The sequence below is a fragment of the Patella vulgata genome, chromosome 5 (genome assembly GCF_932274485.2).
Source record: "Patella vulgata chromosome 5, xgPatVulg1.2, whole genome shotgun sequence".
Classification (NCBI taxonomy): Eukaryota; Metazoa; Mollusca; class Gastropoda; family Patellidae; genus Patella; species Patella vulgata.
Window position 1 is genome coordinate 55883912 of NC_065883.2, and position 144179 is coordinate 56028090.

Here is a 144179-nt window from a genome sequence, read left to right on the forward strand (position 1 = left end):
TAATTCGCTTGCGCGTAGGGGTCTTTGGCAGTGGGAGAAAACCGGAGGACGCGGAGAAACCCCACGAGGTTGGACAGGCGATCCTACTCCTTGTCACGTACACGCCAGTTGACTCAATGACAGACCTTATGATACAGCGCGCTCGCGCTAACCATTCGGCCATCCAACACCACATCACATTTAGAGTAGGACTAATAATTCTATTGAAGACAACGGGGAAAGAATTATTAGTCAATACATGACATTGTTAAGCCTTAAACATTTTTTTGAATATTTCGATGATCATAATCTTTATAACCACAAAGAGTCCAACATGTCCAAATCATCGTATTAAAATTTTGAATGGGGTTGGCACCAGCCAAAGAAATCTGTAGGCTGGCACGTCATTTTGGTAGGTTAATCCACCTAATTCAAGTCTGTATACTTCCTTATCCTTCCGCCTCAAAATCATCAATATTCACCAATATTCAAGCACTCTTCTTTGATTCTAGAAGAAAAAGTGAACAAAAATTGTGTGTAGGGGGGGGGGAGAGAGAATAGCTATTAATAAACACACTACAGTGGACACCAATTACCAGTCTCAGTCCATTTCCCGCAGAGTTATTAACCTTGTCACATCATGTAAGAGGTTGAGCGTCAAACGAGTGTATGGCATGGACTTGGCCTAGTTGTCTCTGGGGCCAAAGAATTAGAATACTAATTAGTAGTGTAATACTATGCTAAGACCAAGTGGAAGTTATTTCTCCTCAGAAATATATGCATTACACTTTTTACAGTAATCTGTGACGCTCCCCATTTTCATGGACAACGCTACTGGTAGACGTATTTTACACTATGTTTTATAACAATTCATTTATTTGCTTACACGTATTTATTAAAGTAGAATCTTTCCCGTCCAGAAACACACCTTGGTACAACCAAAATAAACATACACGCCCGAAAGTTTGATTAACATGCTGAATACAAAAAATCACCTGAATTTTCTAAACACTTCAGAAACTCTCAATGTAAGTAAAAGTTTATGAGATATTTTATTTAGTGAAACGTATAGCCTATTACCCCGATCAGCCGCTCTGAAAATAGTGCAAAAAGTTGTGCTTTATCAAATAAAGAAAGCTTTTTTAAGACAATATGAGAGATTAACATAACGTCTGGTTATCGTTATACTAATATTTTATTCTTCTATTTTGACAGAATGTTGATTTTTTTTCTGATCCAGGCCAGCCGTTATTAGATGATAAGACTGACATTGTATTAGGAAAAAAATAACTTCATTTTCCCCCTTTCAGAAGCAATATTTCTTCAGATTCCATTATGGAAACACGTTTTTTCTTTCAAAATAAACAACAGAGATGTTTTTTCATAAACCTCGGCATAAAGAATTTTGGTCTATCATCACTGATCATCAAAGAACACCAGTGCGTTCGTAGAGGTTAATATTCCAAAATCCACTCTTGTCCTTCAATAAGGGACTGTTTAACCGCTTCGCTACTGGGACAACATAGATGAAATGAAATGGGGTTTAACGTACAACTTTCCTACACCGACTGGTTTAATGAAGACGGACATATACCATGCAGTGTGTTATCGGGGAAATTATAGCAGAAAGCGACGCTACGGTCTACTCTTATTTCGAATTCCAATTGCCAATGTGTACACGTGACCTCTGTTTTGTCCCATGGGAACGCCTAAATAGTGTTCCTTGTCAGGCCCTCTGTCCCGCACTACTGTCAAGAAAAAAACACGCCGGAAAATCTCGACCGACACCGAGAGCAAATCCGAGACCTCCCGAGTGTGTGTTCAAGCAACGAAATAAATGCGCCTTCACCTTTGGCTTTAATCCTAAATAGGCAATGACGCTTTGGAGGCCGGTAAAATTATTTTCTTGGTGACAGTGATAATGTCTCTTTAAAGATGTTTAAGCACTTTTTAATAAAAATAAGCGTGATAACTTTGTTCTAACAAGTTATAAATACATGCTAAATAAAATTGATAGAGAATTTATCATTAAATGTAAATTTAATGTCTAAACTGTATTTAAACAAAATTTAAATTGGCGATATGTGTATGCTACACATATACGGTATATTTCATACAAATGATAACAGACGCGGAGGAAAATGTAGGGGAATCAGCGATTGGCAGACGGCAACCCAGATAGATAATATGTATATATAACACGTAATAAATTGGTAGATATAGGTGGGTCTCCTGCCAAAATATATATAGTGATAATTTTAGAATAATATACATCATAAACACTTATCCAACCAACATAATTCATACTTGTTTTTCTTTTAGCGACATTTGATTCAAACAAAAATATATACTCAACACGGCCGATTCTTTTATACAATACCTCTCTCAAATACATTCTTGTAGCGTCAAATCTGCTTGATTTAGACAAAACATACATTCTACTAGCTGTTGTCTCGATGTATACTTGCCTTAAAGATGCATTCTATAAGATGATGAAAAAATGAATATATTGAAAATTTCAGTCAAATTACTTTATTCTGAGCGAAGTTATGAGCATTTGATGTTTTGACAAGAGCACAAATACATGTAGTTTCGATTATCCATTTTAACGTTAATTTATTATACGTCTCAAGTGATCTAATTCATTCAAAATCTCGGCCATCCGATGGCCTACAGAATTGATCATAGGCCTGCCATGTGAATAGATATTAAAATAATAATTTATATAACATTTAAAACGGGAACAAAAATCTGGAATATGCAGATTTAATTCGCGCATAATGCATCTTTAATGTCCAGGCTAAACGTTAATCGAGCTTACGTGTTAAAAACATCATGAGAGATTTGGCTAAATAAACTTTTGGTTGGATTTAGTAAGACACGCTTGTCTATCTATACCAACAATACCTGAACACACCAAAAAATCCATTATTATTAAATATATGTATGAGTTTTACAGCTTGGTAATAATTTAATAAGTATATTAAATCTCTTCTTTGAGCGGCATTTAGCAATTGACATACGTAATACAAAACCATAATATGGAACACAATTACTATTTTATTTAAAGCGACGTTTCATTTAGGGTTATCTCAACGTTGAGAGAACCCTCAACGAAACGTCGCTTTAAATAAAATAGTAATTGTGTTCCATATTATGTTTTTGTATTATATTAAATCTATTAACAATTTCCTGCAGATAAGTATACATGTTATTTATATTATATTTCTAATCATCAACAACCCACTTTTTAAAGACATTTCTACGTACAGAATATATACTATTCAAAAAAAGTAGGGGATATTTGATTTTGGGGGCATAATACTAAAATATGCAAATGACTACGAAAAAAGTCACTATAGAACCTAACAGAAGAAACATTTCCAGTTACATGTGACGCCCAAACGCACCAATAGCTACCGCATGGAATGCAGGTGATGCTTGGGATCATCATGGGGGTCCAACCCAAAATTTGCACGACTCTGACTTTGAATGTTACAGTCATTGTGGCATTGAATTCCAGGGTGGAAACATCAGTTTAATTGTTTTAGTGACCAGAAAACAAATTTTGATATGCGTCGGCTTACCCAAATTGAAAGGTTACGTGCCCTTGGCATGCTACAGATCGGCACAACACAGGCGGTTGTGGCGCGGACGATGAATGTTTCTCAGTCTGTCATAAGCAGGCTATGGTCCAGATACCGTGATACACAATCTGTACAGGACAGTCCACGCTCAGGTCGACCAAGGGCGACAACTCAAGCCCAGGATCGATTTATCCGTACCTTGGCCTTGAGAAATCAGATCAGCGCTCGTCTTCAAACAGACACTGGTGTGAGAGTGAGTGGCCAGACGATTCGGAATCGACTGCATAGGGGTCACCTTCGCGCCCGACGTCCTCGCGTGATCCCTTGTTTGAGAGATCATCACATTCAGGCAAGACGTCGTTGGTGTAGGGATCGTCAACACTGGGATAATCGACGCTGGAGCAATGTTATGTTTTCAGATGAGTCAAGGTTCACTGTTGATTTTTTGGACAGACGTAGGAGGGTGTGGCGTCGTCGAAACGAGCGCTTCCAAGACGTTAACGTCATCAGACATGATCGATTTGGGGGTGGTTCTGTTATGGTGTGGGGAGGCATCACTGTTGCTGGAAGAACGGCTTTACATGTTGTTGCAGGGCGTGTTACAGGCCAGTACTACCGGGACAACATCTTGGCAGTCCATGTTGTGCCGTTCGCACGACGTCATGGCCGCCGTTTCATCTTCCAGGATGACAACGCAAGATGTCACAGGGCCAGGATCGTTACAGGTTACCTCCAACAACAGAACATCACCATATTATCTTGGCCAGCACTGAGTCCCGATCTCTCCCCCATCGAGCATGTCTGGGACATGCTTGGACAGAGGTTACGTCAACGTCAACAACGTCCTGCCAATGTCCAAGAACTTGCTGCTGCGTTGCAACAGGAATGGGACAATCTGGACCAAAATGACCTTAGACGTCTCATTAGGAGTATGCCACGTCGGATCAATGCTTGTTTGGCAAACAGAGGAGGATTTACCCGTTACTGACTTGGTTGTGATGCTGTGGTAACTTTGCTGTTTGACCCCGGGTATCATTTTACCCTTATAATGGTCAGTCTGTGCCTTACTTAGTCTAACGATCATTTGGAATAAATCGATGAATGTGAACTTCATTTCATTTTGTCATTTGTTTCTTCGTCAGTTTCATTAGGTGACTTTAATAACACTTAAAAATCAAATATCCCCTACTTTTTTTGAATGAATTAGATCACTTGAGACGTATAATAAATTAACGTTAAAATGGATAATCGAAACTACATGTATTTGTGCTCTTGTCAAAACATCAAATGCTCATAACTTCGCTCAGAATAAAGTAATTTGACTGAAATTTTCAATATATTCATTTTTTCATCATCTTATAGAATGCATCTTTAAGGCAAGTATACATCGAGACAACAGCTAGTAGAATGTATGTTTTGTCTAAATCAAGCAGATTTGACGCTACAAGAATGTATTTGAGAGAGGTATTGTATAAAAGAATCGGCCGTGTTGAGTATATATTTTTGTTTGAATCAAATGTCGCTAAAAGAAAAACAAGTATGAATTATGTTGGTTGGATAAGTGTTTATGATGTATATTATTCTAAAATTATCACTATATATATTTTGGCAGGAGACCCACCTATATCTACCAATTTATTACGTGTTATATATACATATTATCTATCTGGGTTGCCGTCTGCCAATCGCTGATTCCCCTACATTTTCCTCCGCGTCTGTTATCATTTGTATGAAATATACCGTATATGTGTAGCATACACATATCGCCAATTTAAATTTTGTTTAAATACAGTTTAGACATTAAATTTACATTTAATGATAAATTCTCTATCAATTTTATTTAGCATGTATTTATAACTTGTTAGAACAAAGTTATCACGCTTATTTTTATTAAAAAGTGCTTAAACATCTTTAAAGAGACATTATCACTGTCACCAAGAAAATAATTTTACCGGCCTCCAAAGCGTCATTGCCTATTTAGGATTAAAGCCAAAGGTGAAGGCGCATTTATTTCGTTGCTTGAACACACACTCGGGAGGTCTCGGATTTGCTCTCGGTGTCGGTCGAGATTTTCCGGCGTGTTTTTTTCTTGACAGTAGTGCGGGACAGAGGGCCTGACAAGGAACACTATTTAGGCGTTCCCATAGTATATGAAAGTCAAATGCAACAAAATGATTTTTCCTTATGGCATCATCATTATTATTACTAGATCTACTGTGTACGTTGTTGCAAAGGTACGGGTCATTCTTTTAATAATTGCTACAAATTAAAGAACGAAGCAAAAGCGGATATGAGTCAACCACGGCACAGACACTTTACTCATTCATATCTTTACTGAAATTTCAACCATTCGCATAAGCCTCCCGAACGCAATTGAAATGAAATAAAATAAATTCCCCTTTCCGCAAATTTTGTCCTGTTTCAGGTTAGTTATTGGGTGAGTTATGTTTATGATCAACAAAAGTAGAGGAAAAGCTGAGACATATTGAACTCAATCGGAATTATGACGAGGTCATAAAATATATACTATTCAAAAAAAGTAGGGGATATTTGATTTTTAAGTGTTATTAAAGTCACCTAATGAAACTGACGAAGAAACAAATGACAAAATGAAATGAAGTTCACATTCATCGATTTATTCCAAATGATCGTTAGACTAAGTAAGGCACAGACTGACCATTATAAGGGTAAAATGATACCCGGGGTCAAACAGCAAAGTTACCACAGCATCACAACCAAGTCAGTAACGGGTAAATCCTCCTCTGTTTGCCAAACAAGCATTGATCCGACGTGGCATACTCCTAATGAGACGTCTAAGGTCATTTTGGTCCAGATTGTCCCATTCCTGTTGCAACGCAGCAGCAAGTTCTTGGACATTGGCAGGACGTTGTTGACGTTGACGTAACCTCTGTCCAAGCATGTCCCAGACATGCTCGATGGGGGAGAGATCGGGACTCAGTGCTGGCCAAGATAATATGGTGATGTTCTGTTGTTGGAGGTAACCTGTAACGATCCTGGCCCTGTGACATCTTGCGTTGTCATCCTGGAAGATGAAACGGCGGCCATGACGTCGTGCGAACGGCACAACATGGACTGCCAAGATGTTGTCCCGGTAGTACTGGCCTGTAACACGCCCTGCAACAACATGTAAAGCCGTTCTTCCAGCAACAGTGATGCCTCCCCACACCATAACAGAACCACCCCCAAATCGATCATGTCTGATGACGTTAACGTCTTGGAAGCGCTCGTTTCGACGACGCCACACCCTCCTACGTCTGTCCAAAAAATCAACAGTGAACCTTGACTCATCTGAAAACATAACATTGCTCCAGCGTCGATTATCCCAGTGTTGACGATCCCTACACCAACGACGTCTTGCCTGAATGTGATGATCTCTCAAACAAGGGATCACGCGAGGACGTCGGGCGCGAAGGTGACCCCTATGCAGTCGATTCCGAATCGTCTGGCCACTCACTCTCACACCAGTGTCTGTTTGAAGACGAGCGCTGATCTGATTTGCTGTGATGACACGATTTCTCAAGGCCAAGGTACGGATAAATCGATCCTGGGCTTGAGTTGTCGCCCTTGGTCGACCTGAGCGTGGTCTGTCCTGTACAGATTGTGTATCACGGTATCTGGACCATAGCCTGCTTATGACAGACTGAGAAACATTCATCGTCCGCGCCACAACCGCCTGTGTTGTGCCGATCTGTAGCATGCCAAGGGCACGTAACCTTTCATTTTGGGTAAGCCGACGCATATCAAAATTTGTTTTCTGGTCACTAAAACAATTAAACTGATGTTTCCACCCTGGAATTCAATGCCACAATGACTGTAACATTCAAAGTCAGAGTCGTGCAAATCTTGGGTTGGACCCCCATGATGATCCCAAGCATCACCTGCATTCCATGCGGTAGCTATTGGTGCGTTTGGGCGTCACATGTAACTGGAAATGTTTCTTCTGTTAGGTTCTATAGTGACTTTTTTCGTAGTCATTTGCATATTTTAGTATTATGCCCCCAAAATCAAATATCCCCTACTTTTTTTGAATAGTATATTTCATTTAAAGCGCTTGCATGTACCTTAAAAATACCGTAGGACTACTAATAATATGTAAGAAAAAAGGCGTGCATAAATAAAACGTACAATGCAAAGGTTTATAGTAATAATATATTTCTAGACTTTTGAAAAGTACTCATCAGTGGGCCCATAAATTTATAGAGATGTTGGCATGTTTAAGTATCGAATAAAATATATAACTGTAAATGGCCAAATGTCAACAAATGGAATAACATGTAGACAATGAACCAAAATGTAAGCAGCGGAATAATTCGATTGTCGTCTGTGATAACATATAGGTACTTGTGCTGGTGGGGCCGTGCTGGTACCCTTAATACACGATAGCCTGGCGTCTGCTTTTATTAGGACACGGATCAATCAACCCAATTGACTTTTAATCAACAGTAATCAAACTCAGCGTGTGATATTCTCACTATTAACTACCTCATAGATTTGATAAACAATGGATCCGAGCAGACGTCGAATACAAACAACAGAACCAAACGTCATTAGCAATTGTGGTTGACGTCGTTAAAGTTTTCGATTATTTGTCATGATTTCTAAGGTAGGTTAATCCCGTGACATTTCCAAGAGAAGACTGTACTTTATCATAGACGAAAACAAAACATAAAAAGAGTACCTTGTCTGTACCTCAAAAAAATTTAAGTCCCGACTGTTATGGTCCCACTCTATATGTTTGACATATCATTGGTTTGATTTAAAGGTTAGTTCCCTTCTCACCCGAGACTAATTTTTAAGGCTAATTCTTTGCATATCATCATAGCATACCTCATTTATAGGTTTTTCAAATTACTACAGACCCAACAAAGTATTATTCAGTCTTTGATTTTATAAAGGCAAAACCAATAATTTTCAATCAACTATAGCGTTTGTTTATATTTGAAAAACACCGACAAAAAGATAACAATTTGAGATAAAATGACTGTATAGGGAATTGAGTACACTGGCAGTTCGAAATTTAAATGTAACCGAGTCTTAGGGAGAAGTGAAAGCGTCAAACTGTAATGCTGTGTCAACTCGGGGGATGTGCTAGTCATGGGCGGATCTACAATGAAACTAATGAAGGTAAAGCTATATGTATGGTCCCTAATCCCCGAAGGGGCCCCAGAAGCGACTTTAGGCCACATTGTTTAAAAACTTTAGGTCTACAGTAATGGTGAGACCGTCACATCATAAAGTAGGAAGTTTATAGGTAATTAACAAATGTCTTGTTGCTTGATCTCCTGGAGTTCTTATTCTGCCATCGAACAACCCCACTGAAGAAAATAACAGTGGTTATTCAAACCTTGTTGGTGAAGGCTACAGGTCCCTCAAAAAGTATGTCCGCTACCGGTGCTAGTCTCATTTGAAATTATATATTTCTCAAATCCGAGACTTGGAGGACCTACTAGAGATAAACGTAGTAAAATTATTAACACACGCTTTTATCTGAACACAAGATAATCACCAATCATGCATCTGCTTCATTTTTAATCATTTATTAAAGATATAATATAGTAACTCACATGTCCATATATCATCGTACACTTTGAAACCTAAATATTTAAAAACATTTTCACCGTTAAACTTCGAACTCTTATCATGTCTGTAGTAAAACTAGGATAGACATTAAATGGTTATCATACAACATTTACGTAAGAGATACGTGTATCTTAGAAATGTGCCACGAGCAACCGTAAAAACGGTTTCATGTTTCTGAATTGACATCTTGTTGCCGTTTGTAACGTAAATTGGTGGTTCGATATACGCCAGAGATAGACGCGAGAGTTGGTCCGACTACAAAATACATGTTTTGATGGGTTCAAAGGTGACATCTTGATATATCAAGAGATATAAAGGTGTGCTCTATTTTTTGGGCCAAGACCACCATCGTGGTATGCTACACTAAGTAGGATTTTATACAGGTTTTCTAAGGGCATCTGTATAGGTGTTCCTCTAAGATTGCAGTCGAAGAGCGTATTGGGAGTAAGTCACGCACACAGTATATCAGTTTCTGTAATATAACCACCTGTCAGAATTAACCTTGTAGGGACCTCGTTAATGTAATTTGTATATTCCTGCATGGGGATGTCACTATTGATACCACAGATATTAAAAAAAATAAGAATACTTATTATAGTTTACTACAAAAGTTACAGTATGTTGTTCAACAAACTTTTTATTTCATCTATCGGGAAAAGTATATATATATACACATTTGTATAGAGTCAAATATTTTACGCTTTGTTGGCAGAAGTGTAACTTCAGATCCGCTCAGCCAAACTGTTCCGTTATAAGCTTCTTGATTCTGAAAGTATTGGTCAGAGGTTTAACGTCATTATTCAAATTCTTATTGTCAATACAGACACTTTAGCATTGCCATCGTCATCATCATCCTCGATGTTATCATCAATACAGACATCGTCTTCATCTTCATCCAACATCATTAGCATATTCGTTTATGGTTTTGATTTTTAGATTAAAGCCGATGGCGATAGCAATTGGTATACGACCGAACAAATAATCCTCCATCGAAATTCCAAAGTAACATTCTGTCAATTTGGAATTAAATATTGGTATTTTGTTACAGTAGCTACTGTATGGTCATGACCAGTCTTCTCCTACAGCCTTCTGAGACCAGTGATATACATGTGTATACTAGCAGGATACCCGGCTTCGCTCGGGGGTCATAACTCCGAAACCGGAAGTGGTAGACTAACGCCACCTGGCCTATGTTACTCCCCGGTCCGAGCTACCCCTATACCCCAAATTTCAGACTCGGGGCAGACCTAGGTAGCCGCCAACCCCGAACAGACAGACAAACGACAGTCACAAATATTAGTATAAATGAGTCTAGGCTATAGGCATTCGATCAAGAAGTATGTATAAAACACCATGAAACATAGGCGTACAAGCCAGGGGGCAGCTGCACTGCTAACCTTCGGGCAATCTGACTTTTCGAGCCGACGGGTAAAGTAAAATATAAATATTATTATATCATCTAGTTGACAAAACAAAGAGGCCGAAATCTAATAAAACACTAATTTTACTTTTCTTTTAATTGAATACATTTTGTCTGTAATGTGTTTAAGCGACATTTATTAACTGAATGAGAATAACATGGCACAATTATATGGAATACAAGTTACTTGAAAGATTTATTTCTGGCGACGTTTCGCCAAGGGTTCACTGATCTTTATCAAGCAAAGAATGAAATGCCAGAAATAAAACTTTTAAGTAACTTGTATTCCACATAATTGTGTCATGTGTTATTTTGTCTATAGCCACTCTGATTTGTGCCACATTTTTCGGGCATCGATTATTATTTGTCAATGCATCTGTAATAGACTAGTTGGATGAATGGAATTCAGGTCGGTATAGAGTGGGATTTCGGTTGCAAACGATTGAACAACATTTAAATTGCTTAACTCACTGGCCAGAATAGCAGAAAAACGCATTTGCGACGGTAAAATTATCAACATTTTCTTGGGGAAGGCGAGGCCCAATACCCCACGACGTTTGATTAATTGTTTGGGATTCGGGTCAGCCTGCACCTCAGTTAGACGATATTGGACCACATTTAAAATGCTGTATTCGCGGGTTGGAATAGCAGGAAAACGTGTTTGCGGCAGTTAACTTTTCTCCCGACAGTCAACGATTGATTGGTTGATTGGACTTCAGTTCAGCCACCTAAGTTAGGCTATGTTAGACCACTTTGATGTTGCTTTTTAACGGAAATTTATTTGGGAGGTCCCTACACGGTAAGCTCCGCGTCTTCTGCGCCCGCTGACGACCGGCGCCGCCGTCTGTAAACAGGATTTTTTGTTTTCGGGCATTTCAGCCCCCGTCCCCTCCCAACATTCATCGAGTCCGTGCGCCTATGCCATGACAGCCGTCTATTTTTGTTTCAAAATGGCCTATAAAGTGTTGGTTTGGCTTAAAGCCTTATTCCACTCCCATTTTTTACGAAACGAATGTATTATTCTTTGATTGAAGGTCATGTAAATGTCTGACTACGCCTACGTTTCGATATGTTATGCCTGCTCTAAACTGTTTACAGGGCAAATCATACATTAATATTTACATAAGGGTCCATTTCACAAAGTGTAGGATTTGATAATTGCAAATTCTGTTTTCGCAATCAAATAAGTTAAAGCCGCTGGTCGTCATTTTTGTCTTATTTTTTACGACTAAATCCATGTTTAAATATACTCAAATTGATTATTTAAAATAATAATTAAGAAAACAAAACATAAATGGAAGATAATCTCCATCGGATTAATCAGTGGTCTGTGAACAAATTTCAGCGAAAATTACACATTAATCAGCAGTGAATAAAATCACTGAGAGGGTGGATGTCGGTGTGGGGTAATTAGCTCTCAATATTAACCTTTTTCATTTTGCAAATTAAATTCTAGAACATTTTATTTGAATTATACTATTCAAAAAAAGTAGGGGATATTTGATTTTTAAGTGTTATTAAAGTCACCTAATGAAACTGACGAAGAAACAAATGACAAAATGAAATGAAGTTCACATTCATCGATTTATTCCAAATGATCGTTAGACTAAGTAAGGCACAGACTGACCATTATAAGGGTAAAATGATACCCGGGGTCAAACAGCAAAGTTACCACAGCATCACAACCAAGTCAGTAACGGGTAAATCCTCCTCTGTTTGTCAAACAAGCATTGATCCGACGTGGCATACTCCTAATGAGACGTCTAAGGTCATTTTGGTCCAGATTGTCCCATTCCTGTTGCAACGCAGCAGCAAGTTCTTGGACATTGGCAGGACGTTGTTGACGTTGACGTAACCTCTGTCCAAGCATGTCCCAGACATGCTCGATGGGGGAGAGGTCGGGACTCAGTGCTGGCCAAGGTAATGTGGTGATGTTCTGTTGTTGGAGGTAACCTGTAACGATCCTGGCCCTGTGACATCTTGCGTTGTCATCCTGGAAGATGAAACGGCGGCCATGACGTCGTGCGAACGGCACAACATGGACTGCCAAGATGTTGTCCCGGTAGTACTGGCCTGTAACACGCCCTACAACAACATGTAAAGCCGTTCTTCCAGCAACAGTGATGCCTCCCCACACCATAACAGAACCACCCCCAAATCGATCATGTCTGATGACGTTAACGTCTTGGAAGCGCTCGTTTCGACGACGCCACACCCTCCTACGTCTGTCCAAAAAATCAACAGTGAACCTTGACTCATCTGAAAACATCACATTGCTCCAGCGTCGATTATCCCAGTGTCGACGATCCCTACACCAACGACGTCTTGCCTGAATGTGATGATCTCTCAAACAAGGGATCACGCGAGGACGTCGGGCGCGAAGGTGACCCCTATGCAGTCGATTCCGAATCGTCTGGCCACTCACTCTCACACCAGTGTCTGTTTGAAGACGAGCGCTGATCTGATTTGCTGTGATGACACGATTTCTCAAGGCCAAGGTACGGATAAATCGATCCTGGGCTTGAGTTGTCGCCATTGGTCGACCTGCGCGTGGTCTGTTCTGTACAGATTGTGTATCACGGTATCTGGACCATAGCCTGCTTATGACAGACTGAGAAACATTCATCGTCCGCGCCACAACCGCCTGTGTTGTGCCGATCTGTAGCATGCCAAGGGCACGTAACCTTTCATTTTGGGTAAGCCGACGCATATCAAAATTTGTTTTCTGGTCACTAAAACAATTAAACTGATGTTTCCACCCTGGAATTCAATGCCACAATGACTGTAACATTCAAAGTCAGAGTCGTGCAAATCTTGGGTTGGACCCCCATGATGATCCCAAGCATCACCTGCATTCCATGCGGTAGCTATTGGTGCGTTTGGGCGTCACATGTAACTGGAAATGTTTCTTCTGTTAGGTTCTATAGTGACTTTTTTCGTAGTCATTTGCATATTTTAGTATTATGCCCCCAAAATCAAATATCCCCTACTTTTTTTTGAATAGTATATATCTGGATAAAAATATTTCCTATTTACTGTGAATGGGTATATAAAATGAGTAAAAGGCACCATTCTGCCCGGACCAGTTTACGTTACCGCGTGTTATGTAAACAATGCACGCAACATCGAGCCAATGATCAACGATGTGCGATGTGACGTCACATGTAGAAGGTATACTTAAAGTTATAAATATCAGTCATAAGAAAGAATTCGCAACCTCTGTGAAACAGATTGCGAAAATTATAGATGTCGCTGGCTGCTTTTGACTATATTGTCAGCAGTGGATGCCGAAGGGCTATACTATATACAGAAAAAACCCAAAAAATCCGAAAAGTGCCGAAAAATACCGAAAAAAACATTGAAAATTACAGAAAAAAAATTTTTTATACCGGTACTAATTATCAAAAAAATCTGAAAACCCCTAAATACCTATAAATCACTATATACCGAAAAAAAACAACACTAATTAACGAAAAAAAATCCTAGGCCACTTATAAAATTCAAGTGGGTCATAGGTCAGGCTAGGCCATGCATAAAAATTGTGGGGAACTCTAGCTCTCGCACGAGAAGGGTGGACACTCTAGGTGGGTAATGGGTCACGCTATGTGACTCATAAATATAGTGGGACCCTCTAGGTTGGTCATGGATCAGTGTAGGCCACTTATCAAAATTGTGGGGCACTCTAGGTGGGTCATGGGTTAGGCCCACTTATAAAAATCAAGTGGGTCATGGGTCAGGCTAGGCCATGCATAAAAATTGTGGGGAACTCTAGCTCTCGCACGAGAAGGGTGGACACTCTAGGTGGGTAATGGGTCACGCTATGTCACTCATAAATATAGTGGGACCCTCTAGGTTGGTCATGGATCAGGCTAGGCCACTTATCAAAATTGTGGGGCACTCTAGGTGAGTCATGGGTTAGGGGTTTTTTATCAGACGATAATTATTCCCGTTTATACCATTCAGCACGACATATTCTTCATAAACTACTGTAGTTATAGAACACCCCAATGCAGGATGATAGCATTCTTCGGCGGCTTTTGTTCTTTCAGCTTTCGGTGTTCTGGTGTTCAGCATTGAACCGACCGTGGATATGTCACATTTGAAAGTAACAAAGAAAAGAAAGGGAAAGTCGGAGCAGCCTAAAAGTTCGTGAAAAATGTTTCAGCCTCAACCTGGTAAAAGACTGTGCCCTACATGCAGACAGACTCAACGGTTTTAAAGTATGGCGTGTCACAGGGTTCCGTTCTCGGTCCTTTATTATTTACTACATACACAGCATCTTTAGGAATGTTATTCGTAAACACTATCTAAATGACTATTCATTACCTCAATTCCTTTAGAGGCCTTCTCAACACCAATAAACAATGCAAAACCCTTCGATCACAATCAGACAACCTCTTAATTAAGCCTTTTTCAAAAAACAACTCCGGTGATAGATCTTTTGCACTGAAGTTATGGAATAAAATATCAAACGAAACCAAAAGCGCAAATTCTATTAAAGGGATTGAAAAGTATCTCAAACCCGAACATTTTAATCAAATATATAACTGATTGAATACGGCTCTAGCTGTGTTTGTGTCCACTTTTACCATGTATACTAAATAATGTTCTCTGTCTTTTGTTTGTGTCTTTTTTATGTTGTGATTGTTGTAATTGTATATTAGTTGTATACTTATGTAAAGCCCCCCCCCCCCCCCCACATCAACGCACTAACGGCCACGTTGTCTTTTTTTGACTCCTCTGTAAGATTTTGACACTTTCATGGCTCTAATTGGTCTCTAAATAGCAGGTGGTGAAATTCCACCCAAAGACCCTTTTGTGAGTGTGTTTCGCCAGCGTCATACGGACTTACTCCAGTTAAATTTTATGGCTAATATCTGAAACTTTCACTCGGAGATAAAGTTTCAAATGAAACTAGCAGTAATCTACTCACCTAAGTAATAATCCATCATAGTTGCAAGTAAAGTCATAACTAAAGGATCAAAGTCCACACGAAAAATAACCTACCTTTCCCCAGACCGGAAGTAGGTCTTCCATATTTTCACATGTGGAATGAAACCAACGGTTGCATGTATTACAGGGAATGCAGTCCCGATCCCTTGTTTTTTCTGCATGTAGGACATGGCCTTTTACCAGAAGGAGACTGAAACTTATTTGATGATCTTTTAGGCTGCTGTTTGCTACTTTCAAACGTGGCATATTAAAAGCCGCCAAAGAATGTTTACAACCAGCATTGGGATGTTTTATAGCTAGTTCATGAAGAAAATGCCGTGTTGAATGGTGCATGTAGGGCATGGCCTTTTACCAGAAGGAGACTGAAACTTATTTGATGAACTTTTAGGCTGCTCCGACTTTCCTCTCTTTTTCTTTGTTGCTTTCAAACGTGGCATATCAAAAGCCATCAAAGAATGTTTACAACCAGGATTGGGATGTTTTATAGCTAGTTCATGAAGAAAATGCCGTGTTGAATGGTGTAAACGGGAGAAATTGCTGTCTAAAAAAATGGACTACCTATAGTGCCCCACAATTATTATGAGTGGCCTAGCTTGACCCATGACCCACCTAGAGAATCCACCATTTTCATACGTGAACTAGAATTGACCACAATTTGTATGCGTGGCCTAGCCTGACCCATGACCCACCTAACAATTTTCATGTGTGGCCTAGGTTTTTTTCGGAAATTAGTGTTGTTTTTTTTGGTATTTGGTATCAAACAAGTTTTTGCGCTATTATTACTCGTTGTTTTTTCGCTATTTTTCGGAGTTTCTTCGTATTTTTCGAATTTTTTCCGATTTTTTCTGTATATTGTACAGTCGATGCCGAATGTTGACAAATTTTCAATTCACCATAAATGCTAAATTTTGGGACAAATATAACTTTCACAATATTATAGTTTTCAAAGAATTACAAATCTCTCAAATGACCATTTTAAAGGAAATATATGAGATCAAACGGAGTAAGGTTAGCGACACGCTTAAATTAACAAGATATTCAAAATAACTATTGCTCGTCCTTTAACCTTTTTGTAAAATTTGCTTGTAAGAATTTGTGTAGAACAAAAAGAAATTCTAGAGGAAAATATGGATTGTGTAAAAGGTATGGATAAATTGGAAAATAAAAAATGTTAAAACGTATATGTACATGTACTAGTAAATCGAAGCCCCACTCCTTCTACCGCCTTTGCATTACGAACTTTATTTCGTCTTTCAAAACATTTTTTTTGTTTCAAAAGGGTGTCTTTTGATTTAACCTATTGTTTTCTTAACGTTTCAAAGGGCGTATATTTTACAGTTAATGTGGGCCACAGGGCACCGGACAAAAGGGGGGAAAATCTTAGGAATAAATGGTATGATGTATTGATTCATTTTGTCATTTGGACAAAAAAAAAGGAGGAAATTCGATTCAAAAATCTTACGATTTATTTTTTTTTTCTTTTAGCATTCATGAAGATTCCATTAGCAGTGGTCGATATCCTTGGACTGAGCACGGCCTAACATATGTTTCATTTCCTAAATCTTGTTAGAAGAGGCTAAAAGGTGTGAAGAATAAACGAGGACACCATCGATCGTAAATCACTAATGATGATCCCAGTTTTCGTCTTTTTCTTATAATATACTTGTCTGTGATTGTAAAGGAGTTTTTTCTGCTCTGTGAGCTATATAATCTTTCATAAAAGAGTTCATTTCCTATAGAAAACCCATAGAGGTTGTTTGTGGGGTCGGCCTTATTACTGACGGGAAATACAGATCAATGAACATCTTTAAACAACTGGTTGGTTGTAATATAATGTCTTTATAATATTATATAGAAGCTCTATTTACATTAATACATCAGCGTTAAAGAGGCATTATTTAAGAGCTAAATTTGCCTATTGTAGTTCTTTCTTTAGGTCTTAAATGTTGTATAAATTATTAATTAGACATTTATTAACATGACAAGACCATAATCAACCCCCGATGCCATCAGATGTTCCAGATTTTAACTAGATTAGAAAGGTTCGGTCATTTAATGATTCAATTTAAAAATGGAGAAGTGAGGCTAAACATGGAATATACAGTAAGGTGCTTACGATAAGAAACAATCAATGCACACATCTTGTCAAAACTTCAAACAGGGATAACTTGGCCCAGAATAAAGTAATTTTAATGAAATTTTCAATATAATCTTACATAATGTATCTTTAATACATGTACATTATGTTTTTTAACTTGCACGGGTTATCAATTGACTGTTGTTGGTGTTTTTTTGGTATGTTGGTTTTCATCTGACATTTAGCACCCAATTTAAAAGGTGTTTTTGAATATCACCCAAAGCATTTTATTACAGATCTTTGTGTTAGAAAATACATCTTCAATATACTCTTAACATTTTAAAACATAATATTATATAGACAACCTTTGGCATTAAAACCATAGTAGAATAAGAGCATTGTCTCAATTTGTCCAGTCTTCATTAGCCCAGTCGGAGCAGAACAGTAGGGAGTTCAACCCCGTTTAATTTCATTTTGTCTTCATGTGTGCATATTACCAGGTTCCCGACAACTCAAATTATCTTGTCATTTGACACTGGGGTCATCTGTGATAGAGATGTTGTTCTCTGGAGTGGCAGCATAAAGCTGTATGTTTTCTTGGCAGTTTCACACTTAGTACATTTTTAAAGCTGCTGATTGGCATTTGCATGTTTCGGAAAATTTCTAATTCTTTACGGCTTAATCCGCGCTAAATCCACTTAAATTGATTATTTAACATTTAATTAAGAAATGAAAATCCAAATTACCATCTCCCGGATTGGATTCAGCGTGTTGAAAGTGGCCCCATCAAAAGATTTCAGAACTGATTATAGTTAGCCTTGACTTAATTTGATACCAATCCGTTAATCAGTAGAGAATGTCGAATGTAGACATTTTTATTTAATTTATCAATGGACTGATATTCTCTATAGAGATTCTTATTTCACAATTTTGTATTTGTAAAGGATTATAATTCCCCAAATGTCGTTCAGGCTTTACATATGCGTATGTCGTTGGGAAGAGTTTGGAAATTCTTTTTGTTATTTCGGATTCAGCAGAATGTTATGAAAATGATATCTGGGCTGATAACAACTGAACAATTTTATTCCCTGATAAAAATCAGCCACCCTTTAAAAAAAGATCCACAGAAAACAGAACCCTTTCTTGTTGGAAAGAGAAAACAAGTTTTGAAACCAGTACAGGCACTACCCAGCATAAAAGATAATATCATAAATCACTATTTACAGACATACAATAAAGACATGCTAGTGATTAGGTGAATAGCGGCTCTTTAATCACGTCAAAACATGATTACTATTGTACGAAACCACGGCTGCTGAAAATGAAAGCCATTACAAGAAATTATTGAACAATAAAAGAACTACATGCCCTCTGCTGAAAAGCTCATGTCAAAAAGAGAAATAATACATACACACTTCTTTAAAGAATAATTCTTTTGATCGACTGCCTTCGTCTCAAGTATATCATTACGCAGTCGCCATGTACATGGTTCTGAAAGCAGATAAAATTGTATCATACGCTTATAAGATGAAAGGAGTTGTTTATCGTATGTTTCTGTAAGGCCATCTGAATAAATACATCTGATATGATGTGTATATTTGGTAGAAGAAAGGTTCAAACCTGGCCCGGGACTCTCTTTAGGTAAAAGAGAGGGGTACCATCTGTGCATATTAAACGTGTATGTTTGACATAAAACCTTGTATATATGCATAATTTAAAGTAGCTAAGTCTCTAACTCAATATCATCAAAAATCTTCGACACTGAAAACAATAATTATTTGTCAATTCAAATCAACATTGGTCTTGTGATCTTACAGGGAAAAGATGGGCTTCTGATATCCAATATTCGGGACAAAATAAACATTTTACCATTGGTACACGATGCGTTTTTAGCGCCATTTGAAACCAGGGACTCAAAGCACGCGGCTAGACATATTCCACAAGTCATGTCAAATAGTGACGCCATATTCTTATCTGGAGAGCATGCGCAATAAATATCATCGGTGTAGACTGGAATAACCAGACGCTAAAGATTGCCATTCAATTGAGACTTTTGGAGTATTTCGCCGAACATAACTGATTAGAAATTACAGTAAAAACAGAAACGGTTGAATGTAAATCAGTTCATATACATTCACATTACATTATTATATGCGTTGCGACCCATTTCTGTCAATTTCTAGGTCCCAAATATTAGCGATTTAGCTCCTTTAAATTGGAACCCATTTCATATGCCGTATGCCTCAGTATGTACCAGCAATTGAGCAAGCGGGGGGGGGGGGGTATAAACAATATTTTATTCAGTTTGTCTGAATGAGATTGGGGAACAGGCTTAGCCTATGTAAAACCCCTCTCTCTAGATAATATACATACGGTTGACATGGCAGATACGCCCACATTTTGCAAGAGATGGATAGAGAACAAGCTAAAAAAAGAAATAGGTTGCCAGGCATCCAAACATACGCCTACAGCAGCCAAATCGTCCGTGTGGTCAACAAGGATTGTCGCATATTTTTTTCTTTTGTCAGTAATGAAAACATTTACAACACATGAAAATCTGATTAAGAGTAACACCCCATTAAGTAATGATTAGAATTTGTTTCGATTGGTTGTCTCGTGGCCTTAAACACTGTGTTAAAATCTATATTAAATTTAGCAGCTAGAGCGTCTACAAGATTTTTCAAAGTGATCAAGGGCCATAACTCTGACAGAATTTATCGGAAATCGTTGAAAATCAATAGACGTCTTCGTCTCATTACTTCAAACACTGTGTATAATTTTACAGTCAATCGGATATTAACTTTAGCCTCCACAAGATTGTTCAAAGTGACCAAGGAAATCGTTGAAAATCAATAAGGTTCTTCGTCTCATGACCTTAAACACTGTGTATAAATTTAAAGTCAATCGAGTATTAAGTTTAGCTTCCAGAGTGTCCATAGGGGCCATAACTCTGGCAGTAATTATCGGAAATCGTCGAAAATCAATAGGTTTCTTCGTATCATGACCTTAAACACTGTATAAATTTACAGTCAATTGGATATTGACTTTAGCCTCTAGAGCGCCCACAAGATTTTTCAAAGTGACCAAGGGCCGTAACTCCGGCAGAAATTATCAGAAATTGTTGAAAATCAGTAGTCTTCTTCGTCCCATGACCTTAAACACTGTGTATATATTTAAAGTCAATCGGATATCTACTTTAGCCTCTGGAGCGTCCACAAGCAATTGTGGACGCCGGACCAACAGATCGCCGGACGGGGCGACATTTCAGTGTGGGTGTATAAAAAGCGATTTTTTGTACAACTGGGGCCATCATCCATGAAGTTATAGTCCCATTTGCACGAATATTGAAATAAATCGAGATCTTTTGGATATAAACATATATTGTAAGCTTCATCAAAAACGGTGAAAAATTGTGACTTCTAGATGGTCCACAACCTTGGTAGTACATACTTTTACTCTATTTGCATACAGGGAACAGCCATTTTGTCGAGAAGTTCCAGTCAGATTATCACGAAATTTGAACTCAACTATCATTAGGGTGTAACAGTCATATATTTAAACGTTTTTTGTTTTTAATCGGATAGAAATTGTTACCTCTAGAGGGACTACACGCTGAAAACACGATTTTCCGTACAATCAGGGACCATCGCGAATATCGAAACGAACCGAGATATAAGCAAATATCGAAACGAACCCCGATCTTTATATATAAATTGGGGTTGGATGGCCGAATGGTTCGCACGCGCGCGCTGTATCATACGGTCTGTCATCGAGTCAACTGGCGGGGTTTCGATTCCCCGGTTGTACGTGACGAGGAGTAGGGTCGCAGGTCCAAAGTCGTAGGTTTTCTCCGGATTTTTATTTTTCGGGCATTTCTTCCCCCAGCCCCTAAAATACACCCGACTATGTTATATGATTAGAGCTTATTGCCACCACAAGAATATTTCGAGCCTGTTTTCCATGTCAACAAAACAGCCTCGTTTCAATCATAGCTGTACGTTTATTAGATAATTCCGTCGTAAAACGCCGGAAGCTATTATGCAGCTTCCAATCAAATAAATTAAACATGGAATAGCTCTACGGCTTTATTAGGCATTCAACAAATTCCATCATTTTCTACCAAGACTTCAATCGTGGATGGCAAAAATAACAATAAACAAAACTACCCAATAATACTTATAGCAATTAATACAATCTGTTTCACAGAGAATTACGAGTCTCGTATAATATCTCTGTCATAGATGACTGCCTTAACACGTGCTGTCACAGCACGCGGTGTGAATCATTGGCTGAATGGCGCGTGCATTGTTTACATAAGACATAACTGCTTCGGAGAGAATGCTGCATTTTAGTCATTTTAATACCCATTTACACTAAATCGGAAATAATTTTTAACTACAAATAAGTCAAACGCCTTTATTTATTTTTCCAATATACACAAAAATGTTTTAGAATTTAATTTGTCGCAGGAAAAAAATTAATATTTCTAGCTCATTAAGCCGCATCAATGTCATCCTTATCAGTGATTGTCGCGGCCAAGCAAATATTCACTGCGGATCAGTGTGCAATTAATACAGCTCCTATCTCGAACATGATAAATTCCCGTCATACCCGGCCGGGAGCCGAGATTCGATCATTTACGTTTTCCAGTGTGGTTTCCCCTTGTCACGGGTGCTGGTCGGAGGAAAATAGTTTAGCGAGAGAGAGAGAGAGAAATGGGGTTTAACGTCCACTCGACACAAACTAGGTCATTTCGGGACTAACATATGGTTTAATTTTATTTACATAATTCGCTTGCGCGTAGGGGTCTTTACGGTGGGAGGAAACCGGAGAAAACCCACGAGGTTGGACAGGCGACCCTACTCCTTGCCACGTACAACCGGGGATTCGAAACCAAATAGTTTAGCAGTTCGTTTGGGACGAAAACCCAAGTCCCCTTATACATATGGGTGTGCACGTAAAAGAACCCTTGGTTGACAGTTGAAATTTGAGTAGGCCGTTGAGCCGCTGTCCGGGCAAATTTCCCTCACTGCATAGCGTGTGTTCGTCTTCGTACACCCGGGTGGAGCACAAAAGAAGGACGTTAAACTCCATTTCATTTCATACCTGGTCCTTGACTCTTGTCTCCTGAGATCATCACACCGTAATAACGTTTGATAGGAACACATTTAACATGACACTTGATTTTTAATGGTTAGTTCACCGATGAAGTTGAAAAAAGGATGAATATAGCTGGTGAAGCACAACCCTAACCCCATCTGTTTATTATTAGTATACGTCTTTGATTTGGTCTAATAAGTACCCCGAAAGACGATAAATATACAAATAAATAACTAAATATTTAGTACAACATTCAATCCAATTGTGTACTATATTGTACATTAATTTATGTGGGTCTACCGTTTAACTTGCAAAAATCACTTTTTTATAATTAATAATGGGATCACAGATACATGATAAACTGAAATAATCACAAGTACAATGTATAAGTTAAAGTTTATATCTGTATTATTTTATATACAAATTATAATACAAGTATTTTATACACATAATGTTATTATATACAAACTATTTATAGTCCAACAAACAATATATGTTTCATAGGATACTTTTATTGATTTATCTTTTACTGGGCCACCGTGGCTTGTCTCAGTAAGCTGGTGGTCCAAGATTCAATCCTAGCAGAGAAAGTTCCTTGGGGTTTTCCAGCCTGGTTTCCCCCTTGTCAGTGAGAAGGTTAGTGGTGCAGGACAGACAACAGCATTTAGTCCTTCGGGTAGTACAAGAAAACAAGGTCCTATGTAGGCCTATATGTTGACGTGCACATAAAAGAACCCTTAGAATTTGGAATTCAAACAAGTGTAGGTGGAAACAGCACTGTCCACGCACATTTTCTTTCATAGTGCACTGCATAGCATATGCCCCTCCTCATTAGCCTCGTTGATGGAAAAAAGTAGGATGCTAAATCTCCTTTTTATTGCATCTTTTATAAATAATAGTGAGACCTACTGAAACCATATTGCAATGTGAGAAGTAGTCAGTACTATCATTATTGCTTCAGTAAATGATTTTTATATTTAATTAGATTGCTTCAGTAAGTGATTTTTAATTTCTAATTTGATTGCTTCTGTGCATGAGTACAAAAAGAAAAACATTATAACCACCAAAAACCACTACCCCCAGCTGCAGACTTTGATCTTCAGCCTCTTTTTGATAATACCCACAAGGTCTGAATCTAAATTGGATGAAACACAGCTTTGAGCAACCAGGGTTAATTTCAATCTTTTTTGAATACTATAAGATATATAAATTGGCAAAGGTTTATGTAATATTATCAAGAATTTGAATTTTAAAAATGAAATTATGAGAAGAGCCAAATATTATCAATGACACCCAGGGTATTATCACAGACTGGCATTTCCTTTCACTTTCCTGTAGTTAAAACACCGCCATAAGAATTCCAGATTTTATAAGTTTTGGATAAGAATTCTCTATCTGAAATACATATATAATGCATTAATGATTATAAATAACTATATCTTATCATAAAGATTTATATGTTGTATTATACACCACATCAATACTTATGGTTTGTAACATAAGTTGCCAGGCAACATAACATCCACACATTGGTAGTACATGTAGTAAATATTGTCTGAAATCCTTGAAAATCAAAAGAACTTTTCATTTTAACAAGTTGGAGCATCTTTTAAAACCAGAGAGCCAATGATAATTGTGGCCCCTTGAGTTAACAAGATTTCATTTCCAATGGACATAAATCTAAAGTCCACAGAAATAGCCAAAAATCAAATTCTTCCTTTTAATAAGTTGAACAACCTAATAAATTTTGATATTAGTCTAATGAGTTTTAACAAGAAATTGTGAGCAGACAGATGGACAGGGTGATGACAATATAAAACTATAAATACTATCAGTAAGGTTCTAGGGATTTTACAACACACAAGAAAAAATAAGATAAAACATTAACATTGTAAGCCAGCAGTAAACTATCAAATCAAGTGAATGGATTTGTTGAGTGTCAAAAGAGACATGGAATTTACATCCACTCAACCAGGTCACTATGTGGGATATATATATATTTCATTTCAAAACTTTGTCCGATCTGTGCACTAGGGTCTTTAGACGGGAGGAAAGAATGAACCCACTGATAAACACCATAAGGTTAGACAAGAGACCATACTCCAAGTCACATTCAAACCCATGACTTGCATAGATAGATGACATAACTTATGACCTACAGCACTACATCACCTGCAGAAACTTTCAACCAGCATCCCCCCCCCCCACCAATGTCGATGCGAGTCCACCACAATCTACAGTCCTCCATCTTTGTTATACAGGTATCACTTTCAAAAGCAAATTTTTTGTTAAAAAAGATTAGAAACCTATAATTATCATAAAGATATACATACTTATTGTAAGTTTAAATTTGGTATTTGGTGAGACTTGTAAGGATTTAGTATCTATATAACATCCAGAATAGGTAAAGTCATTTATCTTAAAATATAACTGAAAGGGAAAATTAAGGTACATAAAAGCTAATAAAAATAACATCCATTCTGAAAAAAATAAACTGAGTTGAAAAATATTATTAGCTGTAAACAATTTTCTGTGGTATTCTATTCCAACTCCAGCCATTTCCTGCGTCCCGCATGGCTTTTTTCAATGTTAAGATATAGATAAAAAAAAAGTGACGTAAACTTTTTAATACTTCTTCTTTTAATGTGACATGTCGCCTTTTGCGTCGCAAGTCTCCATTTAAAATCATATTTTATTTATAGATTGACTTCCCTGAGGGAGACTTTGACATTTTACAATATATTCTTAATGACTAATAATCTAGTATTATTCACTATCCACAAACACCATCAAATGGAATATCGTTGGTGAAGTGTCAAAAGGGCGTATCTAAGAACTTCTAAAGATTAAGAAATGGAACCTTTTGCATTTCAAAATTTCCACAAATCAAGATACAACATTTGGACACATGATACCCAGAACAGTTCTAATTGGCGTAGAGATACACAGACAGAAATGTGCATATTAATTGGGAGATTTTAAAAATGCAACGATATACAATACCTTTCTTGTGTCCAATAATTACTATGAAGAAAAAGTACTAAACAGCAAATGAATTCTCCAGGTACTATAAATGAATTCTTTTTTTTCAGAATTGAACAAACAAATGAAAATATATTTAACAACTTCCTTGATTTTCTGGGTTTTTTGTATTATCTCTAAATAAATTCGTAAAACAAAAGTGGAATATAATTCATTTCAGTAGTTATTTGTAATAATCCATCAGAAACATTCAGATTCAAACTTCTTTTGTCTTCCTTTATTAGATTTACATCAGGGATGTCAATTAAAATATTCTTGATGAAAGTAAAATGAAAAAAAAACTATATCTGTACCTAACAATAAGCATTATGTGCTGTACAGAAAAACAACGGAAAAGGTCTGTACTTTATCTGAACTGACAATATGCATTCTGTGCTGTACAGAAAAAGAAAGTAAATCAGAAAAAAAGAACTTTACTATATCTGTACCTGACAATAGGCATTCTGTGCTGTACAGAAACACTCTGCTTCTGAAAGATTAGCATTAGTTCCAGTGTCTGTAAATTGTATATTGGCAGTCAAAGAGGCATCTAAGCTTTTACTTGGGAATTTCTGGCCTGAAAATATTCAGAGTATGATAAACAGATCATGTAAAGCTGTTTTTAGATTATATGTTCTACATCTATCATACCATGTATACTACTTTAAAATCAGTAATATACTTGGAGTAAAGATACATGTAGTTTTAATAATGAAATATTATTAGTATGTTTCCTTTGATTGCCCTTTGAAGTATATTTTTATGATGGTTGATTTGGTTACTGTAATGCAATGTAATAAATGAATTGAAAATGATCAGTGGCACATATTTTCCAGTCTTTAATGACTGGCCTTTAAAGTAGCCATCTTCAGAATTTACCAGTCAGTCAACTGACAAGATAAAACTAGGTAATTAATTAAGGTTCTGATGTATCATTTTAGTGTTATAGAATCACCTGCAAACTACAATAATGTGAAAGATGAATCTCTAACAGGAATATCGGTCATTTAGTATTTACAAAGATATGATGAATTGAAATTTCATCCATCTAAACTGCTCTACAGGGACTTTAATGGATATATTTTTGTCCAAAAATAAGATTGTCTAAATTATATTCTACAGTTTAAATCATATATCAAAATATGAAATGCGCATATCTTTTAAATTTAAACTTTATATTATTTCTAAAGCAAATCTCAGCTTTGCACAATATTTTTATTGTGAACAAACAAATGTTAAATGTTCTTTCCATTCCATATTCCTCAAGCATCCTGATTTTTTTTTAGCATAGTAGAATTTTCTAAAGACTAAAACAAGTACCACTTTAGTTTATAAGCAGATAAACCGGAAGAGGATGCTTTATTTGCACATATCTTCAATCTAAAAAACAACAAGTACATTTTAATATTTTAAATACTTATTGATGGAAAAAGTTTCAATGCTAAAAGAATTTAAAACTCAGTAAAATAGTACATTATGTACTGTAAAAACAAAACTTATTTCTTATATGACACAATAATTTCTTTCAGATAAGATCATCCTTATTTTCTATGACACATTAGTTTCTTTCAGACAAGATCATCCTTTTTTTTTTATAAATCCACAGTATGCCTGCAGACTTTTTTACACTATACAGGTCAGATATTTTGAGATTTTTTTCAAACTTGCCGAGATTCTTTGGCTGGTCCTGGGGGGTTGGGTGGCCGAATGGTTAACATGTGTGGTTAACACGTGCACCTTGGATCAAAGGTCTGTCATTGAGTCAAGTAGAGTGGTTTCAATTCTCCGCTTGTAAGTGACAAGGAGTAGGACGTATATTGTCGTCCCTGTCATAATTTTTATCCGTTTTAGACGAAACTTGAAATATAGGTCTATCTCCCACAGATCTCGGTTCCTTTTAATATTCGCATGTATTGGATCATAACTTCATGGATTATGGCCTCTGATTGCACGAAAAATCACGTTTTTAGCTTGTGAACACTCTAAGAGTTCACAATTTTGATCCGATTTTGATGAAACTTGAAATGCATGTTTATAACCCAAATATCTTGTATCCTTTCAATATTCGCACATATCGGATCGTAACTTCCTGAATTATGGCCCTTGATTGTACGAAAAATCACGTTTTGAGCTTGTGGTCAATATTGAGGTCACAATTTTTATCCGATTTAAATTGTTCACAAATGGTGTAAAAATATAGTATATCAAGGTTGTGGACCCTCTAGAAGCCACAGTTTTTATCCGATTTGGATGAAACTTTTAATATATGTTTTTATCATAAAGATCTTAGTTCCTTTTGATAATCACACATATATTCCCAAAATCTCAGTCCCTTTTGATATTTGCGCATTTAAGACCATAACTTTCTGGATTATGGCCCCTGATTGTACAAAAAATCTTTTTGTTTTTAGCTTATTCTCTATCCATCGCTTGCAAAATGTGGCGTAACCTGTTATCTAAAATCATAGAAAAGGCTGTAGCTTCCAGATTCAAGGATCATAGATGAGTCATTTCAGTCTGCCTACAAGAAGTGTCACAGCATTGAGACTTCCCTTATTTGAGTCCAAAATGACACTATCAGTTAGATGGACAACAGTTATGCTTACCCTTAGTGCCGCTTTCGACACCACAGACACTTTGATATTGTTATTTCAAGTAAACCGTCGTTTTGGGACCGAAGACAGTGGATACGACTTTTTAAACCTAAATGTAATACAAATTTTAAGTTAACATATAATTCTGTAAAAATTAATGTCAATTTCAACTCTGCACTGGACTTGAAATCCCATATCTCATCTATTTGTAAATAGGCACTTTTCACCTGTATAACATTGGTAGAATTCATTCTTATATTAATTTTGAAACCTGTAAAGTACTTGTCAACTCCTTTATTACATCCAGACTCGATTATTGTAACTCATAGCTTGTTGGTCTTCCAGCAAAAAGCTTATACTCTCTCAAACTCTTTTAGAATAACGCTGTCCATATCGTTTCACTAACACCTTATCGTTCACCTATCAGTGATCACCCCTGTCCTCTGTGAATCTGTGAATCGACTGTATATCTCAAATATCTTCTTAACAATAACAAACCCTTACACCTACTTCGTTCTTCAAATCTTCACCTCCTTGAAATAGCAAAAAGTAAAACACTCCTTGCTCAACGCTCTTTTTCGGTAACAGCACTGAAACTCTGGAACGACATCTTTAAAACAAGGACCCGTTCAAGTTTCAGGGTTTTTAAAAAGAACATAAAAAAAGCGGGAGTGGGGGTTCATTCTTATTGCAATGTTGTTCTAAGAGTGGATTATAATGGAATACTAGTATTACCTACCTATATTCCATACAAGTATTCTTCTATCAGGTGATACTAGAAGACTACCTTGTGATGGATTACTATCAACTATAGATATAATACCCCTGTAAATATAACATATATACTTATACAACATGCCTTTCACACATCTACATGATACAAATTTACATCCTGATTAAGAAAGAACTAAGTAAGGATGTATTGAAGGTTTATAACTCAGAATGTCTCCTATTCCGTACCATAAGATACAAGGGAAGTAACTGTGATTAACTGCTACCACTAGAGGAACTATTTCGGCCATAGTATGACTATTGTTTGGTGTCTAAGCTTTATATCAGCATAGCAAATTAAGATTCAAACCCTTTTCATTAACTCTAGACAAATAAATAAACAAAACTGGACATGCCAAACAGGAGAAAAATAAGAGACAATTTATCTGTTTATAATTTGTAATACATCTATGTCAATGAATTTCCAAAATAACTAGTGGATTTCCTCCACTGAAACATAAAAATCTTCTTTCCCCTCAAATACAAACAGAAAAAGTATGTAATTAAAAAAAATACCTATTAAAGAATGGCAATTGAAGTTCTGCATATTCAAAACTATTTTTAACTTGGTCACTTAATTGTAATGTAACAGATATTTTAGCAGATTTCTGATCACACTGAAACATAAATTAATACAAATTCATAAATAATAAGCCACCATATCTGACATGTTTGAATTCCAGGTACTGTATATACATCTGTGTGAATATATACTAAAAATTTATAATTTATGGGAATTCATATTGAGAAGACTTAAATATAAAATACTGTTACTTTCTAAGGAAGACAACATTTTAGTTATTCATTGGAATTATAATTGAGAAAACTTACAGATGCATTATATAAGAGCTAAATCTGCCTATTAGTATTACAGGTTTTTATTTTGGCTTCAAATGTTACATAAACTATTATTTAAACATTTATTCACATAATAAGCCTATAATCAAATCTCTAGACCACCACATGGCCGAGATTCAAGTAACCTTGTGATTTAAAAATTTAACGTTAAAATGGATTGTCAAGTACCATTGCTACGATAATGAACAATCTTCCCTACATTTTGTGAATCCCTTAAACACTCATAATTTTGCTCAGAATAAAGTAATTTTAATGAAATTTTCAATATATTCATTTTTCTTTATCTATATTTGAACTATTGTAGCTAGAACGGCCAGCTCTGATCTTTATATAAATCTTACATACCACATCTGTTATTTTCTAAGGAAGACGCAAATGCAGTCATTTATGAGAATTGAGATGACTTAAATATGTATATGAAATATTTTCTAAGAAAGAGAGATCTTTATTATATGTTTTGTAAATTATTATCTACCTTCATATGATAAACACCGAATATAGGTAATTCTTGTATACTACAAACTGTATAATGACACAGAGTAAAACTATCTGATGGTGGAATAAAACGAACTCTTCTTGGTGTTGGTCGAACAATTTTATTGTCTGTGTGTTAGAAAAGAAAATACAAGACAGAATTATTAAAAATTTTAGTGATAAAAAATCAATTTTGATTTTATTTATGTTTTCAGGATTATTCTAATAATGGAGATCATCTCATTTTACCTGGAAATATTTCCAAAATACATCATGTGAGATACCAAATTTTTCGCTCTATTTATCAATTAATTTGGCAATAATCGAAAATCATTGAAAATCAATATCCTTCTTCATCTCATTAAAATAAAGACTGCATATAAATTTGAGGTCAATGATGAATTAGCCTCTACAGTGCCCACAAGACTTTTCAAAGTAATCAAGGGCATTAACTCTCTAATTGTAAGTGCAGGAGAACCGTATTAGACACAAAACAAAACCGACAAGACAAACCTGCGAACAAAACAAACTACATAAAATTATAGACATTGCAAGAAATAAACAGCCAATATACAGATCTATATTTCGTTTTGTTTTTCTATACTTTCGATGGCCTACACTACATAAAGATCTGACCGGTTGTAGTGATAACTCGCATCAGTGGTCTTACGAACGGCTTTTGATCCTATGACGTCAGACATTTGATCAACAAATCAGCATTGTTGTTTCTAGTGGTGTACAGTTCTGTACAGCACATGCCAAAAGCTTGCTGTAACAGACCGTTTCATTGGCTAAACCCTCACATCATCCAGATCCTAGTGTAGTAAAGACAAGTAAAACAAATTTTTGAACTATAAAAAACGAAACGAAATAGGAACTGTGATTTAATCCGATTGATAAACATCAAATATCAAATCGAGTGAATGGATCCCGGAACCACCTATAAGCATGCACTGCTCTGTGCAGTCCCAGGCCTGTACTGATAGAAGCTTCACTCAAAATAAAAAAAAAAATAAAAAAAATTATGATTTACAAGAAAGACATAAGAGAAATAATATATGTCCCCTGAATGGCGATAATCTGACAGTTGACCTCATGAGTTCGATAGAAGTCAATGAAATTCGATAAGACATCTTCATCTTACAACGGGTAATATAATCAATGCATCCAAAAATAATTATAGGACCTCTGAAAAATTTATATATTATATAAATGGGACACACACCTGAAAATGAAAAACATGCTTCATAAGCAATCATGCATTAGTGAGTATATATGTTTGATGTCTGAACTGTTTATTTTAGTTAAAACCGATATTAGGAGTAATGTAATGTTCACAATTGTAATTTCATTCCCAGCCACTGTATGTATGTTGTCTGAATTGTTTTAATTTGTTAAAACCGATAATAGCTGTAAAATTGTAATGTTCGAAATTGTAATGTTTCACTGCCACACACACCCAGTCCCAAAACAGCAATTGTCTCACCTTTGGGTATAATATGAGAATCAGCACTCTGTACACATGGATGTATAACAAGATGATCTAATGGTGCGACTATACCCTCATTTAAATGGGATATATTTAGTGTAACATCTGGTGTAGCACCCTCTAGTTCAGCTTTACATGTAATAGTACCATATACTTCCCACACATCTTTAACATCTTCATGTTCACACTATAAAATACAATTCATTAGACAACTAAAGTAATTGCGCATGTTTTTCATTTTGTTGGAAAATATCAAATATCTTAAAATACAAACACTTGTCTGGTGAGTAACTATAGTAGATTGCAAAATGGTAGAAAGTTCAATTTGGAAGAAATGTACATTTGTTTTGTCTACAGATTCTATCATGTAGCAATCTGTTCTCTATTGTCATAAAATCTGAATTCATGATGATAAATATTTGCCTGATTTGGTTGAAAAATTACCTCATTTTTAGAGTCCGATAAAAATGGGGATGAAACCAGGGGTCTTAATTCATTTTGAAACGGTCAGAAGGTCATCATGAAACAGTTTTCATTTATACTCTCAGATTAAACTATTAATATGACATTTTCTACATACTTGGACAGCTTGTATACACTCTGATACTGATAGATAAATACTAGATTTTCCTGTATGTAAGACTGGTTTCCATGCAGGTTGCTGAAATAAACAAATAAATCTGTCAAAACATGTTAAATCCTACAATAAACTTAATTTGACTTAATTTACTTTGCAATATTAGACAATACAGATTCCATACAGCATTTCATGACAGGATAGATATAACAGAGTAGGGTTAGAATCGTCTGTTAGGCTACTTATTTTTTTAAAACATAATTTCAAATCATTATTCTTATTTCGATATGAGCCTCTTATCAGATGCATCCGTCACCAACAGATATCGTAAAAAAAATGATATCTAGATTCCAGGTTGGTGGTTAAACCATAAAATATATGCAGTTTTCAATTCTTGTTATTCTCGAGAGCAGGGAATATTGTGATAATCAATTTTACCTTGCTTAAAATTAATTGGTGACAGGAAAAATCACAACAAGCAAAGTCACAGGGGAAGAAGAATTCTACAATCTTAGATGATACCACAAGTAATACATTGACAGACGAAATAGACATAGAAACTTAAAGAATAAAGTACAATAACCAACCTTTTGGGATTTAGGTATAGATGATGATTTATCTGATAATTTAGCCAATATACTGTCACAGTCCGTATCTCTTGGTGAACCAAATGGTGCTGCCTCATTTATAAATGCTGGTAATTCATTTAATCTGATATTTAACTTAATATAAATTAATAAATAAAAATTAAAAAAACATAATTTTATTTTATTGAATTTGAATTCAAGAGGTCAATCTGTAACTTATGGTCAATGTCCACAAGATGCAACAATGACAACCATAAAAAAATACCTAGAAAAAGAAAGCATATATGTTTCACTGATGTAAATAGTAGTTGTATGAAAATATTCTATTTCCAAGACTTTAGAATTCATTCAGTTTCTAGCCAGTCATAGTGACCCATTTCGGTCCATAGTGATGTATAATATAAACTTAACCAAATTGCGTTAACGATAAATTTTTTGATGGGCAGACAGACAGCGAGGGGCGACGACTATATATGGTTTTACGTTTGGGCATATAAAAATGTGGATAGAAAAATAACTTAAGCAGTGAAATACATTTGTAATTTACGATGCTAAAATTTTAAAATGGAACATCAGAGTTCTGTCTTATGCCCCAATGAAAAATCTCACTAAGTTTTAAAATATTCCACTTAAAACTTTGTCCTCTTTTGTGAATTTCAAAGTAAACAGGAGGACAACTACAAATTTTTTCTGAATTTCAATAGGGTTCCTTCTAATGCCCCAATGAACAATCCAATCAAAATCCAATGCATTATGTTCACAATCTTCAATTTTCAGAATGTTAATGGAAAAATAACATGTTTGAAAATTATGATCAGAAAATCTTGATATTTGATGATTTTCTTTCGATGCCACAATTTCATATGTTCCAAATTTTAAGAGGGTTCCTCCTCCTTAGCCCAACGGGGGGTTGGGTGGCTGATTGATTTGTCATTAAGTCAAGCGGTGTGGTTTTGGTCCCACACTTGTACATGACAATAAGTAGGGTCGTCTGTCCAACATCAGTGTGCTTTCTATGACTTCCTCTCACAGCTAAAGACCCCTAGTCGCAAGCAAATTATTCAAATAAAATGGAACCATACATTAATCCCAAAATGACCTAGTTGTGTCGAGTGGAAGTTAAACCCCATTTTTCTCTCTCCTGTAGGCCCAAATGAACAATATTCTCTTTGTTTTACAAAATTGCTATGACAACTTTGCCTTGCATCACATAAAAATGCACATATGGTATAATAACTCCTGACAGATGGATGGAGATTATGGTGTACGTCCGTCTTCATTATTCCAGTCGGTGCAGCTAAATCCCATTTAATTTCATAATAGTGAAAAACAGTTTATTTAGGGTGTCACCCCACCATCCACCCACCTTCTGAGTCCAGTTATGGCATAAAAGTAGGACATGATATTTGTTTTAAAAAATCTATTCTGTATCCATACCTCTTGACTAGATGTCACTCTAATAAAATCTGTCAGACTTCTAAGAAAGCAAAATGCCAAAGATATACTTGGGCTGTCAAAAATAAGAAAGGCATAAAATTTATCAATGCTGACCTGTCAAGGCATAGAAAATCAATATGCAAGGCATTGTTTATACACAGTGACCTGATTGACATATTGATATTTTAATACGATCAACTTCTTTTTCATATACATTACATATATACATCTATGAAAACATAATGTCAAAATAAATTGAAATCATACAACAAACATCCTTTTTCATAAGAAACCTATTGGTGTGTTTTACAGCTGAACAACATTATACTGTCTTTGTTCGAAAAAAACAGTTTCTAAATCAGTTCGAGATATTTGATGTTGACTTGTAATTTTTTAATACTTGTATCAAGTTAATTATCTATATAGAGAATTTACGTAACATCACATTTAATCATTTCATATAATAATTATGAACTAACTTTTGTTTTCCATGTAGAAATTTGTGTGATCATTTTTTTCAGTATTTCATACTGATTGTGCAAATTATTATAAAATTAAGTCTCTAAAAAATAAGGACTTTTTCTTAAAAGAGGCATTATCACTTTCCACGAGAAATTATTTGAGATATGCCAAGAACTGTTCAACTATATTTATACCGGTTTTGATTTTCAGCATATGTCTTAAACATGACTTTATTTACTATTTTCCCCAAAAGCTCAAAGGGGCAAACTTGTCATTAAGAGCACACAACTTACTGTTTTTGGTTGTTTTTGAATACAGTAGTTAAATATAATATCTTTAGCTGTATCTTGAATTTCTGACCCATGCATCTCATTTAGCTAGAGCTGGTCACAAGTTATATAATATCAGATTCAAAATAACCCTAGACTCTCCCAATTATCAATAATCCAAGCAACCTTTGAACTCTTTAAACATCACTAAAGCCAATTAATAATGTGTACAACTCAAAATGAATCTTAAAACAGTCTAATTTTACATACCTCTATTGTAATTTTATGGTCAAATAACTTACAAATTGAATAACGTTCATTTACCAAATGGCAAAGATCTTCAAAGCGCTAATGCATAATGTTAAATGACAGATGTATATAAATCTTACATTGCTATAAGTGGTGATCTATTTACAGTACCTTGTTCAACAAATGTTAAACAACAAAACAACATGCCATTCTGAAAAAGAGGAAACAAAGTGCATGTGCTATTAATATTCAGCCAAATCAGGTATACATGTAACTATATATACTTCAAAATTATTACCCTAATAAACCTATGCGAATAGATGAGCTACTTTGAAATATTGAGAAGAATGAGAAGTAAAGTAAATTGCACAAGGGCTGGCTGAAAAGTTCTAAGTCTGAAAAGTATAGATCAATTGGCATGGGTTGAAACAAAGTTTTGCCACCTACAAATACAATCATTGAATGAATCATAGACATGAGAACTGCAACTGTATAGTTATTATTGTCGTCGTAGCAGACCACCTTGTGAACCTACCCATTCAAATCACCAGAAATGGACAAAACTGGCTAAAGGGCAGTCATCAAGTAGCATCAACTGAAAGGACTAACTCCAACACAGATACATGCCGTCATGGTCTCTACTTTACAGATGATGCCCCTTCCTTTATTTAGAACTTTTCATCCAACCCTCATAGTTTAAACTTGAAACTCATCAGTCCTCTATTTCAATTGTTACGATGTCATGATGGCAAAGCCAAGGGGTGGGGGATGGGGAATAGGATTTTAGCAACCAATCAACACAAACTAGGTAATTTTAGGACTAACATGTTTAATTATGGTACAATTTTATTTTAATACTTTGCTTGTGCATAAGGGTCTTTAGCAGTGAGAGTAAACCGGAGGACCCAGTAAAAACCCACGAGGTTGGGCACTCCATGCCACACATTACTTGAGTCTCTTTGAATATTTGTTTCAACTGATAAGATCAATTTTGGGAATATTTCAGGCGCGGATCCACAAAATGTTTTGTAAAACAACCTTTTTTATGAGAAAATTGTCATAATTGTGCTTTATCCTTTAGCGTCAGATGGTGCGACAGGATGGGCACTCAAAGTGCGAGATAATGATATAGACATTATGTGATATCACAATTAATGCTTTGCATCAATAAAATTGAATCACAATGTCATCGTATTAATTCATAATAAAAATTGATGTCAAACAGGAATACAGGATGTTGGATTTCTCTGTTTAAAAAGCTCAATGTGTATGTATATATGCCAAAATGACGATAGAGACCATGTATTTCTCAAAAAATTTCAAGCCGAGGAGGGGGGGGGGGGAAGATACATTTTCTCAGGAACCTGGCAAACCCCCTCCTGCAAAAATTCCTGGTACCACCCCTGTATTTTCTGGTTTCTAGAAATAGCACATGTTTCAAATCATCACACCTGTTATTTTAAATTTCATTATTAGTTGATTTTATTGAATAAGAAATATTTCATAGGAAAGAAAATACTGACTAAACTTCATTAGTTTTAAATGACATTGAATAACAAGTACTTAAATAACTATTTAAACACTTATTTTTCCTGTTGCTCATAGAGACCATCAGTGCTCTTAACAACCAGAAAGATACTAGTTGTTGAAAATTGAAATAAAGAAACAAACCAAATTCTTTATTATACCTGTTCAATAACAATAACTGGCCATAATTTCTCTCCATTACCTATATCTATGTCAAATACTGGTTTTTCATCTTCTTTCTGACACGAATCACGACTAGCTATAAACTAAAAACAAACATTACTTGGTATATGTATTTTACTTAAAGGAGACCTCTAGCTGTAGCAGATTCTTGTCCCGTATAGAGTATAGAAATACTTTTGTTTTCAGTTAAGATATTAGATGCTGGCTGAGACATTATGAGGATATTTGTCATCCACTGAACAAATCTATGTACAGCCACCTGCTTACAGATTAAAGAGAAACGTTTTGTTTTTAAACAGTGAATGATAGTTACCCTGTTGACCCTACAGCCAGTGTCTTAATTTGTTAATTAAAGGCAAAAATTTCTGCTTTGTTGGAACTTTTTCAATACTAGAACAATGATTTATACACCCCTTCCCCCCCCCCCACCCTCCATGCCTCAATTTTCACAGCAAAAATTTACTTGTATTGATTATCTAACATTTAATTAGAAAAAAAATATACTTGTATTGATTGTTTAACATTTTTCATTCCATCCTTGCTAACACTGTGATCGAACCCTCAACCTAACTTACTGAGTTCATAGGAGAAAGTGCATAGAATGTTTTCAGCAACCCACCTTTGCAGTATTAGTTCTTCCCACTTCTAAAATAACATGTTGCATAAACTGATCTGTATTAGGTGATGCTATATAGTTTTCTTTATCAATGGTTTTAGCTCTCTCTTCTACCAATGGAAATTTTCTGAAATATATAATGAAAACTAATTTAGTTACAAAAAGTAAAAACAAAATCAATTGCCATGAAAAAAGCAGCATGTGCATACTCAGTTTAGAACAAAATCAACAAATGATACCACTTCTGGTTAATTTGAAGAGTTAACAATTCTAAGTTTTAATATTTCATTGTTGTACAGTCTACTGGTAATATTGTGTACTTCATATTAAGGTTTCCCTGTTCTTTTGATTATTTCTCCATTAATACCTATTGGTGGAATTAACTTCAATATTTAATTCACTGCAGCAATAGTCTTAAAGCTCATAATTTGTTTAAAAGAGCTTATGTTTAACTATCTGTGTCATTTGATAATTGTATCCAATTTTTTAACATCCACACTTTTTTTGGTGCAAGTAAAGCACTTTTGAGCCATTTATGTGGAAATAGCACGATATTATGATATAAAAATTCTGAATAATAACAATAATTGTCAGAAACACAACTATTTTTCATAATCATTATAAATAATGATGGAGCTTTATTATAGTTAAAATACAATTGGTATTCATTGTTAATTCCAGACATATTTTAATTTATTCTTGGACATCAAGCAGGTGGAAAAGTTAACTCAGAAAGAAGAAGAGATAATTTCTCATTAAGATTTAGGACTGGCCAAATTGAAATAAGTAGATATCAAGCATATGTGGAAGGAAAACAAAGACTATTTCCATTTTATTGGTAACAGAATATCTATATGCTATTTTTTTGTAATCCAGTAATGATGGTGACAAACATATGATTGCAGATAGAAATATAACTTGATGGTTATCCAAATATTATATAGATTGGGTATAAACAATACTGACATGAAAGGGAAAACCCATCACAATAGACTTCTTAAAGGCATAATGTGTCTTTAATAACATTGTCAAGCTACTGTATTATGGATGTATTAATATTGCTGTCTACATTTTATATTCTTGGAATGGGGTTTAACGTCCACTCGACACAAACTAGGTCATTTTGGGACTAACATATAGTTTCATTTCAATAATTCAGTTGCATGTAGGGGTCTTTAGCACCCTTATGAGATTGGACCTACGCCTTGAATTGAAACCATGCTGCTTGACTCAGTGACAGAGCTTAAACCACCCGGCGGATCACGTGGCTAAGTGGTTAAGACGCTGGCTCACTAGCCTGGAGGTCGGGTTTTCGATCCCTGCATTGGCCGAGAAAGTTCATTCAGATTTTCCGCCGTGGTTCCCCCTTGTCAGTGATGCAGGATGGAGGGCCTGACATGGACAGCTGTCTAGTCGTTCGGAGGGGACGAAAAAACGAGGTCCCGTGTACACATTGGCGTGCACGTAAAAGATCCCTTGGCAGTTGGAATTTGATATAAGAGTAGGCCGTAGCGCAAAATTTCCCTCATAGCACACTGTATGGCGTATGCCCGTCTTCATTAGCCCAGGTTAGGAGCAGAACAGTAGGACGTTAAACCCCATTTCATTTCATTTCACTTAATCCACCCACCCCCACCCCCTCCATAAACCGAGGACTCTACTCCTGGTCACATTCATGATCCAATGCTAATACATCAAAGCCTTTGGTCTCCCAACGCCCCAGCAGGATTGGGGTTACAATTAACAACAGGGCTCATACTGGCTTTCAATTTTTTTCCGCCAAAATGGATAATAATTTTTATTTAAAAAGATGTTTATATTTTGTTTTTGCCAACTGAAATATTTTATCTGCCAAATTTTATTTCTTGGGTAGGTTATTATGTCTTTACATAATACATTAGCACAGTTTTGAGATGATTTATAAAGATCAGATTTTATTTTTGGTGACTTTAATCTTTTCGCACACTGTATTACACAATATATTTTCAGTATTTGCATGTCAAACCTCACCCCTTTTCTATAAATTTATGTTTTGCATGTACAATAGGCCTATTGTTATTTTCAGGTACCATAACGGTATCAGAATCAGAATCCCTGATAGAAATTTCAATCAGTTGTTCACTTTAGAGCATTATGGCGGATTGGCGGCGGTAATGAAACAAATTGTGGGCCGTTTTCTCAATCGAGACGTGTCGCTATTCGACTCGTTCTTTCGTTTCTGACAATTGGTGATATAATTTGAAATAATAATATCCATTTATGCTTGCTTGTATATTATACATGCCATTTGAAGCCACAGTAAATGGAATTCAACTATCAAAATATTTAATTCTCTTCAAAAAGAATTGTCGACCATATTGATTCTTCCCATTTTTTTAAAAAGATGAAACGAAACATCAAATTATCACTGCTTGGATTAATTATTAGGTTTTAATAATGACTTGAGATAGACTCTATAATAATATAGATCATTGGCAATTATCAATCAACTAATCATTAATCTGAGAAAATTGGTTAGTATTGCTCATTGAAGCGATCCAGATTTTCAGCGAGTTGTTTAGTTTATAGTATGCCACCATATGATTGTGATTGACACACTTAATGTAATGGTTAATCTAGGATATTATACCATTAGAATTTTAAGATTTTTTCCGCCAGTTCTCAAAAAGAATTGCCAGTAGTACCCCAAAACGTCATTGCCAAAATCAATTTTTTTGTCAACAAAATCAATATTTTATAGCCACTTTCAAATTTTTATAGCAAATTGCAACTTTAGCGACCGACAGTGTGAGCCCTACGTACCTGTATAGAAAATTGAGTACTGACAAACTAAACAAGATGATAAAAAAATTATCGGTAATTTTAATAAGTCAGGAAAACAATTTATTCATATTATTATTAATTTAGAACTAAACTCTGGTACATGTACTTGCAATATTCATGAATAATGCCCATTGTTTATCTGTCTACATATGAGATCCACTTACTGTAAACAAACAAGATTTTGGTAGGCTACTAATTTAAAGTTCTATTTGAGATATAGAGGTTTATAAGGTTAAATAAGTTTGTAGATAGATGACCATAATTCATACAACAAAGTCTGTTTTACATAATATTAATAACGATAGTGCTACTGGTACTGTAACTTTAAAAGCAAGTAAAATAATGCTAGTCTGCTACTACCTGGAATAAAATACATTAGCAGACTTGTTGGTAGCTGTAGGAAGTTTTATCAGCCACACTGCACGAAGACTCATTCTGAAATATCTAAATCTAATCTAATTTTTGATTTGGTACCGCCCACATTTCGTTTCTGTTAATGCCGAAAACAAACTAAAATTTAGATTCATAGAATTCGGGGGCCGTTCATGTTCACATTTCAAGAATTTCTTAAAAAAATTATTGAACTTCAAAAGGCTGGTTACAACCTACAAGAATAAACGATTTTAATGGTTGGTCATTTTTAAAGAAACGGGTTAGGACGCACAGAAAACTTGCACCTGCAATTTCTCACGTCGCAGTGTTTACCATGACACGACCTTGACCTGCATAGATATCGAGCGCCACCTTTGTTGTGTTTTACTATAGTCGGGATGTACCAGACGTAAATACTCTAAAATTGAGTCGACCCTAAGTCCAAAACAAATAGTCAGTCGAATAAACCGGTCGATGGCTTATTAAAATTTTGGAATCGTTTGTAATCTGTATAAGTTAAAGAAAAAACGCACTAATTCCAATATCTTTTATCATTGTTTTTGTTTATTTTTTACGTCCCCTCATGTTCAAATTTGATTGTTCAAATTAAAACTTTAAGGTGTTATCTTAGTTATTGCCACCGCGGCTTAATAAAGTCATGCTTGACTTTTTCCCTCATCCCCATATGCCCCCATCTTTTAAGTGCACGCCAATGTGTACACGGGACCTCGGTTTTTCGTCCCATCCGAACGACTAGACATCTGTCCTTGTCCACCTCCAAAAGAATAGAGTCCCTATATATGATATGTTGGGTTAGGGGGGCGATGGGGATGAGGTATTTGACATTATCATGTGGCCTCGTCCAGTCGATAAAATCAGTCAGTTAGTTCAGTCGAATAATCCAGTCGAATAAACCAGTCGAATAATTCAGTCGAAAAGTTCAGTCGAATAAACCAGTCGAATAGTTCAGTCGAATAATTCAGTCGAATAAACAAGTCGCTCAATATTAAGCAGCGGTGGCAGTGGGCTAAGATGATATGGTAGCAAATCATGCTCTTAGACATAGCTGAAGGAGCCGGGGCATGGGGTAGAGACCGGGGGGCTTCCCAACTAGTTTCAAGAAATGAAATGAAATGAAATGGTGTTTTAACGTCCTACTGTTCTGCTTGGAACTGGGCTAATGAAGACGGGCATACGCCATACACTGTGCGATGAGGGAAATTTTGCCCGGACAGCGGCACTACGGCCTACTCTTATATCGAATTCCATCTGTCAAAGGGATCTTTTACGACCACGTCAATGTGGACACGGGACCTCGGTTTTTCGTCCCATCCGAACGACTAGACAGCTGTCCTTGTCCGCCTCGAAAAGAATAGAGTCCCTATATATGATATGAACGAAGAAAGGGGATGGGGTGGGGCGGGGGTGGGGGGGATGAGGTATTTGACATTTTCATGTGGCCTCGTCCAGTCGATAAAACCAGTCAGTTAGTTCAGTCGAATAATCCAGTCGAATAAACCAGTCGAATAATTCAGTCGAAAAGTTCAGTCGAATAAACCAGTCGAATAGTTCAGTCGAATAATCCAGTCGAATAATTCAGTCGAATAAACAAGTCGCTCAATATTAAGCAGCGGTGGCAGCGGGCTAAGATAATATAGTAGCAAATCATGCTCGTAGCCATAGCTGAAGGAGCCGGGGGCATGGGGTAGGGACCGGGGGGCTTCCCAACTAGTTTCAAGAAATGAAAAGAAATGAAATGGGGTTTTAACGTCCTACTGTTCCGCTTGGAACTGGGCTAATGAAGACGGGCAGACGCCATACACTGTGCGATGAGGGAAATTTTGCCCGGACAGCGGCACTACGGCCTACTCTTATATCGAATTCCATCTGTCAAAGGGATCTTTTACGTCCACTCCAATGTAGACACGGGACCTCGGTTTTTCGTCTCGTCCGAAAGACTAGACAGCTGTCCTTGTCCGCCTCGAAAAGAATAGAGTCCCTATATATGATATAAACGAAGAAACGGATGGGGTGGGGCGGGGGTGGGGGGGGGATGAGGTATTTGACATTTTCATGTGGCCTCGTCCAGTCGATAAAATCAGTCAGTTAGTTCAGTCGAATAATCCAGTCGAATAAACCAGTCGAAAAGTTCAGTCGAATAAACCAGTCGAATAGTTCAGTCGAATAATTCAGTCGAATAAACAAGTCGCTCAATATTAAGCAGCGGTGGCAGCGGGCTAAGATAATATAGTAGCAAATCATGCTCGTAGCCATAGCTGAAGGAGCCGGGGGCATGGGGTAGGGACCGGGGGGCTTCCCAACTAGTTTCAAGAAATGAAAAGAAATGAAATGGGGTTTAACGTCCTTCTGTTCTGCTTGGAACTGGGCTAATGAAGACGGGCAGACGCCATACACTGTGCGATGAGGGCAATTTTGCCCGGACAGCGGCACTACGGCCTACTCTTATATCGAATTCCATCTGTCAAAGGGATCTTTTACGTCCACTCCAATGTAGACACGGGACCTCGGTTTTTCGTCTCATCCGAAAGACTAGACAGCTGTCCTTGTCCGCCTCGAAAAGAATAGAGTCCCTATATATATTATAAACGAAGAAAGGGGGTGGGGTGGGGCGGGGGTGGGGGGGGGATGAGGTATTTGACATTTTCATGTGGCCTCGTCCAGTCGATAAAATCAGTCAGTTAGTTCAGTCGAATAATCCAGTCGAATAAACCAGTCGAATAATTCAGTCGAAAAGTTCAGTCGAATAAACCAGTCGAATAGTTCAGTCGAATAATTCAGTCGAATAATCCAGTCGAATAATTCAGTCGAATAAACAAGTCGCTCAATATTAAGCAGCGGTGGCAGCGGGCTAAGATAATATAGTAGCAAATCATGCTCGTAGCCATAGCTGAAGGAGCCGGGGGCATGGGGTAGTGACCGGGGGGCTTCCCAACTAGTTTCAAGAAATGAAAAGAAATGAAATGGGGTTTTAACGTCCTACTGTTCTGCTTGGAACTGGGCTAATGAAGACGGGCAGACGCCATACACTGTGCGATGAGGGAAATTTTGCCCGGACAGCGGCACTACGGCCTACTCTTATATCGAATTCCATCTGTCAAAGGGATCTTTTACGTCCACTCCAATGTAGACACGGGACCTCGGTTTTTCGTCTCATCCGAAAGACTAGACAGCTGTCCTTGTCCGCCTCGAAAAGAATAGAGTCCCTATATATGATATAAACGAAGAAACGGATGGGGTGGGGCGGGGGTGGGGGGTGGATGAGGTATTTGACATTTTCATGTGGCCTCGTCCAGTCGATAAAATCAGTCAGTTAGTTCAGTCGAATAATCCAGTCGAATAAACCAGTCGAATAATTCAGTCGAAAAGTTCAGTCGAATAAACCAGTCGAATAGTTCAGTCGAATAATTCAGTCGAATAATCCAGTCGAATAATTCAGTCGAATAAACAAGTCGCTCAATATTAAGCAGCGGTGGCAGCGGGCTAAGATAATATAGTAGCAAATCATGCTCGTAGCCATAGCTGAAGGAGCCGGGGGCATGGGGTAGGGACCGGGGGGCTTCCCAACTAGTTTCAAGAAATGAAAAGAAATGAAATGGGGTTTAACGTCCTTCTGTTCTGCTTGGAACTGGGCTAATGAAGACGGGCAGACGCCATACACTGTGCGATGAGGGAAATTTTGCCCGGACAGCGGCACTACGGCCTACTCTTATATCGAATTCCATCTGTCAAGGGGATCTTTTACGTCCACTCCAATGTAGACACGGGACCTCGGTTTTTCGTCCCATCCGAAAGACTAGACAGCTGTCCTTGTCCGCCTCGAAAAGAATAGAGTCCCTATATATGATATAAACGAAGAAAGGGGGTGGGGTGGGGCATTGGTGGGGGGGGATGAGGTATTTGACATTTTCATGTGGCCTCGTCCAGTCGATAAAACCAGTCAGTTAGTTCAGTCGAATAATCCAGTCGAATAAACCAGTCGAATAATTCAGTCGAAAAGTTCAGTCGAATAAACCAGTCGAATAGTTCAGTCGAATAATTCAGTCGAATAATCCAGTCGAATAATTCAGTCGAATAAACAAGTCGCTCAATATTAAGCAGCGGTGGCAGCGGGCTAAGATAATATAGTAGCAAATCATGCTCGTAGCCATAGCTGAAGGAGCCGGGGGCATGGGGTAGTGACCGGGGGGCTTCCCAACTAGTTTCAAGAAATGAAAAGAAATGAAATGGGGTTTAACGTCCTTCTGTTCTGCTTGGAACTGGGCTAATGAAGACGGGCAGACGCCATACACTGTGCGATGAGGGAAATTTTGCCCGGACAGCGGCACTACGGCCTACTCTTATATCGAATTCCATCTGTCAAAGGGATCTTTTACGTCCACTCCAATGTAGACACGGGACCTCGGTTTTTCGTCCCATCCGAAAGACTAGACAGCTGTCCTTGTCCGCCTCGAAAAGAATAGAGTCCCTATATATGATATAAACGAAGAAAGGGGGTGGGGTGGGGCGGGGGTGGGGGGTGGATGAGGTATTTGACATTTTCATGTGGCCTCGTCCAGTCGATAAAATCAGTCAGTTAGTTCAGTCGAATAATCCAGTCGAATAAACCAGTCGAATAATTCAGTCGAAAAGTTCAGTCGAATAAACCAGTCGAATAGTTCAGTCGAATAATTCAGTCGAATAATCCAGTCGAATAATTCAGTCGAATAAACAAGTCGCTCAATATTAAGCAGCGGTGGCAGCGGGCTAAGATAATATAGTAGCAAATCATGCTCGTAGCCATAGCTGAAGGAGCCGGGGGCATGGGGTAGGGACCGGGGGGCTTCCCAACTAGTTTCAAGAAATGCAAAGAAATGAAATGGGGTTTTAACGTCCTACTGTTCTGCTTGGAACTGGGCTAATGAAGACGGGCAGACGCCATACACTGTGCGATGAGGGAAATTTTGCCCGGACAGCGGCACTACGGCCTACTCTTATATCGAATTCCATCTGTCAAAGGGATCTTTTACGTCCACTCCAATGTAGACACGGGACCTCGGTTTTTCGTCTCATCCGAACGACCAGACAGCTGTCCTTGTCCGCCTCGAAAAGAATAGAGTCCCTATATATGATATGAACGAAGAAAGGGGGTGGGGTGGGGCGGGGGTGGGGGGGGGATGAGGTATTTGACATTTTCATGTGGCCTCGTCCAGTCGATAAAACCAGTCAGTTAGTTCAGTCGAATAATCCAGTCGAATAAACCAGTCGAATAATTCAGTCGAAAAGTTTAGTCGAATAAACCAGTCGAATAGTTCAGTCGAATAAACCAGTCGAATAGTTCAGTCGAATAAACAAGTCGCTCAATATTAAGCAGCGGGCTAAGATAATATAGTAGCAAATCATGCTCGTAGCCATAGCTGAAGGAGCCGGGGGCATGGGGTAGGGACCGGGGGGCTTCCCAACTAGTTTCAAGAAATGAAAAGAAATGAAACTCCATTACAGGATTTATATCGGGGTCCGATTTGTATTACATACATACGAAATATAATTTACTACATCATTCTACATAGTAATTCGTATGTGTTTGTCAAAAATCATATTGAAAAAAGTCTTTGAAAATGCTATAAAACAAATCAAAATCGATCAGTGTAATAATCGGTTACAGACAGACTTGGTTGACTATTCCGATGTGTCCACCACGACCTTATCACTTTCTATTGTATAATAACAAATTCAATCGTGACACAAACAGACGCGTATCTTCTTATGTTCAGAAACATCTTTTACATTTTGTATTCGGTGTTCTACTTTCTATAATATGACCAGTGTATTTTGTGATGCAAATTGATAATCTAAATATATTATTTAACTTATTGTAGTTCAATTGCAATATTACAAAATTCATTTTAGGTTAAGATATATTTACAAATTTTATATAGTTAAATGAAGATGCAATGTTTTTTTTACGTGGCGATATGATTTTTCTTCGACCACAATACAATTGCCTTTGCTTGCTAAATCCGGTCAATGGTTTATCGTGAAAAAGCCCTTGCTATATCTATAAACTATGAATTATGTTTTAGATATATTATGTATGCGAAATATTATTGAAAAAAATTTTTTAATTTTAATGTTTTATTCAATATAATATTATGTATGTGAAATATTATAGTTTTTATTACATTAAATGTCTGTAAATTAACGTATTAAGATAATGTTCAGGTAATCTATCTATGTTATGCTATTATCTATTATGTTATATACATGTTCATAAATATCATTTGGGGTTTGGCTTTTTTATCTCTTATTTTTTTGGCCGTTATGAGCAATTTGTATGACCATAATTATTTTGACTTCTTCAGAATTGGTGGGAATTTATAAGATCTCGATTTAGTTATGTTAATTATATTTCCATTGATATCATTTTGCATTAATTTTAATAGCAACCCTTACCTACAAATGGTACCAAATGCCTGGTAAAATGTTGAGAAACCTAATACACTTTTACATGTACTTATTGATGATAATCTTAATAATAAATTGTCAGTGCGCTTTGGACAGGAGGTATGATATCATTTAATTCCAAGTTTTTAGTAAACTTGTCTCTGTAGTTTTGAAGCATATTTTATTGATAGACACTGTGACTCATTCCATCTAGATAGCAATACAGAACTAAATTTAAATATTTTGCATAATGGTCAATATGAATTTGGTAATGGATCCGGGTCAATCAGTTTTCCTTCTTTTAGCTCTTTAATATTTATCACATTTATTTATGATATTTATCACATATACTTGTATCACTACGAAAGGTTCCAGATTTAATTTCAGTTAAGCTCTACTTTCAATGTACCTTAAAAAAAAAGCGTCTATAGCATACCCCCGTTCTCGTTTTTAAGAGAGTAAGGGACACGCCATTTTCCAATATTATGCAAAAATTAATGGATTTATATGCCTAAATAGTATAGAAAAAATGATAAAATAATGTAATTATAAGCCCGAACCATTACATTAGCAACGGAAAGAAAATACCTCCGTCTGAAAAGTAAATGATGTTGTAATACTTACAGTATGGTCATCAATATCATCCATATTTAACGGCACATTGTGTTAATTCCATGAAATATTATAAAACACTACGTTCTAAAAACGTTAGGGGCACGTATTAACTGGCCTACTACTACTATGCTATGTGTTTAACGTCCACTTCCACATATATGAAATGTGTCCAAAAGGGGGCTGCTTTTAAGTATGTTTTTTTGTGTATTGCTTGTGAAGAGCTAGACTCAGTGTCTAGACTCTGAGTCAAACTCTTCTTCGGCAATACACAGAAGAGGCAATTAAGTAATAAATTAAAAAAAAAAAACAAAAGAAAGTAATAAAACATCTGTAACTAATTACGTTGTGAAAAAGTCTGCAAATTTGTGACAAAATTTGCAACAAGTCCAACTAATCAAGATGCAATACAGTTCGGTCTAAAACAAAGAGAAACAGAATAATGAAAGAAGTAACAGGATAATAAAACCAGAAGAATGATCAAAATACCCCCCCCCCCCCCCACGCACACCAACTCTAAAACAAACTAAAATATCAAAGTATCACCTGTAAATAAATAGATGTCTTTGAATATAACGTTATTAACGAATTATATATATATTCAACTATCTATACCCCATAATCTTGTTTCGTACATATACGAATTAACTAATTGTCACATATTTCTGATTGTATATACTATATAATAGTGTCGAAAGTTTATTATTCTTATATCCGTTAATTTTAGAAGGATATTGAACTTTCTTTACATAATATTAGGTGTTGTAACTTCAACTGTATAATAATGGGGAGCGCCTTGCATCTCTAATTGAAGATCTTTTTTTCTTTATTTTTCTTTTTTTAAATTTGTTTATTTACAGGCTCTTGTATATGATGGCATCCAATGATATGATGATATTCAAATATATAATTCCTAGAAAGCTCAGTATAGTGTAAGTTGATTCGTTATCATTGTTGATTCGATCTTGGTCAAATGTGTAACCCTTTCAACGCCCATGTATATAATATTGAAATCTGTATATACTTGTCATATGGCATTATGTTTATGTTGTTTTCACCTTTTTAAGTTTGTTGTTTGAAATACAATGTATTTATATTTCTGTAAATAATTTCTTACGGGAAATGAAATTACATGTATATAAGACCTGGAATGTTTTCAGACCCCATAAATAATGTATCTTTAGATTATGTATATTATATTGATTGAATAAATCTTGCTAGAAAAATTTACAGATCCAATTATTTAGTTTTATTCTTTTATTTTATTTCTATATTTATTTTAGAATCTTTTAATACTTTTAAAAGACTAATTAGAACTTATACCTAATGTCAAAAAACAGATAACTTAAAGTTGTTTTTGTGTACAAATTTTTTTCTTTTTTATCCTTTTCCATGTGAGCACTAAATATAACACATTGACACTGTGAGCTGGCTCAAATATCGACCGAATTATACGATTGAGTTATTTGATGAGACTTCTTCTTGTATCCTCATGCAAGTCGATAAAACAAGTCAGATACGTGAGTGTCGTTAACACTAATCCAATATGGGGTCATAGGGTAGTAGCTGGGGGGTGGGGGGCTTTCAAACTAGTTTCAAGCCCAATTTTTTTGGCAAAAGTAGTTTGATAATATAGGTATTTAAGCGATGCTTAAGCCATAACCGTAGGAGCCAGGGGATCGGGAGGAGGGGTGGGAGAGGTCTTCACCAGTCTTAAGTGATACATGTACTTAAGTAGATACTAATATTCCCCCGCCACCCCCACCCCGAAAAAAATAGAGTCCCTATATATGATAGAAAGGTGATGCGATGGGGATACGTGGGGATGAGGTATTTTACTTTTTCATGTGGCCTCGTCCAGTCGAATAATTCAGTCAAATAGTTCAGTCGAATAATCCAGTCGAATAATTCAGTCGAATAAACAAGTCGCTTAATATTAAGCAGCGGTGGCAGCAGACTAAGATAATGTAGTAGCAAATCATGCTCATAGCCATAGATGAAGGAGCCGGGGGCATGGGGTAGGGGCCGGGGGGCTTCCCAACTAGTTTCAAGAAATGAAATGGGGTTTAACGTCCTACTGTTCTGCTTGGAACTGGGCTAATGAAGACGGGAATACGCCATACACTGTGCTATGAGGGAAATTTTGCCCGGACAGTGGCACTACGGCCTACTCTTATATCGAATTCCATCTGTCAAGGGATCTTTTACGTCCACGCCAATGTATACACGAGACCTCGTATGTCGTATGTCCGTCTTCATTAGCCCAGTTCCAAGCAGAACAGAAGGACGTTAAACCCCCATTTTATTTCTTTTCATTTCTTGAAACTAGTTTGGAAGCCCCCCGGTCCCTACCCCGTGCCCCCGGCTCCTTCGGGTATGGCTACGAGCATGATTTGCTACTAATTATCTTAGCCCGCTGCCACCGCTGCTTAATATTGAGCGACTTGTTTATTCGACTGAATTATTCGACTGAACTTTTCGACTGAATTATTCGACTGGTTTATTCGACTGGATTATTCGACTGAACTAACTGACTGATTTTATCGACTGGACGAGGCCACATGAAAATGTCAAATACCTCATCCCCCCCCCCCCCGCCCCACCCCATCCCCTTTCTTCGTTCATATCATATATAGGGACTCTATTCTTTTCGAGGCGGACAAGGACAGCTGTCTAGTCGTTCGGATGGGACGAAAAACCGAGGTCCCGTGTATACATTGGAGTGGACGTAAAAGATCCCTTTGACAGATGGAATTCGATATAAGAGTAGGCCGTAGTGCCGCTGTCCGGGCAAAATTTCCCTCATCGCACAGTGTATGGCGTCTGCCCGTCTTCATTAGCCCAGTTCCAAGCAGAACAGAAGGACGTTAAACCCCATTTCATTTCTTTTCATTTCTTGAAACTAGTTGGGAAGCCCCCCGGTCCCTACCCCATGCCCCCGGCTCCTTCAGCTATGGCTACGAGCATGATTTGCTACTATATTATCTTAGCCCGCTGCCACCGCTGCTTAATATTGAGCGACTTGTTTATTCGACTGAATTATTCGACTGAACTATTCGACTGGTTTATTCGACTGAACTTTTCGACTGAATTATTCGACTGGTTTATTCGACTGGATTATTCGACTGAACTAACTGACTGATTTTATCGACTGGACGAGGCCACATGAAAATGTCAAATACCTCATCCCCCCCCCCCGCCCCACCCCATCCCCTTTCTTCGTTCATATCATATATAGGGACTCTATTCTTTTCGAGGCGGACAAGGACAGCTGTCTAGTCTTTCGGACGGGACGAAAAACCGAGGTCCCGTGTCTACATTGGAGTGGACGTAAAAGATCCCTTTGACAGATGGAATTCGATATAAGAGTAGGCCGTAGTGCCGCTGTCCGGGCAAAATTTCCCTCATCGCACAGTGTATGGCGTCTGCCCGTCTTCATTAGCCCAGTTCCAAGCAGAACAGTAGGACGTTAAAACACCATTTCATTTCTTTTCATTTCTTGAAACTAGTTGGGAAGCCCCCCGGTCCCTACCCCATGCCCCGGCTCCTTCAGCTATGGCTACGAGCATGATTTGCTACTATATTATCTTAGCCCGCTGCCACCGCTGCTTAATATTGAGCGACTGAATTATTCGACTGGATTATTCGACTGAATTATTCGACTGAACTATTCGACTGGTTTATTCGACTGAACTTTTCGACTGAATTATTCGACTGGTTTATTCGACTGGATTATTCGACTGAACTAACTGACTGGTTTTATCGACTGGACGAGGCCACATGAGAATGTCAAATACCTCATCCACCCCCACCCCCCGCACCACGCCATCCCCTTTCTTCGTTCATATCATATATAGGGACTCTATTCTTTTCGAGGCGGACAAGGACAGCTGTCTAGTCGTTCGGATGGGACGAAAAACCGAGGTCCCGTGTGCACATTGGCGTGGACGTAAAAGATCCCTTTGACAGATGGAATTCGATATAAGAGTAGGCCGTAGTGCCGCTGTCCGGGCAAAATTTCCCTCATCGCACAGTGTATGGCGTATGCCCGTCTTCATTAGCCCAGTTCCAAGCAGAACAGTAGGACGTTAAAAACCCATTTCATTTCTTTTCATTTCTTGAAACTAGTTGGGAAGCCCCCCGGTCCCTACCCCATGCCCCGGCTCCTTCAGCTATGTCTACGAGCATGATTTGCTACCATATTATCTTAGCCCGCTGCTTAATATTGAGCGACTTGTTTATTCGACTGAATTATTCGACTGGATTATTCGACTGAACTATTCGACTGAAGTATTCGACTGAACTTTTCGACTGAATTATTCGACTGGATTATTCGACTGAACTAACTGACTGATTTTATCGACTGGACGAGGCCACATGACAATGTCAAATACCTCACCCCCACCCCCGCCCCACCCCATCCCCTTTCTTCGTTCATATCATATATAGGGACTCTATTCTTTTCGAGGCGGACAAGGACAGCTGTCTAGTCTTTCGGATGGGACGAAAAACCGAGGTCCCGTGTCTACATTGGAGTGGACGTAAAAGATCCCTTTGACAGATGGAATTCGATATAAGAGTAGGCCGTAGTGCCGCTGTCCGGGCAAAATTTCCCTCATCGCACAGTGTATGGCGTCTGCCCGTCTTCATTAGCCCAGTTCCAAGCAGAACAGAAGGACGTTAAACCCCATTTCATTTCTTTTCATTTCTTGAAACTAGTTGGGAAGCCCCCCGGTCCCTACCCCATGCCCCCGGCTCCTTCAGCTATGGCTACGAGCATGATTTGCTACTATATTATCTTAGCCCGCTGCCACCGCTGCTTAATATTGAGCGACTTGTTTATTCGACTGAATTATTCGACTGGATTATTCGACTGAACTATTCGACTGGTTTATTCGACTGAACTTTTCGACTGAATTATTCGACTGGTTTATTCGACTGGATTATTCGACTGAACTAACTGACTGGTTTTATCGACTGGACGAGGCCACATGAAAATGTCAAATACCTCATCCCCCCCCCACCCCCGCCCTACCCCACCCCCTTTCTTCGTTCATATCATATATAGGGACTCTATTCTTTTCGAGGCGGACAAGGACAGCTGTCTGGTCGTTCGGATGAGACGAAAAACCGAGGTCCCGTGTCTACATTGGAGTGGACGTAAAAGATCCCTTTGACAGATGGAATTCGATATAAGAGTAGGCCGTAGTGCCGCTGTCCGGGCAAAATTTCCCTCATCGCACAGTGTATGGCGTCTGCCCGTCTTCATTAGCCCAGTTCCAAGCAGAACAGTAGGACGTTAAAACACCATTTCATTTCTTTTCATTTCTTGAAACTAGTTGGGAAGCCCCCCGGTCCCTACCCCATGCCCCCGGCTCCTTCAGCTATGGCTACGAGCATGATTTGCTACTATATTATCTTAGCCCGCTGCCACCGCTGCTTAATATTGAGCGACTTGTTTATTCGACTGAATTATTCGACTGGATTATTCGACTGAATTATTCGACTGAACTATTCGACTGGTTTATTCGACTGAACTTTTCGACTGAATTATTCGACTGGTTTATTCGACTGGATTATTCGACTGAACTAACTGACTGATTTTATCGACTGGACGAGGCCACATGAAAATGTCAAATACCTCATCCCCCCCCCACCCCCGCCCCATCCCATCCCCTTTCTTCGTTTATATCATATATAGGGACTCTATTCTTTTCGAGGCGGACAAGGACAGCTGTCTAGTCTTTCGGATGGGACGAAAAACCGAGGTCCCGTGTCTACATTGGAGTGGACGTAAAAGATCCCTTTGACAGATGGAATTCGATATAAGAGTAGGCCGTAGTGCCGCTGTCCGGGCAAAATTTCCCTCATCGCACAGTGTATGGCGTCTGCCCGTCTTCATTAGCCCAGTTCCAAGCAGAACAGTAGGACGTTAAAACACCATTTCATTTCTTTTCATTTCTTGAAACTAGTTGGGAAGCCCCCCGGTCCCTACCCCATGCCCCCGGCTCCTTCAGCTATGGCTACGAGCATGATTTGCTACTATATTATCTTAGCCCGCTGCCACCGCTGCTTAATATTGAGCGACTTGTTTATTCGACTGAATTATTCGACTGAACTATTCGACTGGTTTATTCGACTGAACTTTTCGACTGAATTATTCGACTGGTTTATTCGACTGGATTATTCGACTGAACTAACTGACTGATTTTATCGACTGGACGAGGCCACATGAAAATGTCAAATACCTCATCCCCCCCCACCCCCGCCCCACCCCATCCCCTTTCTTCGTTTATATCATATATAGGGACTCTATTCTTTTCGAGGCGGACAAGGACAGCTGTCTAGTCTTTCGGATGGGACGAAAAACCGAGGTCCCGTGTCTACATTGGAGTGGACGTAAAAGATCCCTTTGACAGATGGAATTCGATATAAGAGTAGGCCGTAGTGCCGCTGTCCGGGCAAAATTGCCCTCATCGCACAGTGTATGGCGTCTGCCCGTCTTCATTAGCCCAGTTCCAAGCAGAACAGAAGGACGTTAAACCCCATTTCATTTCTTTTCATTTCTTGAAACTAGTTGGGAAGCCCCCCGGTCCCTACCCCATGCCCCCGGCTCCTTCAGCTATGGCTACGAGCATGATTTGCTACTATATTATCTTAGCCCGCTGCCACCGCTGCTTAATATTGAGCGACTTGTTTATTCGACTGAATTATTCGACTGGATTATTCGACTGAATTATTCGACTGGTTTATTCGACTGGTTTATTCGACTGAACTTTTCGACTGAATTATTCGACTGGTTTATTCGACTGGATTATTCGACTGAACTAACTGACTGATTTTATCGACTGGACGAGGCCACATGAAAATGTCAAATACCTCATCCCCCCCCACCCCCGCCCCACCCCACCCCCTTTCTTAGTTCATATCATATATAGGGACTCTATTCTTTTCGAGGCGGACAAGGACAGCTGTCTAGTCTTTCGGATGGGACGAAAAACCGAGGTCCCGTGTCTACATTGGAGTGGACGTAAAAGATCCCTTTGACAGATGGAATTCGATATAAGAGTAGGCCGTAGTGCCGCTGTCCGGGCAAAATTTCCCTCATCGCACAGTGTATGGCGTCTGCCCGTCTTCATTAGCCCAGTTCCAAGCGGAACAGTAGGACGTTAAAACCGCATTTCATTTCTTTTCATTTCTTGAAACTAGTTGGGAAGCCCCCCGGTCACTACCCCATGCCCCCGGCTCCTTCAGCTATGGCTACGAGCATGATTTGCTACTATATTATCTTAGCCCGCTGCCACCGCTGCTTAATATTGAGCGACTTGTTTATTCGACTGAATTATTCGACTGGATTATTCGACTGAACTATTCGACTGGTTTATTCGACTGAACTTTTCGACTGAATTATTCGACTGGTTTATTCGACTGGATTATTCGACTGAACTAACTGACTGGTTTTATCGACTGGACGAGGCCACATGAAAATGTCAAATACCTCATCCCCCCCCCACCCCCGCCCCACCCCATCCGTTTCTTCGTTTATATCATATATAGGGACTCTATTCTTTTCGAGGCGGACAAGGACAGCTGTCTAGTCTTTCGGATGAGACGAAAAACCGAGGTCCCGTGTCTACATTGGAGTGGACGTAAAAGATCCCTTTGACAGATGGAATTCGATATAAGAGTAGGCCGTAGTGCCGCTGTCCGGGCAAAATTTCCCTCATCGCACAGTGTATGGCGTCTGCCCGTCTTCATTAGCCCAGTTCCAAGCAGAACAGTAGGACGTTAAAACCCCATTTCATTTCTTTTCATTTCTTGAAACTAGTTGGGAAGCCCCCCGGTCCCTACCCCATGCTCCTTCAGCTATGGCTACGAGCATGATTTGCTACTATATTATCTTAGCCCGCTGCCACCGCTGCTTAATATTGAGCGACTTGTTTATTCGACTGAATTATTCGACTGGATTATTCGACTGAATTATTCGACTGAACTATTCGACTGGTTTATTCGACTGAACTTTTCGACTGAATTATTCGACTGGTTTATTCGACTGGATTATTCGACTGAACTAACTGACTGGTTTTATCGACTGGACGAGGCCACATGAAAATGTCAAATACCTCATCCCCCCCCCACCCCCGCCCCACCCCATCCCCTTTCTTCGTTTATATCATATATAGGGACTCTATTCTTTTCGAGGCGGACAAGGACAGCTGTCTAGTCTTTCGGATGGGACGAAAAACCGAGGTCCCGTGTCTACATTGGAGTGGACGTAAAAGATCCCTTTGACAGATGGAATTCGATATAAGAGTAGGCCGTAGTGCCGCTGTCCGGGCAAAATTTCCCTCATCGCACAGTGTATGGCGTCTGCCCGTCTTCATTAGCCCAGTTCCAAGCAGAACAGAAGGACGTTAAACCCCATTTCATTTCTTTTCATTTCTTGAAACTAGTTGGGAAGCCCCCCGGTCCCTACCCCATGCCCCCGGCTCCTTCAGCTATGGCTACGAGCATGATTTGCTACTATATTATCTTAGCCCGCTGCCACCGCTGCTTAATATTGAGCGACTTGTTTATTCGACTGAATTATTCGACTGGATTATTCGACTGAACTATTCGACTGGTTTATTCGACTGAACTTTTCGACTGAATTATTCGACTGGTTTATTCGACTGGATTATTCGACTGAACTAACTGACTGATTTTATCGACTGGACGAGGCCACATGAAAATGTCAAATACCTCATCCCCCCCCCACCCCCGCCCCACCCCATCCGTTTCTTCGTTTATATCATATATAGGGACTCTATTCTTTTCGAGGCGGACAAGGACAGCTGTCTAGTCTTTCGGATGAGACGAAAAACCGAGGTCCCGTCTCTACATTGGAGTGGACGTAAAAGATCCCTTTGACAGATGGAATTCGATATAAGAGTAGGCCGTAGTGCCGCTGTCCGGGCAAAATTTCCCTCATCGCACAGTGTATGGCGTCTGCCCGTCTTCATTAGCCCAGTTCCAAGCAGAACAGTAGGACGTTAAAACCCCATTTCATTTCTTTTCATTTCTTGAAACTAGTTGGGAAGCCCCCCGGTCACTACCCCATGCCCCCGGCTCCTTCAGCTATGGCTACGAGCATGATTTGCTACTATATTATCTTAGCCCGCTGCCACCGCTGCTTAATATTGAGCGACTTGTTTATTCGACTGAAGTATTCGACTGAACTTTTCGACTGGTTTATTCGACTGGATTATTCGACTGAACTAACTGATTGATTTTATCGACTGGGCGAGGCCACATGAAAATGTCAAATACTGAAGCGACTAGATACTATGCTGTCATCAGTTTTATGCATCGGACACAGACTTAATTCAAGTTGTTTATATTAGTACGGCCATTGTTTTCAGTTGATGACGTCAGTCGTTGACCCTTAACCCTAGATGACGACCTTACTCGCAAAGAGAGGTCAACACGTTGTTTAGGGTATTGCTATTGGAAGGAAAATCTCAATAAAATTGTGACTTCAACTGTCAGATTTGAACTTGGGGGGAAAATAATCAAAATAGACAAAAAACGATGTAATCATATTTGAGTTAGTGCGTTTTTTATTTCAGTCAAACAAACTATTCCCAAATTTTAGCCCAACCATCGACCGAGTTTGTTGACTGGAAATTCTAGTGGTACTTAGGGGTAATTGAAAATTGATAAAACAATAACGACGTGACAATCCGGACTAAAACCTGTTGGCAATGAATACAAATTTAGAAGATCATATTTCGACATTTCAGCGAATGACTTGCGCAAGGGACAGTAGATAGAGAAACAATGGTATTTTATCGCATCCGGTTGTAGCCTTGCCTATTAGATTGGCATAGACTGTAAAGTAACTTTATGTATGATAAAGAAATATTAATGATGTGAAACCCTTTTCTTCAATCAGGTTTAGGAGAAGACAAAAAATGTCGACTTCACCGACTTCACCGACTTCAATTAGAAACAGAAAGATTAAGAAGAAAAAGCACACACCGGATGGCGAAGAGGGTGTTAATTCGTTAACTGATACTCTACCAAATAATGAGCAGCCTGATGATGGAACCACTTCTACCGTACCCCCCAGTCAAACAATTACTGCACCGGTCAATCAACAAGTAAATCAACCGTCTCAGACTCAACAAACCAGTGTCGGTCCCAAACAGCAAGTTACATACACAGAAGAGAAAGTCATCATATTTGAGATACCACAAAAATGGTTTATCCTGCTAATGGTTTTATTAGTAGCATTCTTTGGATGTGTGTCGGTCTTAATTGTGGTAGGGCGAACGGATCCCACAATAGTTGCAGATGATCTGGCTCACAATATCGGCCCCGATGGAGTGCTATTATTTCAACAACATGATAGAGATGGAGATGGGTATCTTTCTATAGAAGAATTTGAACCATTAGTCTACAGATTATTAGAGACCAATGTATGTATACAAAAGATGTATTAAGAAATAGGCCATATCCCCTCTGTCTGAACATGCATTACCATATATACTATTCAAAAAAAGTAGGGGATATTTGATTTTGGGGGCATAATACTAAAATATGCAAATGACTACGAAAAAAGTCACTATAGAACCTAACAGAAGAAACATTTCCAGTTACATGTGACGCCCAAATGCACCAATAGCTACCGCATGGAATGCAGGTGATGCTTGGGATCATCATGGGGGTCCAGCCCAAGATTTGCATGACTCTGACTTTGAATGTTACAGTCATTGTGGCATTGAATTCCAGGGTGGAAACATCAGTTTAATTGTTTTAGTGACCAGAAAACAAATTTTGATATGCGTCGGCTTACCCAAAATGAAAGGTTACGTGCCCTTGGCATGCTACAGATCGGCACAACACAGGCGGTTGTGGCGCGGACGATGAATGTTTCTCAGTCTGTCATAAGCAGGCTATGGTCCAGATACCGTGATACACAATCTGTACAGGACAGACCACGCTCAGGTCGACCAAGGGCGACAACTCAAGCCCAGGATCGATTTATCCGTACCTTGGCCTTGAGAAATCGTGTCATCACAGCAAATCAGATCAGCGCTCGTCTTCAAACAGACACTGGTGTGAGAGTGAGTGGCCAGACGATTCGGAATCGACTGCATAGGGGTCACCTTCGCGCCCGACGTCCTCGCGTGATCCCTTGTTTGAGAGATCATCACATTCAGGCAAGACGTCGTTGGTGTAGGGATCGTCAACACTGGGATAATCGACGCTGGAGCAATGTTATGTTTTCAGATGAGTCAAGGTTCACTGTTGATTTTTTGGACAGACGTAGGAGGGTGTGGCGTCGTCGAAACGAGCGCTTCCAAGACGTTAACGTCATCAGACATGATCGATTTGGGGGTGGTTCTGTTATGGTGTGGGGAGGCATCACTGTTGCTGGAAGAACGGCTTTACATGTTGTTGCAGGGCGTGTTACAGGCCAGTACTACCGGGACAACATCTTGGCAGTCCATGTTGTGCCGTTCGCACGATGTCATGGCCGCCGTTTCATCTTCCAGGATGACAACGCAAGAATGTCACAGGGCCAGGATCGTTACAGGTTACCTCCAACAACAGAACATCACCACATTACCTTGGCCAGCACTGAGTCCCACCTCTCCCCCATCGAGCATGTCTGGGACATGCTTGGACAGAGGTTACGTCAACGTCAACAACGTCCTGCCAATGTCCAAGAACTTGCTGCTGCGTTGCAACAGGAATGGGACAATCTGGACCAAAATGACCTTAGACGTCTCATTAGGAGTATGCCACGTCGGATCAATGCTTGTTTGGCAAACAGAGGAGGATTTACCCGTTACTGACTTGGTTGTGATGCTGTGGTAACTTTGCTGTTTGACCCCGGGTATCATTTTACCCTTATAATGGTCAGTCTGTGCCTTACTTAGTCTAACGATCATTTGGAATAAATCGATGAATGTGAACTTCATTTCATTTTGTCATTTGTTTCTACGTCAGTTTCATTAGGTGACTTTAATAACACTTAAAAATCAAATATCCCCTACTTTTTTTGAATAGTATATTTCATTAATTAACCTACTTCTGAGGCCTGTGTCCCAAAAAACAGCTAAAATGTCCCACAATTGCTCACATGCAAGATTTCTATACAGTAATTATAATATGCGTGAATGATATGATAATCTGTTTTAGTATTACATTACCTTTTTTCAAAGATTCGTACAAATATTTTTAGACCTACATGTATACTTAATCTACAACTTGTAATTCTGTTTCTCAAACATTCTGCATCAACACGATTCGTAGGTTTACGTGTGTAGCACTCATACACCTGTAAGTTTTATGTGTAAAGTACTGTAGGCGTAAAGAAAAAATTCTGCCTTAAATATTTACGTATAAACTTAATACTTACATGTAGTTTAGAGAAACAGACTTGATTTATGTGGGCAAGAAGTGGATACTATTAAGAAATAGCAGATTATTAGAACTAGAAGTTATGAAGTCGAACAAAGAGTACCCTTTTAAATCTTGAAGTTTTAGTTGCATATCTTTCAATGTCTGTTGTCTTTGCTTCATCATAAATATAAATCACAAGATATCACTACAAAATCAGAGTATTTCAGTACCATATTTCTTGACTCAGATTGTTGGGAATGGCGTTTCCGGGCTTCTAGTTTTCAAAAATTTTCATAGAAGGGCCCCCTACCCCCCATCGCGATCTTATGCATTAACCACTCGTAGGGGATTTGCTGGCTCAAATATAAGATCATATCGGGTAGTAATAGTTATTGTTGACTGTTGAAATACATGTACATTGAAGGGTTTTAATTAAACAGGTGCAAGGCAATGGGACCGGTCTCCTGATGACCTAATTTCATATTTTAATCGAAGATATTAAGGCCTGCTAAAGGTTCACTATACATGTATATTGAGAAGCTATTCATTTTTTTATTATAATGTTTACCATTCTTAAATATTCATTTATTTTGGGTAGTTATTGGCTTAATTCACGAATGAAAGTACAAGAAGAGCACATTTTTTTATAAAGAATACATCAGTGAATTTACATCGTAGCAGACATATTTTTGGTTTCATTATGTATGTTTTTGTAAGGGAAGTATTGTAGGCTTAAAACACCTGCCTTTCAGATGTACGCTAGACTTTTGATTGAGTCAGGAAACATATAATTTTCAAATCATATATTATCTTCAGATAGTTATATCTCTATACATGTATTAGTATTACTACATGCAAATACTTTTAAAAAGCTGAAGATTTCACAGGTACATGTATATACATGTATGCGTGGAATATTGAAATGTTGAAAACTGCCAAAGCAGAAAAGAGAAGGTCAAGGGCACACCCCCACCCACTCCTATCTAGAATTCTGACTGAAAAAGTCCCATTGTAATTCATTATTTTAAAACCTGATTCTTTTCTCAGATCACTGAAAGTGGCATTTCCTGGCTTCTAGTCTTCAAAATTTTCCAGGGACGGCTACCTGGACACCCTGTTGTGCGCTTTGTAGCATACGGCTTTGCCATCCGTGCACCGCCCTATCCATAGTCTCTGGATCCACCCTTGAAGGTTTCCAAATTTTATGATAAAGCATAGAATAACCGAGACCGTGCACAGATTTTTGTCAAACATTTTTTAAATCAAATTTTATGATGTTTTTATCAAATTTTATGATACTTTTATGTCAAGGACTGTACAATAAAAACATTTATATTTTCATAAAACTTTATCATTTCTTATAAAATTTCACCATTTCTCATAAAATTTCACCATTTCTCATAAAATTGTCATAAAAATAAAATGAAAAAAAAAAAAACTTGTATGGATTTACTTCTTCTGAATTTTAATAACATGCTACGTTTCTATATGCATACAGGTATTGTTATCAAGTAAATAATAATTTGTTAACAAAAATGTGGTGCAATGTATATATAACAATTGGAAACCATTTAGCAGATAAAACAATCACTATAAGGAATTAACAAGATGAAAGATATATTATATTGATAACAATTAGAAACCATTTAGCCATTAAGACAACAATGATGAAAGAGATTAACAACATCATAAAGGCATACACTTTGACTTAACAATATGGGAAAACAGGATTCTCTGAAGTATTCAGAAGTAGTAAATCCATACAAGTGTTTTATTTTGTGAAATCTATTTCTTTATGTCTTATAATATAAGGATCATAAAATGAGACGAAAATTTTTTCATTTTCAAAATATAAATGATTAAAATTAACCATAAATCATTACTCCCAATAATAAATTTCTATACTAATAAATCCAGATGTGAATAAGGAAATTATCCAGGAATTTTATGACCCCCCGCTAGCTGCTCTCTTCTTTTTATATTTGACAGTGTTCAGTCAATCTTTATATCTATGCAATTCATTTTCTTGTATTCATCCTGGGTTTGCAAATGTATTTGACAAGGAGTAGGGCTGTGTAACCCAATATTTCACTTTCTCTCTACATGTATATACCTGGGCCCTGTTTCTCGAAATCTTAACTAAAAATAAAATCCAAATTTTAGTAGATACTTCAATTTTGATTGGCTAAACACTAAAATCTCTCTAATATTATCCAATCAAATTACTAAAATTTGTATTTTATCGTCTTAGTTAAAATTCCGTGAAACAGCCCCCGGAATTACACTGTATATATGTAAAAACTTGTCAGTTTCTGTGATCCAATAATGTTTATTTTGGATAAGTACATGTGTAGACATTTAAAACTTTGTGTAAATTATAGGCAATATCAAATTCCATTCTTTGTGTATATTGTACATTAGGAAGAACATACATGTATTGTCGGGTTACATACATGTATTGAACTACATGTACATGAGTCCATCTTTGCCTACATAACCAGGATATGATTTTAAGTGCTACCAATACATTCATGCATTTCTCGAGTGTTTCCTCCATAAATCAGTGACATTATACCCTCAAGAGTCAAAGCAGTAAAAGATATAAAGAGACTTATTAGGTCATATGATACATGACACATGTAATTACTGTCGTTGCAGATGCAAGGATGATGTAATTATTCAATAATGGGATATATGCCACTGCTTTGATAGAGTAGTGTTGTTATAGGTTGCATTAATTCTTATTAAGCTCTTAAGTTAGTACCCTTGGTTAAATAATTTATTCTTCCGAGTCACTCACTGCTAAATAAACATACCATTATTAGTTGAATGGTTTGCTTTTATGCTAGAGATTGATGATATTGTCATTTTATTTAATAATAAATAATTTTGTTTTTTTTATTTTCAGCTATCTGGACCTATTTATGATGTACCTATTGAAGAAAATGATAGTATTGTTACTCTTAGAACTTACTTTGAACCGATAAGGATAGAAACAATGTCAAAAGACATGAATGAAGTTGTAAGTATTGATGATTAAAAGCACATATAAATGGATGAAAAATATGAAATAATGTCTGAATGAATGTAATCTTTAAAACATATCTTCCAAGTAAAAAGAGAATCCCAAAAGGGTAGGGACTACTCCTTATGGCTGTCATGACTCAAATGTCGTCAATTAATTGTCAAATGATTAGATAATACAAGGGCACAAATTCGAAATTTAACAATTTGATTTGTTGTTTTATTACTCACTTAATAATAAAGCAGGAGTTTAATGGTATACATTGTAATGCTTCATTTCAGGTCTTTACGAACCTTTATCAAACATTAAATTTGTGCTTTATTTCACCAAAGTCTATTGTACTTCTGTTGAGAGTGGACTATATACATTCTTTATAATTATGTCAATCTGATTAAAATACACATCTATATTTCATTCCGGTTTTTTTATACTTTCGATGACCTACACTACATGAAGATCAAGATCTGACAAGTTGTACTCGAAGGCCGTGTCAGGGGTCATACGAGCGGCTTTTGACCCTCGGATGTCAGATATTGATTAATCAATCATCAGCGTTGGCGTTTCTAGTGGTTTACCCGCAGTTCCGTGCATGGCACACAAAGAAGTCACTGTGACAGACTATTTCATTGGCTTATCCCTCATTTCAACCAAAACGCCGGTAATATAGCAACTCTTCAAGATCCTAGTGTAGTTACTAGTAAAGACAAGTAAAACGAAATTTTGAATTATAAAAAAACAAAATGAAATAAGATCTGTGTTTTAATCAGATTGTAATTATGTCTACTATCTCTGCCTGCATCATTTTATTATTCAACAGTTACACAGATTTAATTGGTTTGTCCAACCTCTCTGAATCTTTCGAGGCGACGTTGCCTAACATTACTTATTTAGATGGCTTATAAAGGCTGTTTGTAATATGTACATCCCAAACTTAGGCTGCCATTCTACAGTTAGCTCCGCCTGGTATGAAGTAGACGCTTTGCTGTGTGCAGTATGTAATATGTACAGTGTGACAATAAAAGAACACTTGATTATAATTTTGTTATAAAATGGGGCTTGCTCCATTTATGTAAATGCAATAAATTTTGATAATGTTTAAGAAAAGCTGTAAAATTATTACTTGTTCATGTTCATGTATTGATATTACGGTATTAGATTCACTGCATGTACATGTAAACCTATGGACACAGTTTTAATGGTATTTGTGATGTATGACATGTAAGCATTGAATTGATTTACATTCAAATGTCCTCTGACATGTTTGAGTTATTGTTGAACATTTGATATATAATATTTAAATCTCAATCAACAAAGAATTATAAATTTGATCTCTCCTATCTACTTGACTCGTCCTAGTTTACCAGTGGCACAAAATACTTTGCTCTAATCTAAGTACATACAGTAAATGTTGGTTAGGGTTGTGATTTTCAGTAATTTGGACAGTCTACCATATGATTTGATTTTCTCTAATCATAAGATTCCAGTATAGATATCAGAGCAGTGGCATGAAATATTTTTTTTCAAATGAGAATTTTTTTTGTTGGTCTTAATGCAAAGGCAAAAATAATGCTTTTTCCATTTTTATCATCAATGAACTGAGGATAAAAATTATATGAGATTAATTGAAGGCCAGTGTTGTATTAATTGGTTGATTAACTAGATTAAAATCATAATACATTCTAATGAATGAGTATGGATACGATTTAGTAAATTTAATTATTAAAATTAATGACATTAAACTGAAATAATTTTTTTAATTGTCCCCCGCCTTTCGAAGAAAGCAGGGGACTATTAAAATGGGTTCGTCCGTCTGTCTGTCCGTCTGTCTGTCCGTCTGTCCGTCCGTCTGTCTGTCCGTCTGTCTGTCCGTCACACATTTTGGGACACAATAACTCTCTTCCTAATTGAGCTAGAATGTTCAAACTTGGTGTATGTGTTTATTAGGTCAATGCCTTGATGGAGTTCGAAGATGAGCATTTTCTGATTAGAGTAACCAGAGATAAGCAATTTGATTGGTTAAAGCTTTGGGACACGATAACTTTAGTTCTAATTAAAGGAGCTAAATCACTAACATTTGTGACCTAGAAATTGACAAAAGTGGGTCGCAGCGCATATAATACTGTAATATGAATGTATATAAACTGATTTACATTCAAAGGTTTCCGTTTTTACTCCAATTTTAAATCAGTTATGTTCGGCGAAATAAGCCAGCAGTCTCAAGCGAGTGCAAATTTCTAGCGTCTGGTTATTCCAGTCTACATGTACATACGCCGTTTAATTTGGTGCAATGTGTCTAGCCTCGTCCCTCGAGTCTCTTGATACAACTGGGGCGAAGCGCATTATGGTACACGATTCGTGTACCAATGGTAAATTGTTTATTTTGTCTTAAATATTGGATATCAAAAGCCCATCTTTTTCCGGTAAGATCACAACATGAATGTTGATTTAATTTGACAAATAAATCGTGTTTTCAATGTTGAAGATTTTGGATGATATTGAGTTAGAGACTTAGCTACTTTAAGTGAGGGTGATGAAACTTGGTGTATAGTTTCATTACAATTGACATCAATACATGTACCTTGACTAAAATGAGCATTCTCTGTTCAGGGTAAGCAGAGCGATAAGCAATTTGATTGGTCGAGACTTTGGAACACAATAACTCTACTTCTAATTGAGCTAGAATGTTCAAACTTGGTGTGGGGATCACAGGACTAAGTAGGTAAGACGCTGGCCCGCTAGTCTGGAGGTCGGGTGTTCGATCCCTGCATTGGCCGAGAAAGTTCATCCAGATTTTCCGGCGTGGTTTCCCCTTGACAGGGCCTGACAAGGACAGCTGTCTAGTCGTTCGGATGGGACGAAAAACCGAGGTCCCGTGTAGATATTGGCAGGTGGAATTCGGTATAAGAGTAGGCCGTAGCGCCGCTGCCCGAGCAAAATTTCCCTCATAGCACACTGTATGTTGTATGCCCGTCTTCATTAGCCCAGTTTAGGAGCAGAACAGTAGGACGTTAAACCCGATTTCATTTCATTTCATTTTCAAACTTGGTGTAAGTGTCTATTAAGTGAATGCCGTGACAGAGTGTGATCATGCACATTTTCCACTTGGGCTAAGCCGAGATAAGCAATTTGATTGGTTGAAACCATGGAACACGATAACTCTAATTGGGTTAGAGTGATGAAACTCTGAGTATAGATTCATTATATCAATACCTTGACTAAGTTCAATGATGAGAATTTTCTGCTTGATTCTAACTGATGGAGAGTGATGAAACTTATTGTATAGTTTCACTACCAGGTACTGCAAGACCTTGACTGAGTTTGAATGTGAACATTTTATGATTAGACTAAGTATAGATAATTAATTTGATTACTCAGTACTTTTGAAAAAAGATAAATGTTCAGTTAATTAATATGTGTCATCTATGTATTTTTGGATTTCAGTGGGGAACATCAGCCTCACTGTTGGCTTGTTTTTTTTGACTGGTGAAGATATCCAAAGTGCTAATACCTCATTCCATTTTTGTTACAATTAATATTGTGATATTTTTTCCTTTTTTTTCCTAGTTACCTGGTAGCATGAATTCTTTAGATGGCTTAGAGAAATGGAAGAATGCCTCATTGCAATGGGTGAATTTTGGTGCCTCCCATTTTGCTGGATTTCTGCCAAAAGATGTAGACAATATTGTATTAGGAAAAAGTTATTATATAATAGAAGTGCAACAAGGTTTTTTCGAGGGCTTATCACTCTCAAGCAATAGATATTACCCACCAAGGGTATCGAACAATGAAAGCATACTTATTCATCGACTACTCACCTTATTTCATCCACGACCCTTTGTCATATCCAGATTTGCTTCACAAGGCAGTGTTGCATGTGTTCGAGCTTATAATGATAAATACATAGAAATCATTTTCAGGTAAGAAACTTTTATGCCATCTAGAGAACAAAACGGCTAAATTTGACATATTAGTATTACCTTCATGACTATTACACCATGTACACCTGTATCACCTGTACATGTAGTAGTGAACTACAAATTTTTAAACAGGATAGTGCATAAATTTATCCTACTGCTGGGCTACACATTATTAAAGAAATAAGTGTGGTCTGTTGTCCATACAATATTTCAAAACAGGATATGGCTCGAATATATTTAAATGTCCAATCACTACCTGGATTTATTTCACTACACAGCAAACTGCTGATTTTTCCATGTCAACCAAATCATGAAATAAACTGGTAGTTCAGATAAAATAAGGATAAAAAAAAAAGTTATGACTTAATTTGGAATATGTTATTATAAAACCTCTATTCATTGTCAAAAAATTGCTCCGACTGGCCTAATGAAGACAGGCATACGCCATACAGTGTGCTATGAGGGAAATTTTGCCCGGGCAGCGGCACCATGGCCTACTCCTATATAGAATTCCAACTGCCAAGGGATCTTTAATGCGCACAGCAATGTATACATGTGACCTCGGTTTTTAGTCCCATCCAACTGGCTAGACAGCTGTCCTTGTCAGGCCCTCCGTCCTGCACCACTGATGAGGGATCAAACATGCGACCTCCAGGCTAGGGAGCCAGTGTCTTACCCACTTAGCCACCATGGCTCCCAGTAAGCATGAAAATATAGCAACTTTTATGATATATCCTTACAAAATTCCAGTGAACATAGCATTATTTATAATCCTGACAACCTTTGATCTTTAACTTACATTATTTGTAGATCCTGTTACTTAGGCTCAATTCTGATAATTACCACCCATACCTACATCTTCATGATGAATATAATGATATTGATGTATATAAATAATACATGTAGATAGTTTTTGTATTAACTATATGGAGTTATTGGATTATATTTTTCAGAATTCATGCAGAATTTCAATTAAATGAACCCCCATACCATCCATTTTGGTTCACCCCTGCTCAATTTACAGGCAATCTTATTATAACCAGGGATGCCTCTGAAGTTTTTTATTTTAATATGTATGTACCTAATGACAAACGTCTCAATGTAGGTAAGTCAAAGTGATTTCCTGGTTAAATTTACGATCACCATCATTGGTTGTATTTATATTGAAATTAAGCACTGTAGTCTGAAACTATTGATTCTTGTAGCCAGTGCATATGCTTAAGTTAAACTGGTTATAAAACCCAGGCAATCGTTAAACAAGTCTAAAGGTGGGCCAAATAAAAATATAAAACTGGCCGGGTTTCAGTGCCCTGGTTGTACGTGACAAGGAGTAGGGTCGTCTGTCCAACCTCGTGGGTTTTCTCCGGGTCCTCTGGTTTCCTCCCACTGCTAAAGACCCCTTCGTGCAAGCGAATTATTGAAATAAAATTAAACCATGTGTTAGTCCCGAAATGACCTAGTTTGTGTCGAGTGGATGTTAAACCCCATTTCTCTCTCTCTCAAAATAGTTTAACTTATTTGGATTATATTACATGTGAACGCAACCCTACCCTGTCTTTTTTAAAAAAACAAAACAGCATTTTTAAACTAGTTTGAAATACAGTGGACTCTGTCACATCTGACATCTGAATACTACGACATTCTGTGAAATCCGACATCATTTTCATGTCCCGATTTATTTCCTTATTACTTCAGCCAAAAAAGCTTTGAGTAATCCGTATTCTGAATATTCCGAATTACGAATTCAATCAGCAGTCCCGTCACACAATTTCCATTGAATCAACATTGTACAATCCGGCCTTCAATCGGTGGGTGTGAAGTCACAAAAGATTAACAAACAATCACTAATCAATTATCTGTGGGATTAAAACTCGCTCGTGTATGTCTTTGTTGATTACTTTGATAATTTTATAATCTCTTGAAAGACAGTTGTTACAAATGCTCAAGAATACCCACGAATTTTCCCACGTATTCACAGTCATAAAAATATTCCTAGCACCTATTGGAAACATTCATTGCGCATGCTGATTGAACCTGAATAACTGAGTTTGTTCACCCTACAGGTCTCTCCGAACTGTGTGACGACGACCTGGACATAGAACGACAGATTATCAATGAACACGTGACAGCAAAGACAAGTGTGCAATCAACTGAAGGCAATGAAGAAGATAAATTAACAACAAATTTAAAGGAAATAACGTTCTGGGGATTCAAAGCTACATCCGACATATTGTAACGATCCCGTAGGATGTCAGATTTGACAGAGTCCACTGTATAAGCATCTTTAAACTAGTTTAATTATACTGAGCGCCATGGAAAACCATCACTTTTTTTTCCCAAATATTTTATTACTAGGTGGTTTTGTATGCATAATATTATGCAATACTATGAACTATTGTTTCACACAATGCTCCCAAACGCAAAAAATATCGGCCCGTGTGCACAAAAAAAAATTGCACGAGATGCACATGAAAAACCCAATATTCACGTGCAGCATTGTGTGTGAGCTCTTTAAAAGCATGTTTTCAACTTAATGTGCAGTACATGAACTGTGAAACGTCAATCTGTCATAATTTGTTGTTGGACGTGTGAAGGAATCGAGCTAGGGATGCCGAGACTTACTGAAAATCATCGGAATGAAGCCATGGGAATGTCCAGGGCTGGCATGTCTACATGTGCTATTGCCAGACACTTCAATTGTCATCAGTCCACTATTGTAAGGCTGGTGGAACGTGTTCGAGGTACTGCATCAACACGTGACCGTCAACGTCCTGGTCCACAACTCTTTACAACCCAGGCTGAAGACCGCTACATCGGGGTCACTCATCTGCGTGACAGATTCCGCCCAGCGACTCGAACAGGTGCAGCAGTCTTTGGAAGACAAGGACCAGTAAGTGCCAACACCGTAAGACGTCGTCTAAGAGAAGTAGGACTCTGTGCACTACGACCTTATGTTGGAGCTATCCCCAGGGATCATCACTGTCAGCGGCGTTTGATATGGGCTCAGAGTAGACTGGCAAAGCCTGCTCTTCAGTGATGAGAGTCGCTTTCATCTTTATCACGCTGATGGCCGTCAACGTGTGTGGAGACGTCTTGGGGAACGTCTTGCAGGCTGCTGCGTCTTCGAAACTAATCGATGGGGTGGGGGAAGTGTAATGGTGTGGGGAGGCTTCACATTTCATCACCGGACCGCCCTACACATTTGCAGGGGTCGCGTTAATGCTGTAGCCTACCGTGATGATGGCCCATCGAGGACACACGCTACTGACATGTGTCGTACTTTTGGTTTTGACCCCTCTGACTTTGTACCCTTGATTACAGATTAAACATCCGTAAGTGTACAAATGTGTTGTTATTGATGTGTTCCCATTTGAATATTGTTCACAATAAGAAGCAAAATAAATAAGATATGTTTACAGGATCATTTTGTTATACAAAAAACTAAGTGATGCCTTTTCCATGGCGCTCAGTATATAAGCATCTTTAAACTAGTTTAAATATAAGCATCTTTAAACTAGTTTTATATAAGCATTTGAACAGCCTATTATTATGTGATTTTTCAAAACAAGTTATTTCTCATTAATATTTGGCACGGGATAACCCTTGCATGGTGAGGCTTACTTGTTGGAAAATCACTAAACAATCTAATAGGGGGGGGGGGGGGGGATATTTATATGTGGATGTTCTTTTTTAAAAAAAAAACAAGACTTACTTCTGAGCTTGCTTGAAATTGGTTAGATATGATATTTTGAATAAAATATGGCACATGATATAAACGAACACAGAGGTATAGAATGCATGTCGTACGTAACTAACGTACGAAATTAATTGGTGGCTAGCTTTTTTTTCGCACGTATATAGTGAATGGCCATTTTGCTCAGTAATCCCAGCCAGAATTTGGCTATTTTCTAAATTTGCGTTAAAGTTTAAAATATTTGTTTTAGGACTGAAACACATTTTCTATTAGTCAATCCCAACGCTAAAAACATCAACAGAATTGATTGTGTATATCTGAAATAGACCCGACCGACGCACAAAATAGTGCAATATGGCGGCCTCTTTAAACAACCCTCGTAGACGCTGTCATTGAAGACAACGTCAATTCTATGAGTTGTAGATGTTATTTTTGTGAAAAATCATTGGAAGAAGAGAGAAAAAGTTGGGACTGTACGAATTATATAGTCTTTATGGGTGCAACGGACACAATGCTGAAAATAATCCTATTGTTTACAATGTTACGAGTTGTTGACCATTGACGTCAATGTCATGACCTGTGATGTGTAGATCACGTGATATGGATATCATGGCTATTTACTGTGTCTGAGATACTTCTCCGCAGGTAGCGTGTCTCAGATGTTCAGAATGGAATGCATGTCTGAATGTTGTACAATCTGTGTGGCTTGTAGTGTAAGGGGAGATAATCTTGCTCTAGGAACACATGAAGGATTTATCTTCCTTGGAAAGTTTGCAATATTTACAATTTTTCTTCTACTATGGTATTTAAATCAATAGAGATACACAACCAACCCATATTTGACTTTAAAAAATAATCTATCTCTGTTGTAGATATGGAATGGTTAAATGGACCAAAAGAGAGTGAAAACATGGAAGTAGATATAGGTTATATGCCACTAATGCAGATTAACACCTCTCAGCCTTCTGTAGCTTTTAAAGATTTAAAAGAATATGAACTGTTGGAACCATTACCAGAAAAGCCAGATCATAAAAAAGCAGCAGAAAATGTAGAATGGAATACAGAGATTTCTTTAGAAGACGCTAAAAGAAGTTTAGAAGTCACCCTTTATCCATTTAAACAGGTGTGAAAATTACTATGTTCATAGAAAAATTGATATATGTGGCTTGTTTATTATATCAAAACATGATATTCTTGAGCTTCGACTAAGGACATATGAGCATAATAAAGATATACCATACTTTCATCTCAAAGTGAAAAAGTTTGGGTGGGTTATCTTTAAACTGTACTAGCCTGGAGGTCGGGTGTTCAATCCCTGCATTGGCCGCGAAAGTTCATCCAGATTTTCCAGCGTGGTTTCCCCTTGTCAGTGATGCAGGACGGAGGGCCTGACAAAGACACATTGGCGTGCACGTAAAAGATCCCTTGGCAGTTGGAATTCGATATAAGAGTAGGCCGTAGTGCCGCTGCCCGGGCAAAATTTCCCTCATAGCACACTGTATGGCGTATGCCCGTCTTCATTAGCCCAGTTTAGGAGCAGAACAGAAGGACGTTAAACCCCATTTCATTTCATTTCTTTAAACTGTATTTTTAAATTTTCAGGTTCCATATTTCAATTTCACTAATGCCTTTGAAAAAGCCAATGAAGAACATAAATTGGTGCATTCTGTATTATTATGGGGTGCGTTAGATGACCAAAGCTGCTGAGGTTCGGGGCGGACCTTAAGGGATACAACCCTTCAGAGTCCGCCCGTAATCTCATTGTTGTCAGAGCAGTTTATTAGCTCCTGGTCTCTGGTGGCTGACCTCAAGGTAAATTTATTTCCAAATCCAGTGTTGCTATTGTAACATATAAATGAGAATACTTGCCTCAATATGATGAAAAATTTAAATAAATAATTGATGCTGTCAAAATTTGACCTAAATGCATAATAAAGTAATAGTCCTTAATTCTCAATTTCTTCATTATAATATACATGTACATACTGTACCAAATATGAAAATCAAAATTGTCCTTAAATTTTTGTAAAAAATGGGTTGTTACAAAGTTATTTTAGAATTTACATCTTAGTTCAACTGTTTGCTTTCCTGTAATGAACAAACAAACTTTCTTGTTTATATATAAGATTACAGATCAACAATTTCAATAAGATGATTATTCTTTCTATTGTGTAGGAACTTGAGAAAGATGACAGTCAACCAGCCTATTCAGGGTATGCTAAAGAATTCCTGGCTAACTATGAGTTTCCAGTGATGATGATTGTAGCCCATCCTAATGGTACCATATTGAATAAAGTTAATGCTAATTCTTTCTTAGATATGGATTCGTCATTTTTGGAATCGGCGTAAGTGATCATAAATGTTTAGTTCTTCATTACTAGCAATAAAGTCATGTATAGGAAGAAATTTTTGAATTGTTAAAGAAACTGCCATGGAAAACAGAGATGTAAATATAAAAATTAATGTAGCATTAAATAATCCCTATTGTTTATTTCTTGCTGTGTTCTGTTCTGTCATCCATTAGTTCAGAAAACCTTTAATTGAAATTATTAATGCAATTCTCCACATTTAACATTTGGTTGTTTTGTTCTATTTTCTGTGGAGTGAAAACAAACATTTAATATTATTTAACAAGAAGTTTATTTTGTTTCCTTTGTATTTCAGGTTACAAGATGCCTCCTCTGTTAATTATATCAAATTTTTAAAAGAGGGTATTTTAAATGCAGGCAGTTTCTTCAATGATGGAGGTTAAATTCCCATTAAAATGAATGCAAGAAAATTTGCTATTTAAATTCCATGTGTATGAATATTTCATATGCTGTTACATAATATACAATTTTAGGATTTTAAACCAGATGATTTATCATTTTAAATAATATTAGAAAATTTTGTTAATAGATAAATATGTAAATTTTAAGAATTGTTATGCTTCTTTTTGGCAATTTTAGATGTATGTATTTATTAGATTTATTTATATACTGCTGGCAAGTTACCGTATTGTTATGTGTGTATAGGGTTTTCTCTTACACACAAATCATATCATAAAAACCAATGTGTTTTTTCTATTCCAGATATATTTGTTTGTGTCTATATAAATGTAGGTTCAATTTATATGATTCAGGCTGGCAGGAATGCTATAGGCTCACTTTTCAAGTAATCAATTTTAGATAACATGTTTATAATGTTGTTGTGTTCAAGCACAAACTTGGTTTGCCATGTTATCCAAACCTGTCTAAGAACCTTAGATGTGATTGCTGCTTATTTCAGTCATATGTTAATTTAATCGCTTTCTTAAACATTTCATAATATATATCTGTGATATGCAAAGTTATATATTTAATAAGTTTTTCTATTTTTGGTATTTATTGTTTATTAGTATAAAATACTAAAAGTTTAAACACATAAAAAAAAATTGTTATTAAAACCATGTAATGTTCCAACCTATGCTCTTTAAATTACAGGTAATGATTATACTTAATATTTCTAAAATAAATTAGAAAAAAAATAGGAGTTGTCTTAATTAATGTTTTTAAACTTTATTCTTATAATAGTTCATCTATTAAATAGTGACTAACCTAATATCTATACAAACTGTAATAAGTATGTAAGTTGCAGATTACTTATTTTACAACTAATATTTTGTCTTAAGAACAATTTATTGTTTTATATATGTGTGTATTTATGTTTAGGCTTGCATTTGTATTATAATGTTATTACTTTAAAGTTCTGATTAAAATCTAATAAACAGTGTTTGTTATAATGTGAGAATCCATGATGACAAAGTCAGAAAACACTGCTAGTGTATGACTTTGTTTGATATTTTATCTACATTGATGATAAACTTTATTTTTATTATATTTTCATCAGAAGGGATTTCAGTAACACCATTATTGATGTAATGTAACCATTATTATTAACTGCAATAAATGTAATTAACTTAATTAAAGCATAAACCATAATAGGTGTTTTCGTAAGATTATTGTTTTTTTTTTTTTGTATTAAGAGCGGTGTGAATCATATTATTATGAATGATTGATATAAATAAAATCAGTTTTTCAATAATATTTTATTTTGTTTTTATTATTGAACATTTAGGCCTTCATCCCTTGGATATCAAATTATTGATAAGACATACATGTTGATGGATTACAGGCAGTTGTTCCTGGAAGGTTGTACTATTTTACACAACAATGATATTTAAAACAGGCCCGTAAAAGACCCCCCCCCCCTAAAAAATTGTCGACCATAAAAACAATAGATATACATTGTCCATCAATTTTACAGCACCACTGAGAACACTTCCCACCTTCCACGTTGCTCTAAGCTAGTTACGGCCCTGATTCAAAAACGAAAAAAAGCACATTAAAAAATATGCACTTACGCATGCAGAATCAGTGGCAGTCTTAAACACTAACACTAACAGCATCTCTTTCCTAATCTCAGGGCAGTTCAAGAATCAGTAGGTTGTGGACTGGGTTTTACTTATTTGAAATGGTGGCCTTCAGCTGTCACATCACCTGTATTTCACAGATATTTTTAACTATCGGAAAAATTTAAATGATCAGTTGGTGTTGAATAGGTACTGATGTATCGGCTGTCATTTTTGTTATCTAAGCCAGTAATTTTGAATACAATCATAGATAATACCGTATTATCTATGATACAATGTAGTTGAAATCGCGAGGTTAAAAAAAAGTGAGTTGTTTCCCCTTAAGCACTGTTCGGTCCTTTAAGTTGAAAAAAATTACATTATGATACCATCCGGGAATTTAAAAAATAAAAGGCTGGGGCGCCTATTTTTATTGGTTAAAGATTTTTAATTAAAATCTGGACTTAAAAAACCTCAAAATATTATATTACAATTCGACTTCGTTTGAAGAATATTTATTATAGTTTTGTTATAAATTTGGATTAACCGCACCGGAAGTAATGCTGTCAATGTTTACTCCATGTTTTCTAATGTTTACGTGTAAGGTGATGCTCTGGCCCTAGCTTATAATATTTAAAAAGATTTAAGTTAACTATATATATATAGTTATGTTGGTGGAATGAGTTAGTGGTTTATTTTTTCTGAACCTTGTTTCATTTGTGAGAAAACGCCATTAGAAGAGACACTGTAGACAGAGGTAAAAATTAAAAACAGACCATATGATCATGTGTATATATTCATGATGACCAGTACAGTTTGAGTGATATCTATAACCCAGATTCTGACAGATGATTTACTACTATTAACTAAAACTGGTCTGCAAATATGTGAACGATTACTGTAAGAATGTCGCTAAAAGTCTTGAGATAATCTGATGCCTATGATTTTAGCTACGGTACTGTCTCACTCTCGGTCTGAACCGCCTCAGTCTGAACCGTGGTAAATTTTAAATGGATTTCTTCGATCATGAACAAACTTCTTAACTTTGTTTATTATAAACTTAACCTGTGTGTTTGAGATCAACTCCTGCTAAATAAAATCTATTGCACAATTAAATATTCCAACGAATAAAAAAGTTCTCTTGAAAAATTTGACTATTTACTTGGAATTTCGACTGAGTAGAAGACAACATGGCTTTCGTCACGTGTTGGGTGAAACAAATGAAGTTGTCGTGGTGTTGGTTTAACTTTGACAGATCCATGTGTTGCAATCAAAACAAAGCGCGATCATTTCATTCGTTTGAGTTTCGGCATTGAAAAATATCAATTTTATTTAGGCAATTACTGAATTAGGCTACATAGGAGATTTATATTGAAACCATTGCGTACATACTCGTAAAAATAAAGTCATATATAAACATTTACAATTTGATATAAGAGTAGGCAATAGTGCTGCTGCCCGGGCAAATTCATAGCACACAGTATGGCTATCTTTTTTATTGTCAATTTCATACATGTAGCATTCTTTCAATCCAATAATAACCGTTTCAGTAACATTTATAAGCGTGTTGCAGCAGCCCTGAAAGTGCATATCGGGTGGGTTTATAAATATTATAATGCTAAAAAGCCTGTTACACCTCGTAAGAAGCATAAAATTACTTCCAGATTTGACAGTTTAACCATAGTGTGATAAGGGAAACTATCCACAGTCTGTATTTCTTGCAATTTCTATGTAGTTTTTCTTGTCCGCAGGTTTGTGACTTTGTCTTGTCGGTTTTCTTTAGCATGTAGTGATGTCCTCCTGCACTTTACTATTAAAGGAGTTAAACTTTTCCATAACATTCAAAATTAAACAATCAATATTCATGTTGTTATCTTGACGTGAAAATATGCGATCCGACTATCCAATAGTTAAGAGTCTTAACTTAAGACACAATGAACATTTTATAACCACTACACAAAGTCTGTATTCATATTATTTTAAAATCCATTTCAGTTAATTCCATATCTATTCAAAATATATGGAATTTTAGATAATTCTATTTTTGAAATACAAAATACAAACTCTATATCAACACTTCTTATAGTTTCATTAATTTTATCCAGTTCTCAACCGACGACTGTGCTCTGTAGTTAAAGAAAAAAATATTATAATTTCTCAAACCCACCTGCAAAGAGTATTAAAAGTAGTTGGGTTTAAGTTTTAGAATTCACACGGTAAAAGATTTGTCATTGTTTTTGTGGGTGGACGGACGTTTCGACCAGTGGTCTTCTTGACCCAGGATATTTTGGCCTAGGACGTTTTGGCCAGTGGACATTTCAGCATCGGACGCTTTGGTCAATGGACGTTTTGGCCAAAAGTTATCATCTGATCTTTCCGAAATTTATATGCATTATTTAAATTAGTAAAATGAAGAAGCCTATTGAATTTCAGCAATTTTTGTTAATTATTTCTAGAGTTATAGCCCTTGTTTCACTTTGTTGAACATTGTGAACGCTCTAACATCAAAAGTTATCTGCCGATCTATATGAAATTTATGTGCATCATTTAGATTAGTAAAAAGAAGAATCGTTGTGAACCTTGTGTACCTTCTAACGCCAAAAGTTATCATCCGATCTTTGTGAAATTGCATTATTTCAATTAGTGAAACGCGGGAAGCCTATTGAATTTCAGAAATTTACAATAATTACTTCTAGAGTTATGGCCCTTGTTTCAATTTTTTCAACCTGTTAATGCTTGATTGATGAAAGTTATCATCCGATGTACATGTATGTATGAAATTTATATGCATCATTTAAATTTGTGAAACGGAGGTCTATTGAATTTCAGCAATTTCCGTCAATTACATCTAGAGTTATGGCCCTTGCTTTACTTTGTGAACCTTGTGAACGTTCGAATGACAAAAGTTATCATCCGATCTGTATCAAATTTATAATAATATAATATTTATATGCATTATTTAAATTAGTAAAACGAAAAAGCCTGTCAAATTTCAACAATTTCTGTAAATTAATTCCAGAGTTAAGGCCCTTGTTTCAGTTTGTAGCACCTTGTGAAGTTCATGTGAACCCTCAAACAACGAAAATTATAGTCTGATCTGTATGAAATTATCTTGTAAATGCCCCCAATTACCTACAAAAGAATAAATATGTGACAACCCTTGTCAGCCGCTCAGACATTTTAGCTGTCGTGGGCATATATGTTTCATTGTCTGGCAGCCTATCTTTAATATATTCAGAATTTTGTGTATCACAAACTGATCCTTGGTCTGTAAATTTGGAACAGTTAATTTATTGTTGCCAACAGCGGACATGCTGTTCATATTCTTATATAGAATGCTTAATCTTTGTTTAAGGGTAGAAATCAAACCACATACAGTATATTAATATAGAGATGACAGATATCAGCTCCCTAACCCTCTTGATTATAAGATAGTAATACTATAAGGGCAAACCAATGAAAGTCCATTTAGATGAGTAGACATGCTAATGCTATCTTCTAAATAGAATATTCAGACTTACATGTATATTCAGAGAATTATTGTTTTCAGGTGTACTGAACTTATGATGTATTATTCTTCAAATAAATACCCAATCTTGAATAAAATCTTTGAACATCTCATCAAATAATTTGTGTATTTTTTTTTTAGGAGAACTGAATGAAGGTGTTGTAAAATCATTACTTTGTGATTTAATGTTTGAAATTGAAGATAATGGACTTGAAACATAATCATCGGAGAGCTGGTTCAGAAGTAATTATCCCAAGTATGGCCTATACTTGTAAGGTACATATACTTTGAGAATATATTAGTATATACATGTATAATAATAGTTATCCATTAATCATCAAATACATATAGCCAGGGGGTGCAAAATAAAATGACAAGCATTGTCATGTGCATTAGATTTACATTGTTCATGTTTTCAAAATGATTTATTCTTCTTAGGTCTTAGGTCATACAAAAAATTAATCTGGTTATCAGATAAGCTTAACCCTGTGTCACTTAAAAAAGGGCTGCATGACTTTTTTTTTTTTATTTCAAAAAATAAAAAGCTCACGAATGAAACCAGAAGTGTACAGTGGGTTCAGTTATCAAGTACGCAACCCTGGCAATTAAATACAATACTGGGTAATCATACATTCCTGTATAGAAACAGTGACTAGATTGAATGTAGAAATGTAATAACAATCTTATTGTTAGCTACAAATGATAAAATGTTGATATTGATAATAGTTCTGTCATTTTACTTTTAGGAATGTGGGTGTCAATGTAAAACTTGTGCATCTTCAAGGTTAGTACACAGACTTTTATCTTTAAGGCCATTGATGGTGTAATGATATTATGCATTTTAATTGTATGATTTGCAACAGTTAGCTTACTATAAAGTAGGTTATAAATCTTTGTAGGAATTTGTGGTAAGATATAATTAGTGTTGAAACTACTATTCGGATATCCGTTAACGGATACAAAATAAGGGTTATCCAAATCATTTTACTATCCGTTACAGTCTTCTGACATTCCGTATGCTCTATATTTAGCCTTTTTTACATCTGATTACTTTGAAATTTTCCCCAATGCTATTAATCACGTAGCAGCTTTGAGCATAAATGTTAATATCATGCGTATTATTTAGCGATAGTAACTAATAAAAATATTAATGCAGTGCAACGAAAACAGGAGTCTAAATAAAAGAATATTCATTCATTCCCTGCGCTGGTTTACGCTAGTTTGAAGCTTCTTTTGGGGTTTACGGGATACAAGTTTACACTGTGTTTAGACTTCCCGCAATGAAATTTATTCATAACGACCTAGGTCACGTATATTCTCACTTACTGATTGGTTCAATAGCAGTGTATTATCAGAATGAGGAAAACGACCTTGGCGTAATAAATGTCAGATGTTTTTATTTTACATTTTTCATTCGTGTTGATTGAGCAAAAATGATAAGTGGGAGGGCTGCGGATTACAGGAGTAGTTATACACAAATTTATTCACCTCATTGATTTTTTTGGATATCATGGATAGTCTTAATAAATTGCGGCTAAAGATAGGCACGTTTTTTTCTTCGCGGCTCAAACAATTTGCAAATCGAAAGTAAGATTTCATACTCAGCATACACGTACAGACACTCATAAACATTGAAATAAGTAAAAACTTATGAGTATATGAACTTTTGATGTGATTTTGTTCAAAAATTTCACGTTTCCGAATTATCCGAATAGTATTCGGATAGCAAACAAAAGTATTCGGATCACAAATCTCGATCTGATTTTCAACACTAGATATAATCCATGTCAAAATCAAGAATTTTGTAGCGGAATTACTTTTTATACACCACATTCAGGGTCAGTAGAAGCAATTCTTGATTAGGTGGGCTACCATCCTAGGAATGAAAGCCAAGGTCTAGGGGCCGCATAGGCCCCGTAAGCTCTTGGAGATCTAGATTGTCGGAGACATGTTTTGAGCAATGAGGTGAAGTTTTGATTATCCCCCGCCTTTCTAAGAAAGCAGGGGACTATTAAAATGGGTCTGTCCGTCTTTGATTCTAATTGAGTGATAGTGGTGAAACTTCGTGTATAGTTTCATTACACCAATACCTTAACAAAGCTCGATGCTTGAATCTGATTGGTCGAGACTTTGGAACACAATAACCCTCCTTCTAAATGAGATAGAATGTTCAGAATTGGTGTAGGTGTCTATTAGGTGAATGCCTTGAAAGAGTTTGATCATGCACATTTTCTACTAATGCTAAGCAGAGATAAGCAATTTGATTGAGTGAGACTTTGGAACACAAGAACTTTGGTTCTAATTGGGTGAGAGTGTTGAAACTCTTTGAGTATAGATTCATTATATCAATACATTAACTAAGTTCGATGATAAGAATTTTCTGCTTAGGCTAAGTAATGATAAGCAATTTGATTGGTCAAGACTTTGAACATAATAGATTTTCATTAGGTGAATGTCGTGACTGAGTGATAAAACTTAGTGTATAATTTCACTACCAGGTACTTCAAAACCTAACTGAGTTTGTTCGTGAACATTTTATGCTTAGACTAAGTATAGATAATTAATTTGATTACTCAGTACTTTTTGAAAAAGATAAACGTGCAGTTAATTAATGTGTCGTCTGTTTAATTTGGGATTTCGGTGGGGGACATCGGCCTCACTGTTGGCTAGTTACATTTCCATTACTCATTACTTTAGAAATCTTCCATTACTCATTACATGGCCATTACTTAAAAAATGTAATGAAAACTTACCATTACCCATTACCATTACCCCAGCCCTAGTTCTTTTCTAAGTCCCTTACCATGAAAATACAGTTGATTGTGAGTTCCTATGATGCTAAACTGAAAGAATATATGCATAATAAAATAGCCTAGACACACTGTGTGAATGTGATGGATATAGTTCATATGGGCAATGGGCAACCATACCACAGTGGAAAAACTACTTGGAAGGGTGTTCTGGCCCTGGGCATAATGTAAAGAATGTCATCAGTGAACGATCAGTTTCAGCTAAATCACTGCTAGCAGGTTTGTTTTTTTCTGAAAGTCTGCATTCGCACTTAAAATAAAATGGCAATTAGAAAGATAATAATTAAATATGTTCAAATTCTGTGTTGAAGTCAGAATTTAATTACTCTTTTTGAAAGATTTTCTCAGTCACGTCATTGTATCTAACCGAATAGTTACTTGTATGTGATAACCTGGAGAAGGGAATACTTGCAGCCAAATTATTGCCCCTCACTCCACTGCACTGACTGTTAAAAAAAATCTAACCCTACCGGATTTGTGAAAATGTCTATTTTTTTCCTTTATAGATATCTCTCTTTGTGCTGCTCTCTTCTTCAAAATAAATTATATTGCCGGGGTACAGTTATTTAAAAAAGACTGACGTAAAAATCAAGACTGGGGGTTTCGTACACATTTACCCCTGCACCCCCCCCCCCCCATAGTTTTCGATAAATAACTGCACACAATTGGGCAAAAACAAGCAGATATTTCAAACAGGTGAATCTAGCCTCTGATACATTTTAAATAAATATCTAATTACACCATCCGCCAATGCTGAGGTTTCTTCGCTGGTTTTGTCAATCCTATCAGTTCAATGGTTCAAGAGTTATACAACCCTATCAGTTCAATGGTTCAAGAGTTATTCTAATTTAGAAAAACAAACTGAAAACACCAAAACTCTTTATTTGCTATATGTTTATAGTAAAAAAATTCATGTTCTGTTGTTAATATAAGTAATATGTAATGTTTCAATTTTTCATATTGCCCACATCATCTTTGCAAGCACACAATATATTTATTTAAAAAAACCTACCCTACCCTATTTTCCAGCTGTTACAGAAAACAAATAATTTTTATACGTCCATTGTCTGTGTGTCACCTACAGACTGCAATTCTTAACTGATCCTCTTGAAACTTTACATACCCTAAGAATGATCCCTATTGTTTTTGGTGAATGCTTGACCCCCAGGGGCAAAGCCACCCCCATTTTTATATGCCCACATTTTCATGTGGATGTATATTGTCGTCAGCCCTGTCCATCCGGACGCCTGTCCGTCTGTCCATCCACAATTTGTTTGTGGACACTCTACAGGTCACAATTCTTATCCGATTTTGACGAAACTTAAAATATAGGTTTATCTCCAAAAGATCTTGGTTTCTTTCGATGTTGTCTTGTATCGGATCAAAACTTCATGGATTATGACCCCTGATTGTAAGAAAAATCACGTTTTTAGCTTGTGGACACTCTAAAGGTCACAATTTTCATCTGATTTTGATGAAACTTGAAATACGACATGTTTTGTCCCAAAGATCTTGGTTCCTTTCAATATTCGCGCATATTGGATCCTAACTCCCTGAATTATGGCCTTTGATTGTGCAAAAAATCACGTTCTCAGCTTGTGGTCCCTCTAGAGGTAACAATTTTTATCCGATTTAAAAAACGTTTGAATATATCACCATTACACCCTAATGATGGTGAGTTCAAATTTCTTGAAAATCTGACCAAAACATCCATACAAAATGGCAGCCCCTTGTACGCCAATAGTGTAAACATCTGGTATATCAAGGTTGTGGACCCTCTAGCGGTCACAATTTTGATCGGATTTTGATGAAACGAGAAATACATGTTTATAATCCAAAGATCTTGGTGCCTTTCGATACTCGCGCATATGGGATTGTAACCTCCTGAATTATGGCCCTTGATTGTATGAAAAATCACTTTTTTAGCTTGTGGTCCTTGTAGAGGTCACAATTTTTATCTGATTTAAAAAAACGTGTGAATATATCCCCGTTGCACACTAAGATCTTGGTTCCTTTTTGATAATCGTGCATATCTGAACGTAAATATTCGGATTATGGCCCCTGATTGTTCGAAAAATTGCATTTTTAGCATGTGGATTTTCTGATTTTAATAACAGTTAAATATATCACCATTCCACCATAATGAAGGTTGAATTCAAATTTCAGGAAAATTGAAATGAAACTGTCCGACAAAATGGCCACTCTTTGTATGCAAATTGTGTAAACGTATGTAATACGAAAGTTCTGGACCCTCTAGAGCAGTGATGGGATTTCAAAATTTTTCTTGTCGGACATAACTCTTATCACCATTTAAGCAGGCAGTTTTAGACCACACACAAAATATTCAAATTCATACGTAATAAAAAAAATATGTGCACCTCGTTATTTTTCATATTTAATTCCCATACGGTATTCAAATTTATGTTAGTAATATTCCTACAAAATTATGTGAAGTCGTAATCCAATAGAATGAAAGCGTGGCGACTACTGCCGATCCGTACCTGTTTCAAATTCCTCCAAAATAACCATATTTTTCGGGTCATAAGTCGATACATTTTTCAGCAGAAGTCCGACATTCGTCTTATACTCCGTTTTGACTTATATACGGAAGGTAAAAAAATGACATCCCAAAATTTATTTGGCAGTAAACGTCGCTCTACCACAATGAGCGAATGACATCAACTGCTAAATAATCGCATTTGACTCTAGTACGCGCTATCATCTAAAAATATGCGCTATCATGTGTTATACCTACACTATTCCAATCGACATATTTGTCAACATTTCCTAACATACTTATTTCTTTATTTAAAAATAGAATCTTTTCTCCGACATTATAGACGTGTGAAATTTGTCATGTATCCATTTCATAAAGCCATTAAAAACGCAATGCCTAATTCATGAAATATTTCTGGTAAACGTTTTCTTGGGCTTTCCTATCTTATGACACATAGGTGAAACTTGTGATGGGTCTCTTTTTGTGAAGTTCTGGGTTTGAACCCAATATCAGTTAACGGTAATGAACTTTGTTCGTGCAAACGCAACACTTGTCTTTTTTCATGATTTTAAGCAGTCCCATGTCACACGTTTTGCACGTGCATTCCCTGCACTCTGGCCCTTTAAATACAGATCAAAATTTCAACATTCATTTCTTCGGAAAAATGCCACGCCTTACACAAGAAAATAGGAACAGAGCTATTGGCATGCTGAATCAGGGGGCTTCACAGGTAACGTTGCCAGACACTCTAATGTCCAACCATCGACCATTGCTCGCCTCAGACAACGCTTTCACGCCACTGGAAGAGTTGCCTATCGACCCCGACCTGGAGTGCCACCTGTAACAACCACTGCTCAAGATCGCCACATCCGACTGCAGCATCTGCGCAACAGGTTCCAGTCAGTTACTGCTACTGCCAGAGGAACTGTTGGAACACGGCAACGTCAGATCAACCCTCAAACAGTCCGAAGGCTCCTGGCTGCTCTTGGGTTATGCTGCAGGTAAGGCTGTGCAAAAATATCGATATAATCGATAATCGGTAGAAGTTATTTAGCAATACGATAATCGATATTGAAATTCAAATATCGATTATCGGTATATTTACCTTATGACGGCAAGTTACGGTCACTTTCACATGACTGAACTTGCCGTAGTCTGGCATGCAGACGAATGAACGAATACACAACGTCAACACAACAACTATTTTCCCCCTCTGCTTACAAACTGGCACATTTTAAATATATATATTATTGTAAAAAAACTAAACTTTAAGATTAAATACATTATTTTAATATTTTCGTTGTTTTTGTTGTTATTACTAGATGAAACTAAAATAGGTCACGCACTTTGTGAACAATGACGATCGCACGTGATATAGTAAAATTAGAATTATCTCCCTTCTTTGCTCTTGATTGATTTGTAGAGAAATTGTCTGCTTTCACGATAAAAGTAATTGTATTATTAATGATCAACTCAGCTTTTATTACTAAATCATGTCAGATACAGCCCATACTAAACACGTTTTTGACTTCCCGGGAAAATATCTATATCTCTCGTAATTTCTTGGAAGAATTCTACTTTGGTTTTCGTCAAAATTAACCAATCATAAAAATTCTACTTTGAAAGCCGGTAATTATTTTTTTATTGTCCAATCAATAGACGCCTTCTATTATATTTTATTCTATTATTAGTAACACTGTGTGATCGCCAGTAACTTGCAAAGAGAAACCATGTATTGTCTTTGTATTTATCGGAGATATTGGAATAAAAAAAAAGGTTCAAATGAATCAAGAACAAAACTTAGAATAATACTCAAGTTAATCCTACATTTAGCAACTAATTATTTTACATTAATTGATTTTTTTACGTACATCGGCACAATATTAGACTAGGATAATAACACTACTGTAACTCGATCAACACAAATAACAGGTCGGTAAAGTTCGGTTTTTCCGGAAGAATGATTGATAATCGATTATTATCGATAATCGCTGACAAATTCTTGCCGATAATCGATATTAAAATTTCATATCGATTCCCAGCCTTAGCTGCAGGCGACCTTATCATGGTCAAATCCTTTTGCATCGTCATCAACTTGCCAGACAACAATGGGACACAAATCAGGGGATCTGAACGATACACGATGGCGAAATGTCATTTTCTCTGATGAATCCCGATTCAACCTCAGTTTTCCTGATGGACGTCACCGTATCTACCGGGGGTTGGATGGTCGAATGGTTAGCACGTGCATGCTGTATCATAAGGCCTGTCATTTAGTCAACTGGCGTGGTCTGAATCCCCGGTTGTACGTGACAAGGAGTAGCGTCGTCTGTCCAACCTCATGGGTTTTCTCTGGGTCCTCCGGTTTCCTCCCACTGCTAAAGATCCCTACACGCAAGCGAATTTTTGAAATGAAATTAAACCATATGTTAGTCCCAAATGACCTAGTTTGTGTCGAGTGGATGTTAAACCCTCTCTCTCTCTCTCTCTCTCTCTCTCTCTCTCTCTCCATATCTACCGACTTCGACATGAACGCTTTGCTCGTTACTGCGTGCTGGAAAGGGATCGTTTCGGGGGAGGTGGCGTCATGGTTTGGGCCGCTATCAACGTCAACTTCTGGTCTCAGTTGGTGGTGGTCGAAGGCAATCTCAACGCTCAATATTGTGTTGACGTCTTCCTTAGTCTGATGTTGCTTCCATTGCTGGCTCAACGTGGCGTCCATTGACAGATGGTTTTCCAGCATGACAACGCCCGACCCCACACTGCCAGGTTGACAAGAGACTTTCTGAACAATCATCATGTCTGTGCTATGGATTGGCCCTCTATGTCTCCCGACATGAACTCAATCGAACACCTTTGGGATGAACTTGGACAACAGGTTTGAACTTAAGCCGTGCCACCACGAACTGTTGCAGAGTTGGCACAGGCACTCCAAAATCGTTGGCAAACAATCCCATAGCGTGTAGTGAGACATCTGTGCCAGTCCATGTCAAGGCGACTTCAGGCATGTGTAAGAGCTCAGGGTGGACATACCCGATATTGACTTCAGCTGACCCCTACTTTGTTTCATGGTTCTCTGACGTTTGTTTTGTGAATTTGTAGTGAATTCTTTCATGAAATTATCCACAGATGCTTCTTATCTCGATTTTGTCAATTGTTATGTACATTTGTTAAAAGTTGTTGCATTAAATAAACTTTGAATTTGGCGTTGCGTTTTTAATGGCTTTGAGTGTACTTCCGTTTTAGTTATTGTACTATAACCGCATGCGATCAGACAGACACAGTGCTTGCATTGTCTAGTATTTTTCGTGTATGTGTGAAATAGCTTTATTTAACGCTCGCTTCCACCAAAGTGATATTGCAGACAAGTTATCGGATACAATGTCTTATTGATTTGGGGTGTTATATACTAATAGGATATGTGACATAGATGACTAATTTCTACTTGTTGTCGGCTGACATCAGGGAGATTAAAACGTCCGACAATGGAGAAATCATGGGTCAATCACGTAGATTAAGTTTATAATCACTCTTATTGGATTGATACATAGTCCGACAAAGGTGAAGCAATGACTTCTGTTCAGGATTGGATTGATAAATTGTCCGATAAAAGATTAAGTCAGGCTTTTGTTTTTAGCTTGTTCTCTATCCATCTCTTGCAAAATGTGGGCGTATCTTGCCTGGCTGCCGTTGGTTAATTTATGTTTCCTATCACTTTTTGACAAGCCTTCATCTAAAAAAAATATAGGTTGCCAGGCAACAAAACATACGCCCACAGCAGCTAAATCGTCCGAGCGGTCGACAAGAGTTGTTGTATATTTATTCTTTTGTAGGTAATTAGGTGACATTATAATTTTCGTCGTTTGAGGGTTCACAAGGTTCTAGAAACTAAAACAAGGGCTGTAACTCTGGAAGTAATCTACAGAAATTGCATATCAATTTCATACAGATCAGATGATAACTTTTGTTGTTCGAACGTTAACAAGGTTCAACAAAGTAAAACAAGACCATAACTCTAGAAGTAATTGACAGAAATTGCTGACATTCAATAGGACTCTTCATTTCACTTATTTAAATGTTGCATACGAATTTCATACAGATTGGGTGATAACTTTTGTCGTTCAACAATGTGAAACAAGGGCCATAACTCTAGATGTAATTAACAGAAATTTGCTGAACTTAATAGGCTTGTTCGTTTCACTAATTTAAACGATACCTATAAATTTCATACAGATTGGATAATAAATTTTGTCGTTAAAGCATTCACAAGGTACAACAAAGTGAAACAAGGGCCATAACTCACGGTGTAATTAACGGAAATAGTTGAAATTGAATAGGCATCTTCATTGCACTAAAGGGGGGTTGGGTGGCCGAATGGTTAGCACGTGCGTGCTGTATCACACGGCCTGTCATTGAGTCAACTGGCGTGGTTTTGAATCCCCGGTTGTACGTGACAAGGAGTAGGGTCGTCTGTCCAACCTCGTGGGTTTTCTCCGGGTCCTCCGGTTTCCTCCCACTGCTAAAGACCCATACGCGCAAGCGAATTATGTAAATAAAATTAAACCATATGTTAGTCCCAAAATGACCTAGTTTGTGTCGAGTGGATGTTAAACCCCATTTCTCTCTCTCTCTCCCGTTGCACTAATTTAAATGATGCATATCTATTTCAAACAGATCGGATGATTACTGTTGTCATTGGCGTGTACAAGATTCATCAAAGTGAAACAAGGGCCATAACTCTAGATGTAATTAATGGACATTGCTGAAATTCAGTATGCTTCTTTGTTTTACTAATCTAAATGATGCATATCAATTTCATACAGATCGGATCATAACTTTTGTCGTTAGAGCATTGAGAAGGTACAACAAAGTGAAACAAGGGCCATAACTCACAGCGTAATTAACGGAAATTGCTGAAATTCAATAGGCTTCTTCGTTTCACTAATTTAAATGATGCATGTCAATTTCAAACAGATCGGATGATAACTGTTGTCATTAGAGCGTTCACAAGATTCAACAAAGTAAAACAAGGGCCATAACTCTAGATGTAATTAACGGAAATTGCTGAAATTCAATAGGCTTTTTTGTTTTACAAATTTAAATGATGCATATAAATTTCATACAGATCGATTGATAACTTTTGTCGTTAGCGCCATAACTCTAGATGTAATTAACGGAAATTGCTGAAATTCAATAGGCTTTTTTGTTTTACAAATTTAAATGATGCATATAAATTTCATACAGATCGATTGATAACTTTTGTCGTTAGCGCGTTCACAAGGTGCAACAAAGTGAAACAAGGGCCATAACTCCAGAAGAAATTAACGGAAGTTATTGAAATTAAATAGGCTTCTTCATCTCACTAATGCAAACAACATATATCAATTTCAAAACAATCAGATGATAAATGTAGTCTGTAGAGTGTTCACAAAAAATTGTGGACGACGGACGGACCGACAGACGGACGGACGGGGGCGACGGCAATATACGACCACATTTCCATGTGGCCGTATAAAAAGGAAGTTGTGGATATATAAATAAAATATTATGTAAATTAGACAAGTATGAGTGCACAGTATGAACCATGAATCAACTATGACGTCAGTGCTGTAATTTTGGAATTGGAACGTGCAATTGTTTAAAGAACAAGCATGTCCTGTTTTGTGTCGCTCGCACTAGAATTGGCAAAACCATAGGCATATTTTTAAGATCATCACCCAAAAAGATTACTAAATTTGTGAAACAAGTTCCTGGTTCAAAAAAGGTTTCGGCAGAATGAGAGTTCATTGGGAATGCCATGTTTTGTGTCGCTCGTACTAGAATTGGCAAAGCCATAGGCATTGTTAGTTTCCAGAATTTGCAAATGCAGGACTTTTTTTAGGCCTATATCAAACTGATTCCACTGGAAATTTTACTAGATCATTAGTCATTAGGGAGTGATGTGCATATGATTAGTTCTTTATGATAAGTTGTATCTATGAATAACAATCCGATTGAATTACTCTGCAAAAACTATGAATTGGCATGCATGTCTGTATCTATAATAATCACAATATGCAGTGTTTTTCCCAATAATGTAACACATTCTTACCAATCAAAATAATTAAGTAAACCCCAGTCCATTATTTTTCTTTCTGTTCTTTATCCACATTTTAACGATAGATTTGTAATTTATGCATGATGTTTATGTGTGTATTGATTTTTTGCAGTGATTTTCAGAGTTATTGCCCTTGAAAAAATTTGCAAACACTTTAGAGGATAAAGAATTCATATGATTGACTTCTATTTATATACATTGGGAAGAGGCCTATCAAGTTTTAATGGCCTCTGGTAATTAATTCATGGGTTATAAGAAAAGTGGCAAGCAGTTTGGGGGATTTTATGTCCTGAGGGTGACGGACCAGAATCATGTTTTTCAATTGGGCTTAACATGATCAGATTTTTACTGACTCAGACAGCCAAAATAATTCCCAATTGTTTACAAACCATTAAAACCTTTTAAGATGGTATGAAATCTATAAATTTAATATATTTTCCTTTAAGCACTAAGTGTGTAAAATGTATATTCAGCTGTATAAATTAATGATAATCAATATATCAGATCAATTCTAGTTGAAGGTTAGAAAAATTCTCACAGATCAATAATAACACTTCAAGTCCCACGAATAATAAAAACATACAGAAAATATACATCAATTATTGAAAAAGATAGCATGAATAATTGATGACATAATGCACAGCTTTAACTCATACCACAAATTGACACAATTAGCTTTATAACTGAAATGCCGATAAATTTCATTTTTGGAAACTTGTGTTGTTGTGTTATAATTAGAAAGCATGAGAAAGATAGGAAATCTGTATTGATTTCTCTGAGAAACTTCACAGGTTATAACTTGGCAACAGACAAAATATAGATTTTTCTATTTCTAAATTATTTTCTTTAATTAAACAGTAATTTACTAAATTGAATGGGAAGTAGAGCCTGTTTGATGTAGAATAGAACAGAAGAAATATGTTGTCGTTGTCTAGTGTATAAATTGATATACAGTTATTGTGCTACTAGCCGTACATCATTTGTACATTGAAGTCATTTGTACAATACATACTACAAGCCACTCAATGTGACTGGGACGTGTTCAAAAAAAAAAAAAAGGATTTGTTCGCAATCGTCAAACAAAATAGCTCTGTTTTTTTTTAAAAAGTTGTTTTATGCAAATATATCAGAGAATAAAAACATTGATGAGTTTTACATTATTATTATTATCAGCTTATTTCTGTTAATAATGGAAAGGGTACAACATATTTTTTAAGGAGGAATTTAGGTATGTAGTGCATGAGGTATGGTGGGCAGCATTTGGGTCATAAGTGGATGAATCCAATAAATATTAGGCATTCCACTACTTTCCGTTCCAAAGTTATTTCCCCTTTTGCCAAAAAACCTTATGAATGTGAAAAAGACTATATAAAATTTTCAAATTATGTGTGAAGGATTAGGGTCATGAGAACCATATTGATATTCAGTATTCTTGTACATCATTAAATTTTCGGAGTTTAGCCCTTTTGAAATGAAACCTTGTCCAATTTTATTTGAATAAGTTAAAAGGTATATTGATTGTATAGCTTGATAAGCTAAATAAGAGGAAGAATCCTATTGACTTTTAGCAATTTCTAACAAAAGTATGTTAACACTGTGGAGTTTACATAACAATGGCCATCTGATCCCTGTATAGTTTGCCATGGAGGGTAATAGAAAGAAACTGATTGTTTTCAGTGATAACTATTGGGTTATGCCCCTTTGTAACTGTTGTATAGATGGTACAGTTACCACCCAAATTTTTTTAAATACATCTCAATATAATATTCAATCTGGACCACAAAGTTGGCCATAGGTGTATGTTTCATTGTCTGGCAACCTGTGTTTGTCCTAGATTTTCACTTTTTGGATCAAGTTTTCCTTTTGCCCACGAGATCAACTTTTAGTTGTTATGAATAACCATCTATATATACATGTACATGATAACATTTTATTTCACAATTGAATTCTCATTTTATTGCTTTTGCGAAAATTAAAGTACATATGCATTTGGAAATAATACCAATCTGTCTTTCCTTAAATGCCAATTCAAAGCATCAGTTTCATGTAATATTAGAATTTATTTTCCCTGTATCAAAGCAATTTTATAAGAGAAAATAGACACACGATACATTAGACAGATGTAGATAGTTGCTAGGCACCACTTTTATTCAGTATCTAAAAAAATGGTCAAATTGCATGCATGGCTGTAATTTTGTCATTGCTGCTAGCTGTTAAAATAAAGAATTTGAGTTAATGGAATAAAATTGACATTCTTTCGACAGTGTTTTTTCTCTGGATGTCATTTACTCTCACAGTTTTTTAAGAGATAGATTTAGAAACCAAAATAATTCCGAAACTGCCTTCAGGACAGCATTGAATTATATAAGAGTTGAACAATGCATTTATTCATATTGATACTCTTTATTTAAATGTATTTTTTACATGCAGCACATATTTTTATACATAATTGGAAACTGGGATCTTGAACAGTTACTTAGAAATAGAATCCATGTGTTTCGAACACTGGTTTTGAGCCCAAACTATTTAGTTCACTTTAGCACCAATTAGCATCTGTTTCACCCAGTGGCTGAAACCTTGACCTAACCTTTAAATGACTGGGCAATGAGGGGTGGTGCTGTCTGAGATATTGCTATTGTGGAAGCAGAAGTTAAACATCAACTAGTCAGTAAGGGGTAGGGCTAAGATTTGCACAGCTATACGAGTACAATATTTGCAAAGAGGAACAGCTAAAACGATTTGGGGACTTCTTTTTCTTTACTGCACCCAATTTTTATAAGCTAGAATGTTCAGTTTTATACAGTAAGTGATGTTTCACATACATCAGCTTCATTTGATCATAAACCTGTACAACAGACAAAATAATAATTTAGAAGGAATGTTGAAGGGTGTCATGCACAAGACAGGATATGTGTCCTCTTTGTGAGACACGTAATACCACTTCTCATTTCAGGAGTGCACATGGCTATATATTTCAGCAAGTAGAAATTCAGACTTGACCAAACTATCTTTACAGTTACATGTAGCTGTAAGCAGCTTAGGTTCTTTTGACAGTTCATCTTACTGGTTTCTTCTTCATAAAGGGGGATTGGATGGCTGAATGGTTAGCACGTGCACGCTGTATCATATAGTCTGTCATTGAGTCGACTGGCGTGGTTTCGATTCCCCGGTTGTATGTGACCAGGAGTAGGGTTGCCTGTCCAACCTCGTGGGTTTTCTCCGGGTCCTCCGGTTTCCTCCCACTGCTAAAGACCCCTACGCGCAAGCGAATTGTTGAAATAAAATTAAACCATATGTTAGTCCCGAAATGACCTAGTTTGTGTCGAGTAGACTTTAAACCCCATTTCTCTCTCTCTCTCTCTTCTTCATAAATCATAAACACTTGATTCAGCTAATTATAGAACTTTATGTAGATACAGTAAATAACAATTATAACAGACAACATCCAGACTGTAAAAATACTACAAAATTAGGATCAACTAAAGAAGTATAAAATCAAGAGTTGGCATAAGTATAAAATCAAGAGTTGGCATAAGTGTAAAATCAAGAGTTGTCATAAGCATAAATATAGCCTGTTCTCTGTATCTCCTAACTTACTTGTCCTTCATGGGTCCACCTGCATATTTATATTCTTGAAGATGTAACCCCTAGATACCTACATTACAATTAACATAAACACAACAATTTAGAAATATATTAAAATATTAAACGAATACCAACAAGATTATAGACATAGAAAATAGGCTTATAATATTAACTATGTACAAATATTAAAATATTACCATTAACACACATTATTCCATTAAGTCTCATTCTTATTAGACTACTAGTTAAGAGGACTATGCTCTAAGATGTCATATCAATGTTAAGGTGTAACCCATAATTAATTCAACCATAGAATGGTAATTATAGGGTCTTGACAGACCATAGAGACATAGCTATAAGTGACAACAAGTGTCATGCATGAGACAGTGTATGATTACTATTAATTCAAAACCCGATACTACCTCTCAATTTTGTAGCTCTTTTGTATTTCTTCTCTTTCTTCTGTTTTTTGGGGGACTGAAATTCAGATAATTACTTTCACAAAAGTTTAAAGGTACAACAGGCCAGGTTGTTCACTTAGGTCCCAAAAGTTATAAAAACTAGTAAAAAAACTTTCTAAGGAATGGGGATGGGCAGACTTGTATGGAGAAAGACAGCAGACTGCTGATTGCTATATCTCTACATGGCAGTGTGAAATCAATAAAAACCAATGTAGACTTCTTGTAACATTTTGATTTTTGTTAACTGATCAAACTAGTCAATACAGAACTGTGTTCATTATTTGTCTATGTAAGAATAGGTGGACCATCTCCTTTAATAACTTGAGGCAGATTTTATACATTTGCTAAACGAATGAAATTCTGTGTTATGGGTATGTGAACATGATATTTGTAAGGTCAAGAAATATAGGCTATTCTTGACAATCATCATGGTTATTGACTGATAATATAATAACCTCTAAATTCTAGTTCTCAGACCACTTACTTTACTACCCCTGTCCTATGGTTTCCTCATCCCATTCAGAATTAACTTAATTATGCTCCCCATCTTCTTCGTGTTTATTGATTGATGCCACTATCAGCTGATGACTAGAAAATAGAGAAACCACGATTTGCTGAATAGCATGGTTTGTTTCATCATTAATGGCTTATGTCTCAGTTGGACGAAATGAAAGGGAATATTATTATGTAATAAAACAATGTGCATGAGCGAATAAATCTGTGATATTGGATAACTCACGCAAAGGAAACGACATGTTTTTCTAGTGATTATTGTGAGCAAACTCCCCAGAAGCTACATGCACAGTGAATGAATTATTATTGATTTCCTACTTCTACAACAGAAAGGATTTTATTCTGAAGACATGACGAAACCTCAGTGTTCAAGGTTTTGGTAAGGTCTTATTTATTTATTATTTATATGATTGAATTTAGTGTTCATTCACCCAATGTTAAGTTTCTGGACTGCAAAATATCATCACAGTTTATACATCAGATTTAGTTGCTGACATTAATAGATATAGCCTACAATCTACATGTCATGCCATATAATCAATGTCACGAGCATGTTGAATAAATATTTACATGTCTACTTGTTTAATTTTACTGTTTGTTTTGATGGAACTTATATTAGGTATAATAAAGAGGACTTGATTTATAAACATTATTAAGAAAGACATGAAATCGAATGGGGTTTAACGTCTTACTTTACTGCACCAACCGGGTGGGTCAAAGAAAACGGTATTATGAAAGAATTTGTATAAAAAAAAAAACATTTTTTGTATCTTCAAGTATATCACAGTCAGAAAATATTCTCCAAAAAAAAGTAGGGGATATTGAAATGCAAATACCTATGCAGGTTGTGATATGATAAATAGTCATAGATACTTGACATGCTTTGAGAGTATGTTCACAGATGAAGAACTTATTGCCCCAACAGAACCACTGAGCTGCACATACGACACACAATAGCGCTATACATGTGGGAGGGGTTCATTGTCAAATTTGACACTTCAAGGAAGGGTTGATGAAAACTGCCGCTTGCTGGCTTATCCTATCCATGTTTGCTTTCCTATCGGTTCTTGCATAAGATTTTCTGTTTTTATCGTATCTTTGCTTTAGTGTGTTACGTTTGATTTGATCGGGAGATGTGTTCGTCGACGTCAACGTCAACCGACAACACTGCAAGAATTGGCCATGGCACTGCAAGAGGAGTGGGTCAGATTGCCCCAAATCGTGATTGGACGGTTGATTAGGAGCATGCCACAACGATTTGCTGAATGTCTGAGGATTGGTGGAGCAATTACTCATTATTAAGACAAAAATCAAAAACGTCCATTTTCACTTTTGACAGTGTATCTCTTTGTAAGTGAAATGGGGCTGTCAGATAAGCCGCCCATATGAACTGTTTATGTTCATGTGTAGGCAATTGGCCTGTTATTAACATACACTGGTTACCTCTAATAAAAACAGCTGTGCATTTCCGCAGTTTTGTATTGTTTCTGAATATCCCCTACTTTTTTTTAAAAGAATATATATATTTATTTTCAAATGTATGATTGATCTTGCAAATTTTGTGGGGATTAAAAATATTAACATTGAGGTTTGAATAGGCTTACAAGTGCGGACTTACAATTGAAACCTGCTAAGTCTCAAGGCCATTTAGCACAAGACATGACAATTAAACACCTACACCATTGCTTTCTGTATCAGGATTTTGTATTTACATACCAATACTTGTTTGATCAATCATAAGGATAAACTCTGTCGACAGGTAGAGTTCCACATCAAATACTTGCTGACTTATTACCCTTGTCATCAAAACCTTGTAACTGGTATTGGGGTCACTTTTTTTTTAATTTTATTGTAAGCTTAGAGTTAACTGACTGGAATTGTAGAGAAATCCTTTACAGAACTTGAAAAAAAGTAAAGCAATAACTTTCATACACAGAATATATCACTCTTTGCTAAATGGACGTATGTTTCATTGACTGGCAACCTATCTAACTGTCGCTTAAGATATAAGTGAATCACAGTTAATGTTAAAGTAGCTAAGTCCGTCACTCAATATCATCCAAAATCTTCGACATTGAAAACACGAATTTTTTGGCAATTTAAATCAGCGTTGGCGTTTTGATCTTACCTGGAAAAGATGGGCTTCTGATATCAAATATTTAAGACAAAATAAACATTTTATAATTGGTACACGCATCGTGTACCATAATGCATTTCAGCGCCATTTGTAACAAGGTGCTGAAAGAATGAGGCTAGACATATTCTACAAGTCGTGTCAAACGGTGATATCATATTCTTATTTGGAGAGCATGCGCAATAAATAATATCGGTGTTGACTGGAATAACCAGATGCTAGAAACTGACTTGCGGTTGAGACTGCTGGCGTATTTCGCCGACCATGACTGATGACAATTCACAGTAAAACGGACACGATTGAAAGTAAAACAGTTTATATAAATTCATATTACATTATTATATGTGTTGCGACCCATTTGTGCCAATTTCTAGGTCCAAAATATTAGCTCCTTTAATTTCTACTTAGTGTTAGAAATAAAACCAAGTACGAACAATCCAAACCATTAGACAAAATTCGAAATCCTAAAAAAAAACGTATAGGCAAAAAAGTGTAATAAGGCAAAATAGTGTAATCAGCATATGGACTGTTCACCATGTACAAAATACACGACAAACAGTGGTAACAGGTGTCCGGAAGAGTAAGCTTAGTCTGTCCTTGAGTCAAGTGGTGTGATTTCAACCCCAAACTTGTATGTGAAAGGAGTAGGGTTGCCAGCCTAAGCTTGACTTCATCCCGCTGCTAAAGATCCCTATGCACAAGAAATTTATTGAAATAATGTTAGTTCTGAAATTACAAAGTCTGTGCAGAAAGGACATTAACCCACATTTCTTCCTCTCTATATTCGCAGAACATCAGTGGCATGAGAAGTTATTTTGAGCAGGAATGATATTTGAGTAAAAGAACAGGTTCCAGACTCTCTTTTTTTCAACCATAGAGTATCAGTATATAAAATAATTATCTATTACTCTGTCTTTGTTCATTTCAACTAATGAATCCTCCTGCTCTACTTTGGTGTATGTTACTTATTATTATGTCAAGTAATATAATTTAAGTTTAGTTGTTGTCGCCATGGTTTTTTCCTTTGTATTCCTATTACTACACTTTATTATCATTAATAAAATATGAGTAATAGATGACAAATATGTCAGTTTGACTTTGTAGCTCATTTATATCAGCTTGGAAACCACAATAAGTTGATCAAATTGGTTCTGGTTTGTGTGCGTTTCTTATCCAGACACATCATGTTTATAATCTATGTTTGACGTAAGTCCTGTCTTTGCAAAATTCTGCTTCAAAACCTGATAAATGAAAAAGAGCTTAGATGTGATTGACTAGATGACAAGATATATGCTGTTTCAGTTGTAGTTTTTCAGAACTCTTAAAAGTCACTGGAAAAGCTTCATCATTTTTTTAAATAATGCAAGTAATTTTGTCAACATATCCTTTCCATAACTATAACACGATCCTGAATGTCAGTGTTACCTGCTACAGGTAAATATCAACGTTGGCGACTTCCGCTATTCTCAACTGAGAAATTGTAACTTTCCGCCAATACACAAGCCATGACATCATTTCAGTCCTTCTGCTTATAGAAATATAGACTAGAATATGAGCAGAAGGACAAAAATGATGTCATAGATTGTTTATTGGCGGACAGTTACAACTACTCACGAAGAGCAGCAGAAATCTACCTATTAAAATTTACCTGTTGACATAATTCCTTGCATTATTTAAAAAATTTATAAAGCTTTTCCGGTGACCTTTAATGTTCAGAGAAATGCTTATCCATTTTGACACACTACCAAAAACAACTGTCAAATTAGATATTGTAAGAGGCCCTAATATATAATATAGGACATCTTACTTGAATTCAATCAGTTTTGATTTGATGTGTACCAGCCATTGAAGTATTTGTATTATGGGCTGAATAGGTTTTGGTCTATGTACTCTTATATAACTTAATATTATAAGTAGCTAGGTCTATATCTGTATTTAACCAGAACCTGTGGTATATAATTATGGTATAAATTTTTATGTATAATTAGAATTTAATATCTTTAGAACATGAATTTAGCACAGTTGGCTACAGGTGTTTATATATAAAAATCAATATAGATCCATCAGTAACATTCCTTCACATTGTTTTTATTACTGTGACTGTAGGTATATAAACTTTAGTTATGAATGATTGTGGAATACATAAGCTTAACGCTTCAGATAATTCATATACAAGGTATAAGTTTTTATTATCACATAGTGCATCTCATTTTAATAGATTTTCTAAGTAAGAATCAAAACTGTAACCTATTACATGTACAAACTACCATGATGGTAATCAGTGGCCACCATCATGATAAAGTTCACCATTGCAATGATAATCCTCACCATAATTTTCTTTTTTCACAATGACAATTTCCCCCACCCTCATAATAATTAAACCGTCAACGATTAGGATGAATTAACTCCATACTTTAAGTACGATAAATGAGTGTAAGAATCCTTGGCACAGTGTGGACATCTGTCTATTAGAATAAGATGTCATTAAGGTTCATGATAAGTAACCTGATGAACACAGTTCTGGATAATTATGAAAAATGTTGACTATAGAGTCATACTTATCCTTTAGTCAGATTAATTCTACACCTGTACTTAATCAAATTAAAGTAATAATAATATAAACAGTATCCTGAAACAACATCTACAAAATGAAAACTATATAATTTCTTGCCTACATTCATTTCTTGTCTTACTGTAAATTTAATATTTTATTATCTAATAGCATTACTTTTAATCTGAAAATTGCACATCTGATAATATTATTTTATTGATGAAGTGGATATCAACACTAGGATTATTGTAGTTTTCAATATAACTGAATATAAGCTCACAAAGCTAATAAACTGAGAGAAAGGTGTTTGTATGGTACGTCAGACATTTTAGAAATTGTGTTTCCAGAACTTTCCGATTTTCATTATAATCCTTGTATTAATGTGAGTAGACAACAATCTATTCCTGGGCACCTTACAAGAATTGCATGGAAATTGATTTTTGACCTTGGATAATCTTTCAATCTTCAGTAGAGTCTTTCTACTAATAATAATAAATTGCCTGACCTGTGTTTAAATGGTCAGTAAACAGTTGACAGCTTATCTTGTACATTTTATCGGTGTCGATCCATTCACTTGATTTGATATTTGTTTATTTAGTGCAATGTCTATTTTCTGTCTTGTCCGCAGGTTTATCTTGTTTTGCGTGTAGTGCGGTCCGCCTGCACTTACTATTAGGAATGTTGATTAGTATGTGTAAAATTAATAATAATCACACATCTTGTAAGTTGTATATAACTTATTATCAGACTTACAAATAGGTTTGACAGATTATGGTAGCATATTGAATTTAGTAACTTTTTGTATAATTTAATGTCTTATAAACAAGTATAAGGTTATACTTTTAATCAAGATATTACAAGTTTTCATTTCTCTTGCAGTCTGGATCTGCACCAACAGATTGAAGAATTACAGAGCCATCTGGTGAGAAGTAATAATCATATATCGCAAGTTGAACATGAATTATTAGACAGTAAACAAATAGCTGATTGGGAACTACTTAAACTGACAGATGAGTTTGCTAAACTACGAGACAGATATGACCGGTAGATATGAGACATTTCTTCATATGGTTTAGTGTTATTATTGATTTGTTTTTAGAAATAAAGTTACTCAGTGTCCTGTCAATGCAGTGTAATTTTGTTTCTAAGCCCAAAAATATTAATTTAATTAAGTTTTTCACCTTTGAGATCTGAGGCATTTCAATGAAGAAAATTGCTTTATAATTGGTTGAAAGTCTGTGTCTGATGGGGGTGTGGATGGATGACACTTGCTCACAATCGATGACATAGTCTTGCATAAGAATGTGGGATCGGTACAAAGATACTAGATAAAATGCCAGATGACACCGATCCAACTTTCATTGTACATGCAGGGAGGGTCTGAATAGTCTGATTTCACTTTTACCTTGAAGTCATAGGCTACTCAGGAACTGCTCAGTTGTCCCATGCATTAAGACTGCCCTGGTACGCATGATTGATGTCACCTAAATTTAGAGGATTGTCAGATTTATTCAAAGAAAATTGCTTACACCAATGATGGAGCATATTTTGATATTTTTTAGATGAGTTACATGTAGATAACTCTGCTTCTAATTGAGGTAAAATATCTGACTGAATTCGGTGATGAGTATTTTGCGCTTAAGCTAATCTAATATGCGCATTTTGGTATGTTGATGCTTTGAAACACAATAAGTCTGCTTCGATTTGAGGATGAGTGATAAAATTTGGTGTATAGTTTCATTATATCAATAGCTTGAGTTTGGTCGTCAAGTTAAGCAGTTAGGGATAACAAATTTTATTGCTCGATGCTTTATAGAAGATGAATGCGCAAGTAGTTAAATGACAATCATCTATTTATTGATTCAGGATATATAAAAATAGTGTGGCCTTCATATATACAGTGGACTCTGTCAAATCCGACATCGTACGGGATCGTTACAATATGTCGGATTAGGCAGAGTGTCGGAATACTCAGTTTTCTCAAAACCAGAAGTATTATTGTAACTTCGAAAACCGGAAGTATTATTATAATGTAGCTTCAAATCCCCAGAACGTTATTCCCTTTAAAAATGATAAACCTTTCTGTACATTCAAAATTTTATTACATATATTTATTGATTCAGGATATATAAAAATAGTGTGGCCTTCATATATAGTTCCTCGCTGATAAAGAAGTATACTTCCTGCCCCTACCTCAGATGTTTTTAGATATTCTATCCCTTTCTCTAATTGTTTGAATAGAATTATAAGTTTGATGACTATTTGACAGGTTATTAGACAGTCATAAGAGAATGCAAAAAGTCAACAATGAACTTGAAGATAAACTACTACGAGTTGTAAGTTATTTCATCATAATTTTTGTATGTATTGAACCGCAGTAAAACTGTAACATCCTTTCTCACATGAATGGAGAGAGAGGAGTGATCATTGATTACTAGACAGAGTTCTGTGATATTTAAGAAAGACACCTTTTAACAGAAACTAATCACATCATTGAAGTATGCAGTAGTTTGCTAAGCTTCAGATTTTATATTATTCTACATTGAAGCATCCAATTTATAGTTTAAATTGTATGAATAGTGTTTTTCACCATATATATCATTTGGAAAACACTTTACATGACAGGTTCCATTTACACATGTATATGAAAATGGAATTCATCTTATATTAATGGAGTTTGAGGTGATTGTCCAGGTAATTTTATTTAGGTTTTTGTTTTACAGCATGAATGTTTCCTTTTTTCATAGAGTTTTATAGAAAGTCAATGTTATTATTTTAGGTTAATAAATTTGAAACTGAGAAAACTGATTTACAACGTGAATTAGCATCTACTACCTCTAAACTAGTTGATGCTAAATTAACAATCTGTGACTTAGAAGATGAAAATGTAAGTACATGTAGCTGATATAATACAGGTTAATATAAACAGAACTCATGACTGAGAGTTGATAAAGGCCAAGAAAGCTCAAAACAGTCTATAAAAAAATCTTATGAAGAGTGTTATTTAGTTGAGTTTCTTGGGAGGTTTTGGGGGGGGAGGTTTTATCATTTACCATTCTATGTGTAGTTTCTATGTGTGTTAAGATTCGTATCTTGGTTTCTTCTGCCAGTACCATGCAGCCAACAATTATTTGTTATGGGGTTTTCTGTTATTTCTTTCGGTATTTGGAGATAGGTAGACAATTTAGCAGTTAGTTGTAGCCAGATATTTTGTAATGTAGATTGGCTTTTCTAGTACTCTAAATATTATAAAAAAAAATTCTTAATGGAAATAAAGCCATTATCAAAGGCTGCAGATCTAATGACAGCTGACATCTTATGCTCACAATAGAGAGGTGAGAGATTACTAGTCATCATTACTCATGTTATTATACAATCAGCCCGAGAAAGTTCATCCAGATTTTTCGGCGTGGTTTCCCCTTGTCAGTGATGCAGGGACAGCTGTCTAGTCCTTCGGATGAGACGAAAAACCGAGGTCCTGTGTATATATTGGAATGCACATAAAAGATCCCCTGGCAGTTGGAATTTGATATAAGATTAGGCGATAGTGCAGCTGCACGGGCAAAATTTCCCTCATAGCGCACTGTATGATGTATGTCTGTCTTCATTAGCCCAGTATAGGAGCAGAACAGTAGGACGTTAAACCCCATTTCATTTCATTTATACAATCAGCCTAATCAAACTTAATACAATGACTCACCCACCTGGGCCCTGTTTCACAAAAACTTATGGTAAAATCACTAAAAATTTTAAATTTTATGTGTTTCACAAAGATTGATTGTGACTTAAAATCTAATTTTAATAGATTTTAGTTAAAATGGCTTGCACCCGCGCAGTGTACATTTCTGATGCGGGCACTTACGGTGTAAGCAAATACACTCCGAAACTGAAAACTGTTGACAGGTTGAACTGACGGATACAATATCAATGGGGAGAGTTTAATGCGTTGTAGCAATGTTTGCACATGGTCAGACAGTCGTATCGAGGTGAAATAATGAGTTTATTGCCTATTATTCGTTTCGAATTGTATCTGTGGGTTGGCCTTCAACTTGGCATTTGATTCGTGACCTTGGCATTTGATTTACTCACAGGCTTCAATGTAAATAATGTGTATCGGTAAAATATATTAAATCGCTTGAATTTCGTAGCTTTATGGTATTTTTGATAACAGGAACTATTGGGAATTAGTGCAGTGAAGAAACCCATTGAATTTCAGCAATTTCCGTTGTGTCTAGAGTTATGGACCTTGTTTCACTTTAATAATATGATATGTATGAAATTTATATGCATCATTTAAATTAGTGAAATTGATTGAATTTCAGCAATTTCTGTTAATTACTTCTAGAGTTATGGCCCTTGTTTTAATTTGTTGAACCTTGTGAACGTTCAAATAACACAATTTCCATTTACAACTTCTAGAGAGTTATGGCCATTGTTTCACTTTTTTAACTGCTTTAACGACAAAATTTATCATCTGACCTATATGAAATTTATATACATCATTTAAATTAGTAAAATGAAGATGCATATAGAATTTCAGCAAATTCAGTTATTTACTTCTAGAAATATGGGCCTTGTTTCAATTTGTTGAACCCTGTGAATGCTCTAACGACTTAAGTTATCATCCAATCTGTAGTAAATTTATATGTATTATTTGAATTAAGTCAAATGCAGATGCCTATCGAATTTCAGCAATTTTTGTGTATAACTTCTAGAGTTATGTCCATTGCTTCACTTTTTTTAACCTTGTAATTTAATGACAAAAGTTATCATCTGACCTATATGAAATTTATATACATCATTTAAATTAGTAAAATGAAGATACCTCTTACATTTCTGCAATTTCAATTATTTTTTTCTAGAGTAATTGCCCTTGTTTAACTTTGTTTAACGTTGTTGAACGTTGTTGAACCTTGTGAACGCTCTAACGAAAAAAGTTATCCAATATGTATGAAATTAATATGCATCATTTAAAGATACATTATGTAACATTTAGATAAAGAGCTGACCATTTTTGCTATAATAGCTTAAAAATAGATAATGTAAAAATGAAAATATTGAAAATTTCATTCAAATTACTTCATTCTGAGCCAAGTTATCACTGTTTGTAGTTTTGACAAGATGTGTGCATTGTGGTAACCAGGGCACTGGTATTCGAGACTTGGACTCGCTTTCCCATTTTTAAATTATATTTTTAAATGCCGAACCGCTCTAATCTAGTTAAAATCTTGATTATCCGATGCCATCGAGAGTTGTTTATGGTCTTGTTTTATTAATAAATGTCTAATTAATAGTTTATATAACATTTCAGGCCTAAAGAAAGACCTGCAATAGGCAGATTTAGCTCTTGCATACTGTATGTTTAAATTAACGAAACGAAGCTGCTCATTGAATTTCAGCTATTTTTGTGAATTAGGTCTAGTGTTATGGCTCTTGATTCACTTTGTTAAACCTTTAGTCTCAGTCACCCAGAACCTCCTAGTCTTCAACGGAGGAGGGTCTGGGATCGTTGTCAATATTTGACGAAAAGTCCATTGCCCATGTGTAACCGGGAGATTGGTTTTTAATCTGGTTGATTATCCAGTATCTTCTGGCTAAGTCAGATAAGAGTTGCGCCCCTTCCTGGTATAAATCCCATAAACAAACATGAATGGTGACGACGAATTAGGATTAATTTTAAAAAAACATATGGCCCATGAAGAGATAAATTTTACAATAAAAAAAAAATAAGAGTGTTGGATATTGAACTGGCATCGAATCAAAAGGATTTTTTGAAATGATATTCCTGAATTAATTTCATGGGCGTCAACTTATTATTTTAGGACTAGTTACCTCCCTTGGACTTTGTTTATGATAATGTAAAAGACTGGATAATCTAGCCAATGACCTATTATTCTCAAATGTTGACAACTCATCCAGACTAATATTTTTTTGGATGATAGAGACTATTAAACTTTGTGATGATCTGATCTGTCTGAAATTTATATGCATTATTTAAATTAGTAAAACGAAAAATTCTGTCAAATTTCAACAATTTCTGTAAATTAACTTCAAAGTTGATGCCCTTGTTTCAGTTTATAGAACAGTGTGACCCCTCAAACGACGGAAATTATCATCTGACCTTTACGAAATCGTCTTGTATATGACCCCTATTACCTACAAAAGAATAAATACTGCGACAACCCATGACAACCACTCGGACGATTGACCTGCTGTGGGTGTATGTGTCGTTGCCTGGCAACCTATCTTATGTATTTGTGTTATTTTTATTTTATTAATAGGAAAGATATAGAAAAGATTGTAATATGGCTGTACAGTTATTACAGTGTAAACCGTCTAATTTTATAGCTCATAAATTAGACTGTGTAAGTATTTAACTGTTTTTCATAAAAATTCACATTATGATGTAGTCATATATTATGAATCTGTCATCTGTCAGTTTATCTGTCCATTCACTATTTCTCTGAAACACTCTACAGGTCAGAGTACTGGACTGATTTCTTTTTAAGTTTGCAGAAATTGTTCATGGTGTCATAATTGATCTTAATTTACTGAGATATCCTCCTTTTTATACACCAGATTTTAATGTGGCCATACACAACTGTCGCACGCTCGATGCTCAAGATGCTAAAGTTACCTTTTTATTGACTATATTTATACAAAATGTTTATGTTCAATATTTAGTTTCAGAGTTATTGCCCTTGATCACTTTTAAATAAATTGTTGATCATAAAGAACAGTTTCAATTGGATTTAGTCCCCCCCCCCCCCATGCACGTTTGACATCTATAGCTTCTTTTTGTAGTACAATATAGGACAAAGTTTTGAAGGAGTTTTGCTAAAACAAATTTTCTACAAATCATAAAGTTGGATCAAAATCCATTGTGTGTTTATTTGAATGACAAAATTAATGATGAATCAAGGATTAGATTTATTTTGTTTTACAGCTTCCCATAGATTTACAAGATCGTGTTAAAAAGCATTTATCTAGTGAACAAAAAATAAACATGGAAAACTCTTCAGCAAAGGAGTCCAAATTAATACGTGTACCCATAGCAACATTCCCTCCAACAGCTATGGTGTATTCAGTGAATAATCTACAAACAAAAAGTGATGTGGAATTGGGTTTAGAAAGGGGGAATAATGGTGAAACTGTTCCTATGACGTTAATAGCCAAAGTTTTGACACAACCAGACCCCAAACACAAGCCCCAGAGGACTTATATTTGTTGGAAATGTAAAAAAGATGTTGTGAATATTGATAAAGAAGTGCAAGTTAATACAGTCAAAGACAGTGACAGTAATAGTGCTTCAAGATTTTGGAGACAGAATGATAATAGACCTCGCTTAGATTCCACAGAAACAGAAATATAGAAAGAAATTGGTAAAAATGAAAGTAAATGTTAGTTTTATGTTATTGAGTGAAATGTTGTTAGATCTGAATATGTTGTAGGCTGTATGAATGAATGCATTAATTAATTTGTTTTAAGGTGATGGTAAAGTGATACCATCTTGATATAACCCTAGATTGGCCAAGAACAAAGCCCAGCTTAGGCATGGGCCTGACGGGCCCAGGCCCCATGCCCCGCAGTTCATGGCAAAGAGAGAAAAAAAATTAAATTCCAGATGAAAGTTTCACGGTAATCGATCTAGCAGCGCGAGGGTGGAGACTGAGCTATCCCTCAACCTTCTCTGTGAAGTTCCACTCGGTGATCGGTCTAGGCTTCTAGCGGCGCGATGGGCAGAGACTGGGTGAGTCTGCAATCCCTCAACTTTCTCTGTGATTTCCGCACATTGTATGCCATTCGGAACTGAATAGATTTCATATGTGATCAGATATTACGTAATTATTCTTGTATTACAGACCATTTAATTGTGTGTTACCCAACGCTTGCCATTCAAAAGGATTTGAAATAATCTTTTCGTCGCGTTAGGGGCCCCACGATTCTAGTCAGGCCCAGGACCCCGCTGGGCTTTGGTCAAGAAATGATGAAATCAAAATTATTGTTTATATAACGCACAGGTGTACGATTTAAAAGGACGCTGGCTTTGATGGATTGTTTTATGAGTGATGTATTTTATTTTGGACTGTAATATCCTTGGACCATTTTACTGTGTCAGAAAGGTTTACATTTACATTTGCAGGTACCATTGCAAAATAGTGGTACTTTAAATTGTGAACTTTAAATGGCCATAACTTACATTATGATTAATGATTTTAATTATTTTTGGACCATCAAAAACTATTTTTATTTACACCCACATTTTCATTTGGACATATACTAAACAGCAAAAAAAAAAACCGATTTCAAAATCAGAGAGGCACTTTCATCAAATCATTCTAGTAAACGACTTAAAATGGATCAAAGCAATTTTTTGTGAACAGTATGTTGACACATTAGTGATTAATTCATCACAATTCCAAGACATTACAAGGTTTAGAGTCTGTACATAGTCTATACATCAGTATCTGGTGTGTTAGCCGCGAATGTCAACAGGTATGGGGGTGCAATTTATAGGGCTGGTCCCGATGTGCAGCATGAGTTACATGAAAATCATGGAGAACACATTACCATCTCAAAAGTCAGGTTGCATTTTTGAGAACATTTCCTGGGTTCAATTCTATGTTTGGGAAGGAGCCTTATTTCTCAGGTAAATTTGGAGATGTGGTCACAAATATACAATCAAAATATTTGGCAAGTTTTATGCAATGCGTCTATTCAGTGTAACATACCAACCTGACGTTTCTTTTGCTGCTTAGTATATATTTTCATCGCCCCCTGCCCATTCTTCCACATGTTCGTTCACTTTTTTTATTGCACCACAAGACACAATTTTTATCCAATTTTGAAGAAATTTGAGATCTTGGTTCCTTTTGATATTGGCATGCCTTCCAGAGAGTAACTTCATGGATTATTGCCCCTGATTGTACGAAAATAGTGTTTTTAGCTTGTGGACCATCTAGAGTTCACAATTTTTTTCAGATTTTAAGGACACTTGATTATATGTTTATATCCCAAAGATCTCATTTCCTTTTAATGTAAGCACCTATTCAACCGTAACGAACCACTGGGGTACACCGGAAGCCACCACATAAGGGCTAGAAGTAAAGGTCTAGGAAAAAGATACTATTTCCTGAAAAAATCTTGATTTTGCCAATTTTCAAACCTCAGTAAAAAAAACAAAAACACTGGAATCACTTGTGTAGTTTTATAAATATTATTTTTGTCTTGTTCACATTCTAATTAACCAGGAAGCAACTTTTATTTTCATGTATAACTTTTTTCCATGAAAATAAAAAAAATGATAAAAAGCCACATTTTGTTTGAACGTTGATAGACGGTAGCACACTCTAAAAAAAATTTTTATTCTTTTATTTATTTATTTTTCCATTTTTTTCTCATCAATTCCAACATAAGTAACCCCTTAACTTTTAAAAATTTTGCAAAATAAGGTCCACCAGATCTTGGTTCCTTTCGATATTGACACAAGTCAGACCGTAACATCCTAGATAATGGCCCCTGATTGTACGAAATATTGCTTTTTCTTTAGCTTGTTCTTTGTTCATCTTCAGCAAAATGTGGGTGTATCTTGCATGGCAACTGCTTATTTTATCGTCTATCATCTGAAAGTCTATTTTTGTCTCAAACATTGGGTCTTAAGTTTACATTTGTCAATTTTCTAACTGTTAAAGGCGTTCACATGTACCTATTTATAAAGCTTATTTAAAGACTTCTGTTTCAAAGTGTAAATGGTTAACTATTGTTTGATTATTCAATCTAAATGTTCCACATCTTTAAGCTGGAAATTTAAAAAATTTGTGTCATTAAATCTGTGGTATGAGTGATAAAAATACTTTATATATTATATGTATAAAGATTTATAAAATATATATATAAATTAAATTGTAAATAGATCTGTTACTAGCATAATACTTAATGTACTTCTAGTTATACAAAATAGACTATATTTCTAAATAGATAAAATACCATTTTTTGATAAATTAACTTACATTTTATAATGTACTTTTTGATTAGTCATAATATTTTAGAAGCAATACTGTTTTTTTTGCAATCTATGTACTGTTTTCATGCAGAACTGTTATTTTGGTGCCATATAGTGTGCAATCTAATAGCTTTACTAAGGTTAATTTCACAAACTTGTTATATATTTATTTAATTCTGATTCAATTCCTTGATACTCTTTAAGTTATTTTATTTTCAGTATTAATTTTAAAGGTTGAGGGTGATGTTCTCCAGCAGTGACTTAAGAAAAGCACAGTTCCTTAAATAATGAACACAATTCATTAAGGTCAGGCCCATTTGCAATATAGATGGTTTTCTAGACTTACGGTACATCTTGAACTATTAAGCCATGCTGTTGACTGTACTTGGTTCTCCCATAACTTTTCAGATCTTAATCTCAGTTGGATAAATTAACATTATCTACATCAACATGTATAGTGTGGTTATAGCCAAAATTGTCCTGGTCACAACTGAATCTTGCACTGTTGAATGAAACATTGTATTTATTAAAATAGCTAACTTGTATTCCAGTTTTTATGGCTGTAACAATAGTTAGTTACAGTTTAATTTAATGGTAACTTTTTTTATTGTGTGATATGACTTATGACTTTTTAGCATAATTATGGTTGGTTTGAGATTAATATTTATTTTTGTAACTTACCGGTATTTCATAATTAAAATAACTGTCGACTTTCTGCAATTATTTTAAGTCATTTTCAGAGTTTTTCACTGTCACAACTGGTACTAACTTTATAAAACATAATCTGGTGTTCTTCTAGAATTGCATTAATATTTTGTGTAAGAGGAAATACCTGGACTTTTAATATTATATCCATGTTGAAATTAGTTACAATAAACTGTACAGTAATATGTAATTCTGTTTGTGCAGTAAATTTTGCAATATTAATCATTCTGTTAAAAGATTCTATTTTGAATATAATGCTCTTAATTTATGTCATGTTCTAGTCTCTGATGCAGTGGGGTGTAGAGAGCGAGGCAATAGCCCTAGGCATCCATTTCTTCAGGAGGGGTGGGGGCATTCCATCAAAGAATAAATTGAAATAAAAATTAAATTTGAAATTATTCCTGTCAACATAGTTGTACATGCTGCCCTATATAAAAAGTTTATTTCATCTGTTTTTGCAAAATTTAAAATATCTTGGAAGACATAGTCAAGGGGTTGGCTCTATGCCTCACCTTAGATCTGCATGCCACTGGTCAAAGCCAAAGTTGTTTTGTTTTATGTTATAAGTTATGATGAATTGATATGATTTAGTAATATTGACAGTACACTTTAGCTATTAGTAATAATAACTGTATATTTTCAGTAGTATTTGTATGAATTATAAAGTAACAATCATTGTGTATTTCCAGATTTGTTTCAATATAGAATACATGTATTCAGATAATGAAAATGAATATCAATTCTTATTATTGTTCCCAGTCTGTCTGTATGTCACATCTTTTGGAACCCAATGTCTCTGTTTTCAATTAAGGTAGAATGTTTGTACTTGGTGTAAAATGTTTATTGATTTTGTGTTTGATGATTAGAACTTTCTGCTTGGGTTAAGCAGTGTGATATGCAGTTTGATTGGTTGAAACTTCGGAACGTGACAGCTCTGATTCTAATTAAGTGAGGGTGTCGAAAGTTGATCTATCGTTTTATGATGAGCATTTTCCTCTTAGGCTAAGCTATTTGCTTTGTCAATTTTTGGACACACATTAATTTCGATTCTAATGGACTAAACGCAGTAATTGCTATTTCCCTTATCTCATGATGGGTAGTGCCTAGATCTGGCTGTTTCGTACCTAGTTCATTCATACACAAATTATGGTCAATAATCCCTACTCACTCATAAATTATGTCAATAATCCCAAACTCACACATCAGAATGGTTCAGTAACAGTATTTGTTTGTTTTTTTTCAAATATCAAATATAGTCAATATTCCCAACTTACTCATCAACTGTAAAATTTTAGCCATGTCATGTCTTACCACTCAATCGCAAAAGTAATCTAGGTGACGTAATCACATGCATGTTCTAATTCTAATTCTAATTCAAATCATTTAATTATGCGGTAAGGTTTCACCTTTATTTCAGTTTATTTCAACAACATATATAGGAAAGGTATGAACCAATTTGAGGTACGAATGAACTAGGTACGAAACAGCCAGGTTACGAAACAGTTCGCATTCATGATGATGAAATAGACTTGAAGTACACTAGACGGTGTTGCATAGTGGACCTTTAGAATTTGTTAACCAGATTTTCATGTTTGCAGTCCATACCACATAAGTAGATTTATAGATATCTCATTCATCTTTAAAAAATGTCGTAACTCTCAAGGTCATTTACATGGTCAAAATAAAGCTCTTACTGCAGCCTAAAAAGTTTACAAAGTAGGTGTGTTAATATTTACAATCTTTTTACATATCCCTTCTTATCAAATAAACCAACAAAATTTAATTTTCTCAGCTTTAAGAATTTTTGCTTTGGACTTATTATTATTTTTATCAATAACGAAAATTTGTTACATTCATTCAATTAATGTCAATTTGCTTTTAACAATAATGCCAGTATCTGAATAGTTACAAGATTCGGGCATGATATTTTATTGGTCACCCCTAAATTACTGAATCCTTTGAGACATTTAGAAAAAAAAAAAATTTTTGGCATTAATTTATAGATAATATTAATTTATAGACCATTCATCTTGTAATTAGTTAAAATACCCCGAAGTCCTTCCTTTTCTGCATTTTTTGGGGAAAAAAATATTTTGCCTTTTTTTAGTCGCCAAAATGAAGTGCCCAAAATAAAGTCCTCCTCCTCACCACCCCTGCCCATATATTATTTCTTAAAACATGAAGATCACCTTTTTCATTTCTGAATACTGTTCCCATACTATGGCATAGGCTGCCAGTCTATTCTTTTGTTTGTGATGCCAATGTCAGAAACCAGACGTCTCAGGTTTCGGCCTATATCTGCTATAATAGATTTTTCGGGCATCGATCATTATTTGTTTCATCAACTTTTCAGAAACTGTTATTTTTTTAATTGACTAATGAATTTTAAAATGAATGTAAAAAAAAACGATGTGTAGTGCCACTCTTAAGAGTAGTCACTCTGCTTTATGTCCGCAACAATTTTTTGTTTGTGTGCACAAATAGACGGACAGTAACAACACGATGACGTCTCTTAACATTAATATTGTCGTCCGTTTTTATAACTTCAAAAGCCTGATTTTGCTCTCGAATAAATACCAGGGTCATTTTTCATTTTCACCTGAAAAACACGCGTGGTTGTGTCTTGGTGCAGTCTGGATCACCCCAGTCCCTAGGCAAATTTCGCATAACGGATAGGTTAATGAAGGGACTGGGTGATACCAATATAGACGTCATTCGGTGATACCATAGAGGTGTATTATATTCTCAATATAAACCTCCATGGGTGATACAGACCGTTACTAACAAAAACAATAGGGAATTCCTTTGACCTCATTTCGCGTTACTTCCGGTCCGACGAAGTTGATAATCACCACGCGAGAGCTTTCAGGTTTGATTTGTAATTAATAACAATGTAAATGACCAATTTAATTACATTGGAAGATGTATAAAAAGATCAAATAATGTCTCGTTGGCAATAAAAAACGATGGGAAGTGGTAGAACAAGTGAGTATTGTCAGATGATAGCAGACGAAATGTCGTCAACTAGCAAGAAAATATAGCGGGTGATATACTTGATAATACTGTAATATACATTGATAATACTGTAATATATATATAGTCAAACAGTAGTAAGAAGTTTTATTTTAATCACCTCAATTTCCTGTGACGTCAAACGGTGACGTCATATTCTTATGCGCAATAAATACCTCGGTGTAGACTAGAATAACCAGACGCTAGAGATTGCGATTCGATTGAGACTTCTGGCGTATCTCGCCGAACATAACTGATTTGAAATTAGAGTAAAAATGGAAACAACTGGATGTAAATCAGTTTATATACATTCATATTACATTATTATATGCCTTGCGACCAGTTTGTGTCAATTTCTATGTCTCAAATATTAGCAATTTAGCTCCTTTAACATTTATCGACACCCCAGGCAATACGTGTCCAGCATTTATTTAATTAATATAATATCTGCAGACTGAGAATTTGTGACAATTATTATTCACATAAGTCACTCAACGCCCTAAACTCGCTGCATTTACACGAAAGTAGATTACATCCGAATATAGACATGATGCGGTTTGTTATGTATGTAAAGTCGTAAGTTTTGGTTCAGAACACCATATTTAGTTTTCCCCCCCTTGAAATTTTTTGTTGGTCTTTTGTCTGCCTTAGGTGAATGATGTTGTCAAGTCATTCAGTCGCCTTTTTTATTTGCCAACTACTCGAGCATTCGTCTTGTATATATTTAAGTATATTCTTACCCGACTACATTTGAAGTTCATTATGCAAAAGAAGATAATGAATACATATTGCGTGGTTAAAATATTATCTGCCTTTTGCAGCCTTTTGTGTTGGACGAGTACATTTGATAGTTTAAAATAGATGGAGTACAATTACTTTTAATTTTACGGGAGATACATACAAAAGTAACAAGCCAGCAGTGAGGCTGGTGTCCCTCGCCGAAATCCCAAAATAAATAGATGACACATATTAATTAATCGCACATTTATTTTTTTTCAAAAGTATCAAGCAATCAAATTGATTATCAACTATACACTAAGTTTCACCACTCTCTATCAGATAGAATCAAAGTTATCTTGTCCCAAACCATCGACCAATGAAATTTCTCAGCTCTGCTTAGCTTTAGCTCAAAATGTTAATCATTGAACTCAGTAATGAACATCTACATGTACATCAAGTTTAAACATTCTACCTCAATTAGAAGGAGAGTTATTGTGTTCCAAAGTCTCGGCAAATCAAATAGCTTATCGCTCTGTTTACCCTGAGCAGAAAATGCTCATTATCGAACTTAGTCAAGGTATTGATGTAATGAAACTATACACCAAGTTTCATCACTCTCACTTGATTTGAACTCAAATTATCGTGTCCCAAAGCATCAACCAATCAAATTGCTTATCTCTGCTTACCATAAGCAGATAATGCTCATTTTCGAACTCCATCAAGGCATTGACCTAATAAACACATACACCAAGTTTGAACATTCTAGCTAACTTAGAAGAAGAGTTATTGTGTCCCAAAAAGTGTGACGGACGGACAGACAGACAGACGGACGAACCCATTTTAATAGTCCCCTGCTTTCTTCGAAGGCGGGGAACAAAAATACTTCCAGTTTAAAAAAAAAATCAACCACTTTTACTTCTTGGTTCTGATATGTACACCAAATCATACCAAATCGGTCGTTGTAATGTATAATATGCTCCCACATAATTTTGCGAGAACCAGTTCTAGAAGATTCTTATCTGATAAAATTATAAGTATTTATTGTCTAACTTAACATATTCGTAATCTCGGTCTCAGCAAGGTTGGTACGACATTGTTCTCGACACAGGTTATTTCCATTAGAATGCCAGACGTCGAGAGTTCTCGACTTGAGTTATTTTTAACTACAAAGGCTGTGCTGACTCTCATGTTTGCCTTTTTACTTCCGTTTTCATTTAGAATTTCCGCAAATTGCCATGAAATGGGACCAAAAACTTTGTTTTCCGTCCCAAAAAGTCGTGATATTTATGGAAAAACACAACTTTTACTACTATGATTCAGACCTTCTTGGGGCACAAAGTTCTATCTCCATGTTCCTGACAAATTTATTACCCAAATATAATAAGCGTTCTGGTGAATATGCTTTCTCCGTCAGAGCAGCTAAAATGTGGAATGATCTTCCAAAAACTCTTCGAGAGTCCTCTTCCATCCAGAGTTTTAAGACTAACTTAAAAACATACTTATTTCAAAAATGTTTTTGAACTGTTTTGTTGTGAATGCGCTTAGAAACACTCATGTGTAATGAAGCGCTATATAAATCGAACAATAATAATAATAATAATAATAATAATTACATTTTGTAAACCACAAAGTCCTATCTCCATTTATCGTATTTCAGTTAGACCAAACTGAATCACGCTGCATCAAGAAACGCCACACACTCTGCTAGCTTCTTATATCGATAGCTTCAACAACTGTGAAAATTTGGTAAAAATTCATAGAATTTCAAAATACAGTGATGCCAAACTTCACACCTATTTTTCTCAATTTAACAAAAAGTGGACATGGAACCAGTTAATCCCCAGCCCACGACTTGGCACTACTGACTCACTACTGATGAATAAAACTTTGTAACTGGTATCTAAGAATATCTTGTCAGTTTTAAATTTTTTGTTTTATATTCAAAACGTTTGAAAAAATAATAATATTGTCATGTTTGGGCCCATGTCCAACTGCTCAAAATATCAACCCAAAAAATTTTGGCTCAGAATATGACTTCTAGTTTCCAGCAGAATTTTCTTGTGGCTTCTTGAGGATCCACAACCTTGATATACCATATTTATACACTATTTGCGTGCGAGAGCGGCCATTTTGTCCGGCAGTTTTAGTCCGATATTTACGAATTTCGAACTCAACCAAAATTACGGTTTAACGGTGATATATTCGAACGGTTTCTTTTAAATCGGATAATTGTGACATCTGGTGGGACTACAAGCTAAAAATGCGATTTTTCGGATATGCGCGAATATCAAAAGGAACCGGGATCTTTGGGTTATAAACATGCATTTGAAGTTTCATCAAAATCGGATCAAAATTATGACCTCTAGATGATGAGTTAGTTGTATTTTACGTCCGCTTCCACCGAAGTGATATCGCAGACAATCACGTGTTATATATATTTTTTTTAGTCGTCGAATGTGCTATTGTTGCTGATTATACTGTGGATATTAATATCAAAACTTATGTCGCGAGGTGTTGACGTAGAGGGATGGTAGCTGCATTCTTGTATTTCAATATTACTTTCGTTTATCTTTAATGGAGGGGGTCTTGGTTTAGAAAATTCAAAGTCTGATTTTTCTGATGTTGATCTGGCTCCATCCTCTCTTCTTCTTTTTGGAGCTTTTGGTTCGACTGGTGGAGACTGGGTTACTGGTGGTTTATTTTCTGGAACTGTTGGCTTGCTGTTTTGTACTGTCTTTACTGTGGTTGGTGGGACTGTTGGGACTATTGGAGCTGTCTTCTTTTTCTTGTCTTTTTCAGGGGCCCGGAGAGGGCATTCTCTTCGTGAATGGCCAAACTTCTCGCATCTGAAGCATGGAGAAGGTTGGCCTGGTGTTACTACCCGTACTTTGGCATCTCCGTAATGTGCTTTTAATACTATTACTTGGGGTATATCTTTGAATTTCTTGTTCTGGATCTCTATTTCCACTTCTTTTATTCTTTTGTAGACATGGGTGCCCGGGAGTTGTTGGTCTTGGAAGGTTCTCACATGTCCGATGTCACCCATAATTTCTAGGAAGTAATCATCGGAGTATGATACAGGGAAGTCGTAGACTGTAAGGGTGACTACTTTGGTAAAACGTTTGTGGAACTGATATGTTATCCCCATGTGCGTGTGTTTCCCTTTATCGAGGAGTTTACTTTTTACTTCTTTCGTTCTTACATGGATGTGGCACTCGTCTTCTTTTAGGTAGATTGTTAATATGTCTTCCCACTTGCCGAGTAGGTCGATCAGGCACTTCAAGATTCCCCCGTCGGTTAATCTCTCCGTGCTGCTGACCGCCACGTGGTATGATATGCGGCTTGTCTCTTCTTCTAGAGGGTCCACAACCTTGATATACTAGATGTTTACACTATTTGCGTACGAAGGGCAGCCATTTTGTCCGGCAGTTTAGGTCCGATCTTCACGAAATTCGAACTCAACCAAAATTTCGGTTTAACGGTGATATATTCGAACGTTTTTTTGTTTTGTTTTTTTTAAATCGGATAATAATTGTGGCCCCTAAAAACACGATTTTTCGGACAATCAGGGGCCATAATTATTATTCAGGAAGTTACTATCCGATATGCGCGAATATCGATAGAAACGAAGAAATTTGGGATATAAACATGCATTTCAAGTTTCATCAAAATCGGATGAAAATTGTGACCTCTGGAGGGCCCACAAGCTAAAAACGTCCGATACATGCCAAAATCGAAAGGAACCGAGATCTTTGGAAGATAGGCCTATACTTCAAGTTTAGTTAAAATCGGATAAAACTTGTGACCTGTAGAGTGAAATGTGGGCGTATAAAAAAAACGTATATTGATTAAATGTATTTAAAATACGAAATAGTCCTAAATAGGTTCTTTTTTTCTGAAATAGATATTTACAATGATTCGCAATTACCTTCAAATGTACTTTTCTACTTTTGAGCTCTATAAATGTTAAAAGGTAAATATTGAAGAAAGACATAAATAGAATGAAATAAATTTCTCACGGGAGGCTTACTTTATTTAACACACAGACATTAACATGGAATCAATTTTATTCCATGTGCCAGGGTGTGTTCTATTTATGTCTAGAAATCCAACTATATCTTGTTATCAGATTATTCAGTAAAACATTGAATAAAATTAACATGGAGAAATGTAACCAAGTAAATAAAAGAAGAACTTGTGTCTATTGTTGATCTCGTAATTAACTTTTGTTTAACATAGGCACGTTTCTTTTGTCTAGTTCTTTCACTCAAATGGAATGATTACCTACAAGGCAAATTGTCCGATTCGCTCCAAATCTCGTAATAGAAACCATACCAGTTGCATTTTTCAAACTAAACTGCCAGAACGGGGGGGGGGGGGTTGGAAGGCCGAATGGTTAGCGCGTGCGCGCTGTCTCACAAGGTCTGCCATTGAGTCAACTGGCGTGGTTTCAATTCGCCGGCTGTACGTGACAATGAGTAGGGTCGCCTGTCCAACCTCGTGGGTTTTCTCCGGGTCATCCGGTTTCCCGCACTGCTAAAGAACCCTTCGCGCAAGCGAATTATTAAAATACAATGGAACCATATGTTAGTCCTGAAATAACCTAGTTTGTGTCGAGTGAACGATAAACCCCATTTCTCTGTCACTCTCTATCATGCCAGAATCTATCCACTTGTTACTTGTCTTAAACTATAATTACATTTTATTAATTTTTCAACAAAACTACGATTAAATATTTCTGACGGTATTTACGACTCGAGCGGTTGTGCATGGTCGTTATATTGTGACACTATGACACTAGTCGTATCCAGTGTCACGGCCACAAAGAGAACGATGTGACACTATCCTATGTCACTGTATCCAATCTGACTTTCACGTTGTGTACATTTTTATATAGATGTTATATAAGGTGCTTGTTATATTATACGAAATACGGGAAACTATAATAATAGTACATACTATGAGTTATTATAAAATCTACAGCTCGAGTTTAACAAGCCTAGTAATCAGACCTAACGACTGAAACACTACATATTGTCTCTATCCCGACCTATAATTCGAGGCGACTGTACCGCTTTTTAGGGACGCTGTCCGATGTTTTCACATGGCTTTTTTGCCCAGCCGTCTCTCTAGGAACGCTGCTTGATCGTCTCCCCAAACTTAGTATGATGTCTAAAGAAACCCTGATCGCGCGGGTTTAATTTATATAAAAAGTTTAGGTGCGTCAGCTATAAGGGTGCACAATTACCATACTTGGTCAAGTGTTTCATTTGGGAACCCAGTTACGTCAACCTTATTTCATAAAATTGGGCTAACGTGTACTATACCAGATGGCCGGAACATCTCTGCCCATTAAAGTGTTTAATTGTCCAATTACACGAAATTTTCAAATTCATAACCATTAAAGATACGTTATGCGAGATTCGATAACGAGTTGGCAGTTCTCACTATAATAGTTAAAAACTAGATAATGTAAATGCAATTTGCTGAAAATTTCATTCAAATTGATCCACTATGAACCGAGAACTAAGCGGTTGAAATTTCCGGCTAGCCTTGATTATCATTACTAAAGTCAGTTCCATAAACAGCATAGTCTCGATTATCCATTTAGTCGTTAAATCGTGAAGGAAAGTAATGCAGTAAATCGGCTCATAATCCACTAAAGATCGCAGGCTAGCAATGCCATCTAGAGTTGATTATGGTCTGGATAGGTTAATTAATGTCTAATTAATAATTTAGATAAGACCCCCGTCAGACCGGGTTGGCCCCCTTACTGCGACGCTACGGCGACGGAAAATGGTCGCATAGCGTGTCAAGATCGCCAGAAGCGTGGTAAAAGCGTGGTGGAAACGCCAGATATCGTGTTGTGGTCTCCATGGTCGCCAATGATCGCCGAGTCACGGCGTTTGTTTTGAGCATGTACAAAACAAACGCTAGGGTTCTACGATCTGACCTGAAAAGCTGTAAAAAGACGACTTTTTTCAAGTTTGTAAAATTTTTTTTACATTTTCTCGCGTTGTGTCGACGTTTGCCGGCGACCTTGAGCATTTTCTGGTCACTGTACGGTCGCAGCAGGGCAGTAAGGACGCCACTCCGGTCTGACGGGGGCATTACATTTCAGGCCTAAAGAAAGACCTGCAATAGACAGATTGAGCTCTTGCATAATGTATGTTTAATACCCATAATTTAAACACAAGTCCGATCGGTTTCTTCAAACATTTAAGCAGAAAAAAACATGTTTTCAGCCGAATGTTCCGGAATGTTCGTCATGTCAGCCATCTTGAAACTTCTGACCTTTGCCGTCTGCCGAACATATTGTCACGCATTGATAGCTGTCGTGTTTTACTTACAGCTAATTTCCGGTTCATTAAAATATTTTGTTTTTATGTATTTCCTAAGTAGGTGGATGGTTCAGATAAAATTAACTTTGGCACTGCGGTAAAGATTAACCAAAGGTACTTAATTGGTTATTACTTTTGAGCTACTATTGTATCTTTATGTATTTGGCTGCTGTATCAATAGTTTCTTTGCCCTTCCTACTTTGTCGTTTTCATTGAATTCGCTGAAAGAGTCAACAAATTCACGTCATATGAAGAGTTATAAAATAACTGGATATGACCTGTGCTTGGTCCCAACCTTATCAATATCAATGTCTTTCAAAAACACAGACGTCACAACGGGCGTCAAATGGTACAACTGTAACTATTCTCAGCAAATTAACATTTGAACTTTTGGTCCCACTTGTTCTTTATTTTGATGGTTATTTGTACCAGTCTCTTGTGGTCGAATTGCTTGTATGGGGATTTATGTGATATTATTTTCGATATAATATTATGAGGTTCTATAGTTTCATTAAACATTAAATCCTCATGGGAGGCGTATTCAACCTTCCCAAAACATCCTCCCGCCAGAAAATGACCAAGTGCACAATCCTACACTTTTAAGCTATATATATATATATATATATATATATATCCTTTATATTTTGTTTCTTATAGGTACGGACGATTGTCGTGATTGTAGAAGGGCATGGTTACTCTTTCTAATTTACCAACTATGAGCAGGACCCTCAAGGCCCGGGGACAAGCAACTCAGTGGGGGGATGAGGGTACCGCGCTCGAAAATTTTTGATACACGGTCTCCAGCGTCATTTTTGGTGTATGTCTTGGGGAACTGGGGTTCACTTTGCTAAAACACAGACACTGAGATTTAATACAACAACATATGACATATACCAAAAACATGTACTGATGTAATAATAGCCAGTACAAGATTTTGACAAAAATAAATTTAAGAAAGCAGACAAATGGAAAAACAAAACAAAATATATATATATATATATATATATATATAAAAGAAACTGTTTTCATCAATATTGGTTTATTTTTTCGATACCCCCAATTCCGTTGAACTTAATTCCAATGGAATTTTTTGTGCACACTTGGAAGCTCGCCATCACTGTAGCGTTCTACAGGCCCTGCTTACCTGCTGGGGTCCGGATTCCCCGACGGTGATGAGAGCCTCTAATAGAACAAGGACGGATCGAGGCCCAACGTCGCGAAGGCCCGGGTAGGTAACATAGTTTTTAATTCACAATTTTGTTTTAAAGCGAGAATTTCATATATTCTAAGAAAGTCAAAACATAATTATTTCTATGTCTTTTGCTCAATAGGTTGTCAACTCACTATTATACGATCATCAGTATCATTCTTACCGGAAATAATACCACAATTACCTCCCTTGTTTTTCTATCCCGCCCTCCCCCCCCCCCCCATGGAATAGCTATCTTCAAATATTTGAATTTGAAGTTGAAACTGATATTTTTGACAATTTCTCAACTGGCAATAGTGAATTATAGGATTAATAGGATTATTCTTTAACAAGGTAGGTCTGTTTATAGATACCATCTATTTTAAGGCTTTATTTTAATACGTTTTAAAAAAAAATATAACTTAAAAATATGAAATTCTCGCTTTAAAAAGTAAACCGACAAAATCCGATTCTACCGGATTTATTCTAATTTACGATCAAGTAAAAGTGTATTTATTTTTGTATTAGATTATACCAACAATTTTATTTTAACATTCGACCTACTTGGTATGCCTCCGGGCCCCTCTAGGCTCCGTGCCCCTGGACAAGTGTCCTAGCTGCCCCCACCCGACCCCCTCTCACGGGCCCTGTCTATGAGTCTGTTTCGTCTTCTAAAAATCCGGGTCAAAAGTATGGCTCAATTCATGTTTACATTACAAAGTGTGCAACAATTTAGACGAACCGGCCCATTTAAATTATCTTGAAATCTAATTTTGGTGGAAAAACTGTAAATAATAATTAATAACATATATGAGTGAATATTTAATGAATTACGTTAATAGAAGACATATTCTTAAATGGCATTTAATATATACGCCTTTTTGTATTATCAGCACATGGCATTTCTTCGTTTCGTTGTGAATTTTCCGGTAGTTCTAATTTTTTCAGCAGAATAAAAAATACGCGGGGAAAAAGGAATTTTGATCATCAAGTCGCGTCATCCCATATATAACTCTATGTGTCATCCCTTTTTTTCCTTTGGCATTCCCTGTTTTGTGTACAAATTTCTAGGCATTAATTTAGGGAATTTATTTAAGAAGAAATGTTTTGAGAAAAGGTGCACTTTTATAACTGGATGATAGTAAATCTCGTTTCAGATGCACGGTAATCTTGAGAATCGTTTGAACCCACCACAGGTCAATATTCCCAAACATAAAAAATTTAATTTGACAGAATGGGAATGTGGAAATCACGATTTTATTGTGTAGACATTGGGTATAAAATATGACCATTAAAATCTAGGGTCGGTACAACTCCTACAGTTCTGTGGAAGACGCCACAATACGCCAAGGGTGGCACCTGAACACCTAAGAACGTTAATTCAAGAGGACATGGGTACCTAGAAGATGCATTGTACTGGGAGTGGGTGGAGAATGACACGACACGCATAAATTATCTTTCATGCGACAGAATCGGAATGATAGCAACGCTTCGACAAGACCGGTTCCGATAGGATATCGCTTGGCACGTCAGCTTCCCGCACTGGTGTTACTGTGAGATGTTTGCGTGAGTTTATCAGAGCGGACACTGTTTGTCGCCGACTACTCTCTGTCGCGCTGCTTGCCAGACAGCTGTTTCCCTGTAAAGTCAATGACGGGACTGAGTGTTAAAAAGTAAAAGTGGAACCAGGCATGGAAATGAATTAATTTAATTACAAATGTATTTTCTTAAAATACATGTTCTAGGGGGTAACTAATGCAATACTGGACTGGTAGAAGGCAGTGTCGGATTAACCATTAAGCACTAAAACTAAAAATTCAGGTCACAAAAATATAAAGTAAAATAAGTAATAATCTAGCTATTGTAATCTTATAGTAATCACAGTAGTGTCACAAAAAAATGGTTCTGATTTATTTTCTGTTGTTAAAATTTAGCTTTCTTTCTGTATTTTCAGGCAACCTAGCCTTAATCCGCCACTGGTAGAAGACATTCAGAAGCGGCTAACTGTCCACGGGTAATACTTGCCTTGCCCCGACCGCTGTCAACCCACGCTACGCTACTGGTGTTACGAGTTCTAGCCAGTTTAACGTCTGCAGTAGTGAAGCTCCCCCGGTGTAATTTATTAGTCACTGATCTGGATCGATTCGATGTCAACCATTACATCTATTGTTTCAATGGCATTTAGTAATTGACGTGGAAATACACAGATCACAATTCTATGGAATATAGTTACTGTTTATTTACTTATAAAGAAAACGAAACCAAAATATCAACTTTAGATAATCTCCCGGCTTGGATTCTGTCGGATTAAAAAGAGGTCCATATACAATATGGCCTGAAGAGGTTCAAGAGAACTGAAAACGTTAGCCATAAACATGTGTTTATTTCTTTTTTCAGTTGATCAAATCTCTGAAAACACTGAACGGAATTCAATCATTTTTGAATATTCCTTTTAGAGATTCAACTTTTACAATATTGTAGTTAGCAAAGGATTATAATCTACCAAATGGCAATCAACGGCTTTAACATCTTTGATACTCATCGGGCAATCCAGGAAATGAAATAATATTTCCTTAAAAGACTTTAAGTCTCGTTTGACGCAGATTTAAGAATTGTTGGTTATGTTCTTCCCACCTTTTGTGATGATGATGGCTGTTTGTATGTCGACGTCCACAGCGTGCATAATTTAGAAAGCACGGATCATTGGATCAACCTGAGTATCTACCAAAGACTGACCACACATGCTACTGACCTGGAGACCCCGTGCGGTTACGTGAGATAATTGTAAATCTGAAACGACGTCTTTTAACTTTATTTTAAGCACAGTATGGTGTGTGCCAACGGTTATAGTCAACAGATGTAATCAGTTCAACTAACTGTTTTAATCCTCAAATTGATCTCTGTATTTAAAAAGGCGGCTCAGACCCTAATTTGGGGGGGTCCAATTGGGGATGCTAGTGCAATAAGGTGGACAAGTGCCGTTGTTTTAGCAGCTTATCACCGTATAGGTCAGTTTTGGTATTCAGGTCTAAAAATATGCAAAAATACTATTTTTAGCAGATTTTGTGAAATGGCACTTGTCCATACGCAAGCAAACTATCCAAAAATGACATACTCATATACACAACAAGGTGTCATACTTCAGCTTTAATTAAATTCGGAAGTATAACTGGGCATGCTGATTGGTAAAAACAACGGTACCGACGTGTGACACTGAGACCAGCGCATTATGATCAAAGAAAAACTAAAGATGTTATTATACGTGGAGATTTTAACAGTCACCACTCCACTTGGGACTCTCCTTTTAATAATAATGCTGGAGATAAACTGAATAATTTTATTGCAAATTCCAATTTATTTCTATTAAATAACGGTGACCCAACAAATATCGGTTCTGGCAACAAATTGGGTGCAACCCACCTTGATCTTACCTTAACATCTCCCGGTATAGCTGGGTAGTGATCATCTAATAGTCTTAACTGAAATAAACTCAAACGTAAATAAAGTACCAGTCACGTGCAAACAAAGATGGAAACTTAAAAAAGCAAATTGGCCTCTTTTTCAACACTACTAGGGAGAAATCGACCCAAGCGTAGTTAGACACGTTGATGTAAATATATTTACTGAAAATATTTCACATGCGATCTTTAGTGTAGCAGAAGCTTCAATCTCCAGAAAACTAAAGGTGCCCCAAAACACTGGTGGTCCCCAGAATGTCAAACAGCCGTAAATGCAAGGAAAAAATCACTCGAATAACTATTTCGCGTATGATCCGCAGAAAATAAATCTTTGTATAAGCAGTGCGATGCAAACGCCAGACAGGCCATTTCAGAGGCAAATTGATAGTACTACATGATAAAACTAAAATTTCAAATGTCTGGAAAAAATACACGCAATAAGCGGCAAATATTTTTAAAGAAATATTCCTACGCTTAATTATGAATCCCAATCAGCCATGACAAATAGCGAAAAGGTTTACTAATGGCAGTAGCGATAAAAATCACAGTGAAATATTCTTAAAACGGAAGTCTGAATTTCATTGGAATAAACCATCGCGTAACTTAGCAAATGGCCATAAAGAAATTTAGAATTTCATTGGAATAAACCATCGCGTAAGTTAGCAGGTGCCCATAAAGAAATTAATTTACCCTTTACCCTAGAGGAAATGCATAAAGGATTAAGTGACAAAATTGACACGGCGACTTGTGAAGATCATAGATCACAATACATTATGTCCCGCATAAGACTTGTGGGGCACCGTAGGTGGGTTATGGGTCAGGCTAGGCTACTTATAAAAATTGTGAGGCACTCTAGGTGGGTCACGGGTTAGGGTTTTTTTTCAGACAGCCATTACTCCAGTTTACACCATTCAACACGGCCTTTTCTTTATTAACTAATTATAAAACATCCCAATACACTGTACTAAGGCCAAGTCCACCACTGATGGTCTATTGTGTGGACCAGTCCACCACTGGTGGTCTATTTGTGTGTCCCAGTCCACCACTAATGGCCTGTGTTCCCAGTATAACACTCATGGTCTCTGTGTCCCAGTCCACCACTGATAGTCTGTGTGGGCCAGTTCACGACTGATGGTCTATTGTGTAATATTCCACTACTAATTTGAGGTATAAGCTGATTGCATATAATCCAGTGCACTAAGGCCAAAGCAGTGTTGAATGTTGATCCATATTTCAAATCAGGATGAGTAGGGTAACTTTAATTTCCACAACTCGGCCCCTTAACAACACAGAAACGGTCATGTATATCTTTTTTTGACCGCTCTGTAAGATTTTGACACTTTCAGTTCTCTAAATGGCCTCTAAATAGCAGGCGGATGAGATAATCCAGAGACCCTTTTGCGAGTGTGCTTCGGACTTAATCTAGCCAAATCTTATGGCTAATATCTGAAACTTACACTCGGAGATTACAAGAGTTAAAGTTTCAAATGAAACTAGAAGTAGTCTCCATCATAGTTGAAAGTAAAGTCATCACTGAAGACACAAAGTCCCGACGACAAAAAAAGACTCTGCCTTTTCCAAGGACGGAAGTAGGTCTTCCGTATGTGCATTGGCCGAGAAATATCATCCAGATTTTCTGGCGTGGTTCCCCCTTGTCAGTGATGCAGGACGGAGGGCCTGACAAGGACAGCTGTCTATACGATCGGATGGGACGAAAAACCGAGGTCCCGTGTACACAATGGCGTGCAAGTTAAAGATCCCTTGACAATTGGAATTCGATGTAAGAGTACGCCGTAGTGCCGCGGTCCGGGCAAAATTTACCTCATAGCACACTGTATGGCGTATGTCCGTCTTCATTAGCCCAGTTCGGAGCAGAACAGTAGGACGTTAAACCCCATTTCATTTTGCATTTATAACAGGGAATGCAGTCCTTGTACAGTTTTTTTTCTGCATATAGTATTGGGCATGGCATTCTACCAGGAGGAGGCTGAAGCTTATTTGAAGAACTTAAGAACTTTTAGGCTGCTCCGACTTTCCTCTCCTTTTCTTTATTACTATCAAATGTGACATATCGGTTGAATGCTGAACACACAAAAAACTAAAAGATCGAAATCCGCCGGATATGCTTAAAACCTACATTGGGATGTTTTATATCTACTTCATAAAGAAAATGACGTGCTAAACGGTGTAAATGGGAGAAATTATCGTCTGAAAACACCCTAACCCATGACCCCTAGAGTGCCCCCCAATCTTTGTAACCTACAGCGCTCCACAGTCTTAAGCGGGACCTATTTTTCGGAGTTTTTTCTGATTTTTTCGGGGGGGGGGGGGGAGGGGTTAGTATATAGAACAGCCCCACACAAATTAGTAAAATTTTAATAAATAAAAAATAACAAAAATATTCAAGACTGGGGAAACGCTTGGTTGCAGCTGAATGCCCGCGACTTAAAAACTTACCTGTCATACTTGTCCATGTTAGTGCAGAAACCCCTCTCCTCCAGCCCCCTATGCCCCAAAGTCATTGAAAGACTTCACGATGCTCTCTCCATCCGTAGCACTGGAACCTAATCTTGATCCTAGCAGGGTGCTGGTGGCCCCTGGGCGTGGTGGTCTGTTTTACACCCTTCCCAGTTTTAACATCACACCAGACACTATAGAGATATCTTTGGTTACACACTATGAATATTTTAACTAACATCAACTCTCCCACTGTCTGTAACAAGAACGGCGGAAATGATTATAAGGCTTGATCGTGACGGGTTGGGTTTGCAAATAGTATGCAACAAACACTTCAAGTGTTTATTTTTAGGTAGTGGTCATCTTGATGTATATTCCTGTTAAACTCAGTAAATAATCATAGCTTTAAAATAAGTACATCTAGGCAGACAATGGAAATATATTTGCGTCATCACAAAGACATTTTATCGCACTTAAATGGAGAAAATCGACACCCAAACAAGTACATGTATTTTTAGAACCAATCGCTATGTACTTACAGTGATTATTTAGGAATTCCAAAAGATCAAATCTTTAATTTGGCTTTTTTATATTGCATCATCAATCTATTGAAACGGTCATACCAACCCATAGCTAAAATAAAGACTGATAAATCAAACCTGGGGCTCGTTTGACGAAGTGTATATACCTAAAGTTAAACATTTCCGGGAAACCTTTTGATTTGATACTTTTTAGACAACTGACCCTGTTTCAGAGAAGAGTAGACAAAAGCACCAACATTTTCAGGTTAAGGGTGCAGCCCACGCAATCTTAACATACGAAGGTGTTTTATCAGCTATTTCATGGAAGCCATGGTGTTTCAAAAACAGTTTTAATTCTAGAGAGAGTTTTTGATCATTAAAAGGTCATCATCCGTTTAGATGATACCATGGCAGCTATAAAGACATTGTAAAGTTGTTTTTTAGGCTTTCGAACAGATAATATTTGTATTAGAAACGAAAACTGATGATTCTTTCGTGAGATGGAAATCATAAAATCATCTGCTTATTATTATTTCAATTAAATCTTGATCTTTAGTGGATGACGTGGCCAATCACGGGGTTTTGATTTGATTTTCTACGACAGGGGATAAAACTTACAATTTACTGTATGTCTAAAACAGATTGTTGTATTAGGAGTGGTTCTTTGAAATGTGATAGGCTATCCCAGAGAAGTTCCATTGATACATATAGTTAGTTTGTTAATTTTAGAATTTCCTAGTGCTCAGTAATGTTCAACCCAAAGTATATTCAGTTGAATGTTCATTATACGACGTCTATTAAATTCTTTTAACGGGTTTTGACTTCGTCTCAAAAACATCTTCCTGGATTTCGACAAATTTGGTAGGTACGTTCATTGTATTCATGTCAATCTCATTAAAATACAGATCTATATTTCGTTTCGGTTTTTTTATACTTTCGATGATCTACACTACATAAGATCTGACCGGTTGTAGTGATAGGTCGCGTCAGAGGTCATACGAGCGGCTTTTGACCCTTTTGACGTCAGACATTTGATTAACAATCAGCATTGATGTTACTAGTGGATTGCCCACAGTTCCGAGCAAAACACGCCTAAAGCTCGCCGTAACAGACCGTTTCTTTGGCTAATCCTCACACCATTCAGAACACGTCAATGACAACAACTCTTCCAGGTCCTAGTGTAGTACAGACAAGTAGGCCTAAAACGAAATTTTGAACTATAAAAACGAAACCAAATAGGATCTGTGTTTTAATCAGATTTAATTCATGTAAATGGAATTTCAACCAGTGGATATGTAGCTTGAGGGTTAGGTTAATATTGTTCAACTTAATTTAGGGTTGGGCAAGAGCAGCTTGATGGATTATAGACTAATAGATGATAAGGTATGTTGTGTGGGTGGTATTTTTTTAGATTTGATCAAAAGAACTAATTTTTTAGTGTTGCGCTTATGCCTGGTCCCATAGCGAGCGCAATGGATGCTTTCTGGAGAGGGAAGTTAGGAACAAATAAAGTCGCTCGTCTCAGCTTTTGACAAGATAATTATAGGGTTTATATTATATAATGAAATTCAATACATTCCTAGAAATGTTCTTAACCACATTACATATTTCAACACTTGACACATTATTAATATATTGATTTAAACAGGTCTTTATTTAGGCCTTATATGCTATATAAATTATTAATCAACTCTCGATGTCATCGGATGTTGGAGATTTTCTACAGATTTAAATACGATTGACCGTTGATTTGAAGGGCCAATCCCGATTATATTTTGGAGAATAAAACTGCTTAATATTGTGTTAAAAGCCCTTAAAATCCTCCACCTTGGGGCGGAGCAATGAACTGAATACGTCAAACATTTTACGTTAAACCCGTTAGTCTTTATCTGGAAATGGAAACCGGTGTCCCAAGCTGTATTATAGGTCACACGTTTTCAAACAACTTAAACCCGTTAAGTCTTCATCTGGAAATGAAAACTGGTGTCCCAAACTGTATTATACGGTGTTTGGATAAAACCAGACTTTTTTTAAACAAATTAAACGAGTAGGTGAACTTTACCTTTCGTTACCAAGTACAGCTCGTGGGCCATGCACTGTATAGACGTCTAAAGGAACGGCAATATATTATCAAGTCACCCAACGAAAAAATATGGCCCAAGATCTTAAAAGGGTTACGTGTCCGGATAAGCGGTGTTGACGTTCACGCCCAAACGACTCAATGTTTTGAGCTGAAATTTTAAGGGAAAGGTAAATACTTCATTCCTCCATATTTTGGCGCTTAAATTTCATACGTTCTCGGACTTTTATTTCAGAGACTGTTAATATCGGGATGGTCCCTTTAATTTAAAATGGATAATCGAGTATTGTTTTAACTATTATAGCGAGAACCATCAGCTCTTGTGCTGCTCTTTATCTAGTCTGACACAATGTCCCTTTTAACTGTAACACGGGTGATCTCTTTATATATTGGGTATGTCTATAGGTTTTGTATTTATTCAATCAATCCATAATTGTACACATTGTGTAGTTAGCTTTATATTTATTCAAACATTGCATTGTCACACATTTATGTAGTCTAATTATGCTAAATTAACATCGGCTTTATGATAATTATTTGCCTATCCGTTAACATGTCCAAGGTTTGAACAAAGAATCATATATGCCACAAATTCAGACACAATTTCATCGTGGGTTACTAGGGCATGCAGCTACCACCCGCTTTGCTTAAATATCTATGTGGAATTTCTTGTGTGCATAATAGTAATAAAATATCGACATTTGTCGATATGATGCAGTAAATATAAATTCCCTTAAAAACTTACCTGCCATACCTCCCCTCCTCGAGCCCCCTATGTCCCATAGTCATTTAAAGACTTCGCGATGCTAGCTCCAACGTAACACTGAACTTAATCTTGATTCTAGCGGGGTGCTGGTGGCCCCTGAATGTATCATAGAAATGCCCTCTGTATTAAATGATTAGTATGCTGTTTATTGAATAACCAATATATCGATGGCTTAGAGCACAACTGTACTATGTCCATTTTTGGTGAAAATAAGATTTTTAGATATTAAAAATCCTTATTCCAGGGCGCTTGTTGTGTAAAAAGATACAAGTCCCCTGACAATTTAAAGCTGTCGAAAAGGCACAATAACCATAAGTGTTATGTACTACCCACATATTTCTTTAGAGCACACATAGTCCATGTCCGGACATAAGTCTTTTGTGCATTTATTCTGGCAAAAAAGTGCGGACATAAGTCATTTGTACATCAATTTGAACAAAAAAGTACGGACATAAGTCATTTGTTGTGCACTACCCACATATTTCTTTAGAACACACATAGTCCATGTCCGGACATAAGTCTTTTGTGCAATTATTCTGACAAAAAAGTACGGACATAAGTCATTGTGGATCACATTTATCCAAAAATCAGCTGTATGCTGTGCTTAAGTTGAAGTGCGTCTCTATCAGCCTATTTGAATTGATTCAAGCAATAATCTTTCCTGAAACCATATACATCCACTGATAACTTACTTTTTTATAGCTTATTGAAATCTTAAAATACGTTTTTTTCTCAAACCTTAAAAATGGACATAGTACAGGTGTGTTCCAAGCCATCGATATATATATATATATATATTATGTAAAACATGTTTGCTCCCTTTGGGTTTGGGGTGGAATTTAACAATAGCTTACGCTATGAGTGTAGCGTGTACAAATACAATCTAGTATCAGGCGATTACCCTTTTCGACCCGTGATCTCGCGGACAACGAGACCGCCATTATGCGCGTGTTGTGTTAGCATCCAACACTCGTTTGATAAAGAAAGGTGACACACCGACTGCTAGTTATTCTAAACTGTAGACATTGTTTTAATTATTGGCTGTGCACTGTGTGCAGTATATCATCTTACTAATGTGGGGAGTTTAAAGTAGCCAAGTCTTTAAAGCGGAAATTGCAAATTTTTAAGTTATATTTTTAAAATTTATTAAAATAAAGCCTGAAAATAGATGGTATCCATAAACAGTCCTACCTTTTTAAAGAATAATCCTATTAATCCTATAATTCACTATTGCCAGCTGAGAAATTGGCAAAAATATCATTTTCCTCTTCATTTTCAAACGTTTGAATATCGCTACTCCATGGTGGAGAATAGAAAACAAGGGAGGTAATTGGGATGTAATTGTGTTATTATTTCCTGTGTAAATGAATCTTAAGTGTGAGAATGACGCCTATGATCGTATAATTGTGAGTTGACAACCTATTGAGCAAAAGACATAGAAATAATTACGTTTTGACTTTCTTAGAAAATTTGCAATTTCCGCTTTAACTCAGTATCAACCACAGTCTTCGCCATTGTTCACACGGCTTATTGGTCAGTTTAAATCAACATTGAAAAGATGGGCTTCTGGTATTCGATATTCAAAACACAATGAAAAGTTTGAAATTGGCACAAGAATCGCGAGCCAGAATGCTTTTGGGTGTCAGTTGTAATGAACGACTCGATGAACGAGACTAAACATATCCCACAAGGGAAGTCTACCCGAGAAGACTGGAATAACCAGACGCCAAAGACTGCCATTCAATTAGCACTCCTCGCGTATTTCGCCAAACATAACTAACTAAAAGTTACAGTAAAAACATAAACGATTGAATGTAAATCAGTGTACATGTATATACATTCATATTACATTATTATATGCGTTCTGCGTTGCGACCCATTTGTGTCCATTTCTAGGTGCCAAAGAATGTTTTACTTAAAGGGGCATTATGTAAGATTTAGTTAAAGAGCTGGTCGATTCGCTATAATATTTCAAAAATAGATAATGCAAAATGGATATATTGAAAATGGCATTCACGTTACTTTATCTTAAGCAAGGTTATCAATGGTTGTGTAGTTTAGACAAAATGTGCGCATTGGTCGTAACAACCGTACTGGTCATTTGGGTCTTAGCCTCGCTTTTCCATTTTTAAATTAAATCATTAAATGGCCGAACCGTTCTAATCTGCTTAAAATCGGGAGCATCAGGTGGCACTGAGACTTGATTATGGTCTTGTCAAATTAATAAATGTCTAATTAATACTTTATATAACATTTAAAGCCGAAATAAAGGTCTGCAATATGCAGATTCGGCAACATAATGTCTGTTTAAATAATCTAAATTTGACACAACGATGTTAGTCAATTTAAGGCAATTAGCATGCGCGATAAGCATGATTTGACCCTTTCTTAAACGTAATTTACCAAGTAATTAGATGTTTGCCTGGAGGGATTAAAGTGGAAATTTGCATTCTTCATCAGGACATGTAAAGTTTGACAAGGTAAAATTCCTAATTAAAACCGAACGTAACCTGTACAGTAAACACAAGCATGCGTAGATAGTACGAAATTCATGCACAAAAAGAATTTGAATGCAGAAAACTTGAATTAAGTTTTATGTAAATATAATCGTGAGAGACGCTTAATATTTTGCAAAATCATTGCAGTCTTCATATATAAAACATATGACTAGACCTTGGTGTGACTTGCAGTCGGTATTATATTTCTGTTTTTCAACTACATCAACTCTGGATACATGGTAATTGGTAACGTCAGATCAGGAGCGTTATATTACCATTATGCAGTGCATTGGTTTTAAATTTTGATACAGAGAAATATAAATACAGGTGAAATCTACTTTTATATTAAAGATGCACTATAGCGCCAAATCTGCCTTGTGGGTCTTTATTTTGTCTCTAATTGTTATTTAACCAATTATTGAAACACTTATTCAAATGACAAGCCTATAATCAACTCGGAAGATTATAGGATGGCTGAGATTTAAATGGATTAAAACAGCTGCGAGATTTAAAATGTAACAAGAAAATGGTTAATCGAGACAGCCTAAATTTTCAAGTACCATTGCTACGATAATAAACAATCCACGCTACATCTTCAAACTGTCATAACTTAGCTCAGAATCAAGTAATGTGAATGAAATTTTCAATATATTCATTTTTCATTATCTTATTTTGAGCTATTATAGGAAGAGCGGTTAGCTCTGTGTGTAAATCTAACATAATGCACCTTTAACAGACAAAATGATTCTTGGTTCGGCATGAAGCAATTACAAATGAAGCTATTTGATGCTGTTCGAATCTAGGTTTAGCAGAGTCATATGGAAGCCTATAACATATACCATTCATAATTTCTACTGTTTGCTCAGAACACGAAAGTCGAAAAGTAGAAGTTACGGTGTGATAATTTCCCAATTTCTACTTTTCGAGTTGCATTTTGGCTTGGTATGCGTGTTGGTGCCTTCTTACTGCCATCAATAAATACAAAAATATGACTAAGTCGAAAGTCGGTAAGGCGGTACGGTACGCATGCCAAAATGCAAGTTTAAAATTAGAAATTAGGAAAAAACGAGGAGCGCTATTATCTGGCTGTATTATTTCTTAATTTCCTATTTTTGAGTCGATTTTGGCTTGTATCGCGTGCTGTCGCCTCACATTTTGTCGTAACATCTACTTTTCGACTTTTCGACTTTCATGTTTTGAAGGGTCGAAAAGTACAAATTATGAATGGTAGTTATAGGCTTCCATAGAGTCATAAAAAAGAGAGTCTGTCCAACTGTAAATTTTATAGATCACCATTAGGACAAAACTAATTCAAAACTAATTTGTTTCAGTGCATGGCATTTAGTAATTGAACTGGAATGTACATGGAATACAATTACTTCTTATTGCTGGGCGACGTTTCGAGTGGGCTTCTCTAGTCTTTATCAAGAAATATAAAACTAAATACAAGGGGGATGGTGACCAACTCTGCAGTGCCCCTCTATCACGAAGTACTGCTTGTATTACAGCTAATACACTGGCTTGTGAATGCGATAAGGGCTACATTGTTTAACGCAAATTTGGTGTGAAGCATTGTGCTCATAAGAATACGAACAATATCGATTTTCAGCGTTCCGCGATCTTTCATTTCAGAGTTACACCTCTTTGTCATAAACCTTATGAACGCCATCAAGACATAGAAGTGGCTACACATGATAAATGACCAAGACACCAAGTTTTATACTTTTAACATAACGTGTTGGTGGTTTTAAAGCATATTCATGCAAACGAAAATACTCCAAAACTAATCTTCCATCCTGTTTGAAGAAAACAATTAAATTATATAAACGCTGTGTCGACAAGAATAGGGGGCTTGGAGATATGAGAGAAGAACGGGATTTAACTTCCACTCGATACAAACTACATGTATATCATATCGGGACTAACGTATAAGTGTGGGCTCGAAACCAAGCCACATTACTTAACGACAGACCTTATGAATTAAAGCGCACGTGTTAAAACATTTAACCACCCAAGGCCAGACAGACATGGGTGACGAAAATATACACCCATAACACAAAGTCTTATAATATTTAAGTAAATATTCTTCTACATGCTAAGTTAGTTTTCTCCTATTTTTTTTTTTAAAAAGTACTGCTATTCACAAGAGTGGATACTCAGCGCTGCTTTTGCAAAGGAACACATTGCACAAGAGACCGAAAGGTGAGAAGAATATGGATTAAACTAGAAGATGAAAAGACAAGGACGTATTATAGTCTCGTTCATTTCATCTTATTTTATTTGCTGAATGGGTCACTCTATATAAACACAATTGGTTGAACAACATTGAATAGAGAGACAGAGCGAAATGGTACAACTTCGCACCTTTTCATCCCCTTAAGAGGTTAACGAGTTTACTTTGATTTACATAAATTGCTACAGTTGAACTGTCTTCTACAACATTTCTAGAATGTGTTGAAAAAACACTTAACATAGTATTACCAAGCTAGATACTTTCCACTATAATAATGTATAGGTTACATTTTGAAAAGAAATGGTTTTACTTACATTTAAATAACGAAAGAAGAAAAGTACTCAGTAGAATTTGGACAATACTTTCAGGGTTATCACAGGACAATTTGATGGTATGGTATCCGGTTTAACTAACTGTAAGCCATTGTTACGCTATCTGTCTGTGGTCTACCACAATGTTAACAACTGGAATAAACAGAATATAAACATAGAGATCTTTAATTATAACGAGCGACCGAAAACTATAGGGCTACCACCACAATAACAAAATTGTATTTTGACAGACTTTTAATAATAATAATAATACTTTATTCAGTAATACAAGGTCATAGACCCATAGTACAGAATATAACATACATATATATATGTATATAATAAATATTATTATTCTGTTATTGAGTATATACATGTATATATCAATAGGTAATAACAAGATGGGGTGCCATTGGAGTTAATAACGAATAACAACTATACCTGTCTAGAACACAACGCCTCCTCTATATACAGTGCTATAGATATCAATAATGATCTATCTCTAACAGTGCATAACTTATATAGAAGATTTACATCATAATAATCTCTAATGCAGTCTGGTGGAAGGTATTTAACTCTTAAATCGGTCAGATTGTTACAAGTAAACATAAAATGGTATAAGTTTTCATTCCCTTCATAACATAAAGGACATATTTGGTTCTTAAGAATACCTCTTTTAAATAAATTTGCTGAGAGTGGTAACAGGTTTAAGCGTAATCGTGTGATATTACGCCTCAGCTTTATTCCCACATTACAAGATAAATAGTGCTCTTGTCTAAGCTCAAGTTTAAAATTGCTGTATTCAGTAAGACTATAATATCATGTGATATTAACTTAGCTGACCAATCTTGAATATCAATATCCTTAAGCCTTAATTTGACTGATTGTATAAATTTTCTTACATTACCAATACTTTCAGAGTAGAATATAAAACTAAAACCAAGTGAGAATAACATCATTCTCAAATGAGTAACCCATGTTTCCCGGCCCAAATTAAAATCTAGATTTTTTAACATTAGATACACCTGTTTTGGATAACGGTCTATATTCATATTGATTAAAGTGCACCAATATTTTATACAAGACAGTATGTAATAAACACTGAGGCTATGTCGTCCACATTCTCCTACTGCTCTAGCACTGGTGGAAGATTTATGTATACCTAACACAAACTTACAAAAGTTCGTATGAACACGTTCTATATCAGGTCTGTACTGAAATCCCCAAAGCTGTGAACCGTACAGTAGAACCGGCTTGATTATAGCATCAAATATTTTAAAGGATACCTTCGGATGAGGGTGACCTGTTTTTGCAATGAAAGACTTAATAGGAATAAGAGCTTTTTCGGCTTTAAGTGACAAATTCAGAAGACATTTACCCCAGTGCAACCTGGAAGAAAACAAGAGACCTAAGTAACTGTAATATGTGACACAATCAACCTTTGTCCCTTTAAAGTACCATCTTTCACTTTTCTTTATTATGCCCCCATTTCGGAAAACAATAATTTTTGTTTTATCAATATTTACAGACAGTTCAGAGTACTCACAAAAATTTTCTAAGACATTGATTTTCTTTTGAAGGTCACCAATTGTGTCAGCCACAAGACTTTTACTAAGTGCATGATGCACAAAGATCTTCAAGCGTTTTTTCAGAAGACGTTTCACCTGATCATGGTCCCACTTTAAACTTTAATTACTACCTTTAACGAATATAACATATAACAATGTGTTTTCCATATTATTTTCTCGTTTAGACAAAAGAAGTCAAGACAAGTTTAAACATTTTCAATTTCACAGCTCCCCTGAGCAACTTAAACGAGCAACATCCAATAATACACCTGGCAGTATGCCTCCCAATAGTTTGGACATTATTTCCACCGACTTGTGTCGTAATCCGCAAAGCAATTAGTCCCGAAATGACATAGATTGTGTCGAGTGGACGTTGATTCATACACTAGTTAAGAGTTTTATAAAGAGTTGGCCATTCTAGCTATAATAATTCAAAACTAGATGATAAAAAAAAGAAAATGTTGAAAATTTTAGTCAAATTACTTTGTTCTGAACGGAATTGACACTGTTGGAAGTTTGGACTAGAAATAGGCATCAATTGTGTCTGCAATGTCTATGAGAATTGGCGATCGTTTGATTGACAGACAATAACTCCACCCACATATTCTCGATTATCAAGTAACATGCTCAGTGCCTATGGTAGCTTCGCTTGGCAGGCCTTTTATCACCCGTTTCCGGTAATGACATCAGCGACTAACGGTAAACGTTAGCTTGGTCCGCCATTTATTGATTTAATTTTAAATGGACGACTGTTTAAATCCAAACTGTATCCAAGCCATCCGTGAGTTTACAGAGTCGATTTTGAGCTTGTCGTGTAAAGGTCTAATTAATAATTTCTATAACATCTGAAGCCTAAATAAAGACTTGCAATAGGCAGATTGAGCTCGTGCATAATGTATGTTTAACTCGTCAATGAATGAGTCATCTTTTCAGGGCTAAAATGTGTGTAACAGTTTGTCATTTACTGTTCAGGGAAGTTGTCGGTCAACACTTAGTAATACCTCAGTCATTTATCTCACCTACAACCCATAAGATAGTTTAAGCTTCTTTAATAGACTGATAATAAGGTTTCGTAAAGTAGCACCAGAAAATAATCAGAAATAAATTCTCATTTCTCTTCGCTCGGGCGTAGACTCTATATTGTCTCAGCTAAACCTCTATCTCAATGTTATCCACAATCTTCCAAATTCGAACACGAATTAGAATTTAATATTGATCCATTTGTAACACAATGAAGGTTGTCGGGTCTATTGGGGTTCCTTGCCTACATGTTGCCATGAGGTGAAACTTGGTATAATAACACTAAATTGCGAAATACAGAGCTAGAATAATGTCAATTACTTAAGACAGTTGCCTTCACGTGTTTGTGGGTTTTGTCTGAATTGGAGATAGATTTAAGCTAATTAGGTACAATGCAAATTCCCGGGGGTCAGTCTTTGACTCATGCACGTATCCTCTTTATAAGAAAGAGCGCGATTAAGGTTCCTTTAGATCACCATTCGGCGTTCCTAGCGAGACGTGCCATTAGACGCCTCGGCTTAAGGCCGAGATGGACAATAATTTAGGTTACTTTAGGCTATCATGTAGATCCTTATAAGACAGCGATGGCTCTTGCCAGCATGAACAGCCATGTGGAACTTAGACTCTAGATTACCCTTAAACTTATATTATGTTAAAAACTGAAGTTCACAACGTAAAGTAAACAACGTGAAGTCCAGAGTGAAGACACAGGATTGGGTCCCACAGCAGTGACACACGATAGCACACATTGCAATCAATATTGGTGTTGTTATCTTATCGTGAAATATGGGCTCTTGATATCCAATATTTTAGACACAATGCACAAATTAAAATCAGTTCTGGAATCGGATCCTCTCAGGTCTAAAGCGCCTCAAATTACTAAAATCGCGTCCTTAGTCCCTAGTCCAACTACCCAATTTTTGTATCTTATGCACGGCCCATGATATTGAACCTTGAAATAATGCTGCAGTAGTTGTATTCGTGGTGAAAAGACGTTTTTACCCGGTTTTGGTCGGTAACCAAATGTGTATATTTTGCAAAGATGACAAGGAATGCCCAAATAACGTACACGTTTTTCGGTGTTTGAGGTCCATTGCAAATCTATGTCATCTGGGCAATTCTATCTCTTACAGATTCCATTATACTAGTAATTATGTATCCAGCTCCAGATGTCGAGAAATAATCTACTAACTCAGTATATAGAAATTAAATTTCAATAGATTATCTTTAGAGCTCTATTACGGGACTAACATACTGTACCGCTTTTTTTTTGCGATATGCTTCTTTATCAGTTGGGGGAAACCTGGCCCTTTGGATCGAAACCACGCCATTTGACTCATTGAAAGACCTGATGATCAAAAGCGGACGAGTTAGACCTCCAACACCATAAAGCAACTCTTTTATAGAATACATATAACAAAACAATAACATGTATTTGCTGTTTATACAACTCTGAGTGAACATTTCTAGAGAGATTATTTTTCGATGTATTTAATGAAGGGCGTCGTGCAGAAGCAAACCATGTTTACCCTTTCAGGGTAGGTATAGATATATTGTTATGTTTATGGGAAGATTTGATGTACATGATGCACATTATCCCATCTGGATTAATAAACAATAATGATATTCCCACGCCAAATTAAAAAGGCGCATAAGAAAATTCAAAGGCTGCACATTAGGAAACTTCGCCTATTTCTTTATTTGAGCAATTAACTATATAGATAAAGAAAATTCGGGAGTTTCAAAACAAATAAAATGTCTGAAAATTGAATTTGCAAGAAAATGAATAGATAGGGTGCGGTTGGGTCATCAAATGTGTCGTTTGGTTTTATTTCTCCTAATGTTGGTTGTCTTGGCTACATTTGCCATGATACGTGTTCAGAATTACTCATTACCTTAGAACAGCTTCGTACGTATATATCACACGTCTAAAAATAGGGGAAAGCGCGCCATGTAACAGAGTATAGACTCGTCTCCTCGATTTCTTGCGCAAACAAGGAGCGTTTGTCAAGCGAAACGACCAATCGAAATAATAGGATCATTTCAATGAGTGTAGTCTTTTCTTTTTTATTGGATCTATGGTGAAAAGAACATCCCATGTGACATGATCGAATGGGTGCATACATATAAGAAAACACGTTGTGGTCTAGCCAATTGAAAGCGCCTGCGTTACACAGGGATTATCAGATAATAACTACACGAAGTGTACCGAGTGAACAAGGAATCGATATCAGAAGATCTGATACCAATATCATATTCCGTTCTTCGTTGTTCTTGTAAGGATTATATTTTTTAAAGATATTTGGTAAGAATAATTTGACAATTTTCTTTAAATAATTCTAAACTGAGAACGTATTTAAGAAGTTTTCAAATTTAATTTTACAGTAATTTTTAGAAAACCATGAAAGCATGTTCCTTTCTACTATTGTTCTTATTATGTGTATTCATGCAGAATATTACGATTTTGTGGCAATTTTATACTATATTTGGGCTGAAAGACAGAATTTCGGGAAGTTTTTGTGATAATAATCTATTTACGATATTTTGTCTTCCTTTTGTCTCTTTTTATTTCGTTGTTTATCGCATAAACCAGTGATAAAAAAATGGGTGATTTAAGAGAAACCGCATGAGTGCCAAAAATCGACCACGTAATTCCTTATACAAAAGTACAAGATTTAAGGAAATTGAATGCAATATTCGTCAATATTGCCCCGACTGGGTGATTTAAGAGAAACCGCATGAGTGCCAAAAATCGACCACGTAATTCCTTATACAAAAGTACAAGATTTAAGGAAATTGAATGCAATATTCGTCAATATTGCCCCGACTGTGTTGAACGATATGTACAAAATGGCACTAAAAATTAAAACTATATTATTAACGAAAATGCATGCTGGAAATATTTACGGAAATTGTAAACAAGAAGACAGTACAAAGTCTTAAAATGAATACAAAATGGTGAAAAAATATCATACAAAAAATGATCGGGGTTAAAGCGGAGATGCGGAGATTTTACTTTCACTCAAAAACTTAATATGTTTAATTTTACATTGTAATCAAAATTGCATTGGATTTACCAATATTAAATATCCGAACTATTTGCTTGGCATACTACAGTTCTGTATGCCATTGTAGATTCTATACGAGTCGTCTTATTAAAATTAAACTGTGCATGGCTGAATGGATCTACTGATGGGCGTCGACTTTTGTAAAGAGTATATGAACATGCCCGATGGTACTGTACATAACATGCAAATCTCAAATTACGTAAAATCAAAAACATAGCTTTTCTTTCTTCAGTCGGCGGTTTAGGAATATGTCTTTGAAAATAAATAATTCATCTTTTGTTGTTGATGCGCTATTGAAAACATGAAGACTGTAAGTTTGTAATTTTATGATTTTTGAAAGAACTGGTCAGTCATCGGATAATAAAGATTGAGGTACTTCGCATCTGGAATATTTGATTTCGTAAAATTGATTTGAAGCAGCAATTAAATGCAAGTAGTCATTCCAAATAAATGATGCTTGAAGAACTGTGTTTTTTGTCAATTTAATTTTTTACTGTTTTATACATACATGTATATATATATATATATATATATATATATATATAAATTTAGAAAAACTGAGAGTATGAATAGAAGTCTGTATTTGAAGAAAATTGGGTATCTTTATTTTCGGTTGTATTAAATTTGACCCCAGAAAGCTGCAGAAATAATCTTGGTTATTAGATATTAATGATCATACCATACATGTATTTATATTCTATGTTTATAAGACCAGCCATGACGATTTACAAAATTATCGTCATTGATTAAGAGATCGCAAATTTTACCTTCCTTCCTTCCTTTGTTGAGATATGAGAACGGTCTGCGGTTTATAATCTCGTCCATTTTGAAAAAAAGAATATCGGGTGGATAGTTTTCTTTGGATTCGTGTCCAGGAACGTTGTCGATGTCTTCATATTTTAATTTCGAGGGGGTCTTTCACGTGCACAACCAATCTGTGCATATGTGTAGGTTATCGTATTATCCAAACGAATAGACACACTTACCTCGTCAGCCCTGCATACGCTTACTCTGACAGGTGTAACTCGGACTTACAAAGTGATTGATCTAAAAAGCTACAATATTTTAAAACATCTTGGTTCAATACATTAAATAAATGGGGTTTCCTTTGTCCTATTACGAAAATGGTCGATGTTGTCGGAATGTAACTCGATTCTTAACCGCAATATTTCCGTAACACGAACCAAGCGTTAGTAGTTGATACCAAGATATTTCAACAACGTGATTTTTTAACTATTTCACAACACGTTGATTAGTGTTAATCTTTAAGATCAATAATTAAAAGTAACTTAATTATTGATTCTTTTAGAGACTAGTTTGCTACAAATAATTGTTTTAGAAAATATAATCATATTGTGATAAGCACCACATTACAACGTGTGTTTGCCGAGTCCGTAGCCACGTTGTACCATGTATTTATTTGAAATTGAATTGTTGGGATTTTTGACAGTTACAGAATGCATGGCATGGTTGTAAATGCTGGATAACCGTCGTCTTTGATGATGTTGTGAAGATGTATGTTAGTCGACGATTGTCAATGACAAGTTGAACAATTTGATCACACATTCTTAAAATATTTGCATTTTAGAGAAAAGATTGGTGGCCGATAAGACAACATGGTAGCCCCTAGTACGATGTTATTTCTCCTAATAACGCTCCTGGTTAATCAATCGTATGGAGCCGCGTTTCTCAGGTCTTATATACCCAATCGTAAGTATGATTAGTTAATTTTGAATGTCAACTGTCAATATTTCAATTGCTTCGTTAATGTTAACTATTCTTTTACTTTACACAAAAAGGTTGAGGCCCGGAGTGAACTTTCACGATGTGAAATGACTGAGACTCAGCCTTCAAACATTTCGAACAAGTCGTCGTCAGCATTTGTTGACATCGAACGTGTCCGATGGTTGAAGTTTTACTTATTAACCCTGTCAGTTAAAGACCTTTAGACCAAAAAACGTAATACATAAACATCAACGTGTAGAACAATCATGACATCCACTAAATTTTACTCCATTCCAAAATAGGTAATAATGTAACAAAACTGGAAAAAATTGTCCTTTTAGTAACCAACAAAATATACACCCACAACAATCATTGCAATCCGTGTCGTCCTAATATCCGTTAATATATAGACTTCAATATGTTCCTTCCTCTTCATTAGCTGCCTTAAACGGAAAACTAAACCAGTGCACGTTAACAGAAGACATAAAGAAGAATGCAATCGTTCCTTTGCCCCGCAATTGGTCTCTTAACAAGCTGATTCCATCTAATATAAATGATATATTTACTGGGATTTTAATTCATTGAATTTCTATGTCGGTATATACACCATTGTTAACTTACAAGTTATCAACAGCTTGATCGAACGCCCAACGTGAAAACGAATGACATTGGCGCAACCCTTTTTTTTAAAAAGAATGTTACAATAAGTGAACGTATATTCATTCAAAATATTATTAAAATATTATGATAGACTATAATTATAATGCTGTTTTATGTAACGGTGTATGTGTAGAGATTATCTTTGAATATTTGAATATGATTGTAATCAAACAGTAAAGTTTGCAATCCTCATTCACTCATTGTTAACAGA

General features: G+C 36.2%; 4 protein-coding genes across 5 annotated transcripts in view; 3 read left to right on the plus strand and 1 right to left on the minus strand.

The window, feature by feature from the left end:
• Positions 1–23101: 23101 nt before the first annotated feature.
• Positions 23102–36138, minus strand: LOC126821427 (AP-5 complex subunit mu-1). Its single transcript, XM_050549849.1, has 11 exons — positions 36115–36138; positions 34526–34639; positions 33089–33223; positions 32505–32585; positions 31922–32111; positions 30437–30564; positions 29620–29720; positions 29072–29157; positions 26188–26315; positions 25051–25147; positions 23102–24112 (listed from the first exon to the last, which is right to left on the minus strand). The coding sequence occupies exons 1-11, from the start codon at positions 36136–36138 to the stop codon at positions 24042–24044; spliced, it is 1155 nt and encodes a 384-aa protein (XP_050405806.1). The 3' UTR covers positions 23102–24041.
• A 21692-nt stretch (positions 36139–57830) lies between these two features.
• Positions 57831–75166, plus strand: LOC126822035 (selenoprotein N-like). The gene is made up of 8 exons (XM_050550759.2): positions 57831–58539; positions 63381–63494; positions 67062–67414; positions 68368–68519; positions 71981–72231; positions 72711–72920; positions 73284–73453; positions 73773–75166. The coding sequence occupies exons 1-8, from the start codon at positions 58033–58035 to the stop codon at positions 73858–73860; spliced, it is 1845 nt and encodes a 614-aa protein (XP_050406716.1). The 5' UTR covers positions 57831–58032; the 3' UTR covers positions 73861–75166.
• Positions 75167–76054: 888 nt separating this feature from the next.
• On the plus strand, positions 76055–113593 carry LOC126822055 (tight junction-associated protein 1). 2 transcript variants are annotated; one of them, XM_050550797.2, is made up of 8 exons: positions 76055–76234; positions 79127–79261; positions 79732–79769; positions 100513–100677; positions 101903–101969; positions 102413–102520; positions 105915–105998; positions 106580–113593. In XM_050550797.2, the coding sequence occupies exons 2-8, from the start codon at positions 79190–79192 to the stop codon at positions 107003–107005; spliced, it is 960 nt and encodes a 319-aa protein (XP_050406754.1). In that variant the 5' UTR covers positions 76055–76234; positions 79127–79189; the 3' UTR covers positions 107006–113593. The 2 variants fall into 2 exon arrangements, with proteins under 2 accessions (XP_050406754.1, XP_050406755.1); XM_050550798.2 differs by lacking the exons at positions 76055–76234; positions 79127–79261; positions 79732–79769 and adding an exon at positions 95191–95327.
• Positions 113594–140486: 26893 nt separating this feature from the next.
• LOC126822057 (BPTI/Kunitz domain-containing protein 4) overlaps positions 140487–144179 on the plus strand; it is a 9896-nt gene continuing 6203 nt past the window's right edge. The window contains exons 1-2 of the mRNA XM_050550801.1: positions 140487–140820; positions 143172–143293. Coding sequence (XP_050406758.1) covers positions 143200–143293 — 94 coding nt within the window. The 5' untranslated portion in view covers positions 140487–140820; positions 143172–143199. The remainder of the gene's footprint in view (positions 140821–143171; positions 143294–144179) is intronic.

Excerpts from the sequence above, each read along its gene's own strand:
- LOC126821427 (XM_050549849.1), bottom strand. The coding sequence starts at position 36,138 with ATGACGGCATGTATCTGTGTTGGA. Across the intron at positions 34,640-36,114 it reads CGGCATGTATCTGTGTTGGA|GTCAGCATTGATAAATTTTA; the intron begins GTTAGTCCTTTC and ends ATGCCTTGACAG. Across the intron at positions 26,316-29,071 it reads AATACTTGTATGGAATATAG|GCCAGAAATTCCCAAGTAAA; the intron begins GTAGGTAATACT and ends GAATATTTTCAG.
- LOC126822055 (XM_050550797.2), top strand. The coding sequence starts at position 79,190 with ATGGACTTGAAACATAATCATCGGAGAGCTGGTTCAGAAGTAATTATC. Across the intron at positions 79,770-100,512 it reads AAAACTTGTGCATCTTCAAG|TCTGGATCTGCACCAACAGA; the intron begins GTTAGTACACAG and ends TTTCTCTTGCAG. Across the intron at positions 101,970-102,412 it reads AAGATAAACTACTACGAGTT|GTTAATAAATTTGAAACTGA; the intron begins GTAAGTTATTTC and ends TTATTATTTTAG.